The following is a 144,179-nucleotide window of genomic DNA, read 5'->3' as shown; positions in this document are numbered from 1 at the left end:
TTAGATCCTGGAAAGGCCTGGCTGCATTAATGGAGATTCTCTGCAGATGCAAATTTCTACCACAAAAGACAGCCTGTCAGGGTCATTTCAAAATACCTCTAAGAAATATATTTTGGGTTAGATAAAAAATACATTTTATTTCCTTCAGGGTCTGCTATCTATCACGTGATGCTGTACCGAAGTCAGGCTGGAATTTGGTATCTTATTGCTGAAAAGAGTCTGTCTGGTCAGCCTTACGATCTCTATTTTAATGTTAATGCAGGGCAGTTGTGCCTAAATTCCAAAAGGTATAATGAGGTGTGTTAAACTTCCCTTCCTGTTATGGCCAGAAATTCAATTTTTCAGATTTCTCTGGGATCCCCTTAGCCAAGAGGGGGGTCTGTCTATTCAGTTGATTAGAGGGCTTAGGCGTTTCTTTTTGGTTTACACAATCTTCAAAAGAGACCTGAGCACCAGGGAGACTTTCCTCAACTGAGCCCACTGGTCACCAGCAAAATAATAGAGGTACAAACGACAGAGGCACTTAGGAAATCCAAACTGAGCCCTGCACACCTCATCAAATGGCAAGGCTTTGTGACTAGCCAGGGAAGGTGACAGGTACAGGTATCATTTCATTTTTCCACAAAGTGAACATCCGCAGCAAGGTAAGTATAAATAGGAACTAAATCCTGGCTACAGTGTGAAATACTGGAATAGGGCTAACCCTTTTCTTGACCTGATTCTAATGCATGTATCAGTATGATTGACAGCAATGGTGATGACAGTAATGATGAAAACACATTCTGGGAAGCCAGGATCATCTGGGCTTCTAGAATAGTCATTTGCAATGAAATTTCTCCTGTCTCTGGCAGCCTACAATACCTCTAAATCCTAGTTGAAGGTTAGAATTACCTGGAGAGCTTTAAAAACTTTCCCTGGGTACCAACCCAGAATGTCTGCAGGACAGGCCTGGCTTCAGTATCTTTATAAAAAATTATTATTACAAAATATTCCTTTATAAATTAATGGCAAATATGTGATAACGTTTCTAGGGCATCCTGATTGTAAGCAACAGTATCATTCCCTTTAGAACAGAGGTGAAATGGGAAGAAGAAGCAGGAGGGCCATTGCTTTTAAGCCAGCTCTTTAAACTCAAGCCACTTGTCTTTCACTTAGAAGCTGTGCCAATATCAACTGCATTGACTTCGGGCTTCTCCATTGGCAAAATGAGGATAATGTAAGCCATTTGGAAGATTAGTTCTTGACACAGTAGAAGCTCAACTAAAACTAGCTGTGATAGTAACCATCACTAAAAAAATAAAGAATAATGAAAAGTCAACATATGTGTAGTGAATGAAGGAACCGCTACTAACGAGAAATGAAAGTTACAACTTCACCAGGCAAACGGTTTAAATGCTCTGGGTCTAATTCCTCATAAAATGTCCACAGATTGAAAATGTTGAGATAGGCCGGGTGTGGTGGCTCATGCCCATAATCCCAGCACTTTGGGAGGCTGATGTGGGTGGGCCACCTGAGATCAGGAGTTCGAGACCAGCCTGGCCAACTTGGTGAAACAACATCTCTACTAAAAATACAAAAATTAGCCAGGTGTGGTGGTGTACACCTGTGATCCCAGCTACTCTGGAGGCTGGGGCATGAGAATATCTTGAGCCCAGGAAGCAGAGGCTGCAATGAGCCAAGATCATGTCACTGCACTCCAGCCTGGGCAACAGAGCAAGGCTCTGTTTCAAAACAAAACAAAACAAAACAAAGAAGAAAAGAAGGAAAGAAAAGTTTGAGATAGACATTCTCTGCAGTAACTTTTATCTTTAACATCCTCTTGTATTTAAAAAGCAGCAACAGGCTGAAAATAAAAGTCTTAGGAGGAACATAGTGAATACTGTTGTCTGTGACTGATAGAAAGAACTAAGGAGACAGAGTAGGAGTCAGCTCTGGGAGGCTTAGTTCAAGCTGCACTCAGCCCTCTCCTAACCACATCTGAAGTAGATGTGCACGTCCCTTTTGCAGCTCCAGCAGATCTGCATGCCTAGCATTTTTCTGGTCCAATTATCAGGCATCCCTCACTAGTGACCTAGTTAGGAGGATATAAAAATGCATTAACTAGAAATCAGAAGAGCAGATTCTGCTTGTTGCTCCAATACCAACTGAGTGGAGGCCACGACTTCTCTGCATCTCAATTTCCCCTCTACAAACTGAAAATAACAACATGTACCCACAACATACTTTCAGCAATTTAGGGAAGGTAAATGATTTCGACTTAATAAAATAAACCTTGGGAACTTTAGAATATCCAAGGAAAAGAAAAATGGAGATGCTCTGGGTCAATTCCAGTCAGGCAATTTTAAAGACTAGAAAGGTTAGCTCCCATTGCAAGGAGGTCTTCAATTTTCAAAAAAATCACCACTGCACTCTAGAGGTGGCCTCAAAAGGCTGATAGTGGTGATCCCAATTAATAGAGGTGAAAGCACAACATGAATAATTTACCCCTCTAAAAAAAAAACAAGTCACAGGTAAGCATCATGTACAGTCAAGCATCAGATTGCATGCTGGTATTCCTTTAGGTAGACGGTCAGCATCAATGCTCACATCCACATTAGCCTAATGGAATGTATCACCCATGAATCTGCACACATTGGCATTATCAAGAATACAAAATGGGACTATTATTATGTAAGCCGCCTCAGTTTAAATGAGCTGTCAGTCTACTGCCTCCGGAGTTGCCAACATCTAGTTTGTTGGCAGATAGAACATTCCAACCTGCTTTTTCCAGTCAGTATTTGACAAACATTATCATAAACCAGGTGCCTTTTTGAGCTGTCACCTCTTTGTGGGCATCTGCCTTATCCATCAGGTGGAACACCCATTAAAGAATTGGGACATTATTTCAGCAGCTAATTAACCAAGCTAAACGAATATATAAATTCATTTTTTCAATGCAACTTTCCATTTCTCCTTCCAAGTGCTAATAGAAGGAATAGAGTCAGTAATGTGTTATGAATGGATGATGTGTGAGGTTACGTCTTAATAAAAAACACATGTCCATGCAGATTTTTATGGCCAACAATTAAGAGAACTTGGACAGTTTTAAGACATTCACAACACATCCAGAACACTATTGTGTATCATAATTTCCAGAGATTCATTATAAATATGAAAAGCTTTGTTTTTTTAAAGAGACTTTTAAAATGCATTTGCAATCAGAGCCAAATAAAGAGTCACAGGATGAGTCCCTAAGTTACCCAGTGTGAATTTCAGCACCTGACAATGACCTCATATTCCTTAAGTGCCCAAACCAGGACATTCCTCAGGAGGACGAAAAGACATTGTCCCCTATAAACACTTTGCTTCATTTTTAAATGAACGGGAATGAGAATGTTATCTATAAATTTTGATTTATTGGGTTTTTAAAAGAAGAATAATTTTGGGATTGTAAACTTCTCTCCTTTAAAATATTTTTTGTTACCCAGTCACTCCTCTCCTTTAAAATATTGTTTTTGTTAAAAAAAAAAAAAAGATGTAAAGATGTTATCCAAACCTCAGTAATGCAAACCATAGCATCACGCTTCAGGCAATGAGCTAAAAAGTAGCTTTCAGGGAACAGAAATGAGTTTTCACTTACAGCAGAAAGAACTCTGTGAAACTGGGGAGAACAAACCCCAGAAAGGATGGAAGATGGAAATCAAGGTACTCAACCTTATCCTCTTGCCAAGCGTCAATGTCTGCTTCATTGTGAGGACAAGACAGTTTTCTGTAAGTGGAGGCTCTAACAAACTTGCAGAGATGGGTATTGAATGGTTAATGCTTGACACCTGTGAATGTGACAGAACCCTCCTTCAAAAAAGATAGCTCCTCCCAGATATGACAAGCCAGTGTTTGAGTGCAAACTGGTCCTGAAACTGAAATTTGGGCCAAGAAAGTAAAATCCATGATGTGGCAAGAACAGCAAAGGTGGAGATCTTCCTGTCAAAGCAGAAGCCAAGTGTCATTTCTCAGGTGGCAAGGCCAGATCCAGCCAGCAAGCACACATGGAACATTATGTAAAGCAGGCACAAGACGGACAATCTGGCAGATAATCCACTGGTTCTGATTCTGCAGGTCCCAGCCAATTCATCTGCTAAGGAAAAATTGTGTTAATTAATAAGAAATGTGTGTGAAGAAAATGGATATCACATGGCAGTTGCAACACTCGGCTCCTATACCAGCAGACAGAGAGCATCCTGAATGAAGTTTTTATCCAATGCATTCCTCTCAATGCCAACTTCCTTGCCCTCTGCCACCTCTCCATTGGCCAGATGACCCTAAAGTGACCCATTCACTCACTGCAACTGTCTACAGAAGTTTATTGAGTATCTAGAATCTTTCATGGTTCATGTTTCAGGCCCCATCTTAGGCTCTGGGGATGTGGAAATGACTCTAGAATCCAGCTCTTTTTTTTTGTGGGGGGGGGACAAAATCTCTGTTACCCAGGTTGGAGTGCAATCACGTGATCTCAGCTCACTGCAACCTCTACCTCCCAGGTTCAAGCAATTCTTCTGCCTCAACCTCCCGAGTAGCTGGGATTACAGGCACCCACCATCATGCTCAACTAATTTTTGTAGAAATGGGGTTTCACCATATTGCCCAGGCTGGTCTTGAACTCCTGACCTCAGGTGATCCACCCTTCTCAGCCTCCCAAAGTGCTGGGATTACAGGAATCAGCCACTGCGCCCAGCCAGAACCCAGTTCTTATCTCAGAAATTTGTCATCTGTCACAGTTTAGCAGGAGGAGGACTATTCTGCATGTAAGTAATTAAGGAATTGAGACACACTCTAATGGCAGTACAAATGCAGTACTTCTTGGAGAAAAGGCTAGCCTATCCCTTGAACACAGGCTGTACAGGGGACCGAGATCCTGTGTTTTAAGTTAAATGGAGGTTGCTAGGTGGAGGACACTAAGTGAAAATGCTATACAAACTGCATGCTTTTCACAAATAGCAGTAGTCTTCCCATCCAACTCATTGCCAGTGGACCGGCCTGTATGTAAGTCCCCTGAATAAACCCTAGGTCTTATTGGCTGGCTTTGGGTCCTTTCTTCAGCCTCTTGGCCCTGGTGCCAGCCCTAATGAAGTCAGTATGTATCCTGCATGACAATACCTGACCCAAGATGGGCTAAGAGATTCTTTGTCTCGAGAAGTAGAATTGTAACCCAAAGAAGATTGTCTTTGTGTTACACTGGAGCTGGGAGATCCAAGACAGCCAGGGCTGGAACAGCCAATGGATCTTGATAAGCAGTCAGAGAATGGCTGGCTGTTGAGACAGGGCAGAAGGAAGCAGCTACCCAGAGATATAAGATTACCTCCATGTTCCTGCAAGGATGCAGGAGCAACTTCAGTCTCTGACTGGCTGGCACTTGTTCAGCCCCAGTGGGACCCAGCTATACTTTCTGTTGACCCGAGACCCCTTACTAACCCAATGCCAATAGTGCTGAGGGGATGGGAAAGAAGAGGGTTGGGAGGGCTGGTCCAGTGAGTGGAATTGCAGGACCAGGGGGTGGGGAGCACTGATCTGGCAATCCCTGAAGTTTAATTCTCTCCATTGAGATAGTTCTGGAGGGGCTGCTACATAAACCTGCTGGAACTCCCCACCTTGGGCATGGAGGTCCTCTTTGCTTCCTGGCATAGAAGGCACAATGCATGGGGCTAAGGAACCTTTATTTTTATTTTCATTGTAAGTTCTGGGATACATGTGCAGGATGTGCAGGTTTGTTATTTAAGTAAACGTGGCATGGTGATTTGCTGAACCTATCAATCAATCATCTGTGTATTAAGCCCAGCATACATTAGCTATTTTTCCTAATGCTCTCCCTTTCTCCACCTCATCCAGAACAAGCCTTGTAATCCTTGGTATAAGACGTAGCCCCTGTGACCTTGGCCTCATTCATTCCAGCTTTCAAACAACTGCTATTTCTATTTTCCCCAAAAGAGCTCTGCAAATGTTACCAGGTAGATGCTTCCTGAGCCATGAATCAGCAGGCTCTAATCAGTCCCTCTGCGAATTCTAAGAACCTGTTCTTTCCAACACTCAGCTGACACCCCTTCCCATGATGCTTTCAGGGGAGGCCTCTAAAGCAGCTTTTTTATCTTGAGTTGTTTTTCATTTATTATCTATATGTCTATGCCTGGTTTTTATGAAACTCCTTGAGAGCAAGGGCCATTCAATTGTTCTATTTAAACACTTAATATATGATCCCTTTCATGCAAGAATATGAGAATACGCCCATCATGAACAATGACATCTGAGTGCCCTCTGGGCTCACCAGCTCATCAGCACGCCACCCCAGAGATGAAAAGAATCTCTACACATCAGCTGGCCATTCTTTTACCCATGAGCCCTTCGTAACCTCCACCCCAGGGCAGGACTGAACTTCAAGACCAATTCTCAGCACAGGGAGAGAGACTTTACAGATCAGAAAGACCAATCTATATTTCAGAAAAGAAAACCAAGACCCATAAAAGTTAACTTTCTCTACATCATATAGCTAGTGAGTGGCATTATCCAGTTCTATTGCATTTATCAAATAGATGGTTCACTGAGCTTTATGAGGAGGAGGAGGAGGAGGAGGAGGAGGAGGAGGAGGAGGAGGAGGAGGAAAAGGAGGAGGAAGCAAAGCCTGCTCTTTACCCTCTTCCCCTACTTTTGGAACTCCTGGGTCTGCAGGGAGCCTGCCTTCTGCTCCATCTTCTGTTCCTGCCTTCAGATGCTAATTAGCCATGCTCCTGGGCAGAGTACAGCTCAGCCCTGACCTGAAATGACTGGACACAGGACTTCCCAAGACTTCTCATTTAAACCCATTTCCTCTGCATCTCCCTTCCTCTCCTCTACCTCTAAAGAAAATAGCTCCAGGATGCATAAAACAAGGCAAGCTGGCTGTATCCAGCTCCCAGCCTTCTCCTATTGGAGTTCATTTTGGCTCCCTGACAGCAACCATTCACCTACCGCAGCTTACAAACTCAGCTCCTGCGGGGAGGATGTCCCAGAATCAGTTGCCCTACTCCAAGTCCAACCTCAGGCAAGCTGTGTTATGCAAAGCAAGCACAAGATAGACAGTTTGGCAGGAGTTCAGTTACCTCTTATCATGGAAACTCTTACCAACGTCTAGGCAGAGAGGAAGCAGTGTATTAATTAATAGGAAATTCATGCAAAGGAGGTTCATGCTGCATTTCATATCAAAGCCCCTCTCAGGAAGTGGAACTCTGAAGGGAGTCACCGCATCAGGCAGGTCGGGGGTGTTTGTTAAGGAAGAAGTGGTCCTCCTGCCTTTCCTCTAGGGAGTCATTCAATCTCCCCATTCCTCCTGTGCCCTCTGGTGAGCCACTTTCCTCTTTATTGTCTCCCACAGCAGCGGAAATGAGTCTTTGCAGAGTATTTGACACCAGCAGAGCCCACCTCTGTGGTGGTGCAGACAACAGATGCAGTGACTTTGGCTGGAAACACTTTAAGATGTGATCAGCGGCCTCTTTAAGAGGCTTTAAGATGGTGATCAGTGGCCTCTGCTTCCCCCTGGGTGTTTCTCCCCATTAGCTCCCCTCCCCCAGTGTTGTACAGAGGGGAGGGGTCCCTGGACATCCAACCCAGCACCCCGTTCTTACCATGCCAGATGTCAATTGCTGTCAATTGCCACTCCGTGTGCCTGTGCATTGTCTTAGGACATTCACTGGCTGATATTATGGGACTGTTACAAGTTTGATAAATCAATGGAAGAATGAATGGCTATACTCCCAGGATAAGCTATTATGAACTCTTTAAGATTAAAGTGAAAATTATCACTAGGGCAAGTGATGTGGCTCCAGGGTATGTGCATTCCAAAAGCCTTTCACCTAAATGGTGAAAACAGGAGAATTTCAGGCACCAGGTAGTCAGGAAGGAGAGTTTAGGGGAAATCCAGTGATCTCTCAAGGGCAGAAGAGCATCCGGAGCCCTCAGACCCAGATGATCAAAGGGGACATTGTCAGCAGAGAATTTCAAAGCAGTAAGAAATCTGACCAAAACCAGTTTGCATTTAATTATCATCTTTGTAAGCAATTTTAAACAATGTCAATGATAAAGTATCCCCCCCAACTAAAAAAATCTTTAGCTGGTTTAAATTCTGAGCAATTGCTGCTGTTTATTGTTCAATATTAATAATATGTGTAAATGTCAAATGGCTTCACTTTAATAACTTGTTCTTGGATACACATTGCATTCTATATGGAATTTAATTTGGGGAAATCTCAGTTACACAGTTGGCCTCCAACACAGACACAGCTATACATGTTCCTTTGAAGAGGAAGTTTTTCCTCGTTCAGAATCCTTTGAGCTGCTTTGGTGAAGTTCATGTCTGGAATCCCTATGTTACCACATGTCCTTGCATTTAAGCAGTAGATTCTAAATAACAGTGACAGCTCAATGATTATAACAATGGATTTGAGTCTCAATTTTGGCATTCAGTGTGACCACTAATCGTTTTTTTGTTTTGGTTTTTTTGGGGGGCGGTTTTTTAGGGACAGGGTCTCACTCTGTCTCCCAGGCTAGAGTACAGTGGTACGATAATAGCTCACTGCTGCTTCCGATTCTGGGGCTCAAGCAATTCTTCTGCCTCGGCCTCCTGAATAGTTGGGACTACAGATGTGTGCCACCACACTTGGCTAGTTTTTTAAACTTTTCTGTGGAGATGGGGAACTTGCTTTGGTGCCCAGGCTGGATTTAAACTCCTTGCTTCAAGTGATCCTTCCACCTCAGCCTCCTAAAAGTGCGGAGATTGCAGGCATGACTACCAGTTTCTGTTCTTTCATATTTAAATGTTAAAACACAAAGGATTAATACCCAGAATCTATAAGGAACTCAAACAAATCAGTAAGAAAACACATACAAATGAATAATCCCATTAAAGAATAGGCAAATGACAGAAAAAGATATTTCTCAAAAGAAGATATATAAACAGCCAACAAGTCTATGAAAAAATGCTTATCAGTACTAATCTTCAGGGCAATTCATATTAAAACCACAATGAGATACCACCTTACCCCAGCTGGAATAGCCACTACTAAAAAGCCAAAAAAACAACAGATGCTAGTGCCAAAGCAGTGAAAAGGGAACACTTATACACTGCTGCTAGGAATGCAAATTAGTGCAACTTTTATGGAAAACAGTATGGAAATTTCTCAAAGAACTAAAAAGTAGATCTATTTGATCCAGCAATCTTACTACTGGGTATCTACCCAAAGGAAAATAAGTCATTATATAATAAAGACAGCCGCATATGTGTGTTTATCATAGCACAATCACAATTGCAAAGATATGGAATCAACCTACATGCCCATCAACCGATGAGCAGATAAAGAGAAAGTGGTATTATATCTAACACGAAGTACTACTCAGCCATAAAAAATAAAATAAAGGCATGTCTTTGCAGCAACATGGATGGAACTGGAGGGCATTCTCCAATGTGAAATAGCTCAGGAATGGAAAACCAAATACCACACGTTCTCACTTATAAGTGGGAGCTAAGCTATGGGTATGAAGGGGCATACAGAGCAGTATAATGGACAGTGGAGACTCAGAAGAGGGGAGAAAAGGAGGCGGGTGAGGGAGGGATGAAAAATTACCTATTGGGTACAACGTACACTATTGAGGTGATGGGTACACTAAAAGCCCTGACTTCACCACTATATAGTTCATCTGTGTAACCAAAAATCATTTGTACCCCTAAAGCTATTGAAATAAAGTTTAAAAAATAAAATAAAAATAAATTTTAAAACAGTGAAGTAATGAGAACTATGAGGCGGGTTGTAATTTTGTTGTTGTTTTTGTTAGGTGAAAACTTTATTTCATACATTAAGTATTTTACTGAATTTTCATAATGACTTTTACTTGAAATGTACTTATTTTAATTGATAATTGTTTTAAAAGTAGAGAATGAGTTGAGAAAAAAATTCTTGTGATCTGATTTTATAGTTACCTAAATTATACAAATTATATATTTGTTCAAATTGCTGTGTAAATACAAGATCTGCTGAAGTACTGTACATTTTCTTTTTTATATGTTAATGTCTATCTTAGTCTTTATTTAAAAAACAATTTTTTTATTGGCCTAAACATATAAACAAAGTTCAAGAAAAGAAAATATTTTCTTTTTTTGTTGTTGTTGTTGTTATTGTTGAGACAAGGTCTCACTCTATTGCCCAGGCTGGAGGGCAGTGGCACAATCATGACTCACTACAGCCTCGACCTTCTGGGCTTAAGCGATCCTTCTGCCTTGGCCTCCCAAGTAACTGGGACTACAGGCATGCACTACCATGCCCAGCTAATTTTTAAAATATATTTTCGTAGAGGCAGAATCTCCCTACGTTTCCCAGACTGGTCTCAAACTTCTTGGCTCAAGCTGTCCTCCTGCCTCAACCTCCCAAAGTGCTGGGATTACAGGCATGAGCCACCATGCCCAGCCCTTTTCTGGTCATTCTTCTTCTTTTACTTTTACAATTCTTATTGAAACTACTTTCGTTGTGTACAGGAGGCGGTTGTTAAACTATGATTCACTTGGGGTGTCAAATATGGCAGTAATGACAACGGAAAATCTGGGCCACTCATATATTACCGTATGATCTATGCCCCTACTCCAAACCACCCCTGCCCCCATTGGCCACTCTTTACTTCTCTACTCTGTTTTACTGCCTATGTAGCATATCTCAACTGTCTGAAATTCTCCTTCTTTCCACTCCTCGTTTTCCTCCTTCTCTCTCTCTCTCTTCCACAGAGGACAGTGTGTTTGTCTTCGTACTGTCCATAGAAGGTGCTTAAAGAACATTCATTGAATAAATTAAACAACCCATACCTAAGACAAATTTCTATTCCAATCTGGAGATGTTGACCCTCTGTATGATACTTGGAAACAGAGTGGGTTGACTTTCTCCTGTGGGTTGGCAAAGTTCCACATAGCCATATCCTTTAATTAAGTTGCTATTTTTACTTACTGGTGCTATGATAGCTAGAGTCAAGTTGCTAAGGGCAACATACCTTTGTTTTTTCCATTTCTTCTACTCCCTTCAGGAAAAAAGTGCAAAAAAATTTTTAAAGGCTCAGGTGTAAAAAGTCCCCAGAGGAAGAAAAATGTCCCCGAACTATATGCTTACATAATCCAGTCATAACTATGAACATCTTAGCTCAACAATTTATACAATTTTTTCAGCTAACACCTTCATAGGTTTTAAAGGTACTTGCTTCTTAGCAACTTTTACATTTTATCATAGGGTTTTGGGAAGAAAAAGAGGAAAACTGCCTTCAAGACATGAAGAAATTAAAAAGACAGAATTTCAAGCATGTGAAGAAGGAGGCAGAGCAAAATGGCAGAATAGAAGGTTCCACTGAATTATCCCCCCACAAGGACAGCAATATGACAACTATCCACACACAGAAAGAACCAAAAATCAAGTAAGCACTCACAGTACCGAGGTTTAAGTTCATAGAACTTAAAGAGGTACTGAAGTGGTAGGAAAAACAGTCTTGAATTGCTGACACCACCTCTCCCCCAACCCCTGGCAGTGGCGGCATGGTGCCGAGAGCCTGTCTGTGTGCTGCGGAGAGGGAGAGCACAGCAATTGTGAAGTACTAAACTCCGTGTTGCCCTATTGTAACAGAAAACAAAACAGGACCAAACAGCTGACACCAGCGCGTGGAGGGAATGCTTAAATCAGCCCTGCCCAGAGGAAAATCGCAGATCCTAGTGGTTGAAACTTGAGATTGCACAATCCTCACCACCATAGGCTAAAGTGCTCTGGGGCCTTAAATAAACTTGCAAGACAGTCTAGGCTACAAGGGCTACAACTTCTAGGCAAGTCCTAGTGCTGAACGAGGCCCAGACACAGGGGCGGTGGGGTGGGGGGGTTGCACGTAACCAACTGAGACACCAACTGGCATGGTTTTGGGGGTAGTGGCATCACCCCTCTCCTAAACCCAGGCTGCACAGTTTGTGACTCTGGAAGAGATCTTTCACCTCCACTTGGGGAGAGGACAGGGTCTTGCATCCTGGATACCAATTCAGCCATGGCAGAATAAAGCACTGGTTAAAGTCATGAGGCTCTTTTTCTAGGCCCTTGCTCATGAAGGACATTTCTAGACACACTTTGAGCCAAAAGAGACCCTGCTGCCTTGAAGAGAAGGACCCAGTCCTGGAGGTATTTATCACTTGCTAACTGAAGAGCCACTCTTGGGCCCTTAATAACCAGTAGCAATACCCAGACACTACATCAAAGGCCGTGCATGAGCCTCTGAGACTTGCTGACTAGGCACATTCCCAGCTATGGTGGCTAAAGGGCAAGACTCTTTTAACTTGAGAAAAGCAGAGGGAAAAGTAAAGGGTACTTTGACTTTACTTTTCCTGGTACCTTAGGTACCAGCTTGGCCACAGAGAGGTAAAGCATCAAGCAGCTCTTGGGGTCCCTAATTCTAAGATGGCATTCCTGGACCTGCCCTAGGCCAGAGGAAAACCCATTGCCCCAAAGGGTGAATCCCAGGCCAGGCAGCATTCACCACAATTTGACTGAAGAGACCTTGGGTTTTAAGAGAACATTAGCAGTAGTCTGGCAGCAGATCCATGTCCCTATGGTGGTGGCGGCCATGAGGTGAGGCTCCTCTTCCTTTTTGGAAACGGGAAGGGAGAGTGGGACGGACTATATCTTGTGGTTTGAGTACCAGCCCAGCCACAGTATGACAGAACACCAGGTGGATTTCCAAGGTTTTTGACTCTAGTCCCTAGCTCCTCAGTGGCACCTCTGGACCCACTGGGGGCCTAGGGGAATGCATCACCTGTGTCCTGGGAAACGCAAGCCTAGCTGGCTTTTCTATCTGCTGATTGCAGAGCCCCAGGGCCTTGAGAAAATACAAGCCATAGCCAGGGAGTAGTTACAGCATGCCTTGAGTGAAACTCAATGCTGTGCTAGCTTCAGGTCTGACCCAGCACAGTTCTAGTGGTGGTAGCCATAGAGATGCTTGTATGACTCCACCCCCAGCTCCAGATGGCTCAGAACAGAGAGAGAGACTCCAATTTTCAGGGAGAAAGTAAGGGAAGAGACGAGTCTCTGCCTAGTAATTCCCAGAATTCTCCTGGATCTTGTCCAAGACCATCAGAGTGATACCTCTATGAGTGTGCAAGAACCACAGCATTACTGAGCTTGCGATGACCCCTAAAGCAGACACAGTTTAAATCAAACACCCTAATCCTTTCAAATACATGAAAGGAAAGTCTTCCCAAGAATAATGGCTAGAAACAAGCCCAGGATTCAAATACTACAACAAATAGGTAACTCTTCAATGCTCAGATACTGATAAGCATCTACAAGTATCAAAATGACCCAGGAAAACATGACCTCACCAAATTAACTAAATAAGGTGCTATGGACCAATGTTGGAGAAACTGAGATATGTGGCCTTTTAGACAGATGATTCAAAATACTTGCTTTGAGGAAACTCAAAGAAATTCAAGATAACACAGAGAAGGAATTCAGAATTCTATCAGATAAACTTTACAAAGAGAATAAAATCACTAAAAAGAATCAAGCAGAAATTCTGGAGTTGAAAAATGCAATTGGCATACTGAAAAATGCATCAGAGTCTTTTAACAGCAAAAATGATTCAGAAGAATTAAGGAGCTTGATTACAGGCCATTTGGAAACACATAGTCAGAGGAGACAAAAGAAAAAGAATAAAAAATGACAAAACACACCTATGGGATCTAGAAAATAGCTTCAAAAGGGAAAATCTAAAAGTGATTGACCTTAAAGAAAATATAAAGAAAAAGATTGGGATAGAAAGTTTATTCACAGAGATAATAACAATGAACTTCTCCAACCTAGAGAAAGGTAACAATATCTAAGTACAAGAAGGTTATAAAACACCAAGCAGATTTAATCCAGAGAAGACTACCTCAAGGCATTCAATAATTACACTTCCAAAGGTCAAGGATAAAGAAAGGATTCTAAAAGCAGCAAGAGAAAAGAAACAAATAATATAAAATGGAACTTAAATACATCTGACAGCAGACTTTTCAGTGGAAACCTTGCAGGTCAGGATAGAGTAGCAGGACATATTTAAAGTGCTGGAGAAAAACACTTTTACCCTAGAATAGCATATCTGGAAAAACATTATCTAAACATGAAGGAGAAATAAAGACTTTCCAGACAAACAAAATCTGAGGTACTGTATCAACACTGTATCTATCCTGCAAGAAATACTAAAGAGGGTTGAGTTATTCAATCTGAAAGAATACAAGGATGCTAATGAGCAATGAGAAATTGCTTGAAGATACAAAACTCATTAGTGATAGTAAATATACAGAAAACCACCGCATATCATAAAACTGTAACTGTGGCGTGTAAACTACTCTTACCTTAGGTAGAAATACTAAACAATAAAGCAACCAAAAATAATAACTACAACAACTTTTTAAGGCAGCAGTACAATAAGACATAAATAGAAACAACAAAAAGTGTAAAAGCAGGAGACAAACTTAAGGCAGGGAGTCTTTATTCGTTTTCTTTTTTGCTTGTTTGTTTGTTTATGCAAACAGTGTTATCTTGTTATCAGCTTAAAATAATGGGCTATAATATAGTATCTGCAAGCTTCATGGATACAATGGACACACAAAAAATGAAAAACAAGAAACTAAATCATATCCCCAGAGAAAATCACTTTCGCTAAAAGGAACACAGGCAGAAAAGAAAGAAGTAAGAGAAGACCACAGAACTATCAAAAAACAAATAACAAAATGGCAGGAGTAAGTTCTTACTTATCAATAACAACACTGAATATAAATGGACTACACTCTCCAAGCCAAAGACATAGAATGGCTGATTGGATAAATAAAACAAGAGCTATTGATCTATTGCCTACAAGAAACACACTTCACCTATAAGGACACATATAGATTGAAAATAAAGGGATAGAAAAAGATATTCCATGCCAAATGAAGCCAAAAAAGAGCAACAGTAGCTATAAGAAGAGACAAAGGGATGAGGGTGGTAGCTTATGTCTGTAATCTCAGCACTTTAGGAGGTTGAGATGAGTGGATTGCTTGAGCCCAGGAGTTCAAGACTAGCCTAAGCAACATGGCAAAACTTCATGTCTACACAAAATACAAAAATTAGCCAAGCACAATGGTGCATGCCTGTAGACCCAGCTATTTGGGAGGCTGAGGAGGAAGGATACCTTGAGCCCAGGAAGTTGAGGTTGCAGTGAGCTGAGATTATGCCACTGCCTTCCAGCCTGGGTGACAAAGACTGTGCCTCATGAACAAGAAGCGCAAGAAGAAGAGAGAAAGGAAGAGGAAGGAGAAGAAGTGATAAAGAAGGTCACTATGTAATGATAAAGGGGTCAATTCAGTAAGAGGATATAACAATTTCAAATATATATGCACCCAACACCATAGTACCCAGACATATAAGACAAATATTATTAGAGGTAAAGAGAGAGATAGGCCCCAATATATTAACAGCTGGAGACATGAGCAACCCATTTTCAGCATTGAACAGATCTTCCAGACAGAAAATCAACAAAGAAACATCAAAATTGATTTGCATTATAGGCCAAATGGTCCTAATAGATAATTACAGAACATTTCATCCAATGGCTGCAGAATACACATTTGTTTCCTCAGTACATGTATCATTCCCAAAAATAGACCATGTTGGGTCACAAAACAAGCTTTAAAACATTCAAAAAATTAAAATAATATCAAGCATCTTCTCTGATCATAATGGAATAAAACCAGAAATCAATAATAAAAGAAATTTGGAAACTATACAAACACATGGAAATTAAACAGTATGTTCCTGAATGACCAGCGGGTTAATGAAAAAATTAAGAAGAAAATTGAAAAATTTCTTGAAACAAATGATAATAGAAACCCAACATAACAAAATCTATGGGATACAGCAAATGTACTACTAAGAGGGAAGTTTATAGCTGTAAGTGCCTACATCAAAAAAGTAGAAAAACTTCAAATAAACAACCTGATGATGCATCTTAAAGAACTAAATAAGCAAAAGCAACCCAAACCTAAAATTAGAAGAAAATAAACAAGAAAGATGAGAGCAGAGGTAAATGAAACTGAAATAAAGAAATAATACCAAATATAAATGAACCAAAAACTTGATTTTATGAAAAGTTAAACAGAATTGACAAAAACATTAGACAGACTAAGAAAAAAGAGACTATCCAAATAAATCAGAAATGAAAACAGAGACATTACAACTGATACTACAGAAATTCAACATACCATTAGTGGCTACAATGAGCAACTATATGTCAATAAACTGGAAAATCTAGAAGAAATGGACAAATCCATAGACACAAACAACCTACTAAGATTGAATCATGAAGAAATCCAAAATCTGTACAGATCAATAACAAATAATGAGAGCAAAGCTGTAATAAGAAGTGTCCTAGAAAAGAACACCTGGGACCCAACAGTTTCACTGCTAAATCCGACAGAACATTCAAAGAAGAACTAATACTAATCCTATTCAAACTATTCCAAAAAATAGAGGAGGAAGGAATATCTTCAAAATCATTATATGAGGCCAGTATTACCCCAGAAAAGAGACACATTGAAAAAAGAAAACTACAGCACCAATATCTCTGATGAATATTAATGCAAAAATTCTCAAAAAATGCTATGATACCAAACCAAGTCCAACAACATATTAAAAAGATCATCATCTGGGTGCAGTGGTTCACACCTGTAATGCCAGCACTTTGGGAGGTTAAGGTGGGTAGATCACTTGAGCTTAGGTGTTTAAGACTAGCCTGGGCAACATGAGAAAACCCCATCTCTACAAAAAATACAAAAATTAGCTGGGCATAGTGGTAAGCTCCTGTTGTCTCAGCTGCTTGGGAGGCTGAGAGGGGAGGGTCACTTGAGCCCAGGAGGTTGAGGCTCCAGTGAGCTGTGATCACACCATTGCACTCCAACCTGGGTGACAGAGCAAGACCTCATCTCTCTCTCTCCATATATATATATATACATATATATATATGTAAATATTATATATGATAAATAATATATAATATTGTGTGTGCATATATATATATATATGTATTTAATCATAATCAAGTGGGATTTATCCCAAGGATCAGGGATACAAGGGTGGTTCAACATATACAAATCAATCAATGTGATATATCAGATTGACAAAATGAAGGACAGAAAACATGGTACTGTAAAATTATTGGATAAAATTCAACATCATTTCACAATAAAAACCTCTAAAAAAAAAAGCTGGGTTAGAAGAAATAAACCTCAACATAATAAAAGCCATATGTGGCAGACCCAAATTTCCTACCATACTGAATGCAGAAACACAGTATGATTTGGAACACAACAAGGATGCTCACCACTGTTGTTCATCATAGTACTGGAAGTCTTAGTTAGAGCAATCAAATAAGAGAAAGAAAGAAAGAAAAGCCATTCAAATTGGAAAGGAAGAAATCAAATTATCCTTATTTGTGGATGACGTGGTCTTATAATTGGGAATGCCTAAAGGCTCCACAAAAAAACTATGAGAACTGATAAACAAATTCAGTAAAATTTCAGGATACAAAATCCCATTTACAATAGCTACAAATAAAATACCTAGGAATTAACTTAAAGAAGTGGAAGATCTCTATAATGAAAACTATAAAACACTGATGACAGAAGTAGAAGAGGATCCCCCAAAATGGAAAAATAGTTCATGTTCGTGGATTGGAAAAATCAATGTTCTTAAAATGTCCATACTACCCAAACCAATCTACAGATTAAATGCAATCCCCATTAAAATGCCAATGACATTACAAAAAACAAATCTAAAATGTATTTGGAACCACACAATACCCAGAATAGCCAAAGCAAATAGAACAAAACTGGAGAAATCACATTATCTTACTTAAAATTATACTATAGAGCTGTAGTAATCAAAACAGCATGGTACTGGCATAAAAACAGACACAAAGACCAATGGAACTCAATAGAGAACCCAGAAGCAAATCCACACACCTCCAGTGAACTCATTCTCAACAAAGGTGCCAAGAAGATACACTGAAAACACATAGTCTCTTGAATAAATGGTGGTGGAAAAACTGAATATTCCTATGCAAAAAAAATGAAACTAAACTCCTCTCTCTCATCATATACAAAAATCAAACCAAAATGAATCAAAGAGTAAAATCTAAGACCTCAATCTATATATCTACTATAAGAAAGCACCAGAGAAACTCTCTAGGACATTGGTCTAGGTAAAAAAAAATTTCATAATACCCCACAAGCACAGGAAACCAAAGAAAAAAATGGACAAATGAGATTACATCAAGCTAAAATGCTTCTGCATGGCAAAGAAAACAATCAACAAAATTCAGACACAACCCACAGAATGGGAGAAAATATTTTCAGACTATTCATCTATTAAGAGATTAGCAACCAGAATATATAACTAGCTCAAACAACTCTATAGGAAAAAATTTAATAATCTGATTAAAAATGGACAAAATATTTGAATAGATTTTTCTCAGAAGAAGACATAGACACAGGCATTTGAAAAGGTGATCAATATCGTTGATCATCAGAGAAATGCATATCAAAACTACAATGAAATATCATCTACTCCAGTTAAAATGGCTTAAATCCAAAAGATAGGCAATAACAAATGCCAGCAAGAATGTGAAGCAAAGGGAATTCTCACACACGCTGGTGGGAATGTAAATTAGTACAACCACTATGGAGAACAGTTTGGAGGTTCCTCAAAAAACTAAAAATAGAGCTAGCATATGATCTAGCAATTCCACTGCTGGTATATACCCAAAGAAAGTAAATCAGTATATGAAAGAGATATAGGCACTCCCACATTTGTTGCAGCACTGTTCATGATAGCCAAAATTTGAAAACAACATAGGTGTCCATCAATAGATGAATGGACAAAGAAAAAGTGGCACTATACACAATGGAATAGTATTCAGCCATGAAAAAAGAACGAGATCATGTAACTTAGAACAACATGGGATGAAACTGGAGGTCATTATGCTAAGTGAAACAAGTCAGACACAGAAAGACAAACATTGCATGTTCTTACGTGTGGGATCTAAAAATCAAAACAACTGAAATCATGCAGATAGGGAGTTGGAAAATGGTTACCAGAGGCTGGAAAGGGTAGTGTGGCAGCGGGAGATGGAAACTGTTAATGGGTACACAAAATTCATTAGAAAGAATGAATAAGGCCTAGTATTTGATAGCACAGCAAGGCGACTTAAGTCAATAATAATTTAATTGTACACTTAAAAATAACTAAGAGAGTATAACTGAATTGTTTTTAACACAAAGGATAAATGCTTGAGGGAATGGATACCGCATTTTACATTACATGATTATTAATTGCATGCCTATATCAAAACATCTCATGTACTTTATAAATATATATACCTACTATGTAACCACAAAAACTAAAAATTAAAAATTAAAAAAATAATTCCAAGCATGTGATTTGCAATCCAAAGTACTTGGGGTAAAACAGGGTCTTGTTCTGTCATCCAGGCTGGAGCGCAGTGGCACAATCATAGCTCATTGCAGCCTGGAACTCCCAGGCTCTAGCAATCCTCCCACCTCAACTTCCTGAGTAGCTGGGATTACAGATGTGTACCCCCACAACCAGCCTGTTTATTCTTAAGGTGAGGTTGGCTGTGATATGTGGGGTTTGACAATCATCCAGCATCCCTCTCCCTTATCCCTACATTCAATCAACCTCCAGTTCTTCCAGATAATAACTCTCAACTATTCCTCAAATCTAACTGTCTCTTTCCATGTATCAGTCAACAGTCTTCTGGTTTCCCTGCCTCGAGCATTATCTCCAATCCACTTTAGCCAATTCCAACAGCCTGACCGTGCCCCCTCACTGTATAACACATTTTAATAACTACTCTTTGCCTAGAGAGGAAAGTCCAAGTTCCATAATGAGCCACAAAAGACTCTCTAGAACAGTACCACCATTTCTCATCCCTCATCTTCTAGTTAATGATTTACCAAACCCAGCTCTTGCACTTTTCCAAACATGCCCTTGAAGTGTCTCAGTTTCTCACCTCAGTGTCTGTGTATAGGCTCACCTCTGCCCAGATTCTTATGGCCATCCCTCTAGTCTCTGGCTGATTCCAACTCACCTTCAAAGACCCAATATAAGTGTCCTTTCCTCCAAGAAGTCTACTCTGAAACACCCGTCCACCCAATCAGAATTAGATTCTTCTCTTTCCTATTCGCAAAGAGCCCTCTATCGCTCTGTGAATGTTGCCAAACTATAGTTATGTGCCTACAGATCATTAACCCTATTGGACTGTGGAGTTCCTGAGGTCAATGACTGTATCTTCCATCGATATCCTTTTTTGTTATATTTTTTCTTTTCTTTTCTTTTCTTTCTTTCTTTATTTATAGACAGATTCTTGCTCTGTTGCCCAGGCTGGAGTGCAATGGTGCGATCTTGGCTCACTGCAACCTCCGCCCCTGCCAGTTTCAAGCAATTCTCCCACCTTAGCCTCCTGAGCAGCTGGGACCACAGGGCACGCCTTGCTACTTTTTGTATTTTTAGTAGAGACAGGGTTCCACCATGCTGGCAAGGCTGGTCTTGAACTCCTGACCTCAGGTGATCCACCCACATTGGCCTCCCAAAGTGCTGGGATTATAAGCATGAGCCACCACGCCCCTGGAACAGTGTCTGGCATATAGTTAGCACATAGTAAGTGCTGGCTGCATGGATGAAGTTAATGAATGAACATGTGAATGATAAAACAAGGTTTTTAAAGTTTAAGCTTATGAAAATTCTTAGGAAAGCCTAAAAGTAAAATCACATTTAATTAAATATTTGAAGAACTGCTTTTATGTAAAAAAAAAAAAAAAAAAAAAGTCACCTGAAAAACATGAGCCCAACCTTGCAACCTGGGGAGTTTGCCAACCAGTCAGTCCAAATTCTTGCCTGGCTTTCCCGAGTCCCAGGAAAAGGATCGTTGCTTCAGTTTCTGAATGGAGGATGCTATTCTCCAGGATTGCTTATTTAGCACTTCTCCTGGTTATTAAAATAACATGCTTATCACTGGGTCTAGATGTACCTTAGTTCAGGGCACAAACAGACATAATGAGCTGGAGGCAGGACATGCTTATTTGAAGATTTACTGAAACTCTATTCTTGATCTGCAAACTTCTAGGGGTACCCAATTCATTTTCAAAAATTAAATCTATATTTTGGGGGAGAGCTTTTTCAACCTACACCCATCCTGTTCCCCCCTTGAATCCCTTTAAGTACTCAGCTCCACTGCTGCACTCAATTTGGACAGACAAGCTTTTACGGGTAGGAAGATAACTATTCTTTGTGTTGTTGCTGTTGTTGAGATCATGGCAGGCTGGAGTGCGGTAGCATAATCTCAGCTCGCTGCAACCTCCACCTCCTGGATTTAAGCGATGCTCATGATCCTCCTGCCTCAGCCTCTTGAGTAGCTGGGATTACAGATGTGTATGACATGCCTGGCTAATTTTTCTATTTTTAGTAGAGAGCCAGTTTCATCATATTGGCTGGGCTGGTCTCAAACTCCTGGCTTCATGTGATCCGCCCGCCTTGGCCTCCCAAAGTGCCAGGATTACAGGCATCAGCCACCACAACCAGCCAAAACACATCTATTCTGATGAAGCTTTCCAGTTACTCTAATATGTCCTCAGCCCCATCTGGCCAAATGTAACCCACCTAGACAGCTGATCCAACCTTCCCTTCATCAGTGAAGTGCTAGGGTCAGAGCAACAGCAGCAAGGTTTTTCTGGGACTAGACACCTCATTTTCCCTCTTATCAGAGTTCAGCTCCAGCCTTTCTGTAGTGCCTTCCTAAAAGAACAATAAGAATCAGGAAGAAATCACATTCTAGGTCATTGGAAAGGACACAGTCAGATTCCAGATGAAAATGTAAATTAGAGAACCCCAGGGAAATGAGTACAAATGGATCTTCTGAAATCACACAACCTAAAATAAGGTTCTTTCTGGCCAAGACCACGGCAAGAGTCACCAGACCTGCAACCTGGTGATAAAAGCACACTTCTAAACCCTAATGAAGGTCCTCAAAGGCAGAAAGGAAAAATCCACAGGGAATAATGATGGCAACTGCCACCTGTACTCCTTTGAAACTGTGGGGATTAGAAGAAGATTGAACAAACATCATAACACAAGATTATTGTAGGAAGATAATGTCCTTATAACACTCCTAGTGCCTCTAGATATCTGGGAATTCAGCTATCCAGATATTCTAGACCTCTTGTGAAAAAAAAATGTAAACACTTATTTATTAGTCATTTATTTATTTGATATTTATTGAGTTCCCCGCATAAGCGAACACATGGCTAGGTCACAAACTAAAAGACTGGGTTCCTTTTGTTCACCACTGTATTCTCAACACTTAGCAAAGCACCTGGCATATAGTAGATGCTCAATATAATGTGTTTGTTTGTTTGTTTGTTTGTTTGTTTGTTTGTTTTGAGATGGAGTATCACTCTGTCACCCAGGCTGGAGCACAGTGGTGCAATCTCAGCTCACTGCAACCTCTGCCTCCCAGGTTCAAGCAAATCTCCTGCCTCAGCCTCCCAAGTAGCTGGGAGTACAGGTGTCTGCCACCATGCCCTGCTAATTTTTGTATTTTTAGTAGAGACAAGGTTTCACCAAGTTGGCCAGAGTGGTCTCGACTTCGTAATCTCAAGGTGATCTGCCTGCCTTGGCTTCCCAAAATGCTGGGATTACAGGCATAAGCCACCACACCCAGCCAGAATGTTTAAATATAATAAATCAATACAAAGGTCAATGTCTGGCAGCACAACGTGGGGAGCTCTGCAGACCTGCTTCCCAGTGAAACTGGTGAAAATTATTTTTAAAACAACCATGTAAAGCCTAAAGACATACAGCAAAAGAAGATACACCTATTCAAGAAAATCTATGAAAATTTAGGGAGAAAGAGAAGAGTATGGTATTGGAGCCAAGACTACTCTCTTTCTGCCCCTTCCTAGTTCAGTGACGCAGATAACACCAGTGGGCTGGGGAGGGGAGGACACTTAACTAAATGAATACAGGCGGTCACTAAACACATAAGCAAAGAACAATAACAGGCTCTGGGGCAGGGCAGGGGGAGTCAGTACTCAGAGTTTACTACAATACATCCAGTTTCCAACAAAAAGATTACAAGACATGCAAAGAAACAGGCAAGTATGACCCATACAGCAGGCTGGCAACAGAAACTGCCTGAGAGAACAAATTGATTGTGGAATTAACAGAAAATGGCTTCAAAAAGGCCATTATAAAGGTATTCAAAGAACTAAAGGAAGCCACAATTAAAGAAGTAAAGAAAGGTGTGATGATGATGTCACATCAAACAGACACTATCAGTAAAGAGATAAGACATCAAATAAATGAATATATCAATGAATGGTGAATGAATGAATGAATATTAGCTTTCTGCAGCAGGCCCACCTCTAACATTTGCAAAGACCAGGACAAGAGTAAAAATGGAGGCCTGTATACCAGATGTCTATATAGATGCTAAATCAAACTAACTTAAATAAATCATGTTCTGTCCTCATACTTAAGAAATGTACTTTAATAACGACTTAGATACAGAAGGTATAATTGTGAACAAGCTAGCCTATGAGTTCAAGCTCTGTCTAGCTCTCAACTTTCCTAGGAGAGCTGCTTTTGGCCACTGGAACCACATCTCTTCCCAGACCCAGGAAGGAGGCTAGTGTCAGCCCTCATGGTGGGCAGAGCCCACTGAGTAGAGAATTTCTGGGTCTTGGGCATCCCAGAGTGTGGGTTAGCTCAGAACAGTTCTGAAACTTGAGCAAGCATTGGAATCACCAACAGCAGTGTTAAAATGCTGATTGTAGGAGCCATCCTTCAGAATTTTTGATTCAGGAGTTCTGAGTGGGGGGCCAAGAATGTCTATTTCTAGCAAATTCCAAGGTGATGTGCTGCTCCACTTTGGAGGACCACATTCTGAGAACTACTGATCTAGAAAGAAGGGCTGCAGGCTCTGAGTGGGCATCGTTTCATTGACCTTTGGGGAGGGGATAGGCTGGATGAGAGTCAGGGCAGGGTCTTCTAAAACACAGGGCCTAGGACAGGATTCTCTCGTCTAGACTGATTTACTAGTGGCAGAATATATACCAGGAGACCTGGGAGACAGCAGGGTCTGATATACAATAAGGTGTCTGCACCTTTGAATGTAGCCATTCTTCAACACTGGAGTCCAGTCATTTGATCAGGAGACACAAACTCCCTAGCAACAGACCAGCAATTTTCCTCCGACCAAGTCCAAGTGCCAGGGGGGCACAAGGATGCTCTCATTTCTTCTATCACCAGTCATGGGATGACACAGCAGCAGGGTCAGCTGAGGTTCCAGCGAGAACAAGGATTACTTTGTTCCCTTTGAGAAATACTAAACTGATTAGAGCACAAAACCTTTTTCCTGGGGTATTATTTATGAACTTGCATCACATGCAAATATTCTGGGAATCTTATTGCTGCCCTACTCTAAAGGGGGTTCAGCCGCTTCCTTCATCAAATTTTTAAAAAGGTAACCAATGATAGAATAAAAGATTTATTTTCTTACTTTCTCTAACTCAAGCTTAAAACATGTTAAATGAGTACACTGTAAACAGAACAGACTAAAACCAGAATGACATGGTTACATCACAGTGTTCATTGTCTGCACCTAAGCAGGCAGAAAGGTGATTCTGCAGGCGTTCCAATAAACTGAGCTTTGACGAATTGCAGTTCTGGCCAACCAATTGTTTTTCTTTTAAAACCTCCTACAGTTATATTTTACATTGGGCACACCAATGCAGTAGTATTCTACTTTATTTCAAAAGAAAAATTCATGCATTCTTCCACTATGACTAAATGAAACATCAAGTTGTTTTTTTTTAATGCCGAGTTTTTTTTGAATGACATACAAATAACCTAGTCAGCATCAGTGCACCCTCAGCCCTACTCAAAAAGACTTCTTCTTAAACTGCTTTTTCTTCCCAATTCCACAGGTCCCCATCAGCCAGAGCAGGAGCCAGCATACTGAGGGAGCGACTTTCTCAAGGCCATGCAAGTGAATCTTCCCCTCTCCACCCCCTACCTAGTCACCCATCTCTCCCAGGCCTCTTGAAGAGCAGCCTGTAGGTGGTATGTGCCAGGAAGTGAAGCGTTAATGCACAGTTTGGCCTTTTGAAATAAAACCCCCTGAATTCACTCAAGGACGTCCTTTAAATTCCTTTCCTCCAGCACTTTGTTTGCAAGCCCATAAATAGCTCCTCTTCAAATACATACTGAAAGCCCAACCTAATAAAAGAGGTAAAACAGTTTCTGGGCTGAAGTGCTTATTGTATTTGCACAGGTCAGAGCGATAGTGTTCACGCTGATCTCAGTTTAAATAAAAGACAAAGATTCAGGTACACCCATCCCATTCCTGAGATTCCCATAAAATAGGGACATTTTTCTTCCCCCCTTGCAGCTGCATGTTAAGTACTAGAGGCTGTCTGCTCTCCCACAAGTACAGATTTGAGATGCTCAAATGCGCTGGTCATAACAGCAATGGGACATTTAGAGGACATTTGGGCCAGAAATGAGAAGAAGGAAATGTTTCCTGCCTTGTTGATGGAACTTGCCTTAGATCACAGGCAAACAGTGATGGGGGAAGACAACAGTGGGAAGAAGTCTTCTCTTAGGTGTTCTCTGAGAAGAGACTACAGTTATTTTTCATATAGACAGAATTAGAAGAGCTGTTTACATCTCATCCTCTAATTTTACACATAAGAAAATCTAGACCCAGCATTTCCAAGCAGTTTGCCCTAGGTCGGCAGGTAAGCAGATATGTAGGATGTATAGATAGGTCCACAACCAGGAACCAGGTTGTACTATCTGGGTTACCAAGACTTCATTATAAGCACATGTAGAGACCAATAAAGGATTTAGATGGCACACATAGAAGCTTCTGAATTCCTTCTTAACCTTGCAGGATGGTTATCTGAGGTGAATGGATGAACTGTGAAAAAAACTGTTATACATCCTTTGGACATAATATATTGTTTTCCAGTAATCCTTGTGCTGTGGCTTGAATGTGCCCCCAAAAAAACATGTGTTAGAAACATAATCCCCAATGCAATAGTGTTGGAAGGTAGGTCTAATAGGAGATATTTAGGTCATGGTGCCAATTATAAAAGGGTTTGAGGCTTCACGTCTTCAAGTTGTCTCTCTCTTTCTCTCTCATGCTTTTTGTTCTTCCACCATAGGATGACAGAGCAAGAGCAGCAAGAAGGCCCTCACCAGGTGCCGTCGCCTTGATAGTGGATTTCCCAGCCTCCAGAACTGTGAGAAGTAAACCTCCGTTCTTTCTAAATTACCCAGTCTATGGTACTCTATTATAGAGGAACAAAACAGATTAAGATGGCTTCTAACAGTCTCTTCTGTTTTTCTCTACCTTCCTGATTTTTTTAAAGCAAAAGAATGATTTTATGACTTTTTTCCAGTTTTTTATATGAGCTTTCTCAGATTCATAGCTCGTTTCTTTTGGGTTCTGTTCATATTAGTAATGCCTCTTGCCCGTGGCATAAAGTAAATCTGGACATAACAAGTCTCTAATGCTAGTGAAAAAGAAACACAACTCAGTAGATTATTGAGTTAATTGCTGCCCTGAAGGAAAAAAAAATCCCCTAATGTCTTGTGGCAGCAGTCGACACAGATGGCCTGCTAAAGACAAAAACTTCTGTGGACTGCGAAGAGTCTCCTTCAGAAACACAGCTTCCATTATTTCAGGAGGGCATTTAAGGACACTTACTCTTGGCTTCTGGACTTGGCCAGGCAAAATTATACTGTTTGCCTGCCTAGTGGTGCTGTCCACTAGAGGGAGTGAGGGTCCTTCCATGGAGCTCTACAGGGAAGAACTTCAAAAACATGCAGCCATCTGAAATACAGTGGAAGGAAGAACGAGGTAAGAGCTTCCCTTCTACCTGGGACACATCTCACTTTGGAGAACATTTTATTCATGTATGTGTTTCTTCCTTTGACAGACCATCATTGAGGGGAGGTACAGTGTCTGTCTAAACTAGACAATCGAGAACACTATATCAACACTCATGAAGGGCCAGCCTTATTCCCCTTCCGGAATGATGCATGGAAAGTAGAAACTAGGAAACCTGAAAACTCGGTTTACTAGTTGAAAACTCATCAACTTTCACCTGATTTACCTAAGTGATAACCTAAGCAGGTCTCGACAGCAGTTGCTTATCTCTGGCTTTGAACACACTCAAAAATAGTTAACATTTTCAACAAGCAAACAAAGCAAGAGCCCCTTATCCCTTCAAAAGTATAACTGCTGCCTGTAGCCAATTCCTGCAATTTAGTGTCAAAGAGACCTTTCTGTTTTCTCTTTTTCTCTTAACAAAAAAAAAAAAAAAAAAAAAAAAGGATCTATGTTGCCCAGTCCAGGCTGGACTCTGGACTTGAACTCCTGGGCTCAAGCAATCCTCCAGCTCTAACCTCATTCCCAAGTAGCTGGGACTATAGGCTCAAGCCACCATCCCTATCCACAAAGCAACATTTCTTGGGGGTCTTCAAGAATCCCCTATTATAATAAAATGCACTAGAGGCCCAGCGTGATGGCTCACACCTGTAGTCCCAACATTTTGTGAGGCTGAGGTGGGTGGAATTCTTGAGCCCAGATGCTCAAGACAAGTCTGAGCAACATGACAAAACCCCATCTGTAGAAAAAATACAAAAATTAGCTGGGTGTGGTGGCATGGGCTTATAGTCACAGCTACTCAGGAGGCCGAGGTGGGAGGATTGCTTGAGCCCAGGAGGTAGCAGTAGTAGTGAGCCAAGATCACACCACTATAGTCCAGCCTGGGCAATGGAGCAAAACTCTATCTCAATAAAATAAAATAGAATGAGCTAGACATGAGGGGGAAAGTATTTGTTATAGTATTATTTACAATAGCAAAATTGGAAAGAGACTAAAAGCTCTATATCAAAGGAATGGTAGAATAAATGATGATGAAGCCACAGAATACAATATGATGAATCCTTTAAGATCATATTTCAATAACAATTTTAGTGACTGGGAAATAATTACAAATTAGTGTCAAGTGAAAAACAGCATACTAAAGAACTGATTTACAAAATGATCTCAACTATTGTAATTATTTTTTAAAGTAAAGGTACCAAAAGGATAAGAAAAATATCTCTGAAAGGTAGGATTATAGATGAATTTACATCATTTCCAACTTTTTTGTATTTAAAAAACCTGTTAAATGTTTTTAAAATTTATCACTGGAAAGAAGTAATTTTGAATTTATATACCAATACTCCTGAAAAGAAATGGCAGCATACTTTTTGTGGTTGTCTATAAAGACATTCCAACTCCTAACCAAGAACAAGGAACGGTTGATAGGAAAATGCAGTCAGGCATGCGACGAGGGGATGTGGAGTGAATAGAAGAAAGGGAAAGAAAGAGGTGGTGGGAGGATTCCAAGAACTCATCTCCCCTGCCTCCCTGGCAGAAGGACAACACTGGGCTCAGCCAATCATCATTCTCCAGGATCAAAAAATCACGAAAATTAAAAAAAGTGATGACATTGTTGAAGACCTAGAGAAAACAAGCCGTTTCAGTAAGAGACGGATTGATGTGTGAACTTTTGAGATCTTTGCTTTGATGGCTTTCCACAGCAGAAAATATAGAAAAATTAGTTGCTATTTTATCAAGCTGTATTTGTATTCATGAATATGTAATTCCTAATCAATGTCAATTAATTAGGAATGACAATTTTTAATGAGTTGTATATGGTGTTTTATACTTTGTAGATTTCATTCCGTCATTTGTGAGTGTCTGTGAATGTATGTGTTTTGCATTTAGAAAAACATTTGTATTAAATGCCATGGAGCAACTGTATTTGCCTTGTGACGAAAGGAACAATTCTTGGTAAAATGATGCTTGCAAGAAATTACTACCTGGATTAATATATCAGGATTCAAAAGAAGCTTAGAGGTGTTGACTCCAGGTACAGAACAAGTCCTTCAGCTACTTCATGGAGGCAGTGCTGGGAGGAGGATGCTCTGGGAAGGAGGAGGCAAGAAAGCTAGAACTGTTGACTTAAATTCTCAGGCAAATGAGCACCTAGAATTTCACCAGTGAGCTACAGGAGTCTAACCAATGCCAGCTACATTGTAACAGTCATTCTGTAACTCACCTAGAGACAGGCTGTACAGAAGGGAAAACTGCAGGTTGTCAATGTCTGGATAAGGTGAATCAGAAAGGAAAGGTTATAAAAATGGGGGGAAGGGAGATGGGATTCATCAATGGGCAGATGTATGTAAAGAAATTAAGTAAATCAAGATTACAACAAATGAGGAAAAAAAAACACCGGAATATGGAGAAAGTTGTAGAGGTGAAGACAAAGTGCTCTGTCTTAAGTAAGTAAATATCAGGAAATTCCACCGCTTAGTAAGAGCTTAGTGCCAAGGAGAAATCCTGAAACCATTCTCGATGTCGTCCTCACATTGTCCTGAAGACAGGACACACACTGTGTGCTGTGGGGGGAAATGGAACCATGAAACTGAGCACGCCAGCCACGTAGACTAATCACTAGACTTTGAACTTGTAAATGTTCCTATGATGCTCACCAACTTTCTTATCATTTTGTCATGGACCTTGTTTGCCTGCCCAGACTTAGAAATTGTAAATGATTAACCAGTAGAAATGAAATTCCTAGTCCTTTTGTCGGTTTCCCCAAACAGATACTTTCCCTTTACAGCCAATAGTGGTTTTTGTTTTCTTTTTTGGAGAAACTTATCTTCAAAATTGTCAAAATTGGTCCTTTTGGAAAAAGTATATTTATTCATTTAGCGCAAGGAATTGTTATTTCTTCAGGGCAACACAGAACAGCATAGTCATCGTTCCTCAGTGCAATCACCAGTCTTATCCGGAGCCTGATTTAGCAACCAGCGTGGGGCCAAGGCAGAGAGAAAACCATGAGAAGATGCTTCCCCTTGGGGAAGAAAAAAGAACATATTTTAGACATTGTGAGAGGGAAAGAAGCACTGTCCTTCATGTGCCTGGAAACCCTGGAGAACTGGAGCTATCGCGATCACAGTGCATAAAATGGGAACTGGCGGCATGGCTGGATCTCAGAGGAGATACCACAACGTTTTTGTAAATGTATGACAAGAAGCAGTGGCCCGAATAGAAGGTATATGTTGAGCCTCCCTACTCTGAAAATCCAAAATCTGAACTGCTCTAAAATCCGAAACTTTTTGAGCACCAATGTGACTCCACAAGTGGAAAATTACGCACCTGACATCGTGTGATAAATTCTAGTCAAAATGCAGTCAGTACTTTGTTTCATGCAAAAAGCATTTAAAATATTGTATAAAATTATCTCCTGGTTGTGTATAAAAGGTGAATATAAAACACAAATGAATCTTGTATTTAGACTTGTGTCCCATCCCTATTCCAAAATTTAAAAAAATCCAATATCTGAAACACTTGTGCATTTCAAATAAGGGATTCTCAACCTGTATTAAGCCATTTACTATGTCTTAATTAGACTTAGTAAATTAGCCAAAACAACCTCTTTGAAGCCACTGTTTAAGATACTATACCTTCCATAGCTTGGAATTAAAATATTTTTATTTATTTATTTTTTTCTTTGAGACGGAGTTTCGCTCTTGTTACCCAGGCTGGAGTGCAATGGCGCGATCTCGGCTCACTGCAACCTCCGCCTCCTGGGTTCAGGCAATTCTCCTGCCTCAGCCTCCCGAGTAGCCGGGATTACAGGCACGCGCCACCATGCCCAGCTAATTTTTTGTATTTTTAGTAGAGACGGGGTTTCACCATGTTGACCGGGATGGTCTCGATCTCTTGACCTCGTGATCCACCCGCCTCGGCCTCCCAAAGTGCTGGGATTACAGGCTTGAGCCACCGCGCCCGGCCCAATAATTTTAATTATTTAAATGCTTTTTTTGAATTAAGTACTTTTTGAATTGAGTACTTTGAAATAAGTAATTTTTGAATTAAGTACTATAAAACTTAAGTACTATAAGTAATTTGAATTAAGTATTAGAGCACAGAAAAACTTTCAACCATGCCCACTGTTTGAGCTTAGATTTCCTTAGCTCAGATTTCCAATCCTAAAATGAGGATTCTTGTTCAAGTGATTTATTGGCTTGTACTCTCAGGAAAGGAAATAAGGCCGAGCACGGTGGCTCAGACCTGTAATCCCAGCACTTTGGGAGGCCAAGGTGGGCGAATCGCTTGAAGTCAGGAGTTTGCACCAGCCTGGCTAACATGGTGAAACACCATCTCTACTAAAAATATAAAAATTAACCAGACATGGTGTCACACGCTTGAAATCTCAGCTATTTGGGAGGCTGAAGTAGGAGAATCACTTGAACCCAGGAGTCAGAGTTTGCAGTGAGCTGAGATTGTACCACTGCACTCCAGCCTGTGCAACAGAGCGAGATTACATCTCAAAAATGAAAGAGAGAAAGAGAAAGAGAGAGAGAGAGCAGGAAGGAAGGAAGGAAAAATGGAAGGAAGGAAGGTAGAAAAGAAAGAAGACTAGAGAAAAGCGGAGGAGGTTTGGGGTTGGGGAAACTAAGCAAGAATGTAGTCTCAGCTGGAGACTTCAGAGGGACGCCCCAGAGTACACTGCACCAAAGCTGCATCCTACCTTGAGGTGAAGAGGCTGGCCTGGGCTTGTCCAACATCCGTCAAGGCCTGTTAGGGTGGGTGGGTGGGTTATGCAAGGATCCTAGGTCAGGCAGGGTGAATGGGGGATTCTTTAGAATGGAGGCAGCTGTGAGTTGTTAGAAGATACAGGCTGGTGAGCTGGCACGTGGAAGGAATTTAAGTGGGGCAGCAACGGCCTCTACCAAGCAGTCTTCACAACGAAAGCATCAGGCTGTAAACCAAAAAGTATCTGAGACAGGCTCAATCAGTTTACAAGTTTATTTTGCAAAGATTAAGGATGGACTGGGGAGACAGGTCTGTTCCTTTATCCAAAGATGATTTTGAGGGTTTTAGTTTTAAAGGGGAAAAGCAGGCTAGAGGAAAAGTGGGAGGGCATGGTAATCCACATAATGCAAGAGAAAAGGAGCAGGTGGGTGAAGATGAATGATGCAGTGCTCCTGTGCTCAGTAAATAGGCACTTCTCATAAGATAAGGCGAATACAGAGTTGCTCCCTGTGGAGACAGTTAACCTTCTATCTGTAGCTGTCTGCTTGGGAACAAAAGGGAAGGCAGCTTCTTGCATGACTCAGCTTTCAGCTTAATTTTTTTTTTTCTTTTGGCAGAGTGAATTGGGGTCCTGGGTTTTTATTTTCCTTTCACAAGGCTGTGCCCTGAGGCATAATGTAGGGTGGTGGCTTGGCAGAGGAGCAGCTGGACATGACAGGAAGCTACTGTAGATATTCGCTAAAGCCCATTCCTATCTTACCAGAAGGTCCTTCCTGTTCTGGCAGTTTAGAAAATGGAGTTAAAGCCACAATAAGATTCTCAGGTAGTGTGAGTCAGACAGCGATGGGAGAGGTACTTGCTAGGCTCTTCCAAGCTTGGTAACATGAAACAAGTTATTCACTTTCTCTTAACCTCGATTTCTCATTTATAGATTCATAAATATAAATACCTGCCTTAGTAGAGATAATAACACTACCTTAGTATGTTGTATTAAACAAGACCTTATACGTTAATGAGCTTAGCCCAGTGCTGAGCATATAGTAAAGGCTCTATAATTATGAGTTATTATAAATTTGGAAAACATTTCCAATAATATTGGAATTAATCATTGATAATTGATCCAGGCCGGGCACATTGGATGCACCTGTAATCCCAGCTACTTGGGAGGCTGAGGCAGGAGAATCGTTTGAACGTGGGAGGCGGATGTTGCAGTGAGCCGAGATTGCGCCACTGCACACCAGCCTGGGCAACACAGCAACACTCTGTCTCAAAAAAAAATTTTAAATAAAAAAGATGGTTGGGCGCGGTGGCTCATGCCTGTAATCCCAGCACTTTGGGAGGCCAAGGTGGGCGGATCACAAGGTCAAAAGATCGAGACCAGCTTGGCCAACATGGTGAAACCCCGTCTCTACTAAAAATACAAAAATTAGCTGGGCGTGGCATGCACCTGTAGTCCCAGCTACTCGGGAGGCTGAGGCAGAAGAATTGCTTGAACCCAGGAAGCAGAGGTTGCAGTGAGCCAAGATCACATCACTACTCTCCAGCCTGGTGCCTGGTGACAGAGCAAGACTCTGTCTCAAAAAAAAAAAAAAAGGATAATTGATCCAAATTGTATAGCGATGTCATATCAATGTGAACTCTAATAATGATAACAATACCTCCCCTAGCATATCTCTGGTATGATTCAGATTAGCACCTGCTTTCTCATGCATGGTCCCATTGTCCCCATTTTACAGAGAAAACAAAGGCTCAAATGAGAAAGCCCATCAGGAAAAGCCTCCAGCACTACAACCACATGACAGAGGTCTGTTGTACATCTCTCTTTTTTGCTGCTCACAAAGTTCCATCAACTCCAAGGTGACAGATCTATCAGCTTTTCCAAAAGGTTGAGTGACATCTAAATTTCTTGTTGAAAAGTACTACCCATACTTAGTATTTTATCCATCTTGAAATGAATCACTAAATCACAAGGGACCGTCACACACTGAATGGCTTCCCTGAGGTTTAAATGTTGATGTAGGGCCAGGCACGGTGGCTCAAGCCTGTAATCCCAGCACTTTGGGAGGCCGAGGCGGGTGGATCACAAGGTCAAGAGATTGAGACCATCCTGGTCAACATAGTGAAACCCCGTCTCTACTAAAAATACAAAAAATTAGCTGGGCACGGTGGCGCGTGCCTGTAATCCCGGCTACTCAGGAGGCTGAGGCAGGAGAATTGCCTGAACCCAGGAGGCAGAGGTTGCGGTGAGCCGAGATCGCGCCATTGCACTCCAGCCTGGGTAACAAGAGCGAAACTCCGTCTCAAAAAAAAAAAAAAAAAAGTTGATGTATCTGTGTAGCGAGGGAGCCCAAGCGCATCGCCCATCCTTACTCATATAATCATCACATGTGGACTGGAGAGAATTATATCTATTAGTCTGAAAACCAGGATCCATTATCCAAAAGCAGCAAGAAGCAGGAGGAGATTCAACCCAAATAACTCTTCCAGCTCAGAAATTGGCCAGCAAGTGCAAAAAAAAAACAAAACCAAAAATGTGAGCATACATTGCTTTGCAATGTGCCATTGAGGTCACAGCACAGTCATTTGGAAAAAGTGAAATGGGTCCTCATTTTCTCTTTGTATGACTAGTTCAAAAACAAAAAAGTTTTTTAAAATTTCTTTTTAAGAACTATGTGAGAGTAAACAACGAATTTGCTAACTTTTTTCCCCTACTGAAGAGTTTTGAGTGTCACGTCGTCATTTGTGTAGTCAAAGCACAAACTAGTCCACGTGGGTGAGTAATTTTTTTGAAAGTCACAACTTTCCTTGGTAACGTGTTCCTAAGTGCTACAATTTTCTCTTCCAGGAATTTGTTCCTCATATTGGACCTCAACCATTTCTCTCAAAATATCTCTTATTTTGTTCTCAAATAAAAGAAAGAACATTACATTACTGGATACAATAGAGCAATACACTTTTGCCTATGTGAAACATGCTGGTCTACTCCCTCAAATTTCTCCCATGTAATTCAAATGATCTGCAAATTCTTTTCTTCCCTATAATATTATATATAGGTCACCATCCTTTGCTTCCTAAGTTCCATATAGTCCTGAGATTGTGTGATTCAGGACTGGTGTGCTCTTTTCAGGTTCTTTGTCAAAGATCCCCCTCAGAGAGGCAGATTCAGGGCCATGTGGGTAGTGGCCATTCAGGATCTTCGGGAGACCCCAATCTCCTCTGAGTACAGTCATTAAGACTGTGGTAGGGTGAAGAAGCAGACAGATCTGGGTTTAAATTTCAGCTGCCATTTACTAGTTGTTCCTACTTGGAATACCTCTGTGCTCATAAAATTAGGCTAATAATTGTGCCTATTTTATAAAATTGCTATGAAGGTAGAATGAGACAAAACTGTGAAATAATAGGCATTCAAGGGAAGGTACCATGGCTCATGCCTGTAATCTCAGCACTTTGAGAGGACAAGATGGGTGGATCACTTGAGTTCAGGAGATTGAGACCAGCCTGACTAAAATGGTGAAAGACCGTTTCTACTAAAAATACAAATATAGCCAGGCGTGGTGGCGGGCACCTTCAGTCCCAGCTACTTGGGAAGCTGAGGCAGGAGAATCACTTGAACCCGGGAGGCACAGGTTGAAGTGAGCAGAGATCATGCCATTGTACTGCAGCCTGGACAACAAGATCGAGACTCAGTCTCCAAAAAAAAAAAAAAAAAAAATGACATTTAAACAGTAATATTACTGATAGAGAAAGAAAAGTTTAGTTATTGCTATTGCTGTGACTTCATCTGCTGTTTGCCCATCTTCTATTGGCGAATGAAACATTACAATATTTTGAGTTCATATATATTCCTTCCTCATCTTTCAATTTTCCCTTTTGTGTTAATGTAATGAATGTCACTGACATTCTTGGGCTGAAAATATATTCTGTCTCCCTTGAGTCATTCAAAGAACCTCTGGCTAGATCATACCCAGTCCGGAGTGTCTGAGCAGCACACTGAGGCTTCAGGACTGGCAGGAGACAAAGTCAGTCTTTTGAGGAAGCCACTCTTTTTTTTTTTTTGAGATGGAGTTTCACTCTTGTTACCCAGGCTGGAGTGCAATGGCCCGATCTCGGCTCACAGCAACCTCCGCCTCCTGGGTTCAAGCAATTCTCCTGCCTCAGCCTCCCGAGTAGCTGGGACTACAGGCACACACCACCATGCCCAGCTAATTTTTGTATTTTTAGTAGAGACGGGGTTTCACTATGTTGACCAGGATGGTCTCGATCTCTTGACCTTGTGATCCACCCGCCTCAGCCTCCCAAAGGGAAGCCACTCTTCTAATAGCTTTGTAATTGATCCCTGGCTCATGCTCTGAAAAAAATTAAGAGTTCAGAGGGAAATTCAGCATAGAGCAGGTATTATTTCAATTTAGAATAATAGAGTCCCCTGTATTTTGAGCAAAAGCATTCTTTACCATGGCTTCGACTCATCAGCTCTCACTCTGTCTTTAACATCTTACATCTGCCTCATATAATCTCTTAGGTTAAATCCATCTTCTATGAGATCTATGAGATAAATCTTTCACACTGAAAGAAAGAATCCATCAGGTCCCTCCCACATCCTCCTCATCACTCTCCAGATGATCATTTTTTCAAAGTAAATAGCCCCATTTCTTGTTTAAATTAAAAAAAAAAAAAAACCCTTGCACTTAAAGTAATTGCTATGAGTACATTGTCAGCAAGAAAAGGGTTATTAAAAATCTGATTATATATAATATACACAAATACTTATTTATACAATACATGATTATATATATGTATACATACATGATTACACACACGTACTTTTGGAGTCCACCCCAACTATCATTTTGTAGCAAAGAGCCTATAGTGGTTTCCTTCCATATTCTTTTTGATTTCTTACCCAGAAAGTCACTTACTGAAAGAGAACTCAGATATTCAAGGACAAGAAATATCATAGAATACACCAAACATTGCCGTTATGAGTTGTGTCTCCTCACATGGACAATAACTTGTTTGGATATCCCCCAAATTTCCAGGGTCAATGGAAGCCACCATGCCATTGTCAAAGATCTCACCTTCCCCACTTCAACCTCCTCCCCCAAACCCTATTTAAAAAAAAAAATAATCAAGCAGGTAATTTAGGAGGCTAGTATGGTTCTCTACAATTACAGGAAGACATTTGGCTGTGTGCCTTCCTTAGCTTGACAGATGTTACTGGTTTCAGGGCGGAAATTATTCCATGGAAAGAAATGACTAACGTATCTATTTTAGATATTAGGATACCACGTTAATATAGATTCATATACTTCAGAGAAAAATTAAGTAAAAAGAATCTGTTGTCGCCGTAGTGGGCATTAGTAACAGGACACAAAGAACAACACAGAATGAAGTGTTTCTCAGTTGCAGTGGGGATCTTTTATGACGCATTCACCTTAAAATCTCAAGGAAGAATAAATTAACGGAAGGGCCTAGGTGGCATGTGTGGTCATTATCCTAGTATCTTGAATGGGCAGAGTATGTAATTTATGCCCTGTAGAATAGAGTGATGACCAAACAGACCTGACACATTTTGGATCTTTACACTGATCCATTTGGGTATACAACTAAGTGGCTTCATGGCCCACTGACAAAAACAAGCCATTTTGGGGTTTCTGCAGCTCTTTTATTATTTGAAAAATATGCACTGTCACCCAGGCTGAAGTGCAGGGGTGCTATGTCAGCTCACTACTACAGCCTCTGCCTCCCAGGTTCAAGCAATTCTCCTATTTTAGCCTCCTGAGTAGCTGGGATTACAGGCATGCGTCAGCACGCCTGACTAATTTTGTGTTTTTAGTAGCGACAGGGTTTCACCATGTTGGCCAAGCTGGTCTCGAACTCCTAATCTCAAATGATCTGCCTACCTCGGCCTCCCAAAGCACTGGGATGATCTGAGTGAGCCACTGCGCCCAACCTCCTCCTTCTCTTTAAATAAAGAATCTTTTAAACTAAATCTATCCAACGCCAAAAAGGCAAGGATTGATACAACACAGATTTATTTTTTTTTAAAGCATGTGCTGGTTCTCTGGTTAAAAACATTGTAAGCCTGACACCCCCCCTAGGATTTCTTAAAATTATTTCATTAAAAAATCACAGTGACATATAGTTGTGAGTGAGGCACTCTTATAAGATTAATTTCAGTACCCAGCTGCTCAGATGCTTGGTGTCATTTTATTCACTCTATTGTTGCCACCACATATTAGAAAGGAAAAGAAAAATGGAATCTCAGTGTAATGAGATTGAGAATATTATTACTTTATCAACGTTATATAACATAAAATATTTTAAGAAACCTAATGGAGTTTATTGTGAGCTTGTCCTAAACACCATGTGGTGCATATTTTTCAAATAATAAAAGAGCTGCAGAAACCCCATAATGGCTTGTTTTTGTCAGTGGGCCATGAAGCCACTTAGTTATACATAGGCTTTTGCCAGGAATTTTAATCTCCTTAATGTGATCCACAAGGTGTGACCAGTTGTCACATCCATCATGAAGAACAATAGCATACTCATAGTTTGTTAAAGCCAAGGAAAATTCTTAGGGTTAAATGTCAATAAACCCTGTCTCTACAGAGCCTCAAGTGAAGTCAAGATATAGCCAATGTTGTGTTCTTGTGTCCAAGACAGAGAGCCAAATCAGATAATTATCAAATCGATTCAAATCTGTTTTGCTGGAAGTATCACGTTTTAGCTGCCTATCTTGGTCTTCATTCTACCTGGTGCTGAAAAGAGGCATCCATAGTCTTAAAGCATAGCTTCCATTCTGAGATCCTTACTCAACTGATACAGAGAAAAATCCATAAAGGAATGAAGAAAAAGTGTGTATAGGATATAAACACTTGGAGTTACCTGATTCTTTCCTAAGGTAATAGAAGTCTCTGTATCTCAAAAAACCCTCAGAAAAAAGAAATTTCTAAATGCTTATTATAATGCCACCATTCTCTGATTTTGATAATAAAAATGACAAGATCATTCTAAATGAGTAGATTAGATCTATTTTTTACCTATTCACAAAATGAAAAGTCTGTCTGCTTAGTGGAAAGGCCCTTCTGTGTCCCTCGGTGAGTGGAAAGGCTTGTTCCAGAGGCAACGTGGCTGGTTTCCTGGCCACATGCTCTGAGCACAGTTATGGCTTGTGAATATTCCCATTCAATCATCAATTGGCTCCTGCAATTGGAAAAAGTAGTCTGGGCCTTGGATTTATTGATGGCTTGACTATTCTCTGGAGGATTTATAAAAAATTTTAGCATTCAATGAATAACACTGTGAAGTTAGAGGTTAGTTCAGCTCAAGATTTACCTGACTTTTGGTCTTAAAGCCATTTTTTTGTTTCATGCCATTCTGGCTTTAAAACCAAAATGACCTTGACCATCCCTGTGTTTTCAGCAAGTAGACCTAAAATCCAATAATTAGATATGAATAATTTACAATTATCTCCATTTCCCAACAGCCAAGCAAAAGTCTCACAGAGTATGTCATCTTATCAATAAAACCACCTATAAGTACATATATACGTAATGGAACTGATCAAAAAGAGATAAAGATCATTTGAAAACTAAAAAGCATGCTTAAGAGAGTAGATGAGGATATTAAGACATAGAATCAACATGCAATAAAGCCCAAACGTTCACAGCACTTTATTTCTCATATGGAATTGCCATGCAAAGTTAGGTAACACCTCCCAGGCAAATCTCTTATCAAGTGGGTAAATACAGTTTATCACACTACTATCCTCTGCTGAAATAACTTCAGAGAAATACCACTGAGGTATTTCTTTCCATTTTTTGGTGGTCACAGAAGTGCTTCTATATATTAAGCAAAATTCTATCTGTAATTTTCAAATCAAACTCAGTTTTCTCCTATTCTCCGCAACTACCATTCAACTATTGGGTAGAATGGTAACTCTCAAAGACCCCTCCCAGCGGGGGTTTCTGCATGAAGCTGTATACCCGAGTTAATTTATGCATTTGTTCATTCATTCAATATTTCTTGAGTATCTATTTTATACTAGGTAATGGAGACATAAAACAAACAAGGCATAATTCCTGCCCGCAAGGAGCTAACAGGTGGAGATTAACACATAAAAAGAAATTAACCATAGAGTATGGTACATGCTTCCATAGAGGTTGGTCAGGCTTCGTGATAACACAGAGCAGGGACTTAAGCAGATGACCAGAGAAACATCCAAGAAAGGAGGACACTTGAGATGAATTTTAATGATCAACTGGAAGTGAACTAGATGACTAATAATAAAAGCAAAAATGATCACATTTTTCTTGTGCAGGCACTGAGCTCCTTATAGACATAATCTCACTGTAGCCTCTGCCTCCCAGGCTCAAGCAATCTTCCCCCAACAGCCTACTGTGTAGCTGGGACCACAGGGGTGTACCACCACAGCCAGGTAATTTTTTATTTTTTGTAAAGACGTGATCTCTCTATGTTGCCTAGGCTGGTCTCAAACTCCTAGGCTCAATCAATCCTCCTGCCTCAGCCTCCCAAAGTGTCGGGATTACAGGCCTCTGTGCCTGGCCTTCTTGAAAGATCTTAAACAGGACAGGAGGAACTTGAGGATATTTCTATGCAAAGCCTCTAGTTTCTGTCTCTTTTACTTTCTTTGAGACCTTGTGTTGCCAGTTTGATCATGCATTGAGCAGGGGACTAAACAGCAGTTAGTGACAGGTAGTCACTACCCACCAGGTTCCACCATTCATTAGCTGGTGAAAGAAAGACTTAAGGAGCAGGCAAAGACACTGTCATTCGCCTGTTGATGTCAAGTCCTGCTCTCTGACCCTGGACACTCTGGTAAGCACCTTGCACTAAAAATGCACACTGCAATGGAATGCCACCATATTTTAAAGACAGGACAACAGAGTCCTACATACAGTATGAAAGGGGGGATGTAGGGGCCTCTGGAAGCATGGGGCTCTGTACCTCCAGTGTGTCTAAGGGAATATTGTCTTGGCTTGCTGTATTATTAAACCTTGTTCGAGCTGGGGTGGTGGGAAGCACACTCCTTCCAGACAAACTCATCCCTTGAAAGCCACCATTCACCAGGGAAAATTTTGCTTCCACCATCTCTTATGCTAATGAACACACCCTTCGAGGGGTAGATTTCAGTAACAATATTTGAAGTGCTAAGTAACCCTCTCCAAAGTGTAGATCCCTAATTAGAATGTTTTAAATGCTAAGTAACAACTCTTGGAATGTAGATGCCTGATTAGGGTACTTCAAATACCTCCTCCTTCCTCCCTCCTCCTAGGGTGTCGATTGCACCAAAGTATTTGAAAGTAAATCAGCACAGAGATGATGTCATCCCTACACAGGGCATGCTCGTGAAAACAAGGGAAAAAAGTGTCCCTTTGTGCCTGTGTTTGAGACACTTGTCACAAGGACGAGTAGAGACAAGCATGGAGTGATGTGGCCCCCGTCATTTCCTCTTCCTGAATGGGTGTGCAGATGATGAGTTAGTAAAGCATGAGTCTCTGTATCCCTTTGTCTGAAAAACTACATGACACATGCAGGCTCTACAAGCACCACCATTAACCCTCATGACTTTTCCAGAGCTGAGCAGTGCTGACTTAGAGAAGTCAAGGCAGAGACAGGCTCCACCCTGAAAAATGAGAGCTCTACCTGAAACAAAGGCCTGGTGGCATCATGATGGTATGTGGCTGAGTTTGAGACAGATGGCACAGTCGCTGGGCTCTGCTTGGGAAAGGGGACTTATTCTGGGCAAAAGAGAAGACCCTGGCACCCTGGGCAAGCTGACCAAGCAGGGATGCAAGCATGCCTCCCTCTGAGCAAGATGTGGCCTGTCTGTATTTCATTTAAGTGTGACACCTTCAACTCAACATCACACTTCGGGGATGGCACAGAATCACTGAGGACCCTTAGGTGTCCCAGAAAAGCTCTAGCCCCTTCCTGTGGAGCCGGTCACAGCCAAAAACCTCCTAACTTCACAGAGAAGGGACATGGGGGTGGAACTCAAGGGCAGAGAGAGCAGAACATGGGCCTAGGGATCAAACTTCTTCCAGTGCAAGAAGTTTGATGCAAAATTAGGGGTAGTTGAGATTTCAAGCAGAAGTACAGTTTTCCTGTGGAAATTGTTTCCTCGTTACAACCTGTATTAGTCTGTTTCTGTGTTGCTATAAAGAAATATCTGGCCAGGTGTCGTGGCTCTCGCCTGTAATCCCAGCACTCTGGGAGGCCAAGGCAGGCAGATCATGAGGTCAAGAGATTGAGACCATCCTGCCCAACATGGTGAAACGCTGTCTCTACTAAAAATACAAAAATTAGCTGGCAGTGGTGCATGCCTGCAGTCCCAGCTACTACGGAGGCTGAAGCAGGAGACTCGCTTGAACCCGTGAGGCGGAGTTGCAGTAAGCCGAGATTGCACCACTGCACTCCAGCCTAGAGACAGAGAAAGACTCCATAAAAAAAAAAAAAATAAAAACAATAAAAATAAATAAAGGAAAGAAATACCTGAATTGGGGTAATTTACAAAGAAACTCAAGGTTGAATTGACTCACGGTTCTGCAGGCTGCACAGGAAGCACAATGCCTTCTGCTTCTCGGGAGGCCTCAGGAAGCTTCCAATAATGGCAGAAGGTAAAGGAGGAGCAAGTGTCCTACATGGAGGGAGCAGAAGCGACAAAGGTGGGAGGAGCACACACACTTTAAGATCACCAAATTCCATGAGAACTCGCTCACTGTTGCAAGGACAGTACCAGGCGGATGGTGCTAAACCATTCATGAGAAACTCACCCCATGAACCAGTCACCTCCCACCGGGCCCCACCTCCAACACTGGGAATTACAGTTCAACATGACACTTGTGTGGGACACAGATGCAAACCATATCACCACCCCCTACACAAATCCCCAGCCCCAAAGAGAGAGGAAGTCAGTGTAAAACGATTCTTATTTGAAGAATGAAAGTGGTCCACGTCTACAATCCCAGCACTTTGGGAGGCCAAGGTGGGTGGATCACCTGAGGTCAGGAGTTCAAGGCCAACATGGTGAAATTTTTGTATTTTTAGTAAAGACTAAAAATACAAAATTTATAGCGAGGTGTGGTGACAGCTGCCTATAATCCCAGCTACTTGGGAGGCTGAGGAAGGAGAATTGCTTGAACTCAGGAGGCAGAGGTTGCAGTGAGCCATGGTTGTGCCACTGCACTCCAGCCTGGGTGACAGAGTGAGACACTGTCTCAAAAAAATAAAATAAAAATAAATAAAATATAATGGTGGCCTTTAGTGATTAAAAAAAAAATCCCTTCTTTGCTTGGAGTTCTGTTTCTTTGGTCCCCTTCTTGTTATCCTGGCAAAATTTTACCCTTCCCTTCTTTGGGAGTTAGGAGAGGCTGCAACCAGTCATCTGGGCCACTCCTATTTTTCTCCCTATGGCAGCCTCGTCTAGTTTCTGTAGCCTAGTCTAGTCCCTGTAGCTTCCTGGCTGAACTACAACAGGAATCTCGGAACCATGCTCTACCTCTCTTTCATTCTTCCCACTGGGTTTCCATCACGCCATTCCATCTTGCCCCGTGAATCAACACTTCAATCCGTAATTCAAGAGCAACAGGTGCAGTGGCTCACACCTGTGATCCCAGCACTTTGGTAGGTGGTGATGGGAGGATCTCTTGAGCCCAGGAGTTTGAGACCAGCCTAGGCAGCATAGGGAGCCCCCTGTCTCTACAAAAATAAAATAAAAATAAAACTCAAGAGCAGGTGCTCTTAATGGCAAGTACTGATGTTTAGTGAAGCTGTTTCAAACATGAGCAACTTCATATAGAAAGAGCCAGGGGAATTACAAGGAGGAATTTCTTGATTTGAAAACATTACATGATTCTCCCCTTGCCACCACAGGTCAGCCACTGCTGATTCACATGTTCTTATTTCAGTTGTCTTTTGGATGAGGCTTTGTGTCTAAAGGAGTGGAGTCTACGTCTTCCATCCCTTTTGAATTCTCCACTTCATTTCTTATACAGCTGAGCACTGAGACAGGTACTTTATAAATCTTATTGACACAGGCACAGTGGCCGAGGAAATCGGCTGTTCTTTCAATGGTGGCGGACCTGCCTAACAGTCATCAGTGTTCTTGAAGGCGGGTGACAAGACCATTCCAACCAACTAATATGTGGCAAGAATCTTTCTGGGAAGAGCAAACAGATTTTGAGGGGGCTTGAAGGTGGAAAACGCTTCAGAATTACAGACTTGGCTCTCAAGCCATCTGCGCTCATCTGGCCTATCGACCTAGTGTCACTTGTCCCTTGCAGAGTGCATCTGCTTCATTCCACAATCTGCCCATGGACATTTAGTGAGTGTCTGTTATGGCCAAAGACGAACATGGGAGAGTCCTTGTCCTCAAGGAGTCCAAATTTGCTGGCAACTGAGACACATCAGAACAACACTGACACAATTTCCTAATTGTCTACGTAGTGTGGTGTTACACAAAGGGCTTCTCAGTTGCAAAGGGGAACAGGAGAAAGTCTCAAAGGGGAGAAAATATTTGAATGGAGATTTGATGTATAAAGAAGACAAAAGCAATACAGACTTGAGGGATTGTGCATCAGAAGCTCAGGGAATGACATGTGAAAACACGGGGGCCAGGCATGCTGGCTCATGCCAGTGATCCCAGTGCTGGGGAGGCTGAGATGGGAGGATCATTTGAGGTCAGGAGTTTGAGACCGGCCCAGGCAACATAGCTAGACTCTGTCTTTAAAAAACACTTTTAAAGACTTAGCCAGGCATGACAAACGCACCTGTAGTTCCAGCTACTTGGGAGGCTGAGGCAGGAGGATTTCTTGAGTCCAGGAGTTTGAGGTTGCAGTGAGCTATGATGACTCCATTGCACTTCAGCCTGGGCAGTAGAGAGAGACAATGACTCTTAAAAAAAGAGTGAGAAGCCAGTGTATGTGGTGCAGGGGCAGAGCTTGCAGTGGGAAGGGGAGGGAGGTGAGGTGCAGGGAGATTTCCTCTCCTGGTCCTGCCTTTCCTGTCATTTTCGGGCAGCCCAGGTGACTAGGCTCTCTTCCACCACTATGAGTCAACACCTGTCTCCTCCACTGAGGCCTGAGTGTGGCTGATTGAGGTACGTGCTGTTACTAATACTTTCCTCTGAACACAGTGTCAACAATTAGTAATGAATGAGGCCAGACCCGCTGTGTCACTGGCTGCCGGAAAGTCCGCTCCAGAGGTGTCATCAGCCCACGTGCGTGGCCAGGGCTTCCTTCACAGCCATGCCTGCAGACAGGCTCCTGCTCCAGGAAACAGGACCACATTCTTAGGAGGGAAACACAGGGGAAAAACAGAAGGGGAAAAACTGCAGGAGGAGGCTGACCCGAGGCTGCCCAGACAGGGAGTGGCTGTGAAAAAGTCCAAGGTTTTCCTCAAACATTCCACAACGGTCTCTAGACACTGAAAAAGCAACAGGCATGTTTAACTTTTTCCCTCCCTTAAGAGAGAAACGCTAGTGGAAATGCGACAAAAGAGCAACAAGTCCATTTGCTCAAAAAGAGAATGACTCAATACACAGGATTAGGCTTAGAGGTAAGCAAGGAAGGAGTCGCTCAAAACAATGTCACACGTGGGGTTCCAGGGAGATTTCTGTACAAAACCACATCAAACATGAGGCCATCAAGCTGTTGGAGATGCAGAGATCCTGCTTTTAGACTGCGTAAATGGCAGTTAGCTAATAGTGGTCATCGTTACATTATTTCTTTGTGCAAATAACCCCAAGAGACTTGGCCAGTTGTACACTTTTGCAGTCTGACTCAGCAAATACGTATTGAGTGCCTTCCACGTGCCAGTACCTATTCAACATATAAAGGACGTAGCAGTGAATTGCTGGCGTTTCTAACGCAGTCATTGGTGATGCATCGGTCACACCTCAGACTAACTTTCTCAGACTGCAGAGGCAGAGATGAAGGGAGAGAAGAGTGTACAGGCCTAGGTCTGGGGAGGTGGGTGGAGCCTCCAGCTGGAAGTCACCCACTACTGGGATGTCAGGGGGAGAAGGGCAGCTTGTAGGTTGGAGAGAGGAGAAGAAAGGGGTTGTTGGAAAATTTGAAGAGAAACGTGTTGATTTTCCCATTTTGTTTGAGACTGAGTTTAGCCATAGGCAGGGTTTGGAGAACCACGTAGCTGCTCTGATTATCCTGGCCAAAGGAAAAGTCACCCAAAGCCTGTAGATCACCAACGTTTTCTCCTTTTTTCCTGAAAATAGAAATGCGGGGGATAGGGGGAAGGACAGCAGGCTCAGGTAATGAGGAGAAGAAGGAGGAAAAGATGAAGTTTGTGAGGGGAGGTTCCACTTTGCCATCTGTGCACTGTGGCTCCTCCTTCCAGAGCCCATGAAGCAAAATGGGATCAAAGGAGCTACACCCAACAGAGCAGGTGGCTGGAGGAGCAGCACAGGATGGCCTGGAATAAAGCTGGTTTTCCACACCTGGATGTGTGTGGCAGCATCAACCATACAGTTGCTAACCAGGGTCTATTTCGGAGCTCAGGGCCTGGCCACACCTGTCTGACACTTATGAACTTCTCATGGAGATTGCTCACCAAGGAACATAAAGGCAGACTGAGTGCCTGGAGATGGCTCCCCAGGTAATGCTGATATTCTTGTGCTCACAGATTTTGCATCTGGGCAGCCAGCCTAATAGGGGGCCTTAGAGACATTCTTGTCTCATCTAAAGAAACATGAGGGCCAGGTGCAGTGGCTCATGCCTGTAGTCCCAATACTTTGGAGGCTGAGGTGGGAGGATCACTTAAGGTCAGAGGTTCAAGACCAGCCTGGGAAACATGGTGTGACCTTGTCTCTACAAAAGAAAAAAAAATTTTTTTTAATTAGCTGGACATGGTGACACACATCTGTATTCCTAGCTGCTCAGGAGGCTGAGGCAGGAGGGTCTCTTGAGCCTAAAAGCTCAAGGCTGCAGTGAGCCATAATTGTGCCACTGCACTCAAGCCTGGGCAACAGAGTGAGACCCTGTCTCTAAAAAAAACTGAAAACAGTGGGTTTTCCATCATCTTTTCCTAGGCACTGCTCAGGCGGGGTCTACCCTGCCAACAGAGTGAACTCTCTAGCATTCAGCTGAGGTTCAAGCACCATTCAGACTTTATAATTGAAGATGACAGAAACTGGAAAAGCCCCCTCTGGGAAAATGGTATTGTATTTTTGGTGTATTTATACTTATCTGGAGAGTATGTGGGGAGAGGATAATGTACTTCTTTGGTTCATTTGTAACTACAGGGCTTTTAAGTATTTTTTTTCCAGTAGACTTTACTCATTGTAAATGAGAACAGTGTTTCTGCTGCGGATCTGAAAAATTAGAGCAGTGTGAACCAATTTCTGGTGGTGGTATTCTTTGGCTCCCTGTTGGAGCCTGTGTTATGAGAATGGAGATCAGCATTCCTCCTCCAGAGCCTGTTCCAGCCCAGCCAGATCACCCAGGAGCCTGGCACCTGGTCTGCTTGCACAGCACATTTTTAGAGTCTGAGTCACCCTCAGGTTTTCTTCTTGGTATTGCACTGAAATCGACTCCACAGCATCCAAGTACCTTGACCTCTCCTTGTAGAGACAGGTTGGCTTCACAGGCCTCCCAAGCACCCCACCTCCAGGAAGCAGGGAAGCCCAGGCAGATCAAAGGGTTGCATATATTAGACACCCACTCACCTGGGACAATCAGGGATTGGGAACAGGGATTATCACTTCCAAGCCCACAGAACGCACACAAGGCTGCCCGAGGCAAAATGGTGAACCAATTCCAATTCACCCAGCATTTTTCCAGCCTCTCCTTATGTCAACACCAGCTGGCATAGCCTTCCATACCCACTAAAATGTGATTTCTTTCCTTCTTATTTTTATTTTACTTTATTTTATTTTTTAAGAGACAGGTCTTGTGCTGTCACCCAGGCTGGAGGGCAGTGGCATTATCATAGCTCACTGCAGCCTCAAATTCCTGGATTGTTCAAGCAGTTTTTCCACCTTGGCCTCCCAAAGCTCTGGGATTACAGGTACGAGCCACCATGCCTGGCTCTAAAATGTAATTCCATGCTTGGAAGTACCAAGCACTGGTCTGTGCACTGGAGATATGGTAATGAATGGAATAGATGGGTGGATCTGCTCTCTCATGGAGGGCTTGAAAGCTGCCTTGATATTTGTTATTTTTTCTTTATCCTATATGCAGATCTCCATACACAGTATAAAACCATTTTAAGAAAATGAGGACAAGGCTGGGCATGGTGGCTCACACCTATAATCCCGGCACTTTGCGAGGCCGAGACAGGTGGATCACATGAGGTCAGGAGCTGGAGACCAGCCAGGCCAACATGGTGAATCCCCACCCTACTAAAAATACAAAAATTAGCCAGGCGTGGTGGCGGGTGCTTGTAATCCCAGCTACTTGGGAAGCTGAGGCAGGAGAATGGCTTGAACCTGGGAGGTGGAGGTTGCAGTGAGCAGAGATCACACATTGCACATCAGCCAGGGCAACTAAGCGAGACTCTGTCTCACAAAAAAAAAAAAGAAAGAAAGAAAATGAGGACAAAACAAACATCAATGAAGTGTCCTCTTAAATAGAAAATTAGTTTACAAAGGGGAAAACTACAATCTGAAGGTTGGGCTAGTTGGGAGGCAAGTGAGAGCACCTGCTTCTTGGAGCCGTGGGTTTGCATATGAGTTTCAGGTAGGCCCTCCAGTCTCCCCCTCGTTACTTTGTTTTTTTTAAGATGGAGTTTTGCTCTGTCACCCAGGCTGAAGTGCAGTGGCACGATCTCAGCTCACTGCAACCTCCACCTCCTGTGTTCAAACAATTCTCCCGCCTCAGCCTCCCAAGTAGCTAGGTCTATAGGCATGAGCCACTAAACCCGGCTAATTTTCATATTGTTAGTAGAGACAGGGTTACATCATGTTGGCCAGCCTGGTTTAGAACTCCTGACCTCAGGTGATCTGTCCACCTCGGCCTCCCAAAGTGCTGGGATTACAGGCATGAGCCACCGTACCCAGCCTCCCCATCTTTACTAATTGGACAGCTATGGCTCTCTCTCTTGTTGGCTAGCTCTGTGTCATGAATAAGCTCTTTCATTTCTAATCAGCATGGGACAGTTCAAGGGTGAAAACTAATTTTTGCTCTATTTAAAATTGAATGACGCTGAACACAATGACTCATGCCTGTAATTCCAGAGCTTTGAGAGTCCAGGAGTTTGACACCAGTTTGAGAAACATAGTGAGACCCCCATCTCTACAGAAAACAAAAAGTTTAGTGAGTGTGGTGGTGCTTGCCTGTGGTCCCAGATACTTGGGAGGCCGAGGCAGGAGGATCACTTGAACCCAGGAGATCAAAGCTGCAGTGACCTGTGGTCACACCGCACTCCAGCCTGGGTGACAGAGCAGACTCTGTCTTGAACCAAGCCAAAACAGCAACAACAAAAACACCAAAAACTGAATGACAGAGGACAAATAGAGGGAGGAAAGTGACAATAGCCACAAGACCTTCCAGAACCAGGAAGGAAGTAGACACTAGTGGAGCCTGGGCATGAAGTGCTTCCTTCCTGCCACCCTCACCTCTGTCCAATATACATATAATTACTTTTGTACCAACATTCCCACATATTTATATATGTAAGTACTAGGTAAAGTTTGCATTGTAAGATTTCCTGTGACCTGAAATAAACATCTAATTGCACCTCTTCCAGGATTCTCTGGGCAGGGTCACTCAAACACAGGTGCAGCCTGCCTTTTAGGCAAAAATGCTGGTCAAGAGGGCAAGAGGAAGGGAGTACTAAAATTCAGCTACCAATGCTACTTGGGGGCAATACCCTTTACCGTAAGTGCTTGATTGCTGAGTATGACCATTTCCTTATCCCACAGAGGTAGTGGTACAAAGGTGATGATTTTGATGTGGTTGACTTATCAGCCGCAACCTGATAACTGACTTTTCCAGAATCTAGAAGTCTAGAAGCATTATGCAGCAAATTCATTCAGTCAATAAAATGTTACTGTTTTTGAGTAATGGGTCACCAAGCTAATACTAGTGCCTTAATCTTCCCAGCGTTCATAGACAAGAACTGAAAAGCGATTTAAGGGCAGTGTGCGTGTGTGTGTTTGGACCACAAGTGTGGAGCATTTAGCTAATTACGTACTCAGTCCCTCACAGAGTGTTAGCTGTAAACTATACAAGGCATCGCTGTTTTTTTATTTCTTCTATCCCATTACTTCTCTCCCATTCCCCCTTCCCTCTCCAGGTCCAGACAGCCATTCTGATGACTTTAGTTTGTATCTTTGTGGATATACACCATCTTGTAAAAAATATGTATTACTTTGGATGAATCAATTCTAAATTTACATACATTTTGTATTATATATCTCATTTTCTTTTTACTTTTTCTCACCAACTACTATTACTTGAGTCTTTAGAGGAGGAGGAATTTATTTTCAAAAATAAATGTAAAATGTGTCTTTCTGACCTTGGAGAAGAATGCTTTGATAGCGACTTTGATCTGGAGAGAGATGAGACCATTCCTTCTCCAGCTATTACACCTGTCTGCAGACAGGTGCTCAATAGGTGTTGATTCCAGAACCTACCTGGATCACTTCCATAATGGCCACTCTTGGCAGTGTCCTAGCTGCAGGTGCCTGTCTCATTTAGACCAGGTCCTAGTGTGGAGTTTTGAGTGTTTAGCACTTTGCCATTAATACATAGAACAAATAGCCCCTCCGAATTGACATCCCAGTAATATCACACAGGCAACTGGCCTCTGGGGACCCCAGTCACTTCCTAAAAGTACATTAGGCACTAACGTTTCAATAAGTCTTGCAGTCCTTTACTCTTGTTTTTATTAGAATTCTAGTCCTTCCAGAAATTGACTGCTGGCTTTCCCGGTATATTTCCCTCTAAATAACACCCCTCAATCACATTACCTTCTTACCTACTTACAATTACTAAACACTAACTACATTCTCCCAACACGAGACTTACATCTGTTCGTTCTCTTTACCAAACTGTTCCATAGTGATATCTGATGAAGTTCTATCTTTTTAAAGCCTTCTCAAATCCCTAATTTTCCCTAAATATGAATGCATCTTCCCCCATGCTCATAAGAGATGGTCCTAGTCCCTCTACGGCAGTTTGCATGACTGACCTGCATTGGAATTGTTTCTGTGTGTTTCTTTCCCATTAAGCTAAGATATAAGAGAGCATCTTCTGTATGAAAAAGCACCATTCAAAAAAAAGAAAGAAAGAGAAAAAGAAAAAGCACCATTTTATTTATTTATTTATTTGAGATGGAGTCCTGCTTTTGTGGCCCAGGCTGGAGTGCAATGGCAAGATCTTGTCTCACTTCAACCTCCATCTTTCTTCTGTGCTGTTTCTTTCCCATTGAGCTGAGAACTTCTGGGGTATGAGGCAGGTATTTTCATCTCTGTGTACAGCCTATAGTCCATGGCATATGAGTGACATAAGTGCTTCACAAAGGTACTGCTCATTGCAGAGCATGGGCTTTGATTAGACCTGGATTCAAATCCTGACTCTATCACTAAAAAGGTGTTCTCCAGCTAGCTGATCAACCTTCCTGAGCCTCAGTTTCCTCATTTGTAAAGTGGAGACAACAATATTTATCTTGACGGAGTCCAAAGACAGTCGGAAATACAGTAGATACTCCAAATGGCCCTTATGATAATGACAATGACGTGATGATCATGACAATGATAATGGTGCAACCTCCTTATCAGCTTCTATGTATAAGCAATACAGTGCAACCCATGCCAGCAGTAAACAGCTATTGCAGAAGAATTTCATAGTCTTCTTCATACCTGGCATGCTGGAGTTGCTTCAGTTTGTGGCTTGAATTTCTCTCATGGAAAAGTAGATATTTGGTGATGCTGCAGGGATAAACAGATGAATCATAATGTTTTGAGGGTCTTCAGTAAAAGTGAACAGAGCAGCTGAAAAGATATACAACGGAGCTTCACCATGTCCCTTTAGCCATCACTCAGAAAGGAATAGAAGGTATCCCAAATTTTAAAAATCAAAGATAATTTTTTTATCATTGCCATTTCTGTAAAATCTTCTGACTGTTTATCATTCCCACCAAATTTAGAGAGTCATCTGATGGACAGTCCCTTTTTCTTGCCAATTTGTTTCCTCCCTGAATGATGTATGAGAATTTCATGTCTGTGGGGAGAGATTCTATTACAGGGAAGCAACTTGGCATGTTTGAGACGTGTAGGCCTTCCACAGAATATTGGGTTAGGGCTATGCCTATGCCCAGAATGCAGGCCTTAGCCAGGAGGAAAGGTGGATAATATCACTGAAGGCTAAAAACTAGGACCTTTTTTTTTTTTTTTGAGATGTGTTCTCTAAGGGAAATCACCCTGTATTTCTTCTCCCTCCTCAACTTTTGCATGCAAACAAAATCAATGTAAAATAAACTTGATAGTTGGCATTTAAATCGAAATGAAGTCACTAGAGAGCAAAGAGAGAGGAGAGAGAAGGAAGGGCCATCATTGATCCCTGGTGATTTTAATGGGGGAAGACGGTGGCATCGTTGTAGGATATTTTAACAGAATGACCACAGAACTTGGAATTAAATGATTCAAATGTGAGTTCTGGCTCTTTCACTTAATAGCCAAGAGATCTTGAGATATTTACTCATCACTCAGAACTCTGTTCCTCACCTGTAAAATGGAGAAAGAGAATCACCCAGCCAGGTGCAGTGGCTTATGGATGTAATCTTAACACTTGGGGAAACTGAGGCAGACAGCTCTCTTGAGCTCGAGAGTTAGAGACCTACTTGGCAATATGGTGAGACCCTGTCTCTACAAAATATACAAAAATTAGCTGGGCATTGTGGCATGTACCTGTGGTCCCAGCTACTCAGGGGGCCTAGGTGGGACCTGAGCCTAGTGGGTCGAGGCTACAGTGAGCCATGATTGTGCCACTGCACTCCAGCCTGAGTGACAGTGAGACTCTGTCTCAGAAAAAAAAAAAAGTTAAGAACTTGTAGCTGAGTCTACAGGAGCTCAGCACCACACCAGCTAAATTTTTCTTAAAAGTCTGTAGAGATGGCCGGGCGCAGTGGCTCACGCCTGTAATCCCAGCACTTTGGGAGGCTGAGGCGGGTGGATCACAAGGTCAAGAGATCAAGACCATCCTGGTCAACATGGTGAAACCCCGTCTCTACTAAAAATACAAAAAATTAGCTGGGCATGGTGGCACATGCCTGTAATCCCAGCTACTCGGGAGGCTGAGGCAGGAGAATTGCCTGAACCCAGGAGGCGGAGGTTGCGGTGAGCCGAGATTGCGCCATCGCACTCCAGCCTGGGTAAGGAGAGCAAAACTCCGTCTAAAAAAAAAAAAAAAAAATCTGTAGAGATGAGGTCTCACTATGTTTCCCAGGCTGGTCTCAAACTGCTGGCTTCAAGCGATTCTCCCACCTTGGCCTGGGATTACAGGCACGAACCACTAAGCCCCACCTCTTTATTAAATCCATGATTAGTGTAAATGTATCTACTAGGTAACTATTCCTGAAGATTTAGAAATGTTCAGTCAACATTATATATCTTACCATAATATATAAGAATATTTAATACTTAAAACAAGAACATGTTAATGAAGGAAAAATATGAAAGGCCTGAATGAGGCCACTTCTTGTCATGATCCATAAAACGCAGTCTTCAATATACTGACCTCTTTACTTGTCAGATGGCTGCCAGGGCTAGATTTAGGTTTACTTTTTGTTTGCTTTGTCTTCTCAGATGGCTGAACTAAGGTAACCATTTCTCACATATTAGAATCTCCTGCAGATATTATACAGTGAGAGACCCAGTCCGCCCCTCCTCTTGGCACATCCTATCCAAGAACTCTAAGGAACATAACTTTCAAGTTAATGATAAATGGCAACTGACTTTCTGCTCTGTTCTTTGGCGCTTAAATTGTTATTTTTTCTGCTCAGTGGAAATTTTTTTTCCTTTAAAACAGTTGAAAAGAACATTATTTTATAAATGTATATGTTCTGATGCAGATATGGCTACAAGTCACTAGGTATCCTAGCTGTGAATTGCAGAATCATTTCAGAGAAACAGGGGACACACTCTAAGCAGAATGATGAACTAGTAGGCACCCTGGATTTGTCTTCATAACCTTTGTACTCCGGGTTCTGCCTTGATTGCTTCTATGGCTTGGTAACCTCTCTCTCAAACCTTCAGGAAAGGACCCAGTATAGTTCGGGTATTTGTCCCTGCCCAAATCTCTTGAATTGTAATCCCCAGTACTGGAGGGGGGGCTTTGTGAGAGGTGATTGGGTCATGGGGGTGGATTGCTCATAAATGGTTTAGCACCATCCACTTGGTGCTGTCTTGTGATAGGGAGGTCTTGTAAGATCTGGTAGTTTAAGTGTGTGGCACCTATCCTGACCCTTGCTCCTGCTTTCACTGTGACATGCCTGTTCCCCCTTCACCCTCTGCCATAATTATAGGCTTCCAGAGACCTCCCCACAAGCCAAGCAAATGTCAGCACTATGCTTCCTGTACAGCCTGCAGAACCATGAGCCAATGAAACCTCTCTTCTTATAAATTCCCCAGTCTCAGGTATTTCTTTATAACAATGTGAGAACAGCCTAATAGGGACCCAACACAGCTTTTCAGAAATAGGAACATATGTACTGCTTCTCCAGGGAGTGTTTGCATTTCAAATGTTATCTCAAATTGTAGAAATGCTTATTCTCTATTAATAAACTGGAAGCAAGAAGAGGAGCTATATTTCAGGAGCAGGAAGAACTAAAAAACCCTTAAATCATTCATCCTTTGGACAAGACTTGCAACTACACTCAGTTTTACACTTTTGTTTATGTAGATTTTGTGTACTGTTTTAAGTGTAGAAACTTGTAAGTTCCACAGATAAATAAAATATGTAATTTTCAAAATCTATATCTATAGGGCATGCATAGGGACATAAATCACCAGTAAAAAATAAGTACGAAGTTTGGAATTAATTAGAAACAGCTTTATTAGACCACAGTTCATCAGCACAAAGGTGACCCATGTTAATTTTAATAAGACAGACCCCTTTATCATAACATGTCATTCACCTTTTTTGAAACTTAAATAGGGTACATATATACTGTTTTATAATTTGACTTAACTCCACTTATTAGTAGGTTTCATAGAAATCCCCTTGTTCTCTTTGACAGCATTGCTTTCTTTTAAGAAATTCTCCACAAACCACAGCATCTAATCCTGGGTTTTACTATCTCCTCTGCACATTCCTGTCATCCTGTTTCCCTGTCATTATAATAACATGTTTCTCAGGACGAAGCATGATATCCAAATCTCAAATTGTAGCTCCCGTAATTCCCATGTGTCATGAAGGGGACCCAGTGAGAGGTAATTGAATCATGGGCTGGGTCTTTCCCATGCTGTTCTCATGATAGTGAATAAGTCTCACAAGATCCAATGGTTTCATAAAGGGCAGTTCCCCTTCACATACTCTCTCTTGCCTGCCACCATGCAAGACGTGACGTTGTTTCTCCTTTGCCTTCTGCCATGATTGTGAAGCCTCCCTAGCCATGTGGAACTGTGAGTCAATTAAACCTCTTTCCTTTATAAATTACCCAGTCTTGAGTATGTCTTTACTAGCAGTGTCAGAACAAAACAATACAAAACAATTTCTCTTACTACTTGATATGGTTTGGATGCTTGTCCCCTCCAAATTTCATGTTGAAAGGTGATCCCCAGTGGTGGGAGCTGATTGGATCATGGGGGCAGATCCTTCCTGAGTGGTTTGGCACCATCTCCTTGGTGATGAGTGAGTTCTTGCTCCGTTCACACCAGATCTGGTTGTTTAAAAGTCGGGACATCCCCTGCCCTCTTGCTCCTGCTCTTATCATGTGACATGCTACCTTCTCCTTCACCTTCCACCTTGATTGGAAGCTTCCTGAGGCCCCCACCAGAAGCAGCCGCTGGCACCATGCTGCTTGTACAGCCGGCAGAACCATGAGCCAATTAAACCTCTTTTCTTTATAAATTACCCAGCTTCAGGTATTCCTATATAGCAACGTAAAAATGGCCTAATACACTACTCTCTCCCAGTTACCCCACTCTTTCTTTTTAAAATTTTAATTCTTGAAGTCTTATTTTTTCTTTGTGATGGAGTCTCACTCTGTCGTCCAGGCTGGAGTGCAGTGGCATGATCTCAACTCACTGCAACTTCCACTCCCCAGGTTCAAGTGATTCTCCTGCCTCAGTCTCCTGAGTAGCTGAGATTACAGGTGTGTGCCACCACACCTGGCTAATTTTTGTATTTTTAGTAGAAATGGGGTTTTGCCATGTTGGCCAGGCTGGTCTTAAACTACTGGACCTTAGGTGATTCCCCTGCCTCAGCCTCCGAAAGTGCTAGGATGACAGACATGAGCCACCATACCTGGCCAAAGTCTTGTTTTGATACAAACATTACTTTTTCTATTTCCACAACTTAACTAGTAGAATGATGATCTCCTGACATCTATAACTCGTTGACTATTTTCCCTTCCATAAGTTTGGATGTACATACCCTTACTGAGATTTCCAAATTCTGTTCATGTATAACCTCCTGAGAGTGTATGCATTTAGTTTATCACAGTTTCCCCAGTACCTAGCAAAGTGCGTAGCACAGTGTGGGAGATCAATACTTACCTGGAAGAATGTACCCCTAGAAAACGAAGTAGCAGCTAAAAGGTACTAAGCACCTACTTTGTGCAAAGTACTCATCTAAGTAATTTACAGTTAACCCTCCCAACAACTTTAGAAGGAAGGATATGTTATCATCTTCACTTTACAGATGAAATATGAAGAGGTTCAATAACATGCTACCCTGGTCACTCAGCTAGCATATAGTAGTGATGCAGTTAAAATAAAGGCATCGTGACTTCAAAGCCAGCCTTCTTATTTGCCCTTCTTTATATACGGCCACCTAGAATGCACTGAATGCCTTCTCCTTCCTCTTCCCTTCTGATTTCCATTTCTATTTCCCCCCTTTCCCCCATAACATTGGACATTTCCAAGTTGATCTGTATCCACCTTAAAGAAAAAAAAGTGAAGTTTTACCCTTACCCTAAATCTCTGGGGTAAAGATATAAAAAGACCTCAACTACAAGAGACTCCAACATCTGAGAATGACTTTGGAAGAATCCCTCACCTCTCTGGACTCCCAGCACACCCTGAAACCCTAGCCTGAGCACACCCTTTGAAAAGTCATAAAAGCAGGGGTAAGAACAGTTATCTGAGACCTTGGCTCATGGACTGCATCTCATTTGCTTTGGCTGTTGATTTGGGCCACTGCCTGTGCGGGACTCTGCTTCTCATCAGCAGCTTCTGCTTGGTGTGAACTCTGTGACTGGGGCTTGGTTTTCTTTCCGCTTGACTGTGCTTCCCCATGGAGACTTTGATTCACGGACCCTTTACCAGTCCATTTATGTCTTAGAATGCTCAGATTCAGAACTTGGCAATGCTTTCTGTAACTAATGAGACTTACCTGCCCCTTTTATGTTTGTGAACACCTGGCCTTGAACCCATATATCACCTCCAGACTTCGTGGATATAGACCCCTAGTTCTGATCATCTGTCCCTATAACCGGAGGCTAACACGTTTACCCTGGGGTTTCTTGTTTTCCCCCTTATCAGTTAGAAGTCCTCAGTGTATTCTTTCAGCTTCTCCCTTGCTTCCACTTCTTAGTAATACTCCTTGGCTTACTTCCACCCCATGCCCTGTGGTTTCATGAGAGAACCAGATGCAGATGTGGGATTTTCCAAATTTTTCCATCAGAAGCTCTTCAGAGGAACTGCAATGAAGCCCTTTTTTTGATAACAGTATGATCCACTTTTCTCTGTGGTGTAGAGATCAGGGTAAGGGAAGTACAGAACTTGACCTTGAAGAATGCTTCAGAAACTGTATGTGAGGGACCACAAAGATAAAAGGCAGAAATGATGACAATAAAAAAATTGTGACCAAGTGACCATTCTGTGGGAAAGAAGGCAAATTAAAATAAATCTAACCAGCTCCAATATATGCTTTCTTTTTGTGCTATGTATGTATTTTAGGAAAACTGCTGAGACCATCTGTTAAATGTTTATTTCCTTTGTTACTTCTGTGGTGCTAAAAAAGCCTATAAAAAGCCTGTAATGAGAAGAAAGGGGGAAAGTAGCCTTTAAAATTGTCGGTAAGTGATCAAGAAAAGGAAAAGCTCGAAGCCAAACTCAAGCTCAAGATCTTCCTTTTTATATCAGAAAGTTCTAGAACAGGCAAGTCTACTTTATTCATAAAAGTATTACCTAGACCTGTGCTTTTTTTCCTAATTGTTGCTACTGCTTTCTTATGGCAGAAGAAATGGGGCACTTGGGAGGGAGTTGTTTTCTCATTTGTCAGTATTTCTTCAAAAGGACAGAGGAAATTGAGCAAAACCGGGAAACACTATTTTACTTTACTGGTTAGCTCTTCTGAAGAAAAGAAAAAGTTTGAGAAGCAGGGTGAAGGAAGTCCTCAGCCAAAATAAGGTACAAGAGCTTGTCTGTACAATTCAATTATTCATGCTTTCCCTGACCAAATTAGTCTGGATAATCAAATACTGAGTGACCTAGAAAGAAAGAGAGACAGTGGAACATTTTCCAGTGGCTTCACATGCTCCTGTTGTTGAGTCCTGGTTGCTGATACTCAGTAATAGCTTCATCATGGAAAAACTGAAGAGAGTAATTAGCATCCCTCAACAAACCTTGAAAGTTTGGATTAAATTTATAAAAGAAAAAATTGGGTTTTTCTGCTCTCTGAACTATAAGAATTTGGGTAGACAATGCCCAAATGGCCAGCAGCCTCAGAATCAATTACTCTAAAGTTTGTTGCCAAAATCTAATTTTATTTTGTGAAAAGCAAAGTATAAGTGTCCATAGGTTTGGCCCAGACCACAAATTAACTGCAAATGACAAATTCTCACTTTTTCCACCTAAATAAAATAAAATAGCTTCTATTGAAACATGCTGAATTTCTAGAGGATGGAAATTAACACAGAGGGCTTCCTTTCAAGGGCAACCACCATTTAACAAAGCCCTTGGGATGCTTAAGTAAATGAACTCTTTGGCTGGGAAACAACAGCAGAATTTGGTAAAAAAAAAAATGTCAATCTGCTCATGAAAAGTTATAGTGAGATTTTCATATTTTATGAAACAAGATTATTTTAGGCTCATTCTATGAAAGGGCCATAATTTTGTAGAAAGCAAAACATTATAGAGCTTGATATGCACTATCTCCTGTCATCTTCACAATTCAGCAAAGCAGGTATTTTTAATCCCTATGTTCTAGAATGAAGGAAGAAAGGCACACAGAGATTAAGCCACTTGCCCAAGGTCTTGAAGCTAGTGATAAAGCCAGGATTCGGATGCACGCAGGTGATCTGACTGTAGAACTGCTTCTATAAAACATACAGAAAGTTTTTCATCTCTAGGGTATTGCAGAAATTATCAGATGCAAGAAAAAAATTAAACGATGGAATTAGGGCTTACCACCCACACAAGAAAATGAAGGCAATAGTTCTAATGATTGACATAAAGCCGTCATCAAAAGCCTGAAGGTACTATTGGTCGTGAATGTTTTGTTAATCAGTGAGATTAATTCTGAACTTGATAGAATGTACTTAAGTGTTTAACAGCTCGTTTTGGCCTTGCAAAGACAGAATTTCTAGCATCATTCTGATTGTTCCACCAGGAGATAGCTCCTTAGTGAAGAAAATAGCCAGATTGAGTTATGATCGTTAAAACACCACTCACAGCGTTTGCCAAGCTTTGCTCTATATGTCCTCTTGCAGTTTTGGTTTTCTTTCAATCCTGTTACCATTGACAAAAACGATAATGAGAACATTTTGATTTTAATCAATTTAAATCAAACCAAAGACTGACTTAAACAATTTCTGGAAATGATATTTGAATTACAAAATCAGATTAATTGATCAGAATTCGATCAGTGATGTTTTGATTGATCAATAGATAGATAGATAGATAGATTTTCTTTTATTTTCGCTCTGAAGACATCCTTGGTACGATTGCTGCATACAATTACTTCAACTTGATAGGACCAGTGATTCTGTCCTTAAATGTCACCATAAGCTTGCATTTTAGGATGCTAAAACAGTTTTTAATGTAAAGAGACATGGCTTTTAACATGTTTTGTATTGCCCTATTATAAGCAGAAGAGAAGTAGGATTCTTTTTCTCATATTTATTGGTCATCAAAATCTCCATTTAAAAAAATTTAAAAGCCAGCAAATAGCTTCTGAGATACAGAGAACTGCTTTTCGGGGAAAATTTAGCCTGCAGAACTTATGTGACTAAAACTTAGATGTTTATATTTTTTATACTAATATAGTTCACATATATTTGAAGCTGTTTCATTCCTTAGAGAATTCTTTTTAGGAAGAAATTCATTATTTTTCTCATTACTACAGCTTATGTTTTAAAAATCATTATGTTAATATCATATTCTCCTCTTATTTTTTCATAACTTAGTAAGGAATATAGAAATCTGACCCTCAAAAGAAAAGGACAGGGTAGAATGGGTCATATAATAATAATACACTGGCGGAAGTCAGCTGGTTCTGATCTCATCTTGCCCATTCTACAGCTTCAGATAAGGTAAAGCAACTTTAATCCGACTAACCCACTTAAAAAATATAAATTATGAAATCTAGACAAAATAAAAATAAATCAAACAGCCTCTTAAAGGTAATGGACCGCGAATAAAAGTCGGCAAAAATGAAAATAATTTCAACCTTTGAAATACGGCAACTACATTGGATAAGGTCCGTATGTATTCACCTTTTCCCTGAGAGCATTCCTCAGGTTATAAGACATAAATAGATAAAGTTTAAGTGAAAAGCAGCTATTTGCTGGCCTGAGGCATCAGAGAGGGAGTTGGGAGCTGCCAAAGTGGTTAGAAGTTGAGGAGAGAAATTCCAGAAAGGAAGAAATTCACAGTAGAGATGGACCCCAAAATCTGTGCATAAATTACCTTTAAATACTTGGCCGACCCTTGAATGGAGCATGTACGAGGCAGGACTCCAAGGATACTCAAGGGAAAACAATAACTAAAAACTGGAAAGAACTGAGCAGAGCTTTTAGCACCTGCATATTACAGGAAAGACAAAAGGAGTTGAAGACCTGACCCAACTGGCCATGGTGGCTCATGCCTATAATCCCAGCACTTTGGGAGGTCAAAGGAGAAGGATTGCTTGAGGCCAGGGATTCAGGACCAGCCTGGGCAACATGGCAAGACCATGTCTCTACAAAAAATGAAAAAATTAGCCTGACATGGTGAAATGTGCCTGTAGTTCCAGCTGCTTGGGAGGCTGAGGCAGGAGGATTGCTTGAACTAAGGAGGTTGAGGTTGCAGTAAGCTGAGATTGCACCATTGCTCTCCAGCCTGGGTGACTGAGTGAAATGCTGTCTCTAAGTGGGGGGAAAATAAAAAAGACCTACCCTAAGAAGGGTCACACTTTAGGACTAAAATCTATATCCCAGATCTAAAGTATTTGTGTTACAACTCATAGAAAAACTGAAATATACCTACCCTAATAAAGCCTAAAACCAAACCTTCACAAAATCAAAGTTATATGCAAGAAATTTAACAGCCTGCTAGAATGGAACTTAACATTCTTTACGAGAAGATAACAGAATTCAGAATCTTTACAATGATTTATCCATGATGTGTGGTATATAATAAAAACTTAGTGGGTCTGAAAAGAAACAGAAGAATGTGTCCCATAGTTAAGAGAATAATCAATCAATAGAAACAGTTTTACATATGATCCGAATATTGAAATTAGTAGACCAAGACTTTAAAATAACTCTAATAAATATGTTTTTAAATCTACAGGAAAATGCATTTACAATGAGTATGGATATTCAAGGATTTGAGAAGTATAAAAAGTAATCAAATAGAAATCTTAGAACTAAAAAAAAAGAAATCTGAAATCAAAATTTCATCAGATGTGATTAACAACAGATTGGACACAACAGAAGAAAGAATCAGTTAACTAAAAACTAGTCAGTGAAAATCATCTAAACTAAAGTTCAAAGAAAAACTACTGAAGAAAAAGAACAGAGCCTCAAGGACCTTAGAACAATGCCAAGTGGTTTGATGCACATGTAACTGGAGTCCCAGAAGAACACTCTAGAATAGAAAAGAAAGGTCATTTGAAAATTTTGAAAAAAATAGTGTCTGAAAAACCTCCAAATTTGATCCAAAACATTAGCATGTAGATCCAGGGAGCTCAGCTAACCCAAATTAGGTTACATTTTAAAAACTATTCATAGGCGTATTATGGTCATACTTCTAAAAAGCAAAGATAAGGAGAGACGCTTGAAAAGCAGTCCATATAAAAAGATATTATATACCAGGGGAAAGATGTTATATACACAGGATCAAGGATGGCAAAAGGTAAAAATGATGACTAATTTTTCATTAGACATCGAACAATTAAAAATTGGTTATAATTAGAACATAAAAACTCTCGCACAATTCTATTGACATAAAAACATGCATAACTGACAATAATTTAAATGTATTCCACTATATCTTATTATTTTATTTCAGAGGCTTTGAGAAATTCCAGAGTAGAAAAATGCCAGAGTAGTTTTATTGTTGACTAAAACTAAAAGTATTTCCTTTTGTTCTGTGTAGAAGTGTAGAAACTAGGAAAAAAGATAGTAATGGCAATTGCACTGATGTGGTAAAATTGTAATCCTTTTCTCAACATTTTCTCTTCTCAAATTTTCAAACCTAATTTTGGCGACTTATTCTCCCTTAATACTTCAGTGTGTATTTCTGAAAAATAATGCTGCTCACACATATAACAGGAACATAACGTTCAAAATCAGGAAATTAACAGTGATATACTATTACCGTTTAATCCAAATATTTCTCTCAAATTTTGCTGATTGTCCTAATATTGTCCCACATAGGTTTAGGATTAAGTTCAGATCATGCATTGCATTTACATATTTTTGGTGCTCTTCCATCTTTTAATTTTTTAATTTTTTTTTTGTGTGTGTGTGTGACAGTCTCACTCTGTTTCTCAGACTAGAGTATAGTAGTGTGCTCACAGCTCACTGCAGCTTTGAACTCCTGGGCTGAAGCAATTCTCCTATCCCAGCTTCCCAAAGTGCTGGGATTATGGGCATGAACCACCATGCCACCACACCTGGCCCAAGTGCTCTTCCTTCTTGAACAGTTTCAGGTCATTCCTTAATTTTCATGATCTTGAGAATTTTCTTAACTTTATATTTTGAACTAATTTCTGACTTTAAAATGTTTTCAAAGGTAGTACAGAAAATTTCTATATTCTGTTCGTCTAGCTTCAATCTCTCTCTCTGTTTCTTTCTCTCTTTCTCTCTCTCTGACTCTTGCTCACTCTCTCTCCCTACATATGTACATAATTTTTTTTCAGAAACATTTCAGAGTTGCAGATATGGTAGCTCTTTACTCTCAAAAATTTCAGTGTGAGTTTTCTAATAACCACAGTTTTCTCTTATATAACTGTATCACAATTATCAAACTTAGAAAAATTAACCTTGATATAATACTCCTATCTAACATACAGACATTTAATTTCATCAATCAACTTACTAATTTTCTTTTACTCAAAAGAAAAATAATGTGTGGTCCAGGATTCAATTCAGGATCACAGGTTGCATTTAGTTTGTCGTGCATTTTTGTTTCCTTTACTCTGAAATAGTTCCATAGTCTTGTGTGTCTTTCATGATCTTGGCATTTTTTAATGAAACAAGCCAGTTTCTTGTAGACTGTCCCTCAAAAAAAAAATATGGGAAATCTCAACAGAGACATAAAAACAATGAAAAGAACCAAATGGGAGATTTAGAACTGAAAAAGATAATAATTTATATAAGAAAATCACTGGATGAGCTCATAAGAATGGAGATGACAGAGGAATAAGTCAGTAAACCTGACAATAGATCCACCACAATTATCTAATGTGAAGAACAGAGAGAAAAACATTGTAAAACAAAATAACAGAGAAAAAAATGACAAAGCCTCAGCACTTATTTGACAACATGAAAATGTCTAACATATAAGTAACTAGAATTCCAGAAAGATAAGAGAAAGAGATTGAGACAGAAAAAAATATTTGAAGACATAGTGGCCAAAACTTACAAATACTTGGTGAAAGACATAAACTTGTAGATTCAAAAAGCTTAGCAAACTCCAAACAGGATAAGTTCAAATAAAGCATGGCTAGACATATGAAAATTTAACTAGTGAAAATAAGACACAGAAAACATCTAGGAAAAAAAGACACAGGACATACAAGGAAACAATGATCTGAATCACTGCAGTTTCTCACCCAAATCATAGAAACCAGAAGACAGTGAAACAAATTCTTTTTGGAAGGGCAGAATCAAAAATTTTAAATAATCATACCCTTTTAGAATTCCGCTTCTAGAAATTGGTTGTGAATAAATGAACAAAAACAAATGACTAAAATGTGCACATAAGGATGCCATTTACAGTGTTGCCTAAAACAGCAAAAACTGTAAAGAAATAAACATTTTTCAGGGAAGGATCCAATATATTATTGTGAACCTATATAAATTACTAGGGAGCCATTACAAATCTTATTCACTTATTTATGGCCATACAAAAATGGCCACAATCTTGTTAAATGTTAACAACAGACTGTTAAAATTATGCACTTATGCATGCTTCTGAATTTATACAGCAAGTTCTCACTAAGGTAAGGAAGACAATCGCCCAGCTTGGTCTAAGGAAGAAAAACCAAATGGTCAAACTACTGTTAGGTTCAGAAATTAATATTCTTTTCAACATCATTTCATCTTAGTGTTAAAATTCTCAAATTGTGACCAAAAAGCCATGTCTTCTTGAAGTGAGCTCCTCTTGAAAAGTCCATTTAATATACCTGTGGTAGACTATTCAAAGTGGCGTCAATGATTCATGCCTCCCTGCGTCCACACACCTTTGTCATGTGACTTCACCACTCCTTCTATCAAGGAGTGAAATCCGTTTCCCCACACCTTGAATCTAGCTGGCCCTGTGGTTTGCATTGACCACTAGACTGTAGCAGAAGTGATGTTCTGAGATTTTTGAGCCTATACCTTAAGCAGCCTTGTAGCTTCTGCTTCTGCTTTTGGGACCCAGCAATTATGTAAAAGCTACTCTACTGGAGAGAGAAGCCAAGTGAGGAAAGAGGCCCCCAAGGATAAGAGACCATAAAAGAGAGAGGGTACACAGAGAAGAACAGAGCACGTCCCATGGCCAGCAGCCAGCACCAAGGCCCAAACTCCAGAGTGAAGCTATTTCGGATCCTCCAGCTCCAGCTGCACTTTCCTGGCTGAAACCATGTGGATCAAAGATAAGCCTTCTACACTGGGTTCTGCCTGGATTCCTGATCCACAGGGTCATCAACAAATGGTTGCTTTAAGCCACTGTTTTGTGATCATTTGCTATACAGCAGATCACTGAAACAACACTCTCAGTCAAAAATCTTAACAACAAGGTAGGCACTGCACATAGCTAGGGAATAAGCAATGTCAGAATAAGCAATGACTACTAGTGATGTTTGTGTGTGTTTTTTTGAGACAGGTTCTCACTCTGTCACCCAGGTTGGAATGCAGTAGCACAATTTCTACGATCTCTGCTCACTGCAACCGCCACCTCCCAGGCTCAAGTGAGTCTCCCTCCTCAGTCTCCAGAGTAGCTTGGAGTACAAGCATGCACCATCACACCCTGCTAATTTTTGCATTTTTTAGAGAGATGGGGTATTGCCATGTTGCCTAGGCTGCTCTCAAATTCCTGGGCTCAAGCAATCCTCCTGCCTCAGCCTCCCAAACTGCTGGGATTACAGGTGTGATCCACCGTGCCCTGCCTAGCAATCATTTTGAATGACAGTACAACAGCAAAACTCTCCCTATTGAAATGACTGAATTGAGGTATTCAAACAAAGCTTAATGAATTTGATTTCCAAGCAGATATCAGTCACCTAGATTCTACCGTAAGAAAAGAAAATGTTTAAAGCTTTGTGATTCTGACATTTATATTGTAATGGAGACTTAAATTCATTTTACAAAGGTATATTTGAAAATCCACAGTAATAGAGTAAATGATTTAAAACAATGTTCTGCTAAAATGACTATAATTCATAGCAGTAAAAATTTTGAGTTCAGTGTAGAGACATCTATCAGCCAAACAACCAAGGTGATCTCAGTAATTCTCACTGAACACATTTTTATTTAAATAACTCACACAGGCCGGGCATGGTGGCTCATGCCTATAATCCCAGCACTTTGGGAGGCCGAGGCGGGTGGATCACAACATCAAGAGATCGAGTCCATCCTGGTCAACAAGGTGAAACCCCGTCTCTACTAAAAATACAAAAAAAATTAGCTGGGCATGGTGGTGTGTGCCTGTAGTCCCAGCTACTCAGGAGGCTGAGGAAGGAGAACTGCTTGAACCCAGAAGGCAGAGGTTGAGGTGAGCTGAGATCGTACCATTGCACTCCAGTCTGGGTAACAGCGAAACTCCGTCTTAAAAAAAAAAAAATAAATAAATAAAATAAATAACTCACACAGCCTTTGACAACTATTGAATCTCTCTCATTCCAGGTCCTAAATAAGCAACATCAGGTCATTTCACATAGTTAACATTATGAGAAACAGATACCTTTGACCATTTATTAAAAAATGTAGTTTGCATTTAAAACTATGTTCCAGTGCTGATAACTGGAGTTCATTTCAGACATCAATCTAAAATAGGGTTGTAGGGATTCTTCCCGGTTCCATTAAAATCATTCCCAGAAAAGGAAGCTGCTATTATTAAAGAGATCACAGATTTCCTGAGATGAATTCTTTCCGAATTTGACAGTAAGAGCAACAGTACCCCTAAGAATAATATGATGTATTCTTTAAAAACCTTCTGACACACGTTATTTTATTAGATCCTCATAACCGGTATATATCAGTTTTATAGAGTTAGAAACAGAGGTCTGTACAGACAAGAAAGATGCTTGCTGTCACTATAATAAAGTTAAATTTTAAGCCTAAGCCTCCTAATAGTAAAACAAATGTCTAATGCTTAGTTCATGTATTATCATAAGTGGAGCTAAAAGATACAGACACACTCAGCCCTGTAACAGAGGTAGGGAAGTGAGGACATTTAAGTGTCTACTTAAAGTGTAAATGTCATGGAAATTTTTCAGACAGTTATCAGACTCTGTCACTTTTCTTGATTACCAAAAAAGTAAAACAACAGCTCCTTATAAAAGGAAACCATTATTTCCTATGACAGTTTATCTTGTAATAAACAAAATAAAATTCACAAAACAATTGAGAGCAGATATTAAAGAAAAATGGTACCTCTTTTCTTGATTACCAAAAGAGTAAAACAACAGCTTCTTTTAAAAGGAAACCATTATTTCCTATGACAGCTTATCTTGTAATAAACAAAATAAAATTCACAAAACAATTGAGAGCAGATATTAAAGAAAAATGGTACCTAGAGAGAACCGGAAATACCCTATTATAGTACGTTCTTTAGAAAGACACTGCAAATTAAAATGTTTCATTATGGCTGCCCAATAAGCTTAAAATTCAGTGGTTTATCGTGGGATCTATTTTACTGCCAGTTATCAGAATGAAGCATAACAAGAAGTCAATTAACTGAGAATTTACCCTTTAGACAATGACAAAGCGACACTGTGGCAAGTACCAAGACATTAAAACTTTTAAAGAAATTTATGATTAAATTGTGAAGATGATAACGATGAGAAAGAAATCCAGGATCTTAGCAAGTTAACCAGAGAGGAGTATAAACAGCGCATAAATGCTGAAGCTGATGAACAGCGATGGCGGCTGCTCAGGGAACAATGAAGTGAAATCAATTCTGAACTGCAACATGAAAATGTTTAAAGTAAATGGGCAGGATCTAGGAAGTCATCTAGGAGGTTATTTTTATTTAAATTATACTTTAAGTTCTGGGGTACATGTGCAGGTCGTGCAGAATTGTTACACAGGAATACACATGCCATGGTTGTTTGCTGCATCCATCCCTGGTCACCTACATTAGGTGTTTCTCCTAATGTTATTCCTCTCCAATCCCCCATCCCTTCCTCTCCCTCCCCTATCCCCACTGCCCCAACAGGCCCTAGGGTGTGATGTTTCCCTCCCTGTGTCCATGTGTTCTCATTGTTCAACACCCACTTATAAGTAAGAACATGCGGTGTTTGGTTTTCTGTTCTTGTGTCAGTTTCCAGATTTATCCATGTCCCTGCAAAGGACATGAACTCATTGTTTTTTATGGCTGCATAGTATTCCATGTGCCACATTTTCTTTATCCAGTCTTTCATTGGTGGACATTTGGGTTGGTTCCAAGTCTTTGCTATTGTGAACAGTGCCCCAGTGAACATATGTGTGCATGTATCTTTATAATAGAATGATTTATAATCCTTTGGATATATACCCAGTAATGGAATTGCTGGGTCAAATGGAATTTTTATTTCTAGATCCTTAAGGAATTGCCACACTGTCTTCCACAATGGTGGAACTAATTTACACTACCACCAACCACGTATAAGTGTTCCTATTTCTCCACATCCTCTCTAGCATCTGTTGTCTTCACATTTTCTAGTGATTACCATTCTAACTGGTGTAAGATAGTATCTCAATGTGGTTTTGATTTGCATTTCTCTAATGACCAGTGATGACGGGCATTTTTTTATGTTTTTTGGGTGCATAAATGTCTTTTGAAAAATGTCTGTTCATATCCTTTGCTCAATTTTTGATGGCGTTGTTTTTTTCTTGTAAATTTGTTTTACTTCATTGCAGATTCTGGATATTAGCTCTTTGTTAGATAGGCAGATTGCAAAATTTTTTACCCATTCTGCTGGTTGCTGGTTCACTTTATGATTGTTTCTTTTGCTGAGCAGAACCTCTTAAGTTTAGACTCCATTTGTCTATTTTGACATTTGTTGCCGTTACTTTTGGTGTTTTAGTTATGAAGTCCTTGCCTATGCCTATGTCCTGAATGGTATTGCCTAGGTTTTCTTTTAGGGTTTTTATGGTGTTAGGTCTTACATTTAAATCTTTAATCACCTGGAGTTAATTTTTGTATAAGGTGTAAGAAAGGGGTCCAGTTTCATATTTCTGCACATGGCTAGCCAGTTTTCCCAACACCATTTATTAAACAGGGAATCCTTTCTCTGTTGCTTGTTTTTGTCAGGTTTGTCAAAGATCGGAATGTTGTAGATGATGTGTGGCCTTGCCTCTGAGGCCTCTGTTCTGTTCCATTGGTCTATATCTCTGTTTTGGTACCAGTACCATGCTGTTTTGATTACTGTAGGCTTGTAGTATAGTTTGAAGTCAGGTAGCATGACACCTCCAGCTTTTTTCTTTTTGGTTAGGATTGTCTTGGCTATGCAGGCTCTTTTTTGGTCTAGGAGGTGATTTTAAGGAAACGATAAAGGAAGAAAGGAGGAAAGATGAGCAAAACAGCTTTGGAAGTTGGGTAGGGGCAGAAATAGAAATTCATTTGTTTGGAGGTAAAAGTTATCCAAGTTCCCAGATGCTTTCATTAGTAATTGAGTCACGTTACTTTCTCTTCCCTGAAGAGGGCTTGGAAACCATTTATTTTAAGATGCAATGCATGCAAAACAATCAACATGTCCTCCCTACTCCATTCCTCATTTTCCAAGCCAGAATCTCTCTGCATGCCTTTCTCATCTAATCTGTCACAAAATCCTATAAAGTTACATTTCAAATATTTCTTGAAACTGACAACTGCTTTCTGGTTCCACCTCTTAAGTCCACGCTATCTCTTCCTAATTGGTCTCAGGTACATGAGTCTAATTTCTCCATCATTACTAAGTTGCAAAATGATCTTTCTAAAATAAAGAGGATTATGGTGTTTTACTTAAAATCCTTCAGTGACACCTCATAGCTTGCAGAAAAGTGCACACTAAGGGATCCTGCTTGATTTTCTAGCTTCATTTTCACAACTCCATACAGGTACTCTTTGTACCAGGCAAAGTGAGAAACACATACCCCATGCCATGCTGTCTCCTCCAGCCACCAATTTGCCTGTGTAACTGTCACTTGACTTTTAAATCTTGGCTTGCATGGGATTGTTTCCTCAGAATGTCTGCCTTCTTTAATCTCACAGTATCATTTTGATGTTTCTGTTCTTTGCTTCCCTTCCATAGCCTCAGGTGTAAAACACAATCATTAACCTGAAGGGGATTAGGAAAGAACCAGCAGGCAATTGTCCAGGGCTCCAATCTTCAGGAAAATGTAAACATCATTAGGAACATTGCAGATCAATACTCTATGTGGTTGGGAGACTACTATGGCAAGCTTCTAGGAATGAGAAGGCTGAAATGATCCAGAAATATGCTTGAATAGCAATACATCACTTTTCAATTATCTTTCAAAGAGGGTCAGTTTGGCTAGTTTCTGTTTTTGCTCTGCAAGTTAGGTATGCAAGTTTGTAGTCAGAGCTGAACTGCTTGGAACAATACTCTGCTAGCACACATCCTTCCTCATCCTTCACTGCACTGTGCTTGTTTTTGCAAAACCGTGATCTTTCCCCAAAGAAAAGTGGAACAAGTATTTTAAAAACATTTGTTTGAAGGGGAACTGTAATACTCCTTTTGCACACTGCTGATAAAGATATATCCAAGAATGGGTAATTCATAAAGGAAAAGAAGTTTAATGGACTCGCAGTTACACATGGCTTGGGAGGCCTCACAATCATAGTGGAAGGTGAAAGTCACGTCTTACATGGCAGCAAATGAGAGAATGAGGACCAAGCAAAATGGGTTTCACCTTATAAAACCATCAGATCTTGTGAGACTTATTCACTACCATGAGAACAGTATGGGGGAAACCACTCCCATGATTCAATTATCCCCTACTAGGTCCCTCCTGCTTGTGGGAATTATGGAAGTCTCAATTCAAGATGAGATTTGGGTGGGGACACAGCCAAATCATATCAGAAACAAATACCTAATTAACTTTCTCAGGCCATGCAATGTTTCTCTCTGGTCCTAATCATAATATTTACCACACTATATTATAATAAGTTGAATTACTTATCTACGGTCTCCATAAGCTTCACAAGGACCAAGGTTATGACTTTTTGTTTTGTAACAAATATGAAAAAGAAACATGTTCACCCAAAGTGTGTGATCTTGAGGTGCAGTGAACTGACACTCAAAGATCAAGATTTAGCAGTGTATCTTCAACACTGTCTAGAGAAGAATGACCTTGAGTCAAACAGATATGAAATATTCTGTTCATTGAAGAGGCATTCTTTATTGTGAGGCAAATACCAATCATTGTTAGTGAAATGTCCCTTAAAATTATTTTTCTCTCTGGCTTATCTTCATAGTCATCTGGTAAATTACTGACCATTCATTAAATTTCCTAGATACCTGTATAGAAGAGTGAAGAATCCTGGAGGGAGAACACCAAATCTCCGGTTACTGGAAAAATAAGGCAACCATTATGAATAGATAAATTTACTTTTTAAAATTTTATTTGAGACATAGTTTCTCTCTTGTTTCCCAGGCTGGAGTGCAGTCGTGTGACTTGGCTCACTGTAACCTCTACCTCCAGGGTTCAAGTTATCTCCTGCTTCAGCCACCCGAGTAGCCATGCCCAGCTAATTTTTGTATTTTTAGTAGAGACAGGGTTTCTTCATGTTAGCCAGCCTGGTCTTGAACTCTCACCTCAAGTGATCCACCTGCCTCAGTGTCTCAAAGTTCTGGAATTACAGGAGTAAACCACCATGCCCAGCTGATAAATTTACATTCTAGCTTATGCATTATTCTCTTACAAGTATGATTAGCAGGAGAGAGGGTCATTAAGTTTGACCAACTGAGAACATGAACAAAAAGTTATTTCTAGACTTTTCACTGGGTACCTTCACCTTTCTAAGGTTTTGGGAAAATAAAATTGAGTAATATATATTTAACCATTTTCAAAGTTATAAAGCTCCTATATATTTTTTTCTTTGACAAGAATGATCTTCATATTTCAAAGGATATTTTAGCTTTGTTTTCTCCCTAAAATAAAATTTAATCTTATTACTTCTTTTGGCCAGCCAAAGAAATTTTATGCTCTTGACCTGATTTAAACTAATATTTTCCTTCTTTCTGCCGCCAGTAAAATATTGTTATACTCAACTTTTCTCAAGAGAAAGATGTTCTGTGTTTCTTCATAGTAGGCAACAACAGTTAAGGGAAAAGGGGGTATCTCTTGAACTGATGACTCTTTTTCTAGAAAATATACAGAATACTGTAAAAAAATAAGCTGTAATGATCTGTTAGGATTAAATTACATTACTTTAATAGAGAAGAATCCTACACATATGTGGAATTTACAAGAAATGGTGCTGTTTTCTGGTAATGGCTCATGTTGACTTGGCAGTTTTTAAAATATAATGTCGACCAATTATGTTTAAAATCTCAAGCAAATTGGAAAGATGGTTCCAGAAAAAAGGTGATATCAAGGGCAAGTAAAATTATTTCCTGAAAACTTCTGCTACTTGAGCCTTACAACTTTTAAAATAAATAAAGATAATCTTAAGTTTCATCAAATTGGGCAACTGAACCATTCAGATTAGGCCCCTCAATCCAATAGAAATGCTATTTTTTCACCCATCTTTTTTGTTAGATTAGAACTCTATGTTATGCTAAAATGAATAGGTTCACAATTGCTTTTCTAAAACCCATAGGGTAGTTGGGTTGTGGAATTCAAATGTTTTCAGATTTTAGAAAGGCAATATCATGTGTTTGCCACAGTCAGTGTAGTGGTAGCAAGTGGCCCCAAAAAAGTTCGCACGTGTACATGTAAGTTTATTATAAATTTTACTGATATAAACAATGTATCACAAAATTACAAATAAAAATAAATTAAATACATTTTACTGTACATTTTTTGATTTTTGATTTAACAGAATGCTTTCATTAATTTTTGCTTAACTTTCACATCCATAGTTAACCTATGGTTCTTATTAATGTAGAAATGCACTTTAGTCATGAATTTTTGTTGGTATTTTCCTTTATTCTTAAATCTTTATTTGGGTTTACTAGTTCTCTTTTTAGTTTCTTTAACTGAATACATGCTCCTTCATTTTAATACATATATAGAGAGAGATACAGGTGTATATCCACATCCAGAGATAGATGATTGACAGATAGATAGATAGATAGATAGATAGATAGATAGACAGATATTTCTATATTCCATTATGGCTGCATCTCTACAAATCCTATGTTGTACTTTCATTGCTGTTTTTTTCTTGATTTAAAAACATGGTTTAGAAGCACTATTTTAGGGCCCATTAAATTGCTCTAAATTTTCCAGCTTATATTCATATATTCCAATATTTTTTGGACTGTTTCCTGCAAAATATTTACAAGTTTTGCTTTTCTTGATAAATAAGTTTGGGAAAAAAGGGTTAAGTAAAGTTGAAATGGGTTTCCTTAATGTAGGATTAATACCCTAATATGCATTATATATCTATAAAAAGGAAAGATAGAAGGCACATTTACTAAAAGTATTGGACCACAGGTTTTTTAATTTCTTTTGAGATGAGGTCGTGCTCTTGTTACTCAGGCTGGAGTCCTGTGGCATAATCATAGCTCACTGCAACCTCAAATTCCTGAGCCCAAGCCTCCCAAATAGCTGGGACTACTGACATGCACCACCATGCCTGGCTACTATTTTAAATTTTTGTAGAGAGGTCTCGCTATGTTGACCAGGCTGGTCTTGAACTCTTGGCCTCAGCTCTCCTCCCAAAGCGCTGGGATTACAGACATAAGCCACCATGCCCTGCTGACCACAGATTTTTGTTTTTGCTGAAACTATGTAAGTTTAATGAAACAACTTAGAAATGTTTACCTACTCTATGGTAGTTGGTGTCAGTATCACAAATGTTACCTATAATCCTCATTTAGTACTATATTAATCAGGATTGTTAATTGCAAATAATGAAAATAACTCTCAACAAGTTTAAGGATACATTTATTAAGAGATAATAAATGGATAAAATATTCTCCAGAAAAGCCAGGGATCAACTTTAGAGGCCAGTACCAGACACGATTCCCAGTTCACATCACTGGATTGCTGTTTGGCACCACTAAAATGGCAGTAAATCCATGAAAAAGGAAAGTCATAAGCTGACAAATACAGCAGGAGAAGAGACCAATAGTAGCAGTTTGGAGGCCAGAAAGCACATTAATGACTGCTTACTACTTTAACAGACTAGGGAAAGTTGAGATCTATGTCTCTACTATGAAAACTTCAAAATTAGGCTGATTAGCACATCAAGATCCTAAAATAGTTCAAGAATTAAAGGTAACATTTACTTCTGAAGATGGAGGTGAGTTTTGGGGAAAGAAGTATAGAACTAAGAACAAGAGAATTCTTTAAAAATCTGTATAAAAAGCAGTTACAGCCTTGGAAACTGTTCCCAACACCATGTAAAAGGGTGACTGCTGATTAGGACTAAAGACTTATTCTACAGAGAGACTTTAAATTCTGGGATATTAGGCACAGACGAGAGCAGAAATAGCACATGCCAACACCACAAAACAGGGAGATGTTCCATACTGAAAAATCTACATGTTGAATGTTAACAACCATAGGTCCCCCCCACCACACCCTGCTTTCTTTACTCTGATTCTAATTCCTTTGAGGATTTCTTTCCAGGAAGTCTAAAGAGGCGAAAAGAAAAGTCCTACAGATAGAATTGAGGGTACCCAATGAAATAACCCAGTTTCATAATCATACAGTGAAGCCCAGCAATTGATAAAGACCATCCAGGATATGGTTTCCAAACAATGTCTTAATACTTGAAAATTAAATGTGAATAAGAGAGGAAGATCACTAAACATTTGAGGAATGTCTCAATAGCAAAGACAGAGACCAAAACAAGCAAATAAAAAGTGGACTTCAGAAGAAACAGAAACAAATTTCAGAATAATTTTCTAACTATAATTAAATTCCTTAGCTGGTCACAGTGGCTCATACCTGTAATCTCAATTACTTTGGGAGGCTGAGGTGGGAAGATCACTTGAGACCATGAGTCCAAGACCAGGCTAGGCAACTTATCTCTATAGGAAAAAAAAATTTCTTAAAGAGTTATTTGCTGTTGTGTTGTTTTTTAAAAAAGACTTTTGTGTCCATGAAGGAAGAACAGAAAGCAATTTAAAAATTTCAGAGGACAAAAAAAAAAGAACTAAAAATGTAATTGTAATTTATAATAGAAAAGTTAACAGATATAAACCCAGAAAGTGGAATACCTCCCCAAAAAGATAAATGGATGAATTCAAAGGCAGAAAAAGAAATGGGACATGGGAAATAAAAATTCTAGAGATTAGAGGATGTTTCAGTTATTTAATATTTTATAACAAACCACCCCAAAACTTAGTGGATTAAAACAACTTATTATTTCTCAATATTCTGTGGGTGGACTGGGCTCGGCTTAACATGTCTTCTGCTCTTTTGTTTAGGGCAGTCACATAGCTACACTCACCTGGTAACTTGGCCAGGGCTCAATAGTCCAAGATGCCTTTTCACCCTCTAAGGCCTCTTTCCACATGGCCTTTCATTATGGGGTAATCTGCTCCAAGTATCTTTACAGAAGAAAAAGAAAAAAGTGGAAGTGTCTAACACCCTTATGACCTGGCCTTGAAATCCCATATAACTTTTGCCACTTTCTATTGATCAAAGCAAGTCACAAGATCAGCCCAGATTCAAGGGAAGAAAATATGGACTTCATTTGTTGATGTGAGGAACAGCATGCACATAAGGTTTGGGAAGTATCATTGGGCAATTTATTTATTTATTTATTATTTTTGAGACAGACTCACTCTGTTGCCCAGGCTGGGGTGCAATCTCTGCCTCCCAGGTTCAAACAATTCTCTTGCCTCAGCCTCCTGAGTAGGTAGGATTGAAGGTGCACATCACCATGTCCAGTTAATTTTCATATTATTAGTAGAGATGATGTTTCAACATGTTGGCCAGACTGGCAAACTCCTGACCTCAGGTGATCCACCTGCCTCCACCTCCAAAAGTGCTGGGATTACAGGTATGAGCTGCACCTGGCCAAGCACTATCTTTAGAATCAACCTTCCACACTACACAGGATCATTTTAAAATGTCCAAAACCCCTCAAATAGGACTTTGAGAAAGAAAAGCCAAGAAAAGAAAGAAAGAAAGTGAAAAGAAAGAATGAAACTATAAGATAGGAGTAAGAAATTCAAAAGTAAGTTTTATTACAATTATCAAAACTGAAGGACATGAATTTCCATATTTAGAAAGCCCATCAAAGTGCTCCAACAGCAAAACAAATATGCACAAAGACCTATATGAATAAATACTGCCATGAAATATTAGAACCCTGACCATAAAGAGAAGATCCTAAAAGCTTCTACAAGAGAGGAAAAAAAGGGTTACATTTAAAAATAAAAATCAGAATCACATTAGACTTATCAAAAACAGTAAGAGAACCTAGAAGATGGTGGAACAATACCATCAAATTTCTGAGGAAAAAAATTACTTGCAACCTAAATTCTATACACAACAAAACTATTCATCTGGTCTGAAATGGAATAAAGATATTGTTAGGCAAGAAATTTCTAAAAGAATTAAAATCACAACATTATCACAGGAAGCTATTGGAGAATATGTTCTACCAAAATTATGGAATAAACCAAGAAAGAGGAAGAAATTGGATCCACTCAGGAGAAAGTTGGAAGAACAATGAGAATAGAAAGGAAAGGTGACTAGAGAGACCCTATAGGATAATCTCCCTACAAATCAACCAGACTGCCTTAAAACAGAAAAATAGAGCTCTCAAGAGGGGAAATCTTTAAGAAAAAGATAAAATCATTGGATTACCAAATGAATTTATGATCATTAACATTTGTGCATCTGGCAGAAAGTTTGGAGATGAATTTGTTACATATACATAAAGTTAAGCAAATGGACTACACACAATTATTAACTCCAAAAATAAAACAAAACCAAAAATTATAGCATACCATGTAATTCAAATGTGGGTAATAGTCATAATAAGGCAAACAGTACTTCTAACCTAATCCAAAATTACAATATATTAGAAGGATAGGAGGTAAGGAAATGAGAGGATAGTGGGACAGGACAGTGAGAGCAGAAAAAAAAAATATTTAACTTTTATAGGAGAATGTCAGTTTATAATATCTAAAGCCAAAATTCAAAATAGTAGTATCATCTGTTATCAAAAAATATGGAGGGAAAAATGCCAGCAGAAACTGTTGATTTGAGAGTAATTACCTCTGGGGAGTGGATACTACCTGTTTTACATTTTAGCTTTATAAAACTATTTGACTTTTTAAATTATACATAACATTGTGTTCTAAATGTAACACAAGTTTCCACTGGTGGGAATATAAATGGTCTATCTGCTATAATAACTCTCTTTGAATAAGAGAGCTACTCAAAAAATTTTAAAATAGACTTACAATATGATCCAGCAACTTCTCTTCTGGGTATATGACAAAAAGAATTGAAAGCAGGGTCTAGAAAGCACGGTTGTGTTAGTGTCTGTACACCCACACACATAGCAACATGATCCACAATAGCCAAAATGTGGAATCAACTCAAACATCCACAGACAGATGCATGGATAAACAAAATATGATACAACAAGGATTGCAAACCTGTGTCATGTGCTGCCAAGCAACCCCCAAATGGTATTTTTTACATAGCTTCTGAAGAAAACCTATTGGTGAACACCTAGTTATAAATTAAGTTTTAATGTCATCATAAATACAGATGTCTAATTTAGTTTGAAATAAAATTAAGTCATTAAAAATTAACAGGTTGATATTTGTGCTTTAAGAGCAACAAGACGACTGTTTGTGGTTGTGATTACTTTTTTTTTTAACTTCTAATTGTTCAAAATGGTTCCTAAGGACTTTTTAAATTTCAATATTTCTCATGAGCTTTGGAATATCTAACTCAAATATTCCGTTTTGAAAATTAGTAATAAGGCATATGCTTAAAAAATCCCTTGCAAAGAAACTATTATGATTAGATGGTACTGAATTGATTCATTTTAGATTCATTCACCAAATATGAGGATTTGTTCATTAAAAAGAATCCATTGTGAATTTAAAATTATAAACTGCCCTGATAGCTGTAAACAAAACTTACCTATCATTAGCAATTCTGCATTTTATAGGCCACTACAATATCAATAAAGTCTATGACAACCTGAAAAAATAATGCTACATCTGTGACTAAACTCATCACAAATGCATCACAAAGCCATGATTTCTCAGAACAGTTGTTAGTACCAATTTGATGAAACCCTAACTCAGAACTAAGAAACAAAGAGTTCTGATTTTCAAAAGAAAAGTAGGTAATCTGACTACACCATCCTTCTATGAAGCAATCCCAACTTTAGATGTAGGATTATGATCAAAATATTGCCAGACATCAATTACACTGATTTAGTTGCTTGCATTTGACATGTCCCTTTCCCACAACATCAGCAACTTTCTTGGCTTGGCTTTTTTGAGTCAGAAAAGTATATCTGTTTTTGAGGGAGCCTGTTTGTTTTTAAGGTAAAAGTTTCAAACTGAGAAGAACTAATGGTTTGAGTGGTTGGAGTACATAAATGAGGCCTACACAAGCATCTTTTTCATATGTAGATTGTATTCATTTTCCTGGATAGGGAGAAAAACAGTATTATGTTTCCATGGGTTTGAAGTTCACATGAAAACAGGTTCTTTATGATTTTTTTAAACTAACCTTGAGTAGTCTGAATTATAAAATGTTTATAAATGATTTAATGGATTGAAACAATATTTGCCATCAATGATTATTTTTGAAAATCAACTGCTATTCAAATTTAACTAAAACTTCATACAAAACAATGTATTGTCTTCTATTTTGATGAAAACACATTTAAAAATTTCCATATATAACTTAAAAATCTCATTTTCTCAAATATCTTACAAATTCACTATATTTAATTTCAGGCAGTGAAACCTATAAATTATAACCATAGCCTGAAAATTTATCAATTTTCATTTCATAAACTCATTTTTAATGTTGACATAAAAATGGTTTTACATGCTATTAAGAAGAGTCACAAATATTAAGAACTTTATACTAACCTTCAATACAAATTTTGAAAATCAGTATATCTATTGAATACAAGAACAGATAAAAATTAGACAAATGTCCAGTAATGGGTAGATTATGATGTTCATAAAACTAGAACACTATTTAGTAATACAATCCAACGAATTGTAGCTTCATTCACCTCGATGGATGAATTTGGAAGACTCTGAGCAAAAAGAAATAGGTCATGGATAACACATGAAATATGATTCCGTTTATATAAAATTCAAAGAGTCAAAACTAAACAATGTAGAACGATGAGAAAGGGGATGAATAACAGAATTTATGGTAGTAGTTACCTCTGGGAGAGAAAAGTGAATGTAATCAATCAAAGAGGAGCCAAAGGTGAGTCATGTTCTATCGAGGGAGGTGGTGAGTACTCGGGTATTTAATGCTTATCCTTAAACTGTGCATATATTTTACACTCTGGAGAAAAAGAAAGACAAGAAAGTGGAGACCATGTACGTAAATAACTGTGAAGAGCTCTATCTTGTTTGGAGAATGAAGCAGCACAGATGGGAAAATGTGGATGTCTAAAGAGATTTTGTTCTTATGCTAAAGTACAAAGAGAGACACTCCAAATGCCATAGAAAGAAAGGTTACATAGGAGGGAAGTTGAAGAACAAGAAGGTACCTGATGACACGTGCCATTTAAGTAGGCTGAAGGGAATAGGATTCAGGGCACATCTAAAGAGACTGGCCTTTGAAAAGAGAAGGAGTGCCACCCAATTCAATCAAAGGAGAGCGAAAAGAGACAGAAATGGGTGCAGCAAACACATTCATGTGATCATAGGACACCTGAGGTGTGTTATGTATGGTTACTTGTTCCTCTAGAATGAAGCAAAGTTATTAGCTGAGAGTGAAGGGCCAGAGTTGGTTTTGAGAAAAACTGAAGATGTGAAATAACTGTTTTGGCCAGTAAGAGAATATGCTGTCCACAAATAAATGCAGGTGAACTCCGGGGCATTTCATCTTCCCTGTTTCTTCTGCCTCTGCTAGAATGTTTTCCCCTTCCTTTTCACCTAGAAAATCTTCCCATCCTTCAAGACTCATCTTCGGTTCTATTCCTTTGTGAAACCTTTTCTGACTATCTCATAGCAATTCCTTCCTCTGAAATATTACAGCACTTAGCTGTATCATTCATTTTCCACTTACTGACATACCATCTTACAGTAATTCTTGCTTGTACATGATCTTTGTGTTGTCTTGTTAACTACAGTTCTTGAAGGCAGAAATCATCTATTTTGTTTTTTTTTTTTTGAGTTTCACTCTGTTGCCCAGGCTGGAGTGCAGTGGTGTGATCTCAGCTTACCGCAACCTCCGCCTCCTGGGTTCACGCGACTTTTGGTCCCAGCTTCCCAAGTAGCCATCATGCCCAGCTAATTGTTTTGTATTTCTCGTAGACACAAGTTTTGCAAGGCTGGTCTCAAACTCTTGGCCTCAGGTGATCCGCCCTCCTCGACCTCCCAAAGTGCTGGGATTACACGTATGGGCCATTGTGCCCGGACAGAAATCCTGTCTTTTTAAAACACTGTTCCTCTCACTTTCAGAAAAATAATGCATTCTTATGTACATAGTGAATATTTAGATGCAGTTTCTAAATATATCATCTGCTGAAATATCCTTAAAAGTAAATGATAAAATAATGAAGACATACATGAATAAATGGAACTTTGCATCTTCCGCTTTTTTCCTATAGCTGCTCCTGGTTTTCGATTTTCAGTTTTAGAACCTCCTTTTTAGTAGCTAAGCCAGAGATCTGGTGTTAATATATAATTTGTTTAATTTAAATTTTTTAAAACAAATTTCTCTTGCTTATTAAACTATTAAAATGTTTCCCTCATTACCAACTTTCAATATATTTCTTCATGGAGGCTGTTCTCCCAGAAAATGAAACTGAATGTTATCAAAGACAAATTATGTTAGGAATGCCATCTTGTGGTTGACTGTAGTCCATTACACTAATTGGTCTTGACAATCTTTAATTCAGAAAGAAAATATCCGGTAAATTCACAAACGTAAGAGGCCGAGGCGGGTGGATCATGAGGTCAAGATATCGAGACCATCCTGGTCAATATGGTGAAACCCCGTCTCTACTAAAAATACAAAAAATCAGCTGGGCATGGTGGCACGTGCCTGTAATCCCAGCTACTCAGGAGGCTGAGGCAGGAGAATTGCCTGAACCCAGGAGGCGGAGGTTGCGGTGAGCCGAAATCACGCCATTGCACTCCAACCTGGGTAACAAGAGGGAAACTCCATCTCAAAAGAAAAAAAAATTATTACTACAAGGGAAGACAAATTAGTGTATCAGTTGTGTGTGGTTTCAGATGCCATAAAAAGAAAATGTTCACTGAAGAGACAGACAACAAATTACCTAAGAATCAACTCCAAATAATATAAGGGAACTGCTGTCTACAAATATACCATTAAAACAACTCAAATACTCTTAATTTTGAAAAACTTTCCTCTTGAAATAATTTTATTTCTGTATTCACTTCTAAGTAGTTCTGCTTATTCTTTCATCCTGGATTTCAGCTATGTCTTGATTTTCAAACTTCATCACCCTAACCATAAACACCCAAAAGAGAGTGAAGGACAGAGTACATATTTCATTTGGACAGTGTAAGATTCACATAATTAGTTGTAGTCCAAAATAGAATTTGAAAAGGGTTAAAAACACTGGCCCTGTCCAGGCATGGTGGCTCACACCTGTAATCCTAGCACTTTGGGAGGCCGAGGTGGGTGGATCACCTGAGGTCAGGGATTTGAGACCAGCCTGGCCAACATGACAAAACCCCATCTCTACTAAAAATACAAAAATTAGCCAGGTGTGGTGGCACATGCCTGTAATCCCAACTACTCAGGAGGCTGAGGCAGGAGAATTGTTGAACTTGGGAGGTGGAGGTTGCAGAGAGCTGAAACTGTGCCACTGCACTCCAGCCTGGGTGACAGAGTGAGATGCCATCTCAAAACAAACAAAAGCATTGGTCCTAATCCTAATAGTTTACTTCCTCCTCCATATAAGTTAGCCATCTTGAGTGGTAAATTAACTTTGTAATCAACAGAGAATTAGTGAATAGTTACAGACATAGTACCTGAAAACTGGGCTTAAGTATTTTAATTGTGAAACAGTATACCAGACATTTTGGTCCATATAACAGTGAGGGTGTGGGAGTGGAAACTGATATAACCTTCATGAGCACAAGGCAAAGCATGATAGCTCAAAGTCCGTGCACTGTGTTACCGTCTGTCACTTCTAAAGATCTGAGGAGGTACAGTGCAGGTATAATGTCAGTCCAAGAGATCAGACTATTGAAATTCTAACAGGTAACAGATAGAGATATTTACATAAAGACAAAACGTGACTGTACTCCAAATCGGTGTTTGAGATTTATTATTGCATGCTTATAGCCAGAAAAAGAAATATTACTCAGGAAACTTTTATATGAATTGATTTTGGATAAGTTTCTCTACATGACTCTTCAAGATATTCACATCAGCTGCACAGACCTGGTACTCCACCTTCTCTTGCTGTTTTGTTCTCTCTAATAAAGCCTCATGAAGTGGAGGTAATGCATTGTATGAACCCAGTAAATAGAGCTGACTTGATGAAGTCTCATTGATTTCTTTAATCTTTAAAGCCTGCATGATAGCAGGTGCAAACTTTGAGTAATGAGCTGTAGATGAGATAATCACTGGGCAAGTTTTGTCTTGCACCCTATCTGCAACCACTTTTGCAACAGCAGTGTGTGGATCCAAAATATACCCTAAAGTATTATAGGTGGAGTTAATAGCTGCTAGGCACTCTCCCTCTGAGCACCAGTCAGCTACAAAATCTTGCTGAAGTTTCTCAACTAGAACCTTTTCTATCTGGAAGTGATGCTGATTTTCTAATTGATAAAATAATTTTGTCATTAGTTGTCCATCTTTATTAGCCATCAAGTGTAAATGTCGTTCTAGGTTTGAAGATTTGAGAATATCTATTGATGGTGAAAAGGTCTGTGCTAATTTTCTTTCTCTTAGATCATAATGTCCTGTTTTTATAAAATCAGTCAAAACACGGTTCTGATTAGAGGCACAGATAAATTTCCGAATCGGGATTCCCATCATTTTGGCATACACTGCTGCTAATATGTTGCCAAAGTTTCCTGTGGGAACACAGACATCAACTGGGCTTCCAAAAGAAATAAATCCTTGACTAACAAGATCAAGATATGCAGAAGCATGATAAACTACCTGCGGAAGGAGTCGGCCCCAGTTTATGGAATTAGCTGAACTTAAGATTGTTCCATATTCCACAGTAAGAAAGCCAGTATAATCAGAATCATTAAAAATTCTTTTTATAGCTGTCTGGCAAAAATCAAAATCTGACTCAACACCTACTGCCCATCCATTTTCTCTCTGACTGCTGATTATTTGTGCTTTTTGAAAATCACTTACTCCATTCTCAGGAAAAAATGTAACCACAGCTATCCTTTGCTTATCATTCTTATTAAGATGACTAAAACCATTTAACACTGCACTCCCTGTGTCTCCTGAAGTAGCTACAAGTATCATATATTTGCAACTTGAAGGGATACAGTGCGCAAAAATATGAGGCATAAGCTGTAAAGACAAATCTTTAAATGATCCGGTTGGTCCATGAAACAACTCCAGGATGAACTGGTTGCCTGAAAGGTGCCTGACAGGAGCAATTTTTGAGCAGGCAAAGTTTTCCCCATAAGCAGTTTCAATCATTTCTCCCAACCTGGCAGCAGGTATGTCTGCAGGATGGATACATCTTTCCAACAGTATCTGTGCTCTTTCTATGTAGGTTGCTCCTACCAGGCTTTTCCACTCCCCACAGCTTAATTTTGGAAACTCCTTCGCAGGAACAAAGAGTCCACCATCAGAAGCCAACCCCTCAATCACAGCTTCACTGAAGAATTTTGCTGAAACCTTCTGTTCACAGTCTTTAGACCAAACGTGTCTTGTTGAAATGAATGTTTCTGAGTCCACATCTTGGTATCTTTTAATTGCCTTCAGCACTTTGTCAGCTACCTCCTCTGGGGAAGCCCCACTTTCACAGACAACACGAGCATCAAACCATTTCTTATAATACTGTCTTCTAAATTTAAGTAAGTCTTTCATAGATGTTCCAGAATTCTGACCTACAATCCTATCTATCTTCATTAATTTTAGACGACGAATTATATCTATTAGAGGTACATCCAGGTATACAATTATTCCATTTTTCTTCAGATGCCACATGCTAGCATCATGCATTGGATTGGACCCAGTAAGGGAAATCACACTTCCAGATGCAGAGAAGTTTAACACAGCTTTTCCTTCCTCTTCTAAAAATTGTTCATTACCAACATCCTGTAATTTTTCAGACACACTCATATTCCAGGTTTTTTCAAGGATATCATCATCCACATCTATGACACAACAACCTAGTTTCTGACCTATTATTCTGCCTACTGTTGTTTTCCCAGCACCAGGAGGTCCCATTAGGATAATATTTTTGTCTCCAACAAGAGAGTGGGTTGAATACCATGACTTCCTTAATTCCGCAAGTGCAAAGGTTCTTGAAAGAAATCGATGTGCATGTTTATCCGTTTTAACATGTATATTAGAAATACATTTCTGTGTTACCTTTTTCAGATGCTGACATCGGTTAAAGTGGAGCATTCTGTTTTCACTTTTCTGCCCAAGCCAACCTAAAAATTGGCTTTAGCCCTTTTCAAAACACAAAACAAACAACAACAAAAGATAATTTGGTTACTAATTTCAGTAGACTGTTAAAATCCCAATAGGATTGAATATAACCATGCCTATGGTAGGTACATAAATGTTTAAAAATCTTCCAAACTTATGGAATTAATTTAAAAAGTATTTCAACCCAACTTCTTATATATTACATATTATCCTTTTAAATTATATCTTTTAAAATCTCAAAACACTGAAAAATCAAAACTTTGATGAAATTTTTAACTATAAACCAGAAACTTTTATTCACAAAATGCCAGATTGTAGATGCTTTTAAAAGTGCGTGTGTGTGTGCATATATATATATATATATATATATATATATATGCACACACACACACTAGGCCAGGCATGGCGGCTCACACCTGTAATCCCAGCATTTCTGGAGGCCGAAGAGGGTGGATCACCTGAGGTCAGCAGTTCAAGACTAGCCTGGCCAACATGCAGAAACCCCATCTCTACTAAAAATCCAAAAAGAAAAAAAAATAGTCAGGTGTTGTGACAGTCCCCTGTAATCCCAGCTACTTGGGAAGCTGAGGGAAGAGAATTGCTCGAACCCAGGAGTTGGAGGTTGCAGTGAGCTGAGATTGCGCCACTGCACTCCAGCCTGGGCAACAGAGTGAGACTCTGTCTCAAAAAAGAAAAACAAGAATATACTAAATCAAATTACTATTTCTTTTCATTTTATGCGATCTTTTAATAAAAATTATTTCATGGTTTATCGGCTTATATCACATATAAAGATTATTTGGAGTTGGAGTGCTGCTTGTAATTCAGAAAAGCTGAACAATATTCTTTATATTTAATTTCTCTTCAGTTATATGAACATCTTGACAGACTATGATTTTACTCATAAATTTCTTATAGAATTCATAACAGGGAACAAGAATAAAAAACATATTTGCTTATAAAATGCTTAGTTTTCCAAACTACAGGACAAAGAGATGACATTTTCTTTCTTATAAGCCTTTTACATGAATATTAAGAATCATTGTTGCATATTATTCATATTGAAGGTCTTAAAAAGAGCCACAGTGAAAGGTATATTATATAAATAGTTAAGAAAAATTAATAATCAGCAATGAGGTCAAAGGCTACATATTATAAACTTATCTGCATGGAACCATCACTTTTGTTTCTAATCCTATAATCATCAGTGGAGAGACTTAATTTCCAGACACCAGGGTGATAGCCAAGAAACTCAGGAATGTTTCCAATGATGAGAGGAAATAATTATTCTGGCATCCAAAGCAGCTCTATAATTCCCCATATTGACCAAGTCCTTGTCTTTGGAAATATATTCACCATCAGAACAAAAATGTATGCTAGACAACTTTTTGGTTATATAAAATGCAATACAGTACCTCTGCAATGTTCATGTAAATCTCCTGAAGTAATGTCACAGACATAGTGGGGCTTATCACGTGAACCAATATGCAACTAAACCATATTAAATACTAGATCATATGTTAGGTATGTTCTCAAAACTTTTAATGATGTAATACTGACTTTCTATGCTACTTAAACTCTGTTCTGTAATTAAACATTTAAATGATTTTAAGCTAACTCTGAATTTAACTTACAAGTAAAATTAGAGCTGTCAAGAGAAGTACTTCATTTCCTTATTTGACTTTTCAGTTTGTGTGTGTTGTCCTTAATTTCCACTGACTTGTAAACATAGGACACACAGGAACCAATCTGAAGAGTTTGTTGACTCTGAGGCAAAACTGATCTTTGCAAAACGTGGAGTCTATAATGGAAAAAATTTCAAGTTAATCATAACTGCATACAGTATCATAAAATTCTACACATAGACTAGTCCATTATTTGAAAAGCTCATCTGAAATTTTAAAAATACAGAAAAACTGACCCTTTTCATGTTTCCCTAAATCTATTATTAAAAGATTAGGATACTATTTTTAAATATATGTGTCTCATTATAAAATGAATTTCACTGAACAGTACTGAAGGAATTTCTGCCATCAAGCAATAAGAAACCAAGTAAAAAATACAAAAACCTTCACAAAGATACCTGGAATTTTAATGATTTGGCTGTCTAATGATCAGAGGGCAGAAAAAAATCAGTGGACCAAACCTATGAAACTAGGATATGAATTGTTCTTTTAGACTGTATTATCTATCAAAATAACTACATATTCATATGTAATAATATCTACTATAAAAAGCCCAAATGAAACTCTTGCCACACAAAGATACTTCTTAGTTATGTGTCTGTCATAAAATCAAAGCACGTATCATAGTGGCTAGCACAAAAGAATATATATTGTAAGATTAATCATTGTTACTCACTGACAATGGACTAGGAATATGTAAATTGAACCCAAATACGTAGATACAAGGCGAGATGCATTTTTTTATGCTTCGGTTTATATGCTTTCACCTGTAAATCAAGAACTGTTTTGCTAGTCTAATCCTTTCCCTGAAGTAAACCAAGAACCAGAAAGAATTATAAACTGTAACCGTATCATCAGTTTATTTTATTAAACTATATTCTGGTATTGGACTTCAAAGGCACAAACTGCTTTTAGGGCACTTACATAAAACAGTCTGATTAACTTCATATTCAGGAAGCTTTTGCTTATAACATTACAGTGTCTTCTTTTTGTTTGCATTACATAACTTTCTAATGTCTGTACCAGTAATAATTGCATATAATCTGAGTAGGTGATTTTCGTGAGCAGTTATTTTTATTTTTTGAGAAAGGGTCTTCGACTGTTGCCTAGTCTGGAGTGCAGTGGCATGATCTAAGCTCACTGCATGCAGCGTTGACCTCCTGGGCTTAGGCGATCCTCCCACCTCAGCCTCCCTAGTAGTTGGGACTACAAGCGTGCACTACCATGCCCAGCTAATTTTTGTAGAGACAGGGTTTCACCTTATTACCCTGCTCTTGAACTCCTGCACTCAAGTAATCCTCCCACCTTGGCCTCCCAAAGTGCTGGGATTACAGGCATGAGCCACCACGCTGGCCCAGTAAATCCTTCATCCTTCTTCCACTTCATGTTGCTAGACTATAAGGCAAACATTACATTATCTTCACCTTGTGTTTTGTAATCTTACTTTTCCTTTGTGTTACTTTCCCTCTACCCTCTTGTTTTAAAATTCTACTTCATTTCCCTTTTTCAAGACTTTGGGGTAGTACATATATATATATATATATTTTTTTTTTATATACATATATTTAAAAAAGAAAATTATGACAGTTCAATTTGTAATTCTGTATCAATATTATTTCACCACAAAAATGTTCCTTAACTAGCAGAAAGCAGTTAAGTGCTATAACAAATATTATCATTTCTAAAGAACAATAAAGATGAATTTTATTTTAAGCTTCATACTAAATTTTATTCTGTAACATTTAACCACAAATTGATTTTAGGGGCTCAACATTTTTTAATAAACCGAAAGACAAGAGATGAAATAATGCTCATGGCACATAACATTAATCTGTAAATGGAGTTTTTCCTTAAAGGCAAAATGAGAAAAAGACATCCTCATTTCCTTTTTGAGGATGTCTGCTGCAATGGCCAGTCAGGAACATATACAGAAGGCATATATATGGACTTCACCAAAGCATTAGCAATGGTTCATTTAAAATTTTTTAAATTCACAAAGAAATGGAAAAAAATATTTGAGGATTGTTGAATGATCATAAAAACGTTTCTGCTGAATAGAGAGAAATTTCTGGTAGCACACTCCAAGGCTTTTGGTCTTGATAGTCTTCTTTTTAATGTGTTTAACAATTACTTAGATGAAGCATTGAGAGGGATATTGGAGGATTAGTGGTTAACAGCATGGACTTTGGAGTGAGAAAAATCTGCAGATGCACAAGTCTTTTATATAAAACAGTGTACTATTTGCATATAACCTGTGCACATCCTTCAGTATACCTTAAATCATCTCTGAATAACTTATTATACATAATACAATGCAAATGCTATATAAAGAGCTGTTATACTGAATTGCTTTTTTATTTGTGGTATTTTTACTGTTGCATTATTTTTGTGTTTTTGTTTTTGAGACAGGATCCCACTCTGTTGCCCAGGCCGGAGTGCAGTGGTACAATCTTGACTCATTGCAGCCACGCCCTCCTAGGCTCAAGTGATCCTCCCATCTCAGCTTACCAAGTAGCTGGGACTACATGCATGCACCAACACACCCAGCTAATTTTTGTATTTTTTGTAGAGAGGGGTTTTGTCATGTTGCTCAGGCTGGTCTCCAAAGTGTGCTGGGATTACAGGTATGAGCCACTGCACCCAACCAAAATTTTAAAGTATTTTCAGTCTGTAGTTAGTTGAATCTGAAAATGGGAAACACAGATATTGAGAGCCAACTGTATATCAGGACACAAACTCGCCAAAAGGAGGTAAAGCTCTACTGCTTGTGACTTCTGACCAAAGATTCTCCCAAGCGCGTCAGGCAGAGTGTCTCCCATTTGCCATGAAACAGAGGTGAGGGTGGAAGGACCATACAATCCAGCCTTGTTCTGTAATCACAAGGATCTTACAACCAAAAAAAAAAATAATTTTGCAAGTTCCCCATTTATCTTTGTCTTTATATTACTATCAATGCTAAGCTTATACTGCCGTCAGAATTCTGCTGTTAGACATAATGATCTCAAATATTTAATTGAAAAAACAAGTATCCACAATTTTATGACTTTGAGAAATATTATAAAGAACTTGTCTTTATAAAGGGTTTATTTTCCTTACAATTGTCTTATATCCTCATCTACACCCATTTTATTCATTTAGATTAAAATAATCCTTCCCAAAACAAAAACAAAAAAACCCTCATTTGTTTGCAGACAACATACGCATACCATTATATAAGGGGATCTGGAATCTGTGCAAACTATCCACAGGCCAAATCTGGCCTACCATCGCTTTTGTAAATCAAGTGTCACTGAAACACAACTTCAATCATTCATGTGCTCATTCGTTCCTTTGTTCCGTACTGTCTTGGCTGCGTTTGAGCTACAATTGCAGAACTGAGTAGTTGCAATAGAACCACTTGGCCTGCAAAGGCCTGAAGTATTTACTGTCTACCCCTTTATAGATAACTGGTTCATCACTGTAGGTATATACCAGTATTAACTCCCTGTGGACAGGAGGCTGGACACAGGCATTTCCTTGAACTGTCGACGGAATTATAAAAACTAGAAATAATTTTGTTTAAACACACTTGCAAGAGGCAAGGAGAACTGCAGATTAAATGTCTAAGAAAAAAGAAAAGTTCCTTTCCAAATGATTTAACAACCTGCTTGTGACTGTAAACTATACTACAGTGAGAAGGTCATGCACAAATTGTTCAGTTTGTTTTTTTTATTTTTGGGGTGGGGGGTACCTAGCTCGTTGTGTCGCCCAAGCTGGAGTCCAATGGTGCAATCTCGTCTCACTGAAACCTCCACCTCCTGGGTTCAAGCATTCCCCTGCCTCAGCCTCCCAAGTAGCTGGGATTACAGGTGGCCGCCACCATGCTCAGCAATTTTTTGTATTTCTAGTAGAGAAGAAGTTTCACCATGTTTGCCAGACTGGTCTCGAACTCCCGATCTGCCTGCCTCGGCCTCCCAAAGTGCTGGGATTACAGGCGTAAGCCATCACGCCCGGCCTGTGCTAAACAGGCAGGCAGATCGCCTGAGTTCAGCAGTTCGAGACCAGTCTGGCCAACATGGTGAACCCTGTCTCTACTAAAAATACAAAAAAATTAGCTGGGCATGGTGGCGGGCGCCTGTAATCTCAGCTACTTGGGAGGCTGAGACAGGCGAATGGCTTGAACCCAGGGGGTGGAGGTTGCAGTGAGCCGAGATTGGGCCACCACACTCCAGTCTGGGAGACAGGGTAAGACTCCACAACAATAAATAATATACTGACATTAGTGAAATTAGTTTATTTTAAGAACCCCAGAACACAAAGGCTAGCTAACCCCAGCTGCTAACTGCAGAAATGTTTTGCCCTTACTTGCTATTTCAGGAACTGATTAACACAAACAGTCTCAAGGTGTTCCTTCTAATTAGAAAAATTATAAGCTCTAATTTAGAAAATTTATAAGCTTTAGACTATGACTATCCACTTGGCTAACGGTGTTATTATTCCATGAGTCTTAGTTTGAATCTTCGTATACACAGAAAGTTTCCCGCCAAAATTTTTCTCTATACTTACTAAACAGAAACCCCAAATATAAAACACTCAAGGGTGAAAAGAAAGGGGCAAAGTGATACAGATAGATTTAGATCTAAATACAGATCTATAGATCTATCTATCTAAAATGTTTTGGAAGATAATCTGAGTGAAGAAATCTGGAGAATTTTCCCTAAGCATTTGGGACAAAAATTAAAATCTTATCTGTATATATATATAAAAAAAACCTAAATGTATTCTTACCTAGTAAAATTCAGTAAGGGCCCAAAATAAGGATCTACACTCAGTAAAGCCTTTTACAAAGGAACTAAGAAGTTCACCAAGCCATTGTGTTGTTTTAATCTCTCCGCCAGGCAACCACGCAGTGAGAAATCCAAATTCAGTGTTTTCTCTCCTTTCCGGGAAGCGTTATTTCCTTCAGGCAGAGTGGCCTCTGTACGGTGGTTCAGAGTCATCGATCTTCCTCCCCAAATCCTATTACCAAAATGTCTTTTAGACACTAGGGTCCTTCGGGCAGAGTGGCCTCTCTACGGTGGTTCAGAGTAATCTATCTTCCTCCCCAAATCCTATTACCAAAATGTCTTTTAGACACTCGGGTAAAAGCGTCTACATGACTTTCCTACAGCAGCCCTACGTGCCTAGATTTACAGGTTCACCAAATTGAGCAAAAAGGAATGAAACCGCTTCTCAGAAACCATTTTCAACACGGGACACCAAAAATTGGGCAAAAAAGTAAAGGCCCACTTAAAAAGCTTCTCTTCTTAGTTTTGGCTGCTCGTTCACAAAGAGCAGGTCCACTGGTCCTTGGAAGACCTAGAGGGAGTGTCCCGACCGAGGGGAGAGCAGGCGCAGGGCGGGCCTCCAGCGACAGTCGCTGGCGCATGGGCGGGAGGGCGAGCGCAGCAGGCGGAGGAGGCCGCAGGCGCCGGGCGCGCACTCACACAGGTGGCGGGCAGGGCTGCACCGGGTTCCGAGGACCCTCGACCAGAAGCAGCAGGAAAAGTGCACGAAGAGTTGAGATGACCAGAGAGTAGCGGAAAGGGGAAGGGTCAGTGCGGGGAAAGGCATGCGATGGGAACGGACTGGCTTCTAGTTTTCCTTTCTTTCTCCTCCAATAACTCACCAAGGAAATCTCACTGAGAAGACAGGGGAAAGGAAAGGAAATGGAAAGCAGTGTCCACGAACCGCTTAAGCTGCCGCAGGAGGAGACCGAGGCCCGCACCTCCGCCTCGTTTCCCGGTCCCACCCACCCACTCCTCACGCAGTATCCTCTGCGCCTGCGCCGGTCAGCGCGCCCCGCCGGTCAGCCCCCAGTGCGCCTGCGCTCTACGCCCACGCCCGGAGCAGCCTCGCGCCGGGCACCTGATTGTCCTCTCTCACGGCAGCCTATCCGAGCCCTCCGAGCTCCTCGGGCTCCTCCTCTCCCTCGTCCTGCTCGCGGCCTTGGCCTTGCGTCCGCGGGGTCTCAGCCGCTCGCTCCGCCCACACCGGATTGGGGCTTACGCACAAAAGTCTTACTGCATGACGTCTGCGCACCAGCTGCGCTTTGCAGTGTCTCTAGTAGGATTTTTCATTTTCACCAGATACCCAGAGAAAAGAGCAAGGTTTTTAAGGGGACACCATTCTCACCCCGTTAAGTTTCAAAGACACTTAAAAACAGTGGCTCTCAAATGAGCTTCTCTGCAGACGGCGCTGCAGAAAGAGGGAAGAGAGGAGACCTAGTTAGCAGTGCCACCTTCCACTTCTTCGTCGCCTAGTAACGGTTTCCACGGCAACCGCGCAGTCAATAACGCTTAGCAATCCCAAGAGAAATAGGGTGTTTTTCTTCCCGAGAGAGTACTGCTAAGAGGGGGTCAAAGGGAGACGATGTGAGAGAACCCGAGGTCCTTGAGAAGGCAAAGAAGTAAGGGACGGAGATACTGGGACAGTGAGAAAAAGTTGAGAATAGTAGCTTTTAAGGAGTCCTTTGGTGGCCATGGATCCAACGTGCCCTTCTGAGTGCATTTATAACCTCATACCCAGTGACTTGAAGGAGCCTCCCCAGCCTCCTAGGTATGTGGATAAGCAAAGTCTATCACTTGAAACAAGAATGGGGAATAGTCAGTATTAATTAAGCCTACATATACTGGGACTTTTAATAATAAAATGTATTTTTGCCCCAATGAAGTAGCCTTAGAGGATAACTTGTTAGAGAAAAGGTCGAAATATCTAGGTATTTCTCATCTCACAGTTTCACAGAGACCGCAGTCCAGCGCTGTGAGATGACCATTTTACACTTAACCTCTTATTAATACGGTATGTGATTATTGTGTAATTTTCTAATATGTGATGTGGCGTACAACATATCTCGACGTTTCATGTTGATGAAAAGAGAAAAATCACAATTCTATTGTCTTGTTTAAGGATACTTGATGTTTGGTTTCAGGAGTTTGGTTGCCTTCCTTCTCCCTCTCTAATGGGATAGTACTTACTTTCCCCCAAGATTGTTAAGAAATATAAACTCACATTTGCTTCTGAGCCTCAGGTTTTTTATCAGTGACACGAAATATCTACTACTATTAGACAGTTTCTAAGGACTTTTTCAGATCTAATCGTTTAATGGAAGGAAGAATGGGTGGGTAGATATGAACCAAAAAATATGTAATTGAGTTGAAATTTTACATAGGTCTTAGAACCTCTGTATTCTCCAAATCTCAAAAACGTAATAGCAAAGTAAGCACTTCAGTTACTCCCATCTGTAGGGACTTCTTAGAATTTGCTTAAATCTGTGGGGAGCAAAGAAAGTAACTAGTGGAGAAAATTTCTCTCTCCTAGGACTTGAAATGTTTCCTGTATTTTACCATCATCCTCGTCCTTATGCAAGTCGAAACCACATTTTAAAAGGACTGGACTCAAAAGCAGGCTTAGCAAGTAATTGTCTTTTCGATCTTGAATAAAGTTTCATTTGTTTACTGATCTGTATGATACATGTACTAGATAATATATAACATCTTTTTAGATCTAATGGTAAATTATTTTTACTAGTATTGGAGTAACAGCTTCAACAAGTGGGCAACTTCTTCAATTTTAAGAATCTGGTTTAAACTAGAGCAGTAACTATGCTATATTTCCATTAGCTTATCAAAATCTAGAGATTGGAAAGAGGAATGTAGAGTAAGAATTTATGAGTAGTGTTCAAACTATTGTTCAACTAACTTTTGTTTTCAGATTCCTGCATATTGCATGAGAGAAAACTCCTACTCTCGGTAACACATTGGTAGATTGTATTTCTATAGAATATTAAATTTGAATGTTATTTTATTAGGTAGGTATTCTGTTCCTTGCAAATTAAAAAGTTTTACTGCATCTAGATGATTTTTTTTCAAATAATTTTATAGAAACAGTCTTTATTCATTTGGCAACCATTAATGGAGTCCCTATTATGTGTGTAACATTACCCTCGTATATCTGTCCTTGGTGATGTTGAAGTGATAGCACAGACTTCTTGGTTTTACTTCGAAGAAATGAACAGAAGGAAGATTTAAGATGAGAGGAAATAGAAGGCACCCAACTGTGATGTCAAAAGAATAATTTCTGTTAGGTTAAAGTCAGTTTACTCTGGCAAAATTCTGGCAACTGCCTGACTTTTAATCTCCCATGCCTCAAAGTTTCTAGTCTTTTGGGGAACTGAAATATGAACACTAAAATTTATTATTGAAAACCCTAATGAGAGATGAAGATACTAAATGAGAACTTAGAAGATGAATATATGTGACCAAAATTGGATGAAGGGCACATTTCTGCAGTTGAACTATGGACTGAGACTTCAGTTATGAAAGTCTCTAAGCCAATGGGAAACCATGATTCAGTTTTCAAAATTTGAGTTACTCATAATGCATAAGATAGATTCCAAGATTTTCACCAAATCTATCACCGTTTTTTGATGTCTACAGTTATTATCTCCAATCATGCCCTTTTTCCATTTTGTTTAAAGCGATATTCCAGTTATGATCTGAACTGTCTGTGAAACCATTATCTCCTTTCCATAATTCTTTCTTTTTTATCCATTCAGCCTAAGCTTCCATAAGCATTTTGACAGTCATGTCCCACTATTGGCTCACATTGAAATACCCTGTATGGATTTTGACTGAGGTTGGTCTCTCCCATCCTCTAATTATGTAGCTGATTATTTTTTACCTGAACTCATTAATCTATGAGGATATTTTTGAATTTAAATCTTTTATACATTCTGTTAACCATTCTTCCCAGATTTGTGTCATTTGCCAATCTACTCAGTATTTCTTTTATATCTCTTACCTATCATTGAACATGGTATATTAGTCTGTTCTCACACTGTCAATAAAAACATACCTGAGACTCAGTAGTTTACATTTAAAAAGAGGATCAACTGACTCATAGTTCCACATTGATGAGGAGGCCTCACAATCATGGTAGAAGGTGAAAGAGGAGCAAAGTCACATCTTACATGGTGACAGGCAAGAGAGTGTGTCTCTTTTATAAAACTAGCAGATCTCATGAGACTCATTCACTATAATGAGAGCAGCACAGGAAAGACCCACCTCATGATTCAATTACGTATCACCAAGTCCCTCCCACTACATGTGGGAATTATGGAGTCTCATCAATTCAAGATGAAATTTGGGTGGAGACCCAGCCAACCATATCATTCCACCCCAGCCCCTCCCAAATCTCATGTCCTCACATTTCAAAACCAATCATGCCTTCCCACCAGTTCCCCAAAATCTTAACTCATTTCAGCATTAACTCAAAAGTTCACAGTTCAAAGTCTCATCTGAGACCAGGCAAGTCCCTTCCATCTATGATCCTGGAAAATCAAAAGCTAGGACACAGGTAAAATAAAGTAATGGGTTAAACAGTTTCAGTTTTTAAAAATTTTATCAAGATGTATATCCAATAATAATCATAACAAGAATAATATTCCCATTAATAATAAGTTCAATGTATTAGAATTTAAAATATGCCAGTTGTTGCTCTTTTTCACAAGAATCCTTTGGGATAAGTAGTAATCCCAGTGTTAACAGAAGAAAAATCTCAGGTTCAAAAGTTGAGGCAATGATGAAGAACAAGGGCTGAGATTGAGACACAAATCTAATACCAAAGCTCATAACTTTAATTGGTTTGCACTGTCTTTTAGGCTGAGTCAATAAAACAAACGGAATACTTTTTGCTTCAGTAACATCTATAATTATTTAGTTTTTGATAATTTATTAGTATTTGGTGTTTGTACACAATCTTGTTCTAATGCAATGAGATTTATTTGATGAGGCTGTCAAAGCAAGTGGGAGATTATGATGGAAAAGTAAGGTAAAGCTACAAATGAGGACCTACATGAAATGTTTACTTTAAAATAAGGTATGCTTGCTTGAAGTCTGAAACAAATTTGACTCTACTAGTTAAGAAGCCAGTCCAGAAAGGAAGAAAGATCCTTCCCATGCCTCTCAATTACACTCTAAGACACATTGTCCAAAGATGAAAGCAAAGCAGTAGCTGAAGAGGAGCACAAATGTTCTTGGTGTGCAGCCACAAATACACTTCCTCCAGGATTCATGAAGAGAGGAGACCATGTGTGTAATATAATAAATAAAGACTTCAGCTGCACTTTTACATTAAATCTACTGAGTTTCCTAAGTCTAGTATTGCTCTTTTTATAGATCAGTGTCCCAGTATGATAATATAACAAAAGCAGTTTTGGAGACATCAATGTGTTGTGCTCTGGGTATGCAGCTATCTGACTGTATAGTTTAATTCAAGGATAGATATTCCTGCTCTCTAGATTGGCACAGCTTAATAGAAATGTAATGAGAGTCATATATGTAATTTAAATTTTTTCTAATAGTCACTTTTAAAAAGTAAAAATAACAGGAAAAATTAACTTTATGTAGTTTATTTAATGCAATATATCTAAAATACTGTGATTTGAGCATGTGGCACCAGCCACATTTCAAGTGCTCAATATCCACATGTGACTGTATTACACAGCACAGATGTAGATGAATACATTAACTACATACTCTTGATATTCCGCATATTATTTCACTTGACAGCTTGTGAGAGGTATTGAGTAGCACTAAGATCATCATTATACTCAAAGACATATGCCTGTGTTGTCAAGTAAGTGAAGAGCAGCGCTGACAGACAACCAGGCTGGGGGAAGAATTGGTGCCCATTTTTGAAAATTTAGTTACTTGATATAGACATGAGCCTGAATTAAACACTCTCATTTCACGTCTGTAGGTGGACTTAAGGGACATCTGTGTACATGTAAAAATTATTCTCAAGAAACAATTTGGATACTTTTGTAACACAGCCTAGGCTCCAGAGTTCAGAGTTCCACACAGTAGTGGAATGCTGCAGTAATATTGGCCAAAAATTGAAAAAGAAAAGTTGTTAATCAGATGCCCATTTTGCCCATTAGAGGAAAAAAAAAATCTCAAGCACTTTCAAACTATCCCAACTTTTTGAGCAATATCATTTATTTGTGTGCCTTTTAAAATAAATGGTTCTTTTTAAATGTAAATCTACTGTCTTAATCACTACTACATGGTGATTATTGGCAGTAAAATACAGTTTGGGTATGTTTATTGAAGATGACAATTTTAGTTTGAGAATAACTTATCTTTGGCCCATATCTAATAATAAATAGAAAATAGAGCCAATTATCCATCACACTACCTGACTTCGAACTATACTACAGGGCTACAGTAACCAAAACAGCATGGTACTGGTACAGAACAGAATAGAGAACCCAGAAATAAGACTGCCCACCTTGTCAAAGATCACATTTGACAAACCTGACAAAAACAAGCAATGGGAAAAGGACTCGCTATTCAATATATGGTGCTGGGAGAACTTGCTAGCCATATGCAAAAGAGTGAAACTGGACCCCTTTCTTGAACCATATACAAAAATTAAGATAGATTAAAGACTTAAATGTAAAACTCAAAACTATAAAAATCCTGGAAGACAACCTAGGCATTCAGGACATAAACACAGGCAAAGATTTCATGATAAAGATGCCAAAAGCAGTGGCAACAAAAGAAAAAATTGATATATGGGATCTAATTAAACTAAAGAGCTTCTATGCAGCAAAAGAAACCATCAACTGAGTAAACAACCTACAGAATGGGAGAAAATTTTTGCAAACTACACATCCAACAAAGGTCCAGTATTCAGCATCTATAAGAAACTTAAATTTACAAGAACAAAACAACACCATTAAAAAGTGGGAAAAGGACATGAACAGACACTTCTCTAAAGACATCCGTGCAACCAACAATCATATGAATAAAAGCTGAACATCACTGATCATTAGAGAAATGCAAGTCAAAACTACAATGAGATACCATCCCACACCAGTCAGAATGGCCATCAGTAAAAGATACTGGTCACATTGTAGAGAAAAATAAACACTCACTGCTGATGGAATGTAAATTAGTTCAACCATTGTGGAAGACAGTATGGTGATTCCTCAAAGACCTAAAGATGGGAATAACATTAAACCCAGCAATCCCATAACTGGATATATACCCAAAGGAATATAAATCATTCTATTATAAAGACAAATGCATGCATAGGTTCATTGCAGTTCTATTCACAAAGACATGGAATTAACTTAAATGCCCATCAGTGATAGACTAGATAAGGGAAAGGTGGTTACACACACACCATAGGATAGTATGCAGCCATAAAAAAAGAACAAGATAATGTCCTTTGCAAGTATGTGGGATGGGGCTGGAGGCCATTATCCTTAGCAAACTAACACAGGAAGATGAAACCAAACACTGCCAGTTCTCACGTAAAGTGGGAGCTAAATGATGATAACACATGGATAGGAACAACACACACTGGGGCCTATCAGAGGGTGGGGGTTGGAGGAGGGACAGGATCAGGAAAAACAAGTAATGAGTATTAGGCTTAATACCTGGTGATGAAATAATCTGTACAACAAACCAAACTCCCATAACACGTTTACCTATATAACAAAGCTGCACGTGTACCCCTGAAATAAAAGAAAATAGAGCCCATTATCTAATAAAGTCATCACTAGATCTTTGTAATAAAACAACAGTTCAGAAAATTGAATAAAATGCAGCTATTTAATAAAGTGAGCTTTATATGTATTAATATATCACACTATATTAAGTTTTAAAAATATAGTTGCAATTCATACAGAAATGGAAACACAGGCTGGGTGCAGTGGCACACATTTGTTATCCCAGCACTTTGGGAGGCCAAGGCAGGTGTATCACTTGAGGCCAGGAGTTCCAGACCAGACTGGTCAACATGGTGAAACCCTGTCTGTACGAAAAGTAACAAAAATTAGCTAGGCATGGTGGCATGTGCCCGTAATTCTAGCTAGTCAGGAGGCAGAGGCCCAAGAATCACTTGAACCTAGGAGGCAGAGGTTACAGTGAGCCGAGATCATCCCACTGTACTCCGACCCGAGCAACAGAGAAGAAAAAGAAAAGAAAAGGAAAGGAAAAAAGAAAAGAAAGAAGGAAGGAAAGAAAAAAAAGGAAGGAAGGAAGAAAAGAAAGAAAGGATGGAAGGAAGGGGAGAAGGAGGGAGAAAGAGAACAAGAAAGAAGAGAGAAGGAGGCGGGGGAAAGAAAGAGGCAGGGAGGGAAGGAAGGAAGAAAAGAAGGAAGAAGAAGGAAGAAAAAGAAAGAAAAAAGAGAAAGAAGTTGAATTTATTCTGGAAAATTTATTAGGAAGATGGAGGGGACCTAGACTTTTATTTATATATTTAATGTTATTTTTGTAATTTGGAAAATATCATATATGTAAAATAGAGTATCTTATTTTCTATAATAGATAGGCAGGCTTTCAGTTCATATGCTTACACAAAAGTATATTTGAATCATGAGTTTACACATTTAAAAGAGGTGGAGTAGAGACACCTTGTTTTACTCCAAATTAAATTATCCAATTATTAATCATGACACTATATCTGCCAACTCCAGCTTCTATGGGAATTTTAAGCACATATTTGGCTTGAACGTTATTTATTGAAAGTATCTAATGAGCTCATTCAGTTTGGACTATAATTGATTTACAGCCTTTGAGTTCAAGATTGAGTCAAGGCTCCTAAAAGGAAAAAAACAATGTTTCTCCAAACAAATGTATCCATATAAGGAAGAAGATAATACAAGTTGTTACAAGTGTCTAGCTGAACTTCTGCTTTCACCCAAAGATGGGATTTATCTTCTCAAATAACTAGAAAACCAGAAAAAATATATGAAACAGTAGTTATCAGACACTGAACAACAGACAACCTAAAGCAGTCATCTATAAGAGAAGAGAAAGAAATGAGGCAAGCCCTATAACTGCCCCAGCATGCTCTCTGGAGAGAATTTCCAGGCCAAAATCCTGAAGGAAAAATTTAAACAAAACCTAGGAGTCTCTCTGAGTCAAGGAAACAGAACATAGGGTTTGCAAAGGCCATAGCTGCTAGAATTCACAGCACAGAGTACCAGAGAGGAGAGCTGCATAGAGAGAGGATTGTGGAAATATGAACAAGGATTTCCTTGAAGTCTTCAGTTAATAGCATACATATGTAACAAAACAACCAAGGCCAAGGAAGTAATCAGCAGAAAGCAGTAGTGCCAGGTAAAGTTCATGTTTCCACCAGCCCAGGTAGAGACACCTCGTAATACACAGGGCATTGAGTAGTGTATTCTAAGAAGTATATTCTAAGTAGTGGGGCCAAATTAGAAATAGACGAGGCGGGTGGATCACGAGGTCAAGAGATTGAGACCATCCTGGTCAACATGATGAAACCCTGTCTCTACTAAAAATACAAAAAATTAGCTGGGCATGGTGGTGCGTGCCTGTAATCCCAGCTACTGGGGAGGCTGAGGCAGGAGAATTGCCTGAACCCAGGAGGCGGAGGTTGTGGTGAGTCGAGATCACGCCATTGCACTCCAGCCTGGGTAACAAGAGCGAAACTCCGTCTCAAAAAAAAAAAAAAAAATAGACAAAAAGTATTTGTGAAGTTACCCTAACACTTAAGCCTTAAAATGATCACACTGTTTCCAATTATCATAACTGAATCCAAGAATAAGGCTAAGGAAAAAAAATCTAAAGAACACCAGAAAGAGAAAAACAAGAGAAACATTCAGCAACAAACAATGTAAAGTTCACAATTTTTGGCATCCAATCAAAAATTACCAGGCATGAAAAGAAGCAGGGAAAATGTAATGCATAACTAAGAGAAAACATATTAAAGACAGACATAGAAATGACACAGATTAGAGAATCAGTAGACAAAACCTTAAAACAGTCATTTTAAATATTCATCGTGTATTCAAAAGGTAGAAGAAAGCATGAACCAAGATGTGGAAAAAATGAGAGATCCAAATCTAACTTCTAGCCATAAAGATTACCATGTACAAAATGTAACTATGTGTAATAGATTCGATTAACAGCAGCTGAGACACTGAAAAAGAAAATTTAGGTGCATTTGAAGACACAGTGATAGAACAATGCAAAATGAAATACAGAGAAAAATAGACTGAAAGGGAAAGCAGAGAATCAATAATGCTTGAACAATATCAAGTAGTCAAAGAATCACAGAAGAGGAGAAAACAGATGAGGAAACAGAAGAAATATTGGAATAAAGGTAAAAAATTTGTCAAATTTGATGAACTCTCAGAATCTAAAAATCCAAGAATCATAGCCCCAAGTAGAGAAAAACCATACCAAGATACATTATCATCAAATTTCTTTAAACTATCAATAAAGAAAAAAAAGTTTAAAACAGACAGAGGAAAGAAAAAGAAAAAATACATAGAAGAAGAAGAAAGGACAGCAAATTTCTCATTAGACACAAAGAAAGCCAGAAGTTTAGAACAATCCTTTATGGAGAAGGAACAGTATCAGTTCAAAATTTGGATTTATATAGCAGAATAAAGGACACTGGAAATGGGAAATATATGGGTAAATATTAAAGATTTTTTCAAATATATTTAAAATATAATTATTTAAAGGGAAAATAATCACAATCATGTATGGATTTTATACCACATAGAAAAGTAAAATATATTACAACATTAGAACAAGGGTGGGGGTGGACACAAGTATTCTTTTGAAAGGTTCTCATACCATATGTAAAATGGTATATTACTTGAAAGCAGGCTGTGATAAGTTAAACCTGTACACTGTAAAGCTATGGTTTCCATTGAAAAAAAAAAGCAAGATAGAAAGAATGAGCAAGGGGATATGTAGAAAACAGCAAGCTGGAAAATTTAAGCAGAAACAAATTTTTAAAAGCACATTAAAAGTGAATGCTATATATACATACCAAACAAAAGTGATTGTTGGCTGGCTAAAATTTCTATGCAGTCTATAGGAAAACTCAGACAAGTAGAAAGTCCAAGAATGGAAAAATATATACTATTACAAATCAAAGGGATGCTTGAATAGCTACAATAATATCAGACAGAGTGGATTCTAGAGTACAGAATTTTAAAAAGAATGGTATTATTTTATAATGATGAAGTTATCAGTTTAAGAAGATATAACAATCCTAAATGCTAGGTACCTACAAACAGCTTCAAAATATATAAAGCAAAAACTCTTTTAATTGAAAGACGAAATAGCCAAATCCAAAATTACAGTCAGAGATCTTAACATCTTTTTTTTGAATAATTAATAGAAAAGACAAAATCAGCAAGGATATAGAACATTTGAAGGTACTTTCAATCAGTTTAACCTAATTGTCATTTATAGAACACTCCAGCCAACAGTAGCACAGTATACTTTCAAGTGTATGTGGAACATTTACTAAAATAGAACATACTTTGTGACATAAAGCAACTGTCAGAAAATTTAAAAGGATTGAAATCATACAAAGTATATTCTCTAACCACAATGAAAATATATCTGAAATCAGTTAGATATCTGGAAAATCCCAAATCTGTGAAAACTAAACGTGTACACAAACTTCTAAATCAAAGACGATATCAAAAGATAATTTAAAAGATATTTTGGGCTGAATGGAAATGAATCGTAGCATATTACAATTTGAGAATATAGCTAAAATGGTTATAGAAACCTAAAGTTTTATATTAGAAAAGTATTAAAGTTTAAAATAATAAACCTAAACTTGTACCTGAAGAAAGTAAAAAAAAGAAAAGCCAATTAAACCCAAAGTAAGGAGAAGAAATAATAAAGTTAAGTGCAGATGTCATTGAAATGGAAAACATGAACATTGGAGAAAATCAAAGAAATTCTGTTTCTATAAAAAGATCAATAACATTAATAGATCCCTAGCCAGACTGATAGCAGAGAGAGGGAGAGAGAAGGGCGGAGAATGCAAATTACTAACATCAAGAATGAGAGGGGTGATATCACTATTGATACTACAGATGTTCAAAGGATAATAAGGAAATGCTATCAACACTTCGGCCCTAGCACCTCTTTCTTAGGGCAGAGCTTTCGTCTAGTTTGTCTATTTCTGATGGACAGGAGTAAGGTAAGTATGTTGTATGATTATGCTTCTCCATATGAATATAGACTTAAATTAAAAATATAAAATCTAAACTTTAAGTAATTTTTACTAGAAATATAATTGCTAAAACCTTTAAAACTTAATTTTAGGTACATATCAATTTTTAAGGCAACTGTAAAAGACGACATACAAAAAACTAAAACTGCAATGAAAACAATGGGACCAGCAAAAGTTGAAGTACCTTCTCCAAAGGATTTCCTAAAGAAACATTCAAAGGAAAAAACCTTACCACCCAGTAGGTTTTATCAGGCTTTCTTTTTCATATTAAAAGTGTTAGCATGTGATTTAACTAAAATTATTTTATTGTGGATGAATATTAAATGTGCACAGGTGATAGCAACTTTACCTCATATTAAACATAATTTGACTAGGAAAAAGTGGAATTAGAGAATGGAGTAGAAAAAGAAAATGCAGAGTGATAAGTTGCCCCCAAATAGACTTTTGATTGGGTTTGGACTATCCAATGAAGCCCACATACCTCACCATCTTAGTGCCTAGCTGTGGGGCTTCAGTTATAAACAACAGTTACAGGAAGAGTCTAGACCCCAGAGACAGTGTCTGATGAATAGGAAGATTGCCCAGCATCTAAACCCTGTCTGGCCTTTTCTCCAAGAGATGAAAATTACAACTATTACTACCAGTTGTTGAAGCAACTACTAGGCTCGCTTTTGAATATGGGCTTTTACTCTCCCAGACCTCTGAGACCAACTGGATGGACTGTGAGTGAGTTAGATGTAATGGAAGAGGCTTCATGAATAAGTGGTAGAACCAGCTTAGGGCCCCATGCCTATTTTAATACTGTGCCCTTGCTGTACTGAAATTTTTAAATTTTGATAAAGTAGCCTTGTGTTTTTATTTTTTACTGGGCCTCAAAAATTATGTAGTTGATCCCAGTTATGGAGTCTATTGATTTTAGGAAAGAAAGCTATCAGGGATAGGGAGAGTAGATGAAAAGTGATCTGTGACATGTAGGCATGGAAGCAATAGCCTCACAGCCCAGGTATGTCTTCCCAGATGTCTTAGGGCAAGAAAGAAAAGAGAGTGCCTGGGCAACAAAGCAAGATCCTGTTTGTAAAAAAAAAAAAATTAGCTAGATGTGGTGGCATGCACCGGTAGTCTCCGCTACTTCGGAGGCCTATGTGGAAGGATCGCTTGAGCCCAAGAGTTTGAGATTGCAGTGAGCTATGATCAAGCCACTGCCTTCCAGCCTGGAAAACAGAGCGAGACCCCATCTCAAAAAAAAAAAAAGAGAGAGAGAAGAAGTGAGTCTGTCTCTTCAAAATTTTGGCTTTTTATGTCTGCTGGCATCAAGGAAATAATGCAACATCTCAAGCCCAGCTATGGATGTACATTTTAACAAAAGTGAAACTACTTCTCCTTATGGCAGTATTTAATGGCCCAAATCCTCTCTCAACCCATATTCCATGACAAAGGGTAAAGGCACCATCAGGCAATATGGAAGAACCAAGTATGAGACTACACTATTCATGCTTAATTCATGCCACAGAAGTCTCTTTTGTATCTTCCTCTAGTCTTGGCCTTTCGTGACCCATAATTCTATGACCAACAATACCATTGGAAAATACGGGAAAAATCTTAAAATGGAATTTGATGCTTTCAATACCTTAGGACCAATGATATCCCTTGGGTCCTCATATAGCCTCTCTAGGGTTAAGCATATGATATAACACAACTAGATATAGATATAGATATAGATAGACACCTATCTCTCATTTTATAAACATTGTAAAGCAAACCCAAAATTTCATTGGCCTTTAGAGTAATTCATTGATTCAGGGTGCTAGGGCTGGGCACAGTGGCTCATGCCTGCAATCCCAGCATTTTGGGAGGCCAAAACAGAAGGATTGCTTCAGCCCAGGAGTATGAGACCAGCCTGAGTAACAAAGTGAAATCCTGTCTCTATAAAAATTTTTTAGAAATTAGCTAGGCATGCTGATGCACATCTGTGGTCTTATCTCTATGGGAGGCTGATGTGGAAGGATTGCTTAAGCCTGGGAAGTTGAGGCTACAGTGAGCTATGACTGCATGACTGCACTCCAGCCTGGGTGACAGAGCAAGACCCTGTCTCAAAAAAAGAAATACATACTGTTGCAAGAGCTTTAAAAACAGTCCAATGAGAGTTCTGGAGGACAGTTCTGGAGAACTAGAAATCCGACATCAAGGTGTCAGCAAGATGAGTTGATTTTTGCTTTTCTTCTTGGGGGGTATTTTTGTCTGCTTTTATTTTTGGAGATGGGGTTGCACAGTCTGGAATGTGGGGTGGCTATTCACAGGCATGATCAAAGCACACTGCAGCCTCCCACTCCTGGTTTCAAGCAATCCTCCTGCCTCAGCCTCCCAATTAGCTGGGACTACAGGCATGCAACACCACACCCAGCAGGAGTTGGTTTCAACCCAGCAGGGCTGGTTTCTTCTAAAGCATCTTTCATTGGCTTGTAGATGGTTATCTTTTCCCTGTGTCTTTACATGTCCTTCCCTATATGTATGTCTATATTGAAATTTCCTCTTCTAAGGACACCAGCGATATTAGATTAGTGCCTTCTTGAATGACCTGATTTTAACCTAATTACCTCTTTTAAGACCCTCTCTACAAATACAGTTACATTTTGAGATACTGGGGGTTAGGGCTTCAACGTATGAATTCTAGGAGGACATAACTCAGCCCCTGACAAGATGCTAATCCAGTTCATAGATTTTTAACAGTAAGCATTGGCTTTGCTGATAATGAACGTTATATCAACTCATAAAAAGGTCAAATGATGCAGAAACGAATAAAGTCAGTCCTTAGTAATTATGATGGGATTAAAATTGGAATAAGGCCTTGTCAAGATAGTGTTGCTTTCAGTTCTTAAAAATAAATTATTTCAGTGACCACTTGATGTTGTGCTCAATGAAAAAAAAGAATAAAAATAAATAAATAATCTCACATTTTTGCATTGTGACAAACCATTTGGCTGTATCAAAATAAATCAATGGGAATGATCAAGCTGAAGAGGCTGTGTAAAAACAGCCAATTTCATCTACTACTAATGAAGCGAATGTGGTTTAGAGAAATAAATAAGATAAATTTTGAATAACAGTTACTTTAGAATGCAGTCAGGGAGGAATGAATAAGAAACTTCAATTGTACTGGTCATTTTATTATTTGTTAAGCTGCATGTTGAATACACAGCTATTGCATTATTTTTATACCTTATTATAATAATTTTGGTGAAAAAATCCATACCTTCTTGGATTTTTGACGCATAAAATTTGATTTATTTACTTTACAGTAATTTTTCACTGAAGAAGCAATTATTGGCAACATTGATAGTACTCAGAAAAAGAGTTTTAATGTTTCTTGTTTAAATTTACCTTAAATGGGAAAGCCAAACATTTGTTGTTGAAATCTTTATAAGAAAATGTTTTCACAATGACCAATAAAAATGTATTAGCTAGCATATAATTTGGGGTTCTTATCCATATATATATATAGAAAATCATTTTTTAGACAGAGTCTCACTCTATCACCTAGGCTGCAGTACAGTGGCATGATCTCAGTTCACTGCAACCTCCGCCTCCCAGGCTGAAACAATCCTCCCTCTCAGCCTCCTGAGTAGCTGGGACTACAGGTGCACACTGTCATGCTCGGCTAACTCTGCATTATTTGCAGAGATGAGGTTTCACTATGTTGCCAAGACTGATCTTGAACTCTGGAGCTCAAGTGATCTACCCGTCTCGACCTCCCAAAGTGCTGGGATTACAGGCATGAGCCACTGTGCCCGGACTCCTCAACATATTAATTGATTTTGTTGCCCTTAATTTATTTCCATTTTAATTACTGACTTTTTTCCTTTTCTAAAACTCGTTTTATTGAGTCATGATTGACGGGTAAGAAGCAGTGTGTATTTAATGTCTAGAAGTCAATGAGTTTGGGGATAAGTATAAACTTCTATCTTAAATACTTATATTAAGACTAAAAGTTCAATATGCAAGTGGCAAAATATCTGGGTGTTATAAATAGCACTTAGTAACAGTGTTTGTGGTTTAATATTAACAAAGAAATGTTTTATTTAACAGTAAAAAAGTTTGATCGGAACGTGCCCAAAAAGCCTGCTGTGCCATTGAGGACTGATCATCCTGTCATGGGAATACAGAGTGAAAAAAATTTTATAAATACAAATGCAGCCAATGTCATTATGGGAGTGGCTAAAAAGCCTAAACCAATTTATGTTGATAAAAGAACTGGAGACAAGCATGATCTTGAGCCTTCAGGACTGGTTCCAAAGTACATCAATAAAAAGGTAGCCTTGTCGTATATTAATGAGAGGGCCAAGATTCAAATAATTTAAATATGGTGTTCATAATGGTCGCCTATATTATCATTATTGCTCTCATTGGACACATTGTCTATATTGCTGATTCTCATTCTTCTGCAATCTGTGTTTGGTCCAAATAGAATGTGCTGAAGTTACAAAGAACTTGTAGTAAACAATTTCATATAGTTCAGTTGATGAAAGTTATTGTTGTTTTCCTTAATTTCAATTATTAATATATTTAACAATTTTAATAAACATTCTCTGAAAGATATTTTCGGTTAGGTAGAAATGGCACTAAAAGGAATCATTACTGTAAATCTAGAAGGAATAAGCCATCAGATTATCTTAAGATTTAGTCATTAATTGCGGTAACTTGGCAGCTGAATAAGAAAAATGAATGCAGCTTTAGATCCATCCATCTCATCAATATAGTAGAAATAATTCACATTCCTATTTTCACATGAATATGTTTATTTGGTTTTGGTATTGGGTAAAGCCTTGAAAGTACTGTACCATAATCTAGTGCTTTTGGGTCCTTCATTTGTATCTGAAAGGGTGTTTGTCAGATAGGCATCTAATTTCACTGGTAAACCTTATAGTTGAAATCTAGATTTTTTTTTTAGATGTATTCTCATGCTGTTGCCAAGGCTGGAATACAGTGGTGCAATCTTGGTTCACTGAAACCTCCAGCTTCTGGTTCAAGTGATTCTCCTGTCTCACCCTCCCAAGTAGTTGGGATTACAGGCATGTACACCAAGACTGGTTAATTTTTGTATTTTTAGTAAAGAGGGGGTTTCACCATGTTAGCTAGGCTGGTCTCAACTGTTGACTTCAAGTGATCTGCCCACCTCAGCCTCCCAAAGTGCTGGGACTGCAGATGTAAGCCACTGCACCCAGCCAAATATAGATCTTTAAAATAAAAAAGCTTACAAAAAATCTTTTTAAAAAATATATTTTTTAATGCACTTTAGGTTCTGGTGTACATGTGCAGAACATGCAGGATTGTTGCATAGATACATACATGGCAATGTCGTTTGCTTCCTCCATTCCTGTCAACTGTATCTGGCATTTCTCCCCATGTTATCCTTCCCCAACTCCCTACCCCTCACTGTCCCTCCCCAGCCCTCCCAACAGACCCTAGTGTGTGATGCTCATTTCTCTGTGTCCACGTGTTCTCATTATTCAACACCCACATATGATTGAGAACATGTGGTGTTTGATTTTCTGTTCTTGTGTCAGTTTGCTGGGAATGATGGTTTTCAAATTCATCCATGTCCTTACAAAGGACATGAACTCATTGTTTTTTATGACTGCATAGTAGTCCATGGTGTATATGTGCCACATTTTCCTTGTCCAGTCTATGATCAGTGGGCATTTGAGTTGGTTCCACGTTTTTGCTATTGTAAACAGTGCCACAATGAACATATGTGTGCATGTGTCTTTATAATATAATGATTTATAATCCTTTGGATATATACCCAGTAATGAGATTGCTGGGTCAAATGGAATTTCTATTTCTGGGTCCTTGAGGAATTGCCACACTGTCTTCCACAATGGTTGAACTAATTTGCACTCCCACCAGCAGTGTAAAAGTGTTCCTCTTTCTCCACATCCTCTCCAGCATCTGCTGTCTCCAGATTTTTTAATGATCGCCATTCTAACTGGTGTGAGATGGTATCTCAATGTGGTTTTGATTTGCATTTCTCTAATGACCAATGATGATGAGTATTTTTTCATATGCTTGTTGGCCTCATGTATGTCTTCTTTTGAAAAGTGTCTGTTCATATCCTTCGCCCACTTTTGAATGGGTTTGTTTTTTTCTTGTAAATCTGTTTTAGTTCTTTGTAGATACTGGATATTAGCCCTTTGTCAGATGGGTAGCTTGCAAAAATTTTTTCCCATTCTGTTGGTTGCTGGTTCACTCTAATGTTTGTTTCTCTTACTGTGTAGAAGCTCTGGAGTTTAATTAGATCCCATTTGTCAATTTTGGCTTTTGTTGCCAATGCTTTTGGTGTTTTAGTCGTGAAGTCCTTGCCTATGCCTATGTCCTGAATGGTTTTGCCTAGGTTTTTTTCTAGGGTTTTTATGGTTTTAGGCCTTATGTTTGAGTCTTTAATCCATCTGGAGTTAATTTTAGTGTAGGGTGTCAGGAAGGGGTCCAGTTTCTGCTTTCGGCACATAGCTAGCCAGTTTTCCCAACCCCATTTATTAAACAGGGAATCCTTTCTCTGTTACTTGTTTTTGTCATGTTTGTCAAAGATCAGATGGTTGTAGATGTTTGGCATTGCCTCTGAGGCCTCTGTTCTGTTCCATTGATCTATATCTCTGTTTTGGTTACCATGCTGTTTTGATTACTTTAGCATTGTAGTATAGTTTGAAGTCTGGTAGTGTGATGCCTCCAGCTTTGTTCTTTTTGCTTAGAATTGACTTGGCTATGTGGGCTCTCTTTTGGTTCCATATGAAGTTAAGGTGGTTTCTTCCAGTTCTGTGAAGAGGGTCATAGGTAGCTTGATGGGGATAGCATTGAATCTTTAAATTATTTTGGGCAGTATGGCCATTTTCACAATATTGATTCTTCCTAACCATGAGCATGGAATGTTTTCCCATCTGTGTCCTCTCTGATTTCCTTGAACAGTGGTTTGTTGTTCTCCTTGAAGAGGTCCTTACATTCTTTGTTAGTTGTATTCCTAGGTATTTTATTGTCTTTGTAGCAATTGTGAATGGCAGTTCATTCTTGAGTTGGCTCTCTTTAAGTATATTATTGGTGTATAGGAATTTTACATACTTATAAAGCTTAAAAGTGCTTGAAATGCACAAAATATGAATGCAGTCTGGGCACAGTGGCTCACACCTGTAAACCCAGCACTTTGGAGGACAGGGCAGATTGCTTGAGATCAGGAGTTCAGGTCCAGCCTGGTCAACATGGTGACACCCCCATCTCTACTAATAATACAAAAATTAGCCAGGCATGGTGGCATGTGCCTGTAATCCTAGCTACTCAGTGGCTAAGGCACAAGACTCACTTGATCTTGGGAGGCCAGGTTTGCAGTGAGCCAAGTTTGCATCCCTGTACTCCAGCCTGGGTGACAGAGCAAGATCCTGTGTCAAAAAAAAAAAAAGTGCAAATTCTAAAGAATAATAAGTTGCAACAAGAAGAAATGAAGGAAGAGAGGGAAAAAGGAAAGGAAAAATGAGAGAAGAGAGGAGAAAAGAAAAAAAAAGAAGAAAAAAGAAATTGCAATAGTGATGTACAGGGGTCTTGAATCGAAGAGCCCAATGATCTACCATGATAAATCCAATGCCAGGTGAAAATCAAAACCGGAATCTCCAAGCTGTTTTCAGAGGACACTGTCTTCTCAGGAATCTACGAGTTGGCAGGATAAGCCAATAAAGTTACTTCAGGCTTCTCCAGGTACTTCCTCCTTCTGTGGCCTCTGGAAACTGTTTTATAGTCCTTGTCCCATAGGATGGGGAAAAGTAGAAAACTCACTCTCCTGGCCTTTAAAGCCATTTCTAATCCATTATTTCTCCACGATCATATGTAAAGTATTTGATGGTCATGCCACCAGCTGTCACACGCTGTGCCTCTCCTTCTGGCTGCTCTCTAAGCTGTCCACTTTAATGCATTTTCTACCATGAGCATGGAACAGGCAATTTGAACAGGAAATTTGGAGCACCTATCATGGAAACAGAAAAATACCAGATCTACCTATGTTTGTTTACCAAGCCATGAAACAACTGTGCACCTAACGTCCTTTTGGTGTTGCTGACTAAGCAATCAGTGCTCATTAAAGATTTATTCAATTTACTTTTCTCTTATCAGAGTTAAGTTTTAAAGATCTATTATCTGGCCAGGCACAGTGGCTCATGTCTGTAATTCCAGCACTTTGAGAGGCCTATGCAGGCAGATCAAAGGTCAGATCAAGACCATCCTGGCTAACATGATGAAACCCCATCTCCACTAAAAATAAAAATAAAAAAAAATTAGCCAGACATGGTGGTGTGCGCCTATAGTCCCAGCTACTGAGGAGGCTGAGGCAGGAGAATTGCTAGAACCCGGGATGCAGAGGTTGCAGTGAGCCAAGATCATAACACTGCATTCCAGCCTGGGTGACAGAGCGGACTCTATCTCAAAATTTAAAAAAAGATGAATTATTGATAGGTGAGATAGTAAATAAATTCTTTTAAAGGCAATGTCATATTTTTATAAAATGAGTAAACTCATGTTTTAGTTCCAAGTGAATTTTATACCATTCATACCATGAGAAACAATTTCTGGAAACAAACAAGGATAGATGATCACATGAAGTATTCAGCAATAGTAGTAAAGACACCATTTCAGATTCTAACTCTGCCACTTAGTGACTGTGATTTCCAACCGTTCATTGCATTTATCACAGGATTGTAGAGAGAATTAAATAATATAAAGTATATTGACCACTTGACACAAAATGTGACACATAGTAAAAGAACAAGGAGTGAATATATTATAATATATGCAATTTTATTAACAGTATGCATTAGCCTTTGGTGATTCAGCCCATAGGAATATTTCAAATCAATAAAGCTTTGGCTCATTTGTGATTTTTTTAAGGAACTGTATCATGCCATTCCTTTTTTAAAAAAATTAATCACTGTCAGTCCTTGTGAAAAAATAAATTAATTAATTTTTTTTAAAGATGGGAGTCTCACTATGTTGCCCAGGCCGGTCTTGAACTTTTGGGCTCAAGAAATTCTCCTGCCTAGGTGTCTCAAAGTACTGGGGTTACAGGCATGAGCCCCTGTGCCCAGTCATTCTCTTTCTTAAACAGAGTATGCCAAATATAATTTAATCTTTTTGTGATCCTGCAGAATCATCATGATGAGGCTCCATTATTGTACTAAGCTGTAATGAGGTGTTTCCCGAAGTGGGTTGCCCTGCCTCACTGCACCAACTGACCAGAATACTGGTCAGTTTATTTGTATTGTCCTCTGCAGCTTCCAGAACACATTTATATCTAGGATTTCTATCCCTTGTTCAGTCAGGATGGGTTAAGTTACGCTGTGATGACAACCCCCAAACTTCAGTAACTTAAAGCAACATAGTGTTATTGTTTGCTTTCGCCACATGCCCTTTGAGGGTTGTTAGAGGCTCTGCTTCTTGTTGTCCTTCTCTCAGGACCCAGAAAAGCTAAACATTGTTTGCCACTAGACCAGACAGGAAAAGACACAGCAAGTCATCCACTCGTTCTTCAGGCTTCTATCCAGAAGTGACCGAGGTCACCTCCACTGACATTGAGCAAGTCAGGTCATATGGCCTCATTTTACTTTATGAGGACAACATGGGGAAGAGTTTCCTACCAAGTGTCCAGAAGGAGAACAGAATATTTGTCAATATTTTACTGACTAGCATACCTCCTCCCAACTGCTGCTTTTTCAGAGAGTTTTCCCCCAACCTCCTTGTTTATCTAAAATAGCCCTGACTATTTTCTTTGCTCTCACTATCCTTTTTTTTTTACTTCAGAACACATACATATTATTTCATGTTCTATTTTTATTTTTGTTGAGTCAGTCACCATAGAATGCAAATTCCATGAAGACAGAAACTTTGCCTTATTGACTAGTATACCTAGCACCAAGTACATTCTCAAATATTTTTTGAAGAAGGAATAACATAGTAGTTCGGTTTCTCTGGACAGTGGAATCAAACGCATTTACTAAACTGAAGAAAACACAGCTGATTGCTTCACTGTCAGTCCTTATTCCCCTCGCAGGGCGTGCGATAGGGGCGTGGCTCACTTATTGGTGCTCCGCCACTCATACCTCTAGGGGGAGCAAGCAGACGGGCAGGCTGTGGGGCTCCGGCTCCACAGCATTGTCTGTGGGTGAGTGTTTACGGCTCCTGAAGCCCCAGGGGGCGCTTGTTTCAGGGCGCTCTTTTAGTTTAGCTGTCCACAGGCGGCTTGTGTTAGCTCAGTTAGAGCCCCGCTTTATCACAAGGACAGAGGGCTTCCAGAGGGCTTTCTGTATCCCAGGATTCTTGCCTTGGTGTGCTGAAAGAATCACATGTGGGCTTGGAGAATGGCCGCGAGGGTTTTGGTTTGGTTTGGTTTTTGTTTTGTTTTGTTTTGCTTTGAGACGGAATTTCGTTCTTGTTGACCTGGCTGGAGAACAAGGGCGCTATCTCTGCTCACCGCAACTGCTGCTTCCCGGGTTCGAGCGATGCTCCTGCCTCAGCCGCCGAGTGCAAGGTTTTATTGAGTGGAAGTAGCTCTCAGTAGATGGGGGGAGCCAGAAGGAGATGGTTTTTCCCTGGAGCCAGGCGGCTCAGTGGCCCCAGCTCTCCTCTGACTACCCCGGCCAAACCACGTTGTTCCACAGGTCGATGGCCCGCAGGCATGCCGATGCCCATCGGTGTGCTCCTGTCAACGGCCTCCACTGTGCGTTCTTCCACCGATGTGTTCCTCTCGACGGCCAGTCACTTGTGTGCCTGCCTGGTAGGGTCTCGGGGGATTTTATAGGCCCAGGATGGGGGAGTGACAGGCCAGGGTGGTCTTGGGAAATGCAACATTTAGGCGGGAAAACAGAAATGCCTGTCCTCACCTAGGTCCATGGGCACAGACTGGGGATGGAGCCCTCACCAGGGACCCCACTCTTCTGTACCCAGCACTTCCCTGCCTGCCTTCCATAGCACTTAAGCAGCCCAGGAGCTACACCTGTCTTTTTTTGGAAAAAGGAACCTCAGAGTCCCAAGTCAATTTCCTCTTAAAGCTGATATTCTTGGTATATTTTAAGCATTTCTTTTTATAATGTTTTGGAAGAGCTTGTCTTTAACAAGACCACAAAAATATAGACTTCAAAATATTCAACATATTTCAGGTAAAAACTGAAGATTATAAAAGGTAGAAATGCTAACTCTGAGTATCTTATTCAAGATATTTCAGGTAAAAAACAAAGAACATGGAAGGTAGAAAAGCCAACTCTTAGGAGTAAAGTGTCATCTAAAAACAGGTGTGGGAAACATTCAGAAAAGGAAAAACGAGCAACGACAACTCCTATTTATTTATTTAGAGATGGAGTCTCACTCTGAAACCCAGGCTAGAGTGCGGTGGCTCCATCTTGGCTCACTGTAACCTCTGCCTCCTGGATTCAGGAGATTTTTGTGCCTCCGCCTCCTGAAGAGCTGGGACTACAGACACGCACCACCACGACTGGCTATTTTTTGTATTTTTAGTAAAGACAGGGTTTCACCATGTTGCCCAGGCTGGTTTGAATTCCTGACCTCAAGTGATCCGCCCCACTCAGCCTCCCAAAGTGCTGAGATTACAGGTGTTAGCCACCATGCCCAGCCAATGACAACTCCATTTTAAAAGGCAGGAATCTACTAGCTCTCAACAGTGGGGGAAAAATCATTGAATTCTGTCAATTTACAGGGTTCTGAGCAAAGGCTTTCTGTACCATTTCTTTTTCTCCCATCATTGGTGGATACATACACACACATAAGATTGCATGCAGAATACTGATTACTTGGCTGGGCGCAGTGGCTCACGCCTGTAATCCCAGCACTTTAGGAGGCTGACGCGGGCAGATCATGAGGTCAAGAGATGGAGACCATCCTTGCCAACATGGTGAAACCCCGTCTCTACTAAAAATACAAAAATTAGCTGGGCATGGTGGGGGATGCCTATAATCCCAGCTACTCTGGAGGCTGAGGCAGGAGAATCACTTGAACCCGGGAGGTGGAGACTGCGGTGAGCTGAGATAGCACCACTACACTTTAGCCAGGGTGACAGAGTGAGACTCTGTCTCAAAAAAAATATATATTGATTACTTTTTTCTGCAAAATCTTTTTAGGATTATGGTGTCACACCTGAATACATATGTAAGCGAAACGAGGAAATAAAGAAAGCCCAAGAAGAATATGATCATCATATTCAGGAAAACCTTAAGAAAGCAGCTATGAAAAGGGTCTCTGATGACGAAAGGGAGGCGATTCTGCAGGTGTGTGTTCTGCAGTTTACATTCCTCTGTAACTCTTTGTAATATCTCTGAAAGAAAGGTGTACCAGCACCTTGATGATTAAAGCCAGCACTTTCTGAAATCAGAACAATATCTTTTGGTTACAGTGAAAAACTACATGCAGCAAAGCTGACTCTTTGGAGAGAGCAAAAAGTTGTAAAATTGGGATTCATCAAATAATATTTTATTTCCAATTTGGTGAACTGTTTTGTTCCTGAGCTAGGGTTGTAAGAAAGCCTACCTTCCTCTACAGTGAACTCACATGAATAAGGCAAATAAAGCCTTTTCATTTCTATGCCTCTGAGTTTGTAAAAAAATAATATTCATAAATTAGATATTTTTCACTAGATGGAGCTCTAGAATAATTGAAACTCTCCTTAAACCAACTTTTTTTTTTCTTTGCTATAAGCCAAATGTCCAAAATTTTAAATAAACAGGTGTGAGGTTTCACATATGTTTTTCTTGTTTTGAATTAAATAGACTTAAAGATATATTTATATTGGATTTTTAAATGCAGGACTTTTATCTGAAGCATTTAAAATATTAAGGGGCGTGAGCAGGGTTTCTGCTTTATTATTGGCACCTCTTTGTACTTTTTATAGTCATACTATCTCTTAAAGAAATAATACTTCTTTGGTTTTTTTTATTTTGAAAGCATCCTACAAAACCATTTCTAGTGTCTTATTAATCTCTGCTGAAAAATGGATTCATATGCTATCACAGATTTTTAACATGTTATCAATGTCAGAATCATCATAAACGTTTCTTAAATGCCAAACCCTGAGGATATTTTAAAAGGCATAAGATTTTTTTAAAAGTCTGCTATGGAGAATTGTGCAATTTAATTGGTGAGAGGTACTTTGGATCTGTGTACATGTATAGATGTGAATGTGTGTATGTGTGCGGCTCCTAAGTTTCATAAGGGTCCAAGGCGCTAGTCACCCTGGAGGATTATAGATCTTTAGCTGGGCCTGAAAATGTACAGTGACAGCACATCCCAGACAGTAGGAGTGGCTGAAAGGCAAGGGTGGTGTCTCTTTGCTGACAGCAGCATCCCCTGTGCCTAGCGCAGTGCCCAGTGAAAACGCAGATGTTCAGAAATGGTCTGCTGTAAAAGAGAAGGCAGACAGGCAGGAAGGAAGGCTGGCAGACATGGAAGTGAGAATTGGCATGTCATTTTCAGGGGGAGTTCTGGTCTGTGGCCCATTCTGTCTCTCTCGTCTTGATTTTCCCATTTTCAGAAAGTACGTGCCTTTGTGAAAGCCAGGTTTTTACACCTAAATGATGCTGAAAAATAGGAATATAATATAGAAATTAGAAGTGACAGGTCCTTCCCTTCTGTGTCTTTTTGGATGTAGGAGATAAGCAGTCCTCAGCTTCCTATTATGGTCACTACAGAGCTACTCTTTGATGTGACAATAGCAAATCCTCCACTGGATGCCTTATGAGCCAGAGAGCGGAGCTGCCATAGTAACGAAGCCACTGGCTGGCCTCCTGATGAGCCCTGAGCCACACTTCCTTCCCTGGGCAAGAGTCGCATGTAGTTCTATGACAATCTGGTTGTATATCCCTCAGTAAGCCACATTCTGCTCATTCTTCATAAAATAACAGTCTCATTATACCTGGACAGAATCATATACTCTAATGATTACAAACTTCTCATTTTTAAATGAGGACTATATATATATATGGAATGAATAATAATAATATATATTTATACGCTGTCAGTCTACATTTTCAGGCCAGCTAAAGAACTATAATCCTCCAGTGGTGACTAGTGCCTTGGAACCTTGTGAAACTTAGGAGCTGCACACATACACACATTCATATCTATATATGTGCACAGATCCATAGTACCTCTCACCAATTAAATTGCAAAATTCTCTATACATATTTTATATATATAAATTATATATAACACATATATATATAAATAAATTTTATTTGTATATTATATATATATATGTTCTTTTTTTTTTTGAGATGGAATCTTGCTCTGTCACCCGCGGTTGGAGTGCAGAGGCATGATCGTGGGTCACCGCAACCTCCACCTCCCAAGTTCAAGTGATTCTCATGCCTCCGCCTCCCAAGTAGCTGGAATTACACATGCACACCACCACGTCCACCTAATTTTTTTGTATTTTTTAGTAAAGATGTGATTTTGCCATGTTGCCCAGGCTGGACTTGAACTCCTGGCCTCAGGTGATCCACCCACCTCGGCATCCCAAAGTGCTGGGATTACAAGTGTGAGCCACTGTGCCCAGCCCGTAATACAGATATATTAAGTGGGCCCCTTTATATATTCATTTATTTATGACATCTACTGTGTTCCAGCCAGAGAGATACTGTAAAGAGAAAAATAAACACAGTCCTCAGTGTCAGTGAACTTAGAGTTGGCTTTCATTTGCCATTGGTCACAGAACTATCAAGTGCATCAATAGGGACTAAAACTCATTTACCAAATGCTGGGCTGGTGTTTCCCCCACTACAGAACACATACATGCAGAGGAGGTAACAAAGGGAGGCTGCATCGGTCTGGACTCTAGTAGGAAATCAAAGGCACACTAAGCTGGCACTTGGAAGAGAATTTATGTTTGTTTATTTTATGTATTTATTTGACACAGTTTTCCTCTGTTGCCTAGGCTGGAATGCAGTGGCATGATCACGGCTCACTGCTAGCTGGAACACCACCTTGCCTGACTGATTTTTTTGAATCTTCTATTTTTTTATTTCAATTTTTTATTTTTAGAGAGGTAGTTTCACTATGTTGCCCAGGCTGGTCTCAAATTCCTGGCCTCAAGCAATCCTCCTCCCTCAGCCCCAAAGTGCTGGGATTACAGGCATGAGTGGTGGCCACTGAAGAGAATTTATGAAGGAACTACTGACAGAAGTGCAGTAAGGTTAAGGGAACCAACAAGGAACACTGAGGCACCCCAGGAGTAAGGACAATGGGAATTCACCACCACCTAGGCTTGAAGGGCAGCAGGCACAAGCAGCAGTGTTCGCAGAATCCACTGAGAGCTGGAGCTGGGCTGAGGGTCACAGTCACAGATGAAGGCAGTGAGAACCAGTGTCCAGACAGTGTCCTAGGAGAGAAGGAGAAATGCCCCAGCTGCACACTTCTCCCTCCAGGGCCTTCTGTGGCTGAACTCAGGCCAGAGGGTGAAAGAGCTGGGAGCACCCCACAAGGTGGGGAATGTTTGGGGGTGGGCAAGAGTACAAAAGGAGCATGGAACTAAAAGCACTTATAAGATCACTTCTCCCTGTGATTTTTTTCCAAAATGAACAATATTATTCTAGCATTAAAATAGAAGAGAGGAAAGTTAAGAAATAAAAATAAGGGAAAATAGCAATTGGTGCAACACATGAAATATCTTTTTAGATGAAATAACCAAAAAAACACCTCTTAAAGGCAGCAAGTAGCCTATTTCAATATAATATGAACTATCAGCTACATTTGGTTTCCGTCCCCAGCTGTTGACTTTGATCCAAACATTATTGTACACACTGGAAGATAAAAGCAAACTATCCTTTAAAAGAAAATACAGAGAAAAGCTGTAGCTGCTGTGACTGCAAGTAATATGGAAATATCACCCAACTAGCTATGAAAAACCTTTGATATCCGCAAGTGTATAAATACATAGACTTCCTCTCTGCAGCAGACACCCCTGTGGAGCACTGTGGGAACCTATTTCACATTTCATAATGAAAGACTGGAGAAATAGAATTCTTTTGAGGGCTTCCTTTTGGAATACATCGCACACATTATCAAGAACTGTGTAGCCTCCTCTTTTTAAAAGTTAACCTGGATACTTCTTCCATCCTTCCCCTTTCCCAGATTCTTAGCTTATTCAAGAAGGCCTCATAATTTGTTGCCTTTTTCCCCAACCAACCTATTCTATACAGTGTGCCCCGACCTGTCATCATCTTTTATCTAAGCATGGGAAAAAATTATTGAAATATTATTGTCCCTGAAAGTTTCTACAATATTAAATTTGTACCAGGAGAGCTTACAATGAAGGCATTATTATATGAGACACTTCTGATCCTCTTTTACAACTAAATGTATGTCCAGTATTTTAAATTTTGGGGTTTTTGGTTTTGGTTTTGGTTTCAGCCTCCCAAAGTGCTGGGATTACAGGTGCAAGGCAACACTTTTGGCCTAGTGAAATCTTTCATAAGACTATTTTTTTATTTATGAGATGGAGTCTCACTCTGTTGCTCAGGCTGGAGTGCAGTGGTGCAATCATGGCTCACTGTAGCCCTCAACTGCCTGAGCTCAGGTGATCCTCCCACTTCAGCCTCTCAGGTAACTGGGACTACAGGGGCATGCTACCTCACCTGGATAATTTTTTTGAATTTTTTGTAGAAACAGAGTTTTGCTGTGTTGCCCATGCTGGTCTCAAACTCCTGGGCTCAAGCAATTCACCTGTCACGGCAGTATCTTAAATTGCACTTTCTGTTTGGCTTTTGTGTAAATAAAATAATCTATGTACCCATAATGAATAATTTAAAAAGCTGACTTAGAAAATTTTATTGAATTAATTTAATTAGTAGTTTAAGACCATTTTGACTGTGGAGCCCATAGGGCACTGTGAAAAGAGATGACAATTATGCAGAAACAGAAATAAGCTTTATTGCTCCTAAGAGATCCCTAATTTTGAATTTGTTGATTTCTGAGAATATAAAATGTTAGCTACATCATTGAATTAGCATGTGTGTTACATTTAATGACCTTTCAATCATTTATATAATACATCAATGGGAAATATGGATCCCTTGACTATATGGAGAGCAATTGGTTCTTTCTAAGATATTGAAAAGGCACTGACCATGCACATCAGAATTAGGTCTTTTGATGTGATTTCTCTGTTGAAGAATGAGGATAAAAAAGAAAATTTTACAAAACAATTTGCTGCTCAAAAATGTTTTTGATTCAGGGGTATCATTTTATGTTGTTTTTTGCCCACGCATTTGCTATGAGCTTAGCTCCACGCTCCTCATAACTCTGCATGTACGTTTTTGATGGTTAAAAACAAGTACAGTAACAACAAAAACAGGGCAAACAAATACTCCCAGTGGGAACTGAACACACAGTCAAGGATGGGATTTGGCCTTCGTACAGTGTTTTTGGTTACTGTGGCCAAGTAGTTGATAAATACGTTCCATTTTAGACGTAACTGTCAGTTTCCTTTACTTACTGACATTGTTCATTACGGATTAACTTTTCCAATTTCCTTTACTTTTGCCATTTGCTTTGGTATTTACAAGTTTCTCTCCCATTTGCAGGGGCTGAAAAAGAACTGGGAAGAGGTGCATAAAGAGTTCCAGTCCCTCTCAGTCTTTATAGATTCCATACCAAAGAAAATCCGCAAGCAGAGGCTGGAAGAAGAAATGAAGCAACTGGAACACTACATTGGTGTAATTGAAAAGCACAAAATTATTTATATTGCCAATAAGTAAGAACGGATCTTTAAAGTATAGAGATTTCAATGTAGGAGAAAAAATGGAAAATATCAAAATAAAACTACATTTTTCATAAAGGAAAATACTACTAAGGGAATAAAAATAGTCTTAATCAGAATGCTTAGGCAATGTGCAAAGAAAAATTGAGTTATTTACTTACACAAGAAAAAATGTTGTTTTTACTAGTGTTTTCCACATATAAACTATTCAAGTTTGAGACTATGCTTTCCAGTTCCCTAATGTAATTCATTATTATTATGTACTTGTTTCACATACACATTAATTTCTAGACCCTGAAAATAAAGTCAGCACTCAGAACTTCAAATTGTTTTTTTTTTTTTTTCTGCAGTGCATGATCCAAACAGCACAACTTTGAAAAGTGTTAAGTATGTTGAACTGGAAATAGAAACGTGCCTTCTTACTACTATAAAGTGTCTCCAACGCATTGTTTCTGAGCTCCACAAATGCAAAAGATGTATTTTCTGGTGACCCATGACATTTATAGTTATTCCCAATGATAAATATTTTCAGTATTCATAACACTGTAGATGATGAAAGGCTTCTAATTTGTAGGAAGAAAAATTAAGAAGACTACTTACAAAATCAAGAGGACGACTTGTAAAAGGCACCACGGAGGCTGGCGATGGAGAACAGCCTCCTTTCTGGCATACCAACTTTGATAGTCTTGTTTTATTCCACAGCTCACTATGCAAATCTTATTTAGATATGTATTTTTTTCTTTTGGTCCTTTCTACTTATCGATTTTGTGAATTCTAACTCTAATCACTTATAAGATTACATTTTGATTTTGAGATAGAGTCTCACTCTGTCGCCCAGGCTGGAGTGCAGTGGCACAATCTCAGCTCACCGCAACCTCCGCCTCCCAGGTTCAAGCAATTCTCCTGCCTCAGCCTCCTGAGTAGCTGGGACTACAGGCGTGCACCACCACACCTGGATAATTTTCATATTTTTTAGTAGAAACGAGGTTTCACCATATTGAACAGGCTGGTCAACGAACTCCTGACCTCAGGTGATATGCCTGCCTCAGCCTCCCAAAATGCTGGGATTACAAGCATGAGCCACCACGCCCAGCCAAGATTACATAATCTATTAAGCAATAAGTTTATATTAATGGAGCTGTTTTCATCCCAAATTAAGAAAAATAGCTCTAAATATCTAAGAGGAAAAGGTTATTTTATAAGTTTTAAATTAGAAAAATTTGGTAAAATATATGCAACCATAAAATAGCAGATAAATAACAGTTCCTACGCTTACACTGGTTTTTATCCTCTGGACAACATAATAAACAAAATATGAGAGTCTTTTGAACTTTTTTTCACACAGAATTTGGGAGCCTTATAGAAAAGCTTATTTTTGGTTACTTAAAGAAAAATAGTTTATATGCAATTATTTTTTGAAAATTCACTTGAAACTTGTCTGTATGAGTCTCTTTTTTTTATTCCTTTATTGACTTAGGGCAGATATAAAATAAAGGATAATATGTGATAAATGCTTACTTATCAAGAATGGTTGGTTGTTATTCAGGGTAGACTAACAGCTATGACAATGCACTCCAATACGTATAATTACATAAACAGAAATTCCTTTTTTGCCGACATAACTGTATTTTGCTGTGAGCAGGTCAGGAGCAACCCTTTTCTGCAGTCACTCAGGGACCCAGACTCACAGAGTGGGTAGCATGCATCGGATCCAGAGTTAGGGAGAGCCACGTACGGGCCAGGCCTAGAAATGGTGCATATCATTCCCGCTTGCATCACTAAGTAAGCAACTTAAGTTGCTTTAACAAACTAACTCCAAATCTTGGTTGCCTGATTCAGATACATTTTTCATTTATATTACTGTGCCATGTGACAAAGGGTGGAGGTACAACTCTCTTCCATGCAGTCACTCAGGGACCCAGTCTCTTTCTGTCTGGTGGCTCTGTTGATCCAGCCAGCCTTTCTCTGACAGTTTAGGATGAGATGTTTAGGTTAGCATTTTATTTGTGAGATGATTGCTATGCATACACATTTTTAAATAATTCAAAATCAGTAGCAATGCACACATATTCTACTTACTTCAGCCTTATGGATATTATGCTTTGAAGTCATCAGTGGGAGTTGCCTTAGTAGTTAAAAAGAAAACTTTGTGGTTTTAACAGATAATTCTTCTTTTGCTTTCTGTAAATGTCTATTAAAGAATTTAGACTTTTCTCCATGGCCCACAGTGTTGTCCTAGATGGACTTTGTTGCCTTTCTTTCACACAGCCTACAGAGGGAAACATTCCCATCCACTGATTCTAGGAGGGTGATTCCTACCATGGAATCCCAACCTTGGATAGAGCCAGTGCAACCTCCCCTAATCCATATACACACATACCTGGGTCATCCTATCAGCCAGAAGAGGGACAAACACCTGACTTGGACAGCTGGCCAGTGACTGATCAGATTCCCTCTCTTGAGAGCATGAATTAAGAGACATGTAGACTGCAGTCACCTGGCAGTGGATACCTGAAACTAAAAGGTCAAACTTCATTATGCAGCTAGTTTGACTTGTTTTCTCTTTCTGTTCAAAAGAAGAACGGGTAGAATAAAGATTTGATGTGGCCTGGCCCCTTGCCTATGATCTTTTTAGCTTCATTTCTTGAAACGCTGCTTCTTCCCTACCCACTGTAACTGACGTTCCATAGTACTGAGGTACTAGAGACTTCTCAGATCTGCACACATGGTTTCCTCCACCCAGAAAACTGCCCCTTTCTCTCATCCTATGTAGCTACCTGGCAAATCCCTAGTCTTTCTCAGCTCACATCACATTTCCATAACAATCCTCTTTGATTCCTCAGATTCTGACCTTCCTTTATAGCACTGGTCATATTGTATTGTGCATATCTGGTTATTTGCCTGTTTTCCATGAAATTGCAAGCTCGTGAAGAGAAGGTACTGTGTATTTTTTCATCTGCATTCCCTAGAATCTGCAAAACAGTTGGTATAGAGAAGGTACTAAAAATAATCCTTAATGAATACAGTAATGAACTGTACCCAAACGTATTTTAATGGTCTTTTGACATTATTATCATGACATAAATCAGACTTGGAGGATAGAGAATTTGGCTGCTAACCAAACTGGTTGATCACATACCAATCAGTTAATATATAATCAACGTAGGAGGAGACTGTTTCACATGGTGCTTAAGAGCTCAGGTACTGGAGTCAAGCAGCCTCAGGTTTGCATTCCAGCTCAGCTGCTTACTGACTGTGCTACGTACAACCTTTCTAAGCCATGTTTTCCTTTCCTGTAAATGGGGTTGCTAACCCATTCATGATCTATAGAGTTATGATGAGAATGAATGGCACAATATGTGCATAACAGCGTAGTCCCTGGTATGCAGAAAGGCAATGAACTTAATACTATGACTTGTTATTAAGAACTCTCTTTCAATTCCATAGTCCTTTTGTCCAGTTGGTGCTAGACCCATTAGCATATTTCCAATAGACATTCCCAGAAATAAAATCTGGTTGCAAGAAAGGACTTGATTGAACCACTTAGAAGTTCTAGCCTGAGAATAGCCTAGCCTGGTTAATCTCTTCAGTGGCACACACAGATGATAACTATATTTGGTAACTTTTATCTCTAGTAACTGGCAAAAATTTGGCAATCCTTCCTAAGTTACTCAGCACAGGCATTCCAAAAAGAAAGATAAGCTTCAATCAGTAATGATAGAAAGACACTGAGGAGAAAGGTCTGCAAGGTTGTTGTGTCCAACAAAGCCTCATGGGTGATATTTATTAGTGAATCAGTGTAGCCCTGGACTTGACCTGAGGGCCCATGCTTCACGGTTCTCAGGAACTCAGAGTCAGATGCATATGAATTAAAGTCTATGTGAGCCTGAGTTATTGCCTGGACATTGATTTTTTAATTAAGAAATACCTCTCAGCTAAATAAATCCCCATAATCAGTGCATTCTGTCCCAGTTGTCAAGCCATGTGGGAAAATAAATTATAATCAAAAGGTACTTTGGGTCAGGTGCAGTGGCTCACACCTGTAATCCCAGACTTTGGGAGGCTGAGGTGGGTGGATCGCTTGAGGTCAGGAGTTCAAGACTAGCCTAGCCAACATGGTGAAACCCTGTCCCTACTAAAAATACAGAACTTAGCTTGGCATGGTGGTGCACACCTATAGTCTCAGCTACTCAGGAGGTTGAGGCAGGAGAATCACTTGAACCCAGTAGGCAAAGGTTGCAGCAAGCCAAGATGGTGCCACTGCACTCTAGCCTGAGCCAGATGTCATCACAAACAAACAAAAAACACCCAACAGGTACTTTGGCTAAAACAGAGTCACAAGAAAAAAGAAATTTAGATTGTTTTATAAAAAGCCTGTCAGCTGACATAACTCACTCATTGTCATCCAACCCATATTGACTCTCTGCTATGTGCCAAGAACTGTTCTAGTTGCTGGGCGTGTAATGATGAACAAAATAGCTATGTTGGAAAGACAGAAATAATCACACAAATATAATGCATTTATAATTAGAAATTGAAATTGGTGTTTTGAAAGAAAAAAAAAATAGGACGCTCTGCAAGAGGATACCAAGGGAATCCTAAATCAGATTTTGTAGAATCTGACATTTTATTTTATTTTATTTATTTATTTTTTTTTTGAGACAAAGTTTCGCTCGTTACCCAGGCTGGAGTGCAATGGTGCAATCTCGGCTCACTGCAACCTCCGCCTCCTGGGTTCAGGCAATTCTCCTACCTCAGCCTCCTGAGTAGCTGGGACTACAGGCACACACCACCATGCCAGCTAATTTTTTGTATTTTTAGTAGAGACAGGCTTTCACCTTGTTGACCAGGATGGTCTCGATCTCTCGACCTTGTGATCCACCTGCCTCGGCCTCCCAAAGTGCTGGGATTACAGGCTTGAGCCACCGTGCCCAGCTAGAATCTGACATTTTAAATGAGACTGAGGAATTAGTGGAAGTTGGGAAAAGTTGAGAAGAAAAGGGTTGCAGAGGGGAAAGAATTCCAAGCAGAGGGAGCAGAATGTGTGAAGGATCTGGGGCAGGAAACCCTTGATGGATAGGCAAAGCATCCATGGGACTGGAATGAACTTAGAAAAGGGGAGAAAGGTGAAGCTGAAGATGAGAAGGAAAGCAGGCACCACTGACATGTTTTAAGCAGAGAGGTGGCACGAGGCAATCAGTATTTGTAAATTATCATTTGCTACACGGACCGGAGAAGATCAGATGTGGATGGGGAGACTAGTTGGTAAAGAACACAGTGGCACAGACCAAGGCTGTAGTGGTACAGATTAAAGAGTAGCTGTAGGTTTCAAGAAATATTTAGGAGGTAAAAATATAACTTGGTGAAGGACTGAAAGAAGGAAGAGGGAAGTTTCAAGGTTCACCACCAAATTCTGATTTGAGCAATGGGCAGGAGGGCAGTAGCATTGGGGGTGGTGGCTGCCACTTTCTGAACTGGGGAAACCTAGGGAAGGAGGAGTTTAAGGGAAGATATGGTGAAGAGATCAAGAATATGACTTTCAACCTATTAGGCTTATGACAATTGTGGAAATTTAGATCAAGAGACGGGAAGATAGATTGAGAAATTCAGATCAAAAGAGATGTGGGGTAGAGCTGTCTGTTTGGGGATTCATCCGTGTGAATGAGATCACCTTGGACAAAGTGAGATGGCAACGAAAATGAGTTCTCAGCAACTGTACCATTTAGAGGGCAGGTGGGAGAGGAGTCAGTAGGTGAAAGACCAAAACAATAAAAGTTCAGTTTCCAGAAAGGTCAAAAGAAAACCAAAAGGCCAAGAAAATTCAAGAAAGGAGCACCTTTTCCCTAAAGTAGATCCTTAACAATTAAAATGATACCTTCAACACTCTGGCCAAGGCTTTCTCCTGGCTCCGAGCTAGACAAAGGTCAACATCTACACCGGCACCCTGGCCTCTGTTTCATTATGTGTAGTCCAAACTCTCCCACTGAATCCTTTTCTCTCTCTAGATATGTTAATGCCATGAATACCAGCCACAACATTAGCATGGGACCCACCATGCCTGTTAACACCATCCACAGTAAGATAGTTCGAACGCCAGATTGAAGGAAACTTTTCAACAGGCCAAGGAAAGTTTTCAGCAGTTAAGGGGACCAATAGCATCATAAGTAACTCTCAAGAGAACAATCTAATTTTGCTACTTTCCGTGTTCTTGGTAAACCTCAGGAGATTTATTCATAAATACTGGTTACTCTAAGTGAGAGACAAACATAGATCAGGGGAAAAAAAGAGCAAGATAATTTTTCTGGAGGGTTAGGTTTTTTTTCCTGCTGAAATGTGCTGTGGTTTAAAAAAAATCAGCAGGTCTGACTGGCAGCAAGTTATGTAACTTTTGGAAAAATCACTTAATGAGCCTTAGCCTTATTTTTCTTATCTGTAATACAAAGAAACTGAACCAGATTCTATCCAACCCTCCTTCTAGTCCTAATGGTCTGTAACTATAAAACTCTGTGACGATTTCAACTTAGTGCAAACAAGGGTTTGATGTCCAAACTGATCAGAATTCAGGAAAGCTCCAGTGGATAGAGAACCAATGATTTGCACCAACACATATCAACCCAAGAACATCAGCTGACATACTAGAAAGAATGCAAAAGTACTAGAAGTAAAGCAAAAACTGTCACTAATTTTTCAGTCTTTTCAGATGAAAACTTTCTTAATAACAATCATTTGAGGTTTTCAACCACAGATTCTTCCTCTTCTAAAAACTTTAAATGCATGGTCTCTCTGGGAAGCCAGTGCTATTTTAAAAAAAGAGAAGAAGGAGAAGAAAAGAAGAAGATAGAGAAAGAGAAAAGAGAGAGAGAGAGGGAGGGAGGAAGAGAGAGAGGACAGGAGAGAGAGGAGAGAGGGAGAGGGATGGGAGAAGAAAAGAAAAAAAGGAATGACGCGTCCTTTTATCTAGAATGAGAGTTTCCAATGATAAAAGAACATTCTAGGCTCTTAGGACAATTCTGAGGCCACCACCACCAACAGAAAGAAAAGCTATGTGTTCGTAATAAAAAATTGTTGAGTGAAGTCAAAGGTGGTAGCATTTCTTTCTTTCTACATAATATGCTTGATGAAAAAGAACTGAGGTTAGCAACAGAGTAGGTGAATGCCAATTATACCTGCAAACTGAAAGGCAGTGATTCACAGGATTGGTGTAAAAAGGCCATGCACATACTAATTTTTAAAATTGCACGTGCAGATATGGCCGTTAGATGCAGATTTATTTTTATCCTAAAGGAGGTGCCTATGTAGGAAATAAAAATAGAATGGTAGTGTATTTTTTGTTAAAACTGCTTTACTTTAGACACTCAAGTCAGTGATGCCTGTGAAACAAGAACATAAACTTATCTAAACAATGTTGCTGATGTGAAAAACATCTGTGGAATTCTTTTGGAATAAAAAATATCCATCACGTTCCTGAACTTCTGCTACCAAATTCTCCTTTCACGACACAACTAATGTTATCTATTTTTAATGTAACTTTTCTATAAATACTGTATATAAACAAATGCATATATATACACATGTACATATATAATTACAAACATATATTTCTCTCACTTTTTAAAATTTAAATGAGAGTATACAATAACATTTGCCTTTTTCATTTAGTAATGCTGTGAAGTTCATTTTTTATTAATACATATTCTTCATTCATTTTTGTAGAGGTATGGTGTTGACTTGTGCAGGGATATGTAATATATTTCACCAGTACCTTATTGATGGACATTTAAGTTGCTTTTATATTTCCTATTAAAAGCAATGCAGTGAATGAGCTTGAAAATTGCACTTGCTGATTGTATTAGGAACTATTTTTTACTGTGCTGTTTTTGCCTGTGTGTGATTAGGTAACGTACATACATGACCTAAAATGTGTGCAGTGGCTCAGCCTATAATCCCAGCACTTTGGGAGGCTGAGGCAGGTGAATCACGAGGTCAAGAGATCGAGACCATCCTGGTGAAAACCTGTCTCTACTAAAAATACAAAAAATTAGCTGGGCACGGTGGCGTGTGCCTGTAATCCCAGCTACTCAGGAGGCTGAGGCAGGAGAATTGCCTGAACCCAGGAGGCGGAGGTTGCGGTGAGCCGAGATCGCGCCATTGCACTCCAGCCTGGGTAACAAGAGTGAAACTCTGTCTCAAAAAAAAAAAAAAAAAAAAAATGTATAATTTACCCAAAGGTAAGTAGGAAGAAGACATCTTTCTCATGTCCCTTTCTGACGGCCCCTGAGTCCTCCTTCACATAAGCAACAACTATGACCAACTTCTTGTGTATCTTTCTAACTGTATACATTCTATGCATATAAGTATCCATAGTTTGAAAATAATTATATATATGTCTATAGGAGAATTACACCTATTTTACAGATACTTGGTTTTCTTCTGTCACAGCCTACAGAAATCAGAAGACTCTTGTCATAAAAGGCATCATGTATGAGTGTAAGACTTCATGTTGGGAATAGCTTTTTTATTATCTCATTCTTTACCACACACTATCAATATTGTGGATCTCATTAAGAAAGCAATGGTTTCATTGGTTTTCAATACCTATGTTTTTATTCTGGATGGAAAAAATGCTATGGATATGGGACACTCCATGTGCTGTCCTTGGCCACACTGTGTTGAATTTTTTAATCGGGATTAATTGGAAAATTCATAGGTTTAATCTGGACAAATGCTTTAAAACAAATTCCCTGACTTTTTTTTTTTTTTTTTTCAGAATTATTGAGATGACAGGCAGCTGCCACCCACTTAGTAAGATAATGTTCAGTACTAACTGGTAAGAATGCTTTATAGTTGGGCATGGTGACTCATACCAGAACTTTGGGAGGCCAAGGAAAGTGGATCACCTGAGGTCAGGAGTTTGAGACCAGTCTGGCCAACATGGTATAACCCCAGCTCTACTAAAAACACAAACATTAGCCAAGCATGGTGGGAGGCACCTGTAATCCCAGCTACTTGGGAGGCAGAAGAATTGCTTGAACCCAGGAGGCAAAGTTTGCAGTGAGCTGAGACCACACCATTGCACTCCAGCCTAGGCAACAAGAACGAAACTCTCGAAACTCTGTCTCCAAAAAAAAAAAAAAAAAAAGAAAGCATTTTATAGATATAGATGGTATAAATAGTGAGGTGGATGAGTTAGGCTGAAAATTTTAACATTGCAACCATCTGAGTTCTGCTTTCATTATCCCAGTGGTGGGGTCTGCATTTGGGCCTGCTACTTCCTGTGACCTGTGTTTTTGTCTTTCTTGATTGTACTTTTCCAGTGCCAAGAATATACTTGTTTATTAACTCTAGATTACAGGCTGCATTCAGAGATACCCTCCCTTCACACACAATAGAATCTCCTCTGTACACTTACATCTCTCCATGCAAACTGTACACTTCTCGCCTTGGTCCTTCTCTTCTATATGATCCTGCTAAAAGTACTTAGGAGCAATCGTTCTAACCCATGACAATATTCAGAGTTTTTCCAATCAGTCTCCCAGGAGGGGGTAGATAGGAATGTGGCTTCCTTTCTCTAACAGTGCAAGTGACAATTTTACCAAACGTTTTGCCATAGAATAACAAGGTCAACAGCTTTACAGCCTGCTTAACAATCTTTCCTATCACTTAGATGCCACTTTATTCAATGACTATCATGATAAATTAAATTATGATCCTAAGGTACAGAGATTCTATCAAATCTTATCTTTCATAGGATTCTATGCCAAAGATTCATTGTAGCGATTGTATTACCTAAGTATACATCAACTGTATTAGTCTGTTTTCACACAGCTATAAAGATACTACCCAAGACTGGGTAACTTATAAAGCAAAGAAGTTTAATTGACTCATAGTTCCGCATGGCTGGGGAAACCTCAGGAAACTTACAATCATGGCGGAAGGGAAAGCAGGCACATCTAACATGGTGGCAGGTGAGAGAGTGTGTGTGGGAAGCAAAGGGAGAAGAGCCCCTTATAAAACCATGAGAGCTCATAAGAACTCACTATCATGAGAACAGCATGGGGGAAACCACCCCCATAATCACCTCTCATCAGTCTCTCCCTCAACACCTAGGGATTACAATTCTAGATGAGATTTGGGAGGGGACAGAAAGCCTAACCCTATCAACATCATAACCACAGTTTGCTATTGTGTGCTTAGGGCCACTATTCACCACTAGAATTAATAAAGACAAAGTTAAAATTAATCAATACAAATCAATCAAGACAAACTGTCTAAGTTTCTTTTAAGCAAGCTAAACAAAAAACAGAAGGACCCAGCAGCTGTCTACTTTCCTTTCTATCCCCTGACTTTTCTGAGGCCAATACTGAGGACAAATCTTAATCTTGTGCAGTTCCCACCCATGAGCTGTGCTGTTTTGGACTAATGTAGGTTTCTTTTATCTTTATTGGCTTTGAGGATGCAGTTTGTTCTTTTTTTTTTTTTAATTTTCTGGATAAGCTCGATGGCTCAACGCAGCCAGCAGGCTTAGGCTTTAGGCCCAGAGCACCCTGGAGGCCACATGTGGTTTAATCTGGACAAATGCTTTAAAACAAATTCCCTGGCTTTTTTTCAGAATTATTGAGATGACAGGCAGCTGCCACCCACTTAGTAAGATGGTGTCCAGCACTAACTAGCAAAAATGCTTTATAGGTACAGAGGGTACGAACAGTGAGATGGATGAGTTAGGCTGCAAATTTTAACATTATCTTAGAATTTGAATCCCCACCTCGCTGTACCATTAAACTGCTGTAATTCTTTGGTAATGCACCCAAAGTGTTATTAAAGATAGCTCTGGCACGCCTTTTAGGGAATTAAAATAGTTGTAAATCCTAAAATCTGCTTTTTCTATATATATTTTATAAAATAAAATTTAAAATGTGCCAAGATTGTAAAACTTCAAAATTTCTAGTTATTTCAGTATTAATCAAGCATGTTGATGACAACTATTATAATTTTTATAAGTAAAAAAAATTTTCAAAAAGGAAAATTATAAGCCAAATGGCTTAATCAGAATAATCCTCTTGGTAAAAATCTGTATTATTCTATTGTCATTTAGGCTTATGTTCCCAGCATTATCTCATAAAATGTAAGTATATTTAAGTATTATCTGGCATTGATTCTTCATAAGACATTTGCTTTTCTTTAAGAACTATTGTATTTTTTATGTAAACAGAATTAAAGTATAACAAGTGAGTTTTCAGACTGACATTTTATTATTATAATGTCATAATACACATACTGGGGCTAATTTTCTTACAATAGATTTTTGATTACATTGGAATTGTTAAAAATTTTAAAAATCACATCAGAATTCAAATGTTCTAGACAATTTATTCAACTGTTTAAGAGAAAACAAATTCTGAAATTACTACATTTACTGACATTTTTTCTGAGGATCTTATGGAATTTGATTCCTGTCCCACTCTCACCCCATATACTGAACTTCTGCTCTCCTATAGCATGTTCTAAGATTACCCTTTTCTTATTCAATTTTTGTACATGTCTGTATATCATTAAACCTAAAATGTCATCTGAAAAGTGTTATCATGGTCTGGCATGGTGGCTCATGTCTTAATCCTAGCACCTTGGGAAGCCAAGGCAGGTGGATCACCTGAGATCAGGGGTTCAAGTCCAGCCTGGCAAAAATGATGAAACCCCTTCTTTACTAAAAATACAAAAATTAGCCAGGCATGGTGGCAGACATCTGTAATCCCAGCTACTCGGGAGGCTGAGGCAGGAGAATCACATGAACCCAGGGAGCAGAGGTTGCAATGAACTGAGATCACCACTTCACTCCAGCCCGTGTGAAAGAGGTCCCCCGCCAAAAAAAAGTTATCATTATCTTATATACCATTAAGGAAAACATAATATTTCCTTATCTCTTCTAACCTTTATTTTGTACTTGCTGAAAGAGCCCTTTTCAACTTAAGATACAAGTTTTTTTCATGTATTCTTTTTTTTTTTTTTGAGACGGAGTTTCGCTCTTGTCACCCAGGCTGGAGTGCAATGGCGCGATCTCGGCTCACGGCAACCTCCGCCTCCTGGGTTCAGGCAATTCTCCTGCCTCAGCCTCCTGAGTAGCTGGGATTACAGGCACATGCCACCGTGCCCAGCTAATTTTTTTACTTTTAGTAGAGACGGGGTTTCACCTTGTTGACCGGGATGGTCTCCATTTCTTGACCTCGTGATCCACCCGCCTCAGCCTCCCTAAGTGCTGGGATTACAGGCATGAGCCACCGCGCCTGGCCCTTTTTCATGTATTCTTATGTGGCATAAAAAGATTAAGGATAAGGTGTAGTGGTACACTATGTCCTCCTGTATCTGTAGTTTCAGTTTCTACAGTTTTAGTTACCTGTGGTCAACATGGTTAGAAAATATTACATGAGAAATTCCAGAAATAAGTAATCCGTAATTTTAAGCTGCATGCCGTTTTGAGTAGTGTGTTGAAATCTTGCACCATCCTGCTCCATCCCACCTGGACCTCTATTGTCCCTTTGTTCAGCAAAGGGAACAAAGGGATAAGCTGTCTACACTCCCTGCCCATCCAGTAGTTACTTAGTGTCCCACATAGTGGACAGGCTGTCGGGTTGACTGTTAGGGTATCACAGTGCTTGGGTTCACTCTCAATTCACCCTTATTTTACTTCATAATGTCTCCAAAGTGTAAGCGTGGGGCTGTTGGCAACTCAAATAATGCCAAAACAAAGCCATAAAGTGCTTCTTTTAAGAGAAATGGTGAAAGTTATGGACTTAATAAGGAAAGAAAAAAAATTGTATGCTGCGGTTGCTAAGATCTAGGGTAAGAAGGAATGTTCTATCTGTGAAATTGTGAACAGCTTGTTCTTTTAATTGTTCTAGTTTATTATCAGTGGCTGCTTATCTCTTATGTGCCTAATTTATACATTACAGCTTAATTTAGATATGTACAGGAAAAAATATATACTATATACAGGGTTCAGTACTACCTGCAGTTTCAGGCATTCACTGGGGGTCTTGGACTGTATTCCCCGCTGATAAGGCAGACTGCTATAATCCTAAAACATCCTTACACTCGCGGCTGGATTTATCTTCGTCAATTTCAAACTCACAATTGTCAGCATCTATATTTTACCATATTTTCTGCACTGTCAGAAAATATGGTAAAATACAGACAACTATATATGTTGTATATAGCTATATACGTAAATTATGTCCCAACTTTTCATGCAAGAGGGAAAGGTTGGACTCCAGCATCATCTCTGGGATTTTATTCCAAGCTACCAACTCCTCATCTGCATTTTGATATTGGTCTTTCCTCCCAAGACAACAACTTCCTTTAACTAATATCAAATCCTGCCACTCTGCTCAGTTTTGGCATCTTTCTGTATAGATTTTTTTAAAAAGTTACCTTTCCCAGGACAAATAGTAGTGTAATTTTTTTTTTTGAGATGGAGTCTCACTCTGTTGCTCAGGCTGGAGTACAGTGTTGGCTCACCATACCTCTGCCTTCCAGGTTCAAACTATTCTCCTTCCTCAGTCTCTAGAGTAGCTGGGATTACAGCATGTGCCACCACACCTGGCAATTTTTGTACTATTAGTAGAGATGGTGTTTCACCATGTTGGCCAGGCTGGTCTCAAACTCCTGACCTCAGGTAATTCACCTGCCTCAGCCTTCTGAAGTGCTGAGATCATGGCCACAAGGCAACGCTTCCAGCCTAGTGTTATCTTTTGTAAGACCTTTTTTTTTTTTTTTAACGGAGTCTCGCTTTGTCGCCCAGGATGGAATGCAATGGTGCAATCTTGGCTCACTGCAACCTCTACCTCCCAGGTTCAAGCGATTCTTGTGCCTCAGCCTCCTGGGTAGCCAGGATTACAGATGCTGGCCACCACGCCTGGCTAATTTTTTGTTGTGACAGGGTTTCACCACGTTGGCCAGGCGGTCTTGAATGATCCACCTGCCTCGGCCTCCCAAAGTGCTGGGATTACAGGTGTGAGCCACTGAGCCCGGCCAAGACATTTTCAGCGTCAGTTAAACCTAACATGCACAGAGCTAACAATGGACAAAACTCAACTGAAGTTACAATAACCAGGTTTGCTCCTGGGCGCATAACGTTGCATACACCACAACTGCCGCCTGGCTGACAGTGACTGCGAATTTTAGATATGTTCAAAAACTGCACATTGTAAGATAAATGGAATATCCTCTTCTACCAAAACATCCCACTGCTTCCTAGATGTTACCTCTTTTTTAAAAAACCTGGCTCAAATCCAGCTCACTGTGCAAACCCCACTTGACACTTGGTATTGTTCACAGAACTCTATGTATCCACTTAGACAGTCGTATGTTACATTCGCTCTTTTCTTCACAATAAATCTTTATGAGCGAGGCTGTAAGAATCCTCTTTGGTATTTCTTGGGAGGGCTTTCCAGTCTCAAGCTGGGATGACGTCCTCCTAGGAAGTTAGAGCTGAATTAGAAAGCGATGGGTGACCAGGTGCCATAGTTTCACACCTGTAATCCCAACACTTTGGGAGGCCTCCCTGGGAGGATTGCTTAAGCCCAGGAGTTCAAGACCCACCTGGGCAACATAGTGGCATCCTGTCTCTATAAAAAATAATTTTTAAAAAATTAGCCAAGAGTAATGGCTTGCACCTGTAGTCCCATCTATTCAGGTGGCCGAGGTGAGAGAATTGCTTGAACAGAGGTGTTTGAGGCTGCAGTGAGCTATGACTGTGTCTCTGCACTTCAGCCTCAGTGACAGAGCAAGACCCTGTCTCAAAAAAAGTGAGTGTCAAAGTGCCCTCTTTGATGGTTTGTTTAGTAAACATATAGTTTGGTTGTTGGTTGTGCATACTTTCTTTTGGGGCAGGGGGCAAAGTCTCATTCTGTTGCCCAAGCTGGAGTGTAATGACACAGTCTAGGCCCATTGTAGCCTCCACATCCTGAGTTCAAGTGATGCTTCTGCCTCAGCCTCCTGAATAGCTGAGATTACAGGTGCATGCCACCATGCCTGGCTAATTTTTCTGTTTTAGTAGAAATGGAGTTTCATCATGTTGGCCAGGCTGGTCTTGACCTCCTGACCTCAGGTGATCTGCCCACCTCAGCCTCCCAAAGTGCTGGGATTACAGGCATGAGCCACCATGCCCAGACCCAAACTATTTTTTTTTTAATAGAGACAGGATCTCATTCTGTCACCCAGACTGGAGTGCAGTGGCACAAATAAGGTTCACTGCACCTTGAACTCTTGGGCACAAATGATCGATCCTCCTGCCTCAGCCTCTCAAGTGGCTGGAGCTACAAGTGCACACTATCACACCTAGCTAATTTTTAATTTTTTGTAGAGTCAGGGTCTTGCTATGTTGTGCAGGCTAATCTCCAATTCCTGGCCTCAAGTAATCCTCCTGCCTCCCAAAGTGCTGAGATTACAGACCTGAGCCACCACACCCATCCCTGGATATGCAAGTATCTTAAAGAAAGCATTCTCTCTATAACTCTTCTCTATCTATCATCTGCCTACTTAAAATAGTGTGTAAATGTGCAGTAAGATAGATTTGACTCCCAACCAATGCTTAATTTGAGTAGCTTAGATATTCGTGTGGAAATTTACGACAGTGATTACCCTTCCATCTAATGGGAAAAAATTTTGTTCCCATGGTAACTGTTTCAGAACAGTGCATACTTACTATACTTCTAAAATATGCAGCCCATCCTATGGGAGTAGAGATCATCTTGAAAGGATTTTTCCTCCTTCAATAAACATTGATTTTACCCCCCTCTTCACCTGATTTCAGAATAAAATAAAACTTTGTAAGAATGGCTAAGGAAGAGCTTCAGGAAATGAGAACCATGAATGGGGCTGGACTCTTGCAGCTGTCATGGGAGAGAAGCAACACCATCCTCAAGCGGTTTCTGGAAGCACAAGTTGGCCGCTTCATAGCTGTATTTCTCCCAGACTCCTCATTTTCCATGCATCATCATGTTTGCTGTGTTTGGGATGTTGCTATGCAAAACGATATAAAAGAGTGAGTTTTTTCTAAGGCAATCAAGCTTGGCAGATGCAAGTTCAAGATGATGCAAAAGTTTCTTAGAAAAGTTTTAGACTTCCTTAGGGAATGTCATAAGAAATATTCCTGATAAAAGAAGATAAATATCGATGAAGGCCTGAAATGTCATTCCACATGATAAAATTCATCAGCTACAGGGGCTTTGTAACTACAGACAGCACTTAAGTAGCCGTTTTGAAAACTGCTCTGATTTGTACTTTTCAAACGAAGAGCTCCCTCCAACATTTTTCTTCAAATTCACTGCTCTCTGTGAATTTTTTTCCCTTAAAAATTATATGGTACAGGCCGGGCATGGTGGCTCAAGCCTGTAATCCCATCACTTTGGGAGGCCGAGGCGGGTGGATCACGAGGTCAAGAGATCGAGACCATCCTGGTCAACATGGTGAAACCCCGTCTCTACCAAAAATACAAAATATTAGCAGGACACGGTGGTGCGTGCCTGTAATCCCAGCTACTCGGGAGGCTGAGGCAGGAGAATTGCCTGAACCCAGGAGGCGGAGGTTGTGGTGAGCCAAGATCGCACCATTGCACTCCAGCCTGGGTAACAAGAGCAAAACTCCGTCTCACAAAAAAAAAAAAAAAAAATTATATGGTACAATCTTATTAAAGCAGAGAAATAAATACACCAAAACTACAGCTTGTTGCGTTTGTTAGAAAAGTCAGCATCATAGTCGCCTTTTTCATTTTTTCCTTGTTACATGATTTTTTTCTTCAGAACTCACTTATCCAAAAGAGATCTGTGGATTCTGTAGTTCTGTGATGGACATGCAGAAAAAGAGTTATGAAACATTCATAATATCTTGAGTATGTAACACCCATCCTGAGCAAACATGACTTATAGACTCTAAAAGTGTGAGTCTTCACAGCCAAAGGACTGAAAACATTCATGTTGCTACTTATAAAGAAGTCAAATGTTCTGGACATGGGGGCTCATGCCTCATACACACATCATACCCATATACACACACACACACACACACATCACACACACACATATATACACATATGCACACACCATACACACACACTCACATCATACACACATCTTATATACACACATACAATATATCACACACATACATCATACACACACATATACTCACATCATACACGTCTTATATACACACATACAACATATCACACACACATCATACACACACATGCACATCAGTGTCACTACTGTCCACTCAAGGTCAACAAAGGCATAAAGGAGGGTCAGGATTACAGTGAGACTGATGAAAAGTCTCTTGTAAAATTTGTTCGAGGACCTAAACATAGAATTAAGCAAAGAGTAACGCAATGAGAGCTATAAGCCTTCAGTGAAAGAAAGAGAAGAACTAAAATTCACGATCCTTCTCGCTCTACCTACACGCTGAGTAGTCAACTCATTTGGGGGTTTATTCTCATTTGTCAGAGCCAAAGCCTTTCATCATTTCTGGGCAGAACATCCATTAAAGGAAGACCAGGTGGTACCAGCTGCACATGATGAAAGAAATCACACGGTTTTATTATGTAGAGTAATGACAGAAGAACAAGCAGTCCAGACCAGCTGGATCTGTCTCTGCCACTCTTTAGTGCATGCGCATGCACACACACACACACACACTATGCATATGCACATACACACACACCAGAAAAAGAAGACTCAGGAGCTCTGAATTCATGGAGGCCAAAAATTAAACCTGATATGGAATCTGGAATCTTTCTGGCCTGTTATGATGTGCAAAGCATCAGGTCTTGCTCATAACTGGCAGTAAATCTCCTTATTTAATTAGGTAAAAGATAAATAAAGTGTTATGACTTTTCAAAGCCATGAATAGCCAATAAAGTGAAAAACAGAGAAACCGCCACATTGTCTTCTCTGTTATAGAAACAACATCAAACATATACATATATAGCTCTTACTAGGGTCTGTGTTATTCTAAGTGCTTAATCTAAATTAACTCACTTAGTCTTTATAATAACTTTATGATGTAGATATAATTATCATCCTCTTTTACTGATAGGAAAACTGAAGCATGGAGAAGTTAGGTAATTGTCCAAGATCTCCCCATCAATAATTTGTAGTAGAGGTGTTGATGGGTGAGAGTGTGGATGCCCATAATTAAAGGGATATGCTCAGACGCCTAAAGGGTTCCAGAAGTACTCTTCGCTAAGATTTCACTTCATCTCCAGCATCCTTCTTGTATCATATTCCATCCATTTTAATCCTCATGTGTGTGGAGTGACACATTCTAACAAAGCGTGATTCCATTAAGAGAATAATGAAAAGGGTGTTGGAGGACTGGGCTTGCAGCCCAGACTGCTCAGCAAATGCTGGAAATTGTCTCAGAGAAAGGTGTTTCTGGTGTCCAAAAAAAGGCCCACAGCACTGGGAGAAAAGACTGAAGAAAAACGGAGGGGGGTGTGGTCTCAGCAAAAGTCGGCGCTGCTTTCAAAGTTAATGGGGAGGTTGCACGTTTGACACATTGGGGTCTCTCTTTTCTTAGCCACTTTATTATTAAGGCCTTTCTTTGCATGCATTTCATTTTTCTTCTTTAAATATAAAGGTGGTATTGATGCCAAAATGGCAAATTGCGTAAGTGACATATTGAATTTTCTATTTTCTGGATGCAGCAGAGAGGTTCCAGTTTCTACTCTCCTTGCACTGTGCTTCATACACATTCTTCTAGAGGAAGGTGATGAATCTGGATGTGTTCTTGAAAAAGTATTCGTATGCGCATCCTCTACTGAGTCAATATCCAAATACTATTGCAGGTAAGGCCAAATATAACTTGTTTTCTCTGCCAATTATATCTCTTATTCTGAAATTTTAATGTTCATACTCTGTAAATTATTTAACTAAAGGTTCATATCAGCCTCCCAAGTTATACAACCTCTACTAGATGCAAGAAACAAGACTAGGTTTCAGGTGGTTGTATAGCTGTGAAATTTGTTTCATAATGTTGTATTCGATGTATTCTCATATAAAATCTGTAAATGCAGCAACTTTACAGGTCCATGACTTGCTGATTTCTATAGCTCACTAGTGAACAAGAAAAGAGATGCAACCAGTGTTGTTCCAGAAGAAAAATCAAGAGGAAAGTATCCACACTTTTCAATAACTAGAACTCCTCAAAATGAAATGGAGGGCCCTACAAAGGACTGAGTATCCATCCATAATTCCTCCCACTCAACCCTAAGGCATTTCTGATTATATTTCACAAAGAACTTAATTTTCCACATTCATAGGAATCTAAGCACTTGGAAATTTAAAGAAATCATTTCAAGTAGTAAGAAATTGACAGAGCCAATTTGATGAAGCATGCAAGCTTCTTTTTCTGAAAACCCTGCAGAGGTGTGACTGATCTCTCTATAGGGCTAGGACTCAGAATCAAGGTTGGGCAAGTCAATGAGGGCTGTGGCCCCTGGGAGGCCCGTGGATCAGACACACGTGGAGAGGAAAGAAGGAAAAGGAGGAAAGGAGGAAGAATAAGGTGGGTAGTGTTGATAATGATACTAGCATAATCATCACAACAGTCAAATCAATCAATTACAGTTATTCTCATTTTTTTGGAAATATATGCTCAGTGCCACAAAGAAAAATTAACACTGGGACAAAGGATTTTTCAGCAACACAATTTTTACTTCCTGGACTGCAGGAAGGGTACCTTCACTAGCCATCACGCTGTGAGAGTACAAAGAACAAAGAAAAACACACAAATTTATCCTTTACTCATTTGGGGATCATCCTTACTGCTGTGTCTGATCACCATTGGCTGGAGCCAGACCTCTCAATCTAAACTAAAACCCGATTGGCTAACAACTTAAAACTTTTCTAAACAGATAAAAGCAATGGAGAGCTGGGACATGCCTGTGAGCATGTCCAGCACAGATATCTTGGTTAAAGTACAAGGACAAAGAATGTACTACGTGTCTATAAGCATGGTATGTTTAACAGCTACATGGAATAGGGCTTAACAAAGTTATTAGCACACTTATTCTTTAAAAAGGAAGAAAATTTTAAAAAGGAACTTTTCTACTTCCCACATCATTTTTCACACAAAGGAACTGAACCCTAGGCCATGAGTCCCAAGATCACACAATAAGTGACAGAGTCAGGACGTGGTAGATTTCAGGGTTGGGATACTGATTCCAGGTTTTCCCACAATAGCAGGACAATGGCTTGTTCATCTTAGCCAGGATTGTCCTAATTTTTTTTTTTTTTTTGAGACAGGATTTCACTCTGTTGTCCATGCTGGAATGCAGTGACATGATCATGGCTCACTGTAGCCTCAACCTCCTAGTCAAGTGATCCTTCCACCTAAGCTTCCTGAGTCGCCAGAACTACAGGGATGTACCACCATGACCAGCTAATTTTTTGTATTTTTAGTAGAGAAGGGGTTCTGCCAAGTTGCCCAGGCTGGTCTTGAACTCCTTGGCTCAAACCATCTGCCCACCCAGGACTCTGAAAGTGCTAGGATTACAGGCATGAGCCACGCTGCTCAGCCTGGACAGTTTTATCTTAAAGGCAGGTCTAAGAAGAGAACCTCACTTCTAGATCCTTCTGTAAGCCTCATGAATTTAAAATATCATTACTGTGGGTAGTCATAAGTTCATTGCTTAGATTCCCAAGAGTCGTCTTCCTTTATATAAAATGGAAGTAATATCAATGAATCTTGGATGTCTATTAATATTATAAACTCAAAATTCCAATTTTGAAAGACTAGGAGAAAATAGAAAATGATTAATTTTATATTAAAAAGACAGTGCAGGTCTCTAAGTTTGGCTTTGCATTTTGGCCTGAGTTTCATTTAACTTATGTTTCTCTATGTTTGAAACAATTTATATTTTCTTCGTGTTTATATTTTTTTATTCTAGGAAGCATGAAAGAAAGAACTGCCCCCTCTCCACCCGACCCCGCCACAAACTTTTCTCTCATTATTCCCATATTCAAGAGAGCTATAGACCTGTTGTCTACAGGTCTATCAGCTATGAGCCTAACATTTTCATTTATCTCCTCAAAACAGAGTAAGAAACAGCTGAGGCCAGTATAAGAGCTGTTACTCTAGGGCAGTGATGGTTACAAATAGCTGGGGATGAGTTTGTGCTATTACCCTCTACCCCAACCACCAGGGAAATTTGGCATTTTCTGAAGACATTGTTGATGGTAACAATTGGTGTTGCTACTGTGTTCCCAGGGGCAAAAGAAGGCAGGAATGTTGCTAAACAGCTTACAATACACAGGACAATCCCACAACAAAAAATCATGGAGCTCTAAATCTCTATAATGCTAATATTGGGAAACCCTGATCTAAAACCAGGTAAAATGCATGGGGTTTTACAAATCCAGTTACTTCCATTGGTAAAATCTTCTAAGCCCCCAAGCCTAGAGAATAACAGCATGACAGAGCTATCCACAGCTTTTGACAATAGATAGAGAAGACTTTCCTGCATTCTTCATCAATCCTCATAGAATGTGATGTGTGAAATGGGGAATGTTTCTCAGATCATTATTTCCACCATTTTTATTTTTCTCTAGTAAAAAGCAAACTGGCTTTTGGGAATTTTTGGTTGCCTGTCATTTTACATCATTTTTCATGGTTTGCTTTTAATGTCAGAGTTTTTCTTTTTATTTGTCTTTTACAAGAAGAAAAAGGAAATATGAAAGGAAATTTGGAAAAAAAACTTTTCAAAAATGTGTAATGTCTCTAAGAATAAGAAAAATCATCAGAACTGTATGTTCCACGTTTTGCAAACCAACTGAAAGAGGCTTCTGAGTAATAACAACTTCAATAACCATTCTGCATATTTATCGTTTAAAAAAGTCTGCTGCTTTTAAAAATCAACCCAGTTGATTAGACAGTTGTACCGAACCTGCGAACAATGCCTAAAGCAAAAGCTCAGAAACACAGACTAGTTTTAAGACTTAGAATAAATGTTGAAAAAGAATACAGAAAGGTTACAGGTAACACTGCACACACAAAAACAGAATGGGAAAGGTAATATGACTTGACTAAGAAGGTGAAAGGTAATGTGTACAATGTCCAGGTTTGACTTTACAATTGCTAAGACATTCTGTGTGTGTTATTTAAGCTTTGGCAAAATCCCCAGACCCACAGAGAAGTCTGAGTCACCCATCTCTCATCCCTTCATTCTCTGCAAAAGGTGACCTGAGTGACGGCTGTGCTCTGTGGCTGATTGTAATGAACATGCTGAGAAATCTGAGAGTGGAAAGCCAGTGAGTGACATCAATCTTGGAGGTAGAAAGAAATTATTATTTCTGGGTTCAGCATCTGGCCTTGCCATGCAATCTAGATTTTTCTGGTCTTGTATTCTTTGAATGGCCTTCATTTAAAGTGTGTTGAAAAGTTCTCACCTGTGTGTGAGTTTTAGGGTTGTTTTCTTTGTGGGTTTGGTATGAACCTAAGAGAATCTGAAGGTTCCTTCTCAAGCCAAGAGACAAAGTGAGATAATAACAACATTGGCCTGAGGTTTGGGTTCAGAAGGATTATGATTGTAAGGTAAAGTGAGTGCTCGGATAAGAAAACCACTGAGCACGGTAACTGAACAGTGTATAAAATGCCTGTGGAAACAGAGAACTGCTTCAACCCAAATACCAAATTCAATGCCCACTTCTGCATCAGGGAACAATCTTTCAATATGTATGTACTTTTTCTAATCCTTTTTTACAGACACTTAGAAAAATGTTTAAACAATTTAAAAAATTTGATCCACTTACACTTGTTCCTTAGAAATTAAATATTGAGATTTAATGATGTAGTTATGTTTGCCATAGAGCTTATTTTAAGTATACTCATTGATTTTGAATTTAATAATATTATTGTTCTTCACATTCCAAACATTAAGAGCTTCAAATCAGGTTAAT

The 144,179-nt window shown here is 39.5% G+C and overlaps 2 protein-coding genes across 17 annotated transcripts; one reads left to right on the top strand and one right to left on the bottom strand.

The window, feature by feature from the left end:
- Positions 1 to 82,114: 82,114 nt before the first annotated feature.
- Positions 82,115 to 92,681, bottom strand: THNSL1 (threonine synthase like 1). 15 transcript variants are annotated; one of them, XM_035306970.3, is made up of 5 exons: positions 92,044 to 92,172; positions 91,164 to 91,394; positions 88,905 to 89,080; positions 86,346 to 86,512; positions 82,115 to 84,732 (listed from the first exon to the last, which is right to left on the bottom strand). In XM_035306970.3, the coding sequence occupies exon 5, from the start codon at positions 84,682 to 84,684 to the stop codon at positions 82,453 to 82,455; it is 2,232 nt and encodes a 743-aa protein (XP_035162861.3). In that variant the 5' UTR covers positions 84,685 to 84,732; positions 86,346 to 86,512; positions 88,905 to 89,080; positions 91,164 to 91,394; positions 92,044 to 92,172; the 3' UTR covers positions 82,115 to 82,452. The 15 variants fall into 15 exon arrangements, with proteins under 15 accessions (XP_035162861.3, XP_035162862.3, XP_008998311.4 ...); XM_035306971.3 differs by lacking the exons at positions 88,905 to 89,080; positions 92,044 to 92,172 and adding an exon at positions 92,283 to 92,681; XM_009000063.5 differs by having other exon boundaries at positions 91,164 to 92,172.
- Positions 92,682 to 92,756: 75 nt separating this feature from the next.
- Positions 92,757 to 123,446, top strand: ENKUR (enkurin, TRPC channel interacting protein). Of its 2 annotated transcripts, XM_078329616.1 has the most exons (7): positions 92,757 to 92,972; positions 93,735 to 93,830; positions 103,541 to 103,686; positions 107,532 to 107,755; positions 115,604 to 115,750; positions 121,058 to 121,227; positions 121,584 to 123,446. In XM_078329616.1, the coding sequence occupies exons 3-7, from the start codon at positions 103,599 to 103,601 to the stop codon at positions 121,588 to 121,590; spliced, it is 636 nt and encodes a 211-aa protein (XP_078185742.1). In that variant the 5' UTR covers positions 92,757 to 92,972; positions 93,735 to 93,830; positions 103,541 to 103,598; the 3' UTR covers positions 121,591 to 123,446. The 2 variants fall into 2 exon arrangements, with proteins under 2 accessions (XP_078185742.1, XP_078185741.1); XM_078329615.1 differs by lacking the exon at positions 93,735 to 93,830.
- Positions 123,447 to 144,179: the final 20,733 nt, after the last annotated feature.

This window comes from Callithrix jacchus, chromosome 7 (genome assembly GCF_049354715.1).
Source record: "Callithrix jacchus isolate 240 chromosome 7, calJac240_pri, whole genome shotgun sequence".
NCBI classification, from domain to species: Eukaryota; Metazoa; Chordata; class Mammalia; order Primates; family Cebidae; genus Callithrix; species Callithrix jacchus.
Note: the sequence above shows the minus strand (reverse complement) of the source record. Positions and strands in the feature narration are given on the sequence as shown.

Coding starts and splice junctions, on each gene's coding strand:
- THNSL1 (XM_035306971.3), bottom strand. CDS start 84,684: ATGCTCCACTTTAACCGATGTCAGCATCTGAAAAAGGTAACACAGAAA.
- ENKUR (XM_078329615.1), top strand. CDS start 92,896: ATGGATCCAACGTGCCCTTCTGAGTGCATTTATAACCTCATACCCAGT. Junction 103,687..107,531: donor GGAAAAAACCTTACCACCCA/GTAGGTTTTATC, acceptor TTTATTTAACAG/TAAAAAAGTTTGATCGGAAC. Junction 107,756..115,603: donor CAAAGTACATCAATAAAAAG/GTAGCCTTGTCG, acceptor AAATCTTTTTAG/GATTATGGTGTCACACCTGA.